The sequence below is a fragment of the Phaeoacremonium minimum genome, assembly GCF_000392275.1.
Source record: "Phaeoacremonium minimum UCRPA7 unplaced genomic scaffold PA7_03_scaffold_62, whole genome shotgun sequence".
Classification (NCBI taxonomy): Eukaryota; Fungi; Ascomycota; class Sordariomycetes; order Togniniales; family Togniniaceae; genus Phaeoacremonium; species Phaeoacremonium minimum.
Window position 1 is genome coordinate 470989 of NW_006920969.1, and position 123155 is coordinate 594143.

Consider the following 123155-nt stretch of genomic DNA (forward strand, 5'->3'; position numbering starts at 1 on the left):
TTTCTCTTCGCTTCAACCTGATACTAATTAGCTAGCTACAACTCAACCGATATGGCGACATTGGTCGTAAGACACTTTGCCTCTTTTCATCACAGGATTTGCTAGCTATATGCTTGACTTTGCATTATATTGACAGAGCTATAATGATAGCTATATCAACGGGGATCTTACACTGGCTATTTTGCTATCGACAGTACTACTGTGCTGTTCGTCATGGACAATTGTGTGGTGGACCTAGCCAACGTGGAATGTGAATGCTAGTGGACCTATAAGTCGAGAGAAACATACCTCGTGCTAGGATCGCCGAGTCTTCATCCTGAGAACGCTAATTTGCGTAGATTAAGCTTATCGAAACTATCTACTCAGAGCTCTGTTATTGTCTTCTTCAAGCATGAGTCAAGACATCAAGCTTCTTAGTATCCTAGCCAAAGCCTATTATGTGCTGTTATTGTCTTATTCAGACATCGGATGAGTTAGTAAGTTCATTCCAAAATACTGTAGATTGATGGCCGCGTTGCATTCGTACTCGTATAAGTTGGACCGTCTCTCTTTATCTTGCGTCTTGATTGACAAGAGAAGGTAGAGATTAACAGTGAGATTCATCAACCACAATGAAGAACACCATTCTCAGCTTCGTCCTTCTTTGGACGTTATTTCTGTCCCAATGTGCAGCCTACTCCGTTACGACAACCGACTCGGCCACAACCTTAGCAAACGCTATCTTCAATGGTCCTGGTATCACCGTCGTCAGTGCTTCATATACCGGTGCATCTGCAGCCTCAGGCACGTTTGTTGACGGGCCTTTTGGAATTGGAAGCGGTGTAATCCTCACCACCGGAACGGCAGTTGGCAGTCTTGCGAATGGAAATCATTATGTCGACAATGGACAACCAGGATCTAGCACCTATTGCGGCTCGAGTACCTATAATGCAGCCCTGCTGTCAGTGGATATCCTTGTCGATATCGGCTATTCCGGCGTCTTAGTCGAGTTCATTTTTGCTTCTGAAGAAGAAGGGTAAGAACGACCTCGAATTACTCTTGCCTCTCTGAACTGAACTTAACAATCAACAGCGGCTCTCCGGACCCAATGGGAGTCTTTATTGACGGTACGAACTACGCAAACGATGAAAACGGGAACCTCTTTACGGCGACATCACACTGGCTCGCATCACCTGACTACATTGTGCCTCCTAATAGTGTCACATCGTATCCTGGCTCGTCTCCAATGCTGGATTTCATCATGCCAGCATCTTCAGGGGCACACACAGTCGTGTTCGCTATCTGCGATAAGGGTGATAGCGAATGGGACTCTGCTATTCTGATCAAAGCTTCAGGCTCGACAGAAACAACACAAATTCTTGAACTTGATTATGTTACAAGCACTGTAGTCATCAACCCGCCAGCCACGGAGAGCACTCAAACAATCCCGGCTTCCGGCACTGTGTCAGGGACGCTCATCATTTCCACCTTGGCCACGACGACCACCACAACTGGAGCGACATCTACCACTGAAACGACATATACCACCGAATCGACGTCTACAACCGAATCTACATCTACCGCCGAATCGACGTCTACAACCGAATCTTCATCTACCACTGAAACAACATCTACCACCGAATTGACGTCTACACCTAAGTCGACATCTACCACAGAATCGACGTCTACCACCCAATCGACATCTACAACTGAAACCTCCACGACTGCATTGGAGACAACCACAGCTACCTCAGAAACCACTCCTGCTTTGCCCGAGACAACTACCACTGCGTTGGAGACAACTATGACCATGACCGAACCGACTTCTACTGCAGTTGCCATAACAACAGAGGTAACCACTAGCTCCGCGACATCTGAAGTGTCGTCAATGGAGACGCAAGAGACCAGTGAGCCAACAGGTAAGTGTGCACATGGTGAAGAGCCTGGAGAGAGGCGGGTTGATGTCAGCAACCATTCTATGAACTCAATAGTGGCACCAATCACGATCCTGACTCGACAATTCGCGATAAACGGCACTGACCTTGCGCCTAGAAAGTATCCTACCGACAGACGAGAGTTCAACCGGCACACCAACTACTACCCCAGCAAGCTCAACATCAGAACCTAGCACCACCACCAGCGCTACGGAAACAGCAGCGCCCTCCAACATTCCATCATTCAGCGTGCTCGGGCAGGTGTACAAGTACACTGGCTGCGTGGGCTCTCCAGACGGGTACCCAAGTTTTACGGAATTGGCAACCGAAGATAGCATGACAACGGCAAACTGCATAGAGCTCGCATCAGCCGACTCAAGGAAATATGTCGGATTGCATGACAGGTGTGTGAAAACCCAGAAACAATATTTGAAGCATTCAACCCAACGTATGTTGTAGATCATGCTATGTTTCAGACGGACTTGATGCAGTTTCCTTCCTCCAGAACGCAAACTGCGATATCCCATGCCCTGGAGATCCTGGGCTGTTTTGTGGCGGTGACGTCTCTTCACCTGCAGATCTTGCATCCTTGGAGCGTCGTAGTTTCGTGCTCGATCGCCGTATTTCTGCGAACATCCTGTTGACAATCTATGCGCTGGTCGAAAACACAACAACTACAGCTGCCACCACCGAGTCCGCAAGCACTGGAGAACCTGCCAGCACAATTCCAGGTGAAACAACCGTGGTCGATCCTTTCTCAACTGTCACTAGCAATGGCGTTCCCATCGAGACTCTTTACAGCACCCAGACGGTCGAGGAACCAGCTGGGAATACCATTACTACGACTTTGACAGTCGCAACGACAGTCACTGCTGTAACTTACACGACCGTTGACCTGAAAGATCCTGGATCCTTGGCGGTGACCGAAGTCTTTATCACAATAGAGTATCATCCATGCCCTATCTGTGCGAACAACGGAGTGCCGCCAATCGAGTGGACCACAACTGAGGCTCACTGTGAAGCATGCGGATCGCATGGAGAAGACGTTGTCACTTTGACAGTTCCCAAGACTGGCTTTTGTACCCCAGAAACCGCCGGAGAACAACCTGTAGCTCTAGGACAGTGGCTCCAATATGCTCCGGATAGTTACGCGAACGGAACTCGCCCAACACTTCCAGTCGAGACCACGGTCTGTGAGGTTGGGTTTTACCAGCCAACGCTTCTGTCGCCATCTGGAACCGCGGGACCAGCCACAGGAGTGTTCCCCGCGCCTTCATTTGCAGCGGAGAGCAGAACTTCTAGTGAAGCACCTCAGGCTAGTCCAACATCGCCGGTCACAGTGGCAGGAGGAAACAAGGAGTTCATGCAAGGCTTGAGGCTTTTGTTGACGGTGGCGATGGCAATAGTGTTCACGATAATGCTTTTATAGTTCATGTTGCATATACGCATAGAAGGCTGTTAATCAATACCCGGAATTGGAATCTTCAGGCGGGGGAAACTGCTTGATTAACTCATGCTGATATTGGTGTTCATTCTCGTATGCATTCGCGGAATGCGATATCGCCTTGCAAGTGGTAACAATGAATTATTATCCGCGTCAGTCATGACTCACGTCGAACATAGTACTGTCAGACGGAAGCAGGATGACCCGGTCTGGTAAAGAAAGCTGGTACTTTGATAGTACCCCTTATTTTTTTTTTCTTTTTCGGAGCATTGTCACTAGTTAGTACTAGTTACGGAGAAGGTGGAAAGTGAACGGATTAGAAAAATGGTCTTGACACTCCTTTGTGTTCCAGCCGCCATAAATCAAGTCTCTGCTAGGCTTATATTGTATGAATGCCATTCTTTATCGAGGTGAGATGCATGTTGTCGCCCTATTCAAATCTGCTAAGAAATTGGTCTGCTTTCTCCCATTCATTTTTGATGATATCTCTCTTATTCTCCTCCCGTAGAACAAACTTGACCGGAAACAACTTTGGCCCCGTCAAAATAGAGTCTTTGTAAGCTGTGCTGACATCAACATCCAGCTTCCCAGTACCGCTTGGAAGGATGTCAAAACACCACATCAACTTCGCCATGGTGATCATCATACTCTGTTCCGCCATTCTTTGTCCCGCGCATACCCGCCGTCCGGCACCGAAGGCGTACGTCTGCCTACGAGAAATTTCGGGCGAAATAGTTTCCGAAGTTTCTAGACCCAGTATAGCCCTAGTGGCGGCCAGTTCTTCTGAGGCGTCTTTCACATGCTCGGGTTCATCCTTAGTATTCTTGATTCCAAACCGATTGGATATGTAGCGGGAGGGATTGAACGCATCCGGGTCGTCGAAAACTTCTGTGTCGTGAGAAATAGCCCAGGTATTGAGAATAATGGTTGTTCCCTTTGGTATATAAAACCCCTGAAACGAATCGTCTGTCGTAGTTGCATGGGGGATACTGGTGGGAAAGCCAGGTCGCCACCGCAATGTCTACAGTGTGTAGTAGCGGCATTAGTACAATACTCATCTTCGAATTTGCTCGTTGAATAGTAAAACATGGATTGCTTACTTCTAGGAAACAAGCTTTGAGAAATGGTAACCTCTTTGCATCTGCTGCGCAGGGTAACTGGTTGGCTCCGAAAACCCGATCGACCTCCTCCTGAGCTTGTTTTTGTATTTCAGGAAACGAGGCCATGGCAAGGATAAAAGTCTCGAAAGCCATTGCGGTTGTATCCGCACCACCTTCCATGAGAAAGCCACCAATGTAATCCAGCTCAAGCTGTGTGTACACGCCTTTGTCTTTACCAGATTGAACTGCTCTCGCCTGATCTTGTATCAGCCTCGACATGAAACAATCTTCTGATTTCCTGGCCCTCAGCCTGGCCTCGGTCTTCATGAATAGCTCATGATAAAAACTACTCTGTTTCTTCTTCAGGAACTCAGCCCTCGCTTTCCAGCCTCGCCATGGAGTGAGGAAATCAGGTATGTATCGGAGCCACGGGAAGACTTCTATTGGCGGAAGAGCCCCTTGATCCAGTATCCCGGCCCATTCATCTTGGATGGCAAAGAAGCGCATCACCGTGCTCTCGGGTGTTGAATCCTTTCCCCGGATACCAAAGACGCTCGCAAGAATCACGGCACCAAAGTACCGCATCACGAACCGGTGATATGCCGCATCTCCGTCCGAGGTGCCCGTTAAAAGTTCCCACATCATCTGGCTGCTCTCTGCCTCCTGAACCTCTACCAAACTGACAACCTCTTTGTCGTTGAGGAAGTCGACAATTGTCTTTCTGGCTCGTCGCCACTTGGGTCCATAACGAGCAAAGACGAGGTGGAGATCAGTACCCGGTGGGTTTGGGATGACATAGTCTGCGGCAGCAACATACGGACGATCAGAATAAATTGCGCCTTTACCGGGAGAATCGAGAAGATCACGAACGTGGTTCCACTTATTGAGGACCACGGCCCGGGAGTTGGGACCAAGATGAAGACCGACTAGACCATCTGGAGTACTAGTTTCTAAAGAGCGAGACCAAGACGTGAAAGCCAGGAAAGCTTTCGTGAGCGGAAGCTGATGTAGGTTTCCTAGGTAAGGGAGCGCCTTTGGGCCTTTGGGGAAGGGAGCTTGGCCGGAGGTGATCTGCCGCGGTTTGAGGCCCTGTGCGAGAAGAAATCCTACCGCAAGAATTCCTAGAGCATAATATATCAGTGCCATAGCTGTGTTCCAAACTGACTTTTCCGCCAGTACTACTACGTAAAATGAGTCTTTGGGGTGTGGTAGAAGTGTAAGGGGCTAAGTCGAGGGGGGGAGAGTTTTCAGGTTATCTTTAGGTGAGGGTTAATATGCACATCTATGTGCGTATGCGCACAGCATCCGCAGACCGCGGAAGCTGCTTTCCGGGGTCAACAAACCCTGACGCATGTGCCTACCAACAGCCTTGACTCCCAACTGAACTGGAGACCATCCTGGCAAATAATCTCTAAGAGAGTTTCCTCCTCAAATGGTAGATCAGTGCTTGTCTCTTGAAGATGAGGGGCCCTGTGACTATCTGCGGTGTAACTCCACGGGCATAAAGAAGAATGCAGTCAGATGCAAAGCAACCAATGAAAGTCACTCGAAAATAGCCGGTTCCGATGAAATGAGTAAGCAATACCGCCGTCTCTTCTATACATTCGTTGGTTTGGTACTCCGTCATCGACTTACTTCAAGACAGTAAGGAACTTCACCGCAAGAATATTCAGGAGAATGCTCTTCGGTATGAACTTCAGAATCTGAAATGCGCAGGCTGGCCACAGCTCAAGTTCAAGTAGCAACAGCTTAATACTGGGGCAACGAGGAAAGTCCTCAGAGCCTAGACTGAGGTGTCATATCCAGCTAATGCCTGACGCTAGTCACGACGCAAGCTGGATTCGTTCGAACAATGAAGTGCCAGTAGTTTTCAATTTGCTATTATCTTGACTCCATAGTGACAAGAAGTTCTTCAGTTAAAACCGCTGCCACCCATTCTCTTCTTTGAGGGAGTTTGACACGCTGCCATCCATTTGAAAATGTAGCAATGCCTTCCGTGCAATTTGAATAAGGGCCGTACTGGTGACGCCGGATGCGGAAGTTTCGAATCACTTCAGAGACAGAGAGATAAAGCTCATAATACGAAAAACTTTAAATTTGTTAACACATTTCCATTTTAGATACTATGAAACATATTAACTTACTGAGATCCCATGCATACATTGGCGCCTTTGGAGAATGGGATGTAAAAACGATCTCTCAGGTCATCTTCGCGGAAATCTGACCCATCTGAGGTCAACCATCGATACGGGTCGTATTCCTCCGGACTTGGGAATGCCGTCTTATCTCGCAAATACCAGATTGGCGACGATGTGAGAACAGTCTGATCAGAAAATATCCTTAGTATGGTGGCCACCAGCTAGCGCTTTTACAGAGAAGTTTAGAGGTTAGACGTACGCCTCCTGGAATGAGATGTCCACACAGTTTGATCCCCCCTTCCGGAACGATGCGTGGCAACATCGCTGCGGCTGCACCTGCCCAGCGGATGCCTTCTTTGACGCATGCTCTGAGTTTTGCTACGCTCTCAAGGTTAGTCATGTCGGTCGAGAATCCGACTCTGGCGAGATCCTGGTAAAGTTCCTCCTGAAATTGGCCATTATGTGCCAGCGCCCAGAGAATGTGGGCAAGACTAGCTGACGTTGTGTCTGTCCCCGGTCCGAGATTTTCTTTAGCTTCTGACAAGGCTGTCTCTGGATGGAGTCCCGATCGAACCAATGTCTTGACAAGATTAGGCGTTGTAGAAGACGCCTTTTCTTGTGCAAGAGCTTCCTCCCAGCTTGAACGTGCCCACTATCACAGAGTCAGGATAAAGCGTCGTAGGCGTATAGCAAAGAGAAAGATATGCATGACTACTTAACTACTCACCGCATCGAAGTTGTGAAGATGTCGCCCGTATGGCGATCTGTAGCCACAAACTAGATCGAAGATGTCCTCAAGAGATTCCCACAAACCGCAAAGAGTGGGAAAGTTCACCAACTTATTGTTCTTAGCATAAAGTCAAGAAATCTGTGGAAATCGCAGACTCATATTCACCATCGGCATCCATGTTGCTTTTCTATCATTTGCCTCCACCATGCCCAAGGAGCTACCCTGTTGCCAGGATGCGACAGCCCCGATAGGTTTTCCAAAAGAGAACATTGCTGGAAAGGTCAGGTACATATACATGCGCAATTGAGACAATTCTTACAGATAATGTCCGCCTCCAAGGCTCTGCATGCAGGCATTAGATCAAAGGCTCGATTTCTCTGCTTTATAGCCGCAACGAGCTCTGCGACCTGCTGAGCCATCAATCCTTCTAAGTGTTCCATCTTACTACGGTTGAAAAGTTGTCCCATGAGTCTTCTCCTTTTTGAATGCTCTGCTGGATCTCTATGACAGGTCAGTAACACAGAGAATCAACCGAATTCCAACGATAAGGGTCCACATACGTGATCGAGAAGAGGGCCGGGTGGCCATCCTGAACAAATTCTCCATATACTCTCGGATCCTTTTTGAATTTGCTGCCGACTTTAAATATTATGTCATATACATCCAAAGAGTAGAATGAGACTTCATTTGGACTTATACGAATCAAGGGGCCTGCATATGTTCAGCCGGAGTGAGAACTTGTGTGATATGCATTGCGCAGTGTCGTTCAAGAGTCACTCACCTAGGTGTTCATGGAGCAGGGGAAGGTCCAATGTCACCTTCCCAGAATGCTCTTTCAAGAACGCCCACGCCAGTCGCGAGTACGGCGCCAGAGGGTAGGCGTTAGGAATACTTGATAGGGGTGACCTCTTCAAACGCAGGCTCTGTACATGGCGTCAACGCTGGAGATGCATGCATGTTACGCTAATGCTAGATAGGTACCTTGACGAGAATGAGAAGGATAGCCAGAAAGGCAAGTGACAATGTTGCGGCAAAAAACATGGTATGGCTTTTCTGTCGGTTCAGCCTCCTTCTTGGCTTTGCTGAATAGTTCCCGTCTCGGCAGTTGGGTACCGTACCATGAACACACCTTGTTGAGAAGTCGAACAGGGGCAGGAAGTCTTCTTCATATGAAATAAGAATACTTGGCAGGGCTGAACAAAGTAAGCCACTACACGTGGAAGACCATAAGACAGAATGCAGGAACAATTGCATCAAAGCCCCTGGTGATGACGCTATAACCTAAGCCGTCTAAGATATTGCGTGCTTGGCGCATGTGGAGATGGCAGCACTTTGACACACATCGTTTCACCAACGAACCGAGGCAGATTTTAGTCATTCTCTCACTCGGCCCCTTTGCTCACGGGCAAAATATCGGTATGAGGTTGCATGAGCAAAATTAGACTGTCTTGCGATTTAGTGAAAATAGAGCAGTTGAGAGGAATTTCCAATCCGAATGGCTACGCACGGCTTCCCATTGGTCTTGTTTGAGATCTCGCGAACTAGACTAGTAGCAGCATTCTGACCTACCGAAGACTTTCACGCTAGTAGACTCTACCGAGTGTACTCGGTCTAGCCGCCTCGGCGTCTTTTTCAGAATTCATGCTAGGGCCCGATTGCACCATCACTGACCATGCTTGATTGAGGCTGCACCTTGATGTGAAGCGCGTCCAAAGCTTCTAGACTTAAAGTCAGGACTCGGCTACATCGTTTTCGGCGCATACTGATTTCGGTCATCCAAGCTCAAGCTCTTCAGCTATCCAGCAAAGTTTGCGAATCAGCCGCCATGGTCGACCAAGAATCGCTCAAAGCTCCCCCAGGGGAGGTAATCAACGGCATTGAGGGCGAGGTAGATCAGAACACGTCCGACTCCCAAGTACTGGTAAGAAATTTGCAATGCAGAATATTTGATATCATGGAATTCCACTGACAACAAAATAGGAAAGCCTCGGTTATAAACCAGTATGTGACATTTTGGGGGAAGCGTTATCCCGACATTTTATTAAATTTCCAATAGGTCCTCAAGCGAAGCTACAATCTTTTTCATAACTTTGCCACAACATTCGGTGTGTGATCAAGACTGCTTTAATGGGATCGTTTGCCGCAAGCTGACACCATACATAGCTGCTCTCTACTTCGTCGGCGGAGTTCGCGTGACTTTCTCAACCGGTATAGCAGCAGGCGGCAACTTGGCGTATTGGTGAGCTTTGCCAGCTTCCTATTAGAGCTGATAGTCCAATGTCGTTGCTAACTCGAGACATAGGACGAGCTTCCTGGTCACCTGCGTGTTTACATTTATCTCCGCCGCAGTTATCGCCGAGATTTGTTCATCACTCCCATTGGCTGGATCCATTTACCTCTGGGCTGCCGAGTCTGCTGGGCCAAAATGGGGCAGGCTGTTTGGATTCATTGTTGCGTGGTGGAGTACTACGGCATGGACGACTTTCTGTGCCAGTAAGTAGCGTTTAATAGCGCAGACTACAACAACGAACTCCTCGAGAACCAGAGGCTTCCCGAGACGAGACACTTGGCTAACATAACCACTATCAGGCAACACCCAGGGAGCCGTTAACTACATACTGTCTGTAAGTGGTGACTCAAGTAATCATAAGCTTATAGTCATGATGCGGTCTAGCTAATGAAGCCGACTATAGGAAATCGTTGTCTTTGACCTCGACTTCCCCTCCGATACGAGTAGTGTCAAGTTCAGAGCAGTTCAGTGGATTTGCACTGAAGTTCTGCTTGCTGCAGCTGCTCTTTGGAATCTGATGCCGCGTAAGTCAATCTCTCACTTCGATATAGTTCAGACCTGGCATCTTATAGCTAACGTATTGTTCAGCCCGTTACTTCAAGTGGATTTTCACCCTGTCCACGGCCTGTGTCATCCTAGACTTCTTATTGAACATGATTTGGCTACCGATAGCTACCAGCAAGACTATTGGATTTCGATCAGCTCATGACGCCTTCATGACAACCTATAATGGAACCGGAGCTCCTGCCGGGTGGAATTGGTGCCTATCCTACCTTGCCACTGCCGGCATTCTTATCGGATTTGACGCATCAGGCCATGTAGCCGAGGAGACCAAGAATGCGTCGATTTCTGCAGCAAGAGGTATCTTCTGGAGTACATTCGTCAGCGGTATCGGTGGCTTTTCTGTTGTTATCCTTTTCTTATTCTGTGTTGTGAGTACTATCACGCACCCCTTCGCCAGCCGTTCCCTTCTTTGAAACTAATCGTTGATCAAATATCAGCCTGATGCCGATACGCTTTTTTCATTCGGGGGTGCGCAGCCCTTCGTTCCGCTTTATGCCGTCATCCTCGGAGATGGTGGGCATATCTTCATGAATGTTATCTGCGTTGTGGCATTGTGGTTTGTACGTATCTCCAAGTCCAGCTTAAGCCCCCTGAAGTAATGAACAATTTATTAACAACAGTGGCCTAAATTAGAACACCGCCATTGCTATTCTTGCCGCGTCTCGACTCGTATTCGCAGTTGCTCGTGATGGCGTCCTCCCCTATTCCGCCTGGACCTCGCGTGTTATTGATGGCCAACCCCGCAATGCCGTTATTGTGGTCTGGGTTGTAGCCTCCATCGTCACATGTACTATTCTACCGTCTTCTGCCGCTTTTACGTCGTTAGTCTCGGCTGCCGGAGTACCTTCCGCTGCGGCGTACGGTCTTATTTGTGCAGGAAGGCTGTTCCTGACCCCCAAGCAGTTTCCAAGACCTGCTTGGAGCCTGGGCCGTCTCAGCAAGCCGTTTCAAGTCATCAGTCTGTTCTGGAACGGCTGGATCGTCGCGGTGCTTTTCTCCCCGTATATCTTCCCTGTTGAGGCGTCTACATTGAATTATGCGCCGATCATCATGGCGATAATAACGATTTTTGCCGTCGTGACTTGGTGGTTTACCCCTGAAGAAAGTTGGCTACCCAGCAAAAGGATTAGGCAAGCTCTTGAAGCTGAGATCTGAAGTTGAACGGATAAGATCCTGCTGCAACTCAACAACGAAGATCAGTGGAGTTCAAGTCCGTTTGTGAATCTCGAGCGTGTCGGTTAGAGAAACGGGTCGCGCGCCGGGCATCGTGAATAATTGTGGAGTTGAACATGGAGGCTAGTTATTATAGAAGATAACAACAGGATAGCTTTATTCCAAGGAATAAAGAGAATCATATGTATAGCACATGATGCCATCACCTTTACCGCTTGAAATGTCCATAACATCTCCAACCGTCACATTAGGTGCACTTACACCCAGAGTCATAACAAAATCCAACGTCACATTTCCCCCTTGAACATTCTCATAATCCATGAGGAAGATGGGACCGGATATATCATCGAGTCGATTCTGTAGATCATATGTCTGCCAAGACCACCAAACACGATCAAGGTTGGCATGGTGTAAAAAGAATATCGGATCGGACGGCGAAGCGTACAAGTCGCCCATCTGGCCTTTTCTTTTCTGTCACTATTGGTAAAAGCGAAAACGGCTTGTCAACTCACCAAATGTTCCCCCTACGCCGTAATGGCCACCACCGTGAATTCCTGATGCATCGAAACTAGGACCGCCTTCGACCACACGGGTGAACCAACCATAATCGGTTTGAGACAATGTCAACTGAGTCTGGTTCATTGCCAAGTATCGATTAGCAAATGTGGGGCTAAGGTCTCGTCGAAGACATTGTGGATTGTAAGCTACTGCGCTCTGAGGGCCAAGATGCACCATAGATGAGTCGTTTGCAAATGGGCCGTCTAAGACGCAGCCCCCACCAGTACGACCAGGAACGGCGAACGGATCAGATGCATTGCCTTCAACATAGGGGCCATTTCCACCAAAGCCCAAATCTGCATCAAAAACCGGTGATTGGGGGAAGTCCTAGGGATCATGTGTGTCGAGAGTCCAGTCCCAATACGGCTGCGCCCCGGAATAGCCGCATTCGTTTCGAAGCATATGCTCATATGTAGCAGTGAAGTACCGATGCCACGGTAGAAAGTGGCCTACATAATGAATGCTGAATGTCTGCTGAATGTGCGTATAAACTAAATCATCATAGCGAGAGATGACTCCAGAATCATTGAAAGGCGGTGTGAGCGCCGGCTTCTCTACAGTGCACTTCACAGCATTTAGGTATTCTGCTCTTTGAGCTGCAGAAAGCGTCCGCCTGAAAATTCAATCCGTCAGGATATCAATTGATGAATAGGCGAAGTAAATATGAGAACAGGACATGGACACCTACCATTCCTTCCTCACAACCTGTTTGGTGCAAGTACACAAAGCTTGAGGAGAAGTAAACAGGGTACCAAGCACAAGCAAGATTGTTTGAAGCCGTGCCATTCCCAGACGACCAATATAGAAGATGTCAGAAATTTAATCGCGAATTCGACACAATAGTCAAGTATGTAGGAGGAATATCGACTCCCATTTCTTGATAATACTTTCGAAAACAGAGACTTTTCACTTCAATCGAGCAAATGATTCCATATCCGCGTCTCGGCAGGCAAGATTAAAGGATCACTAGTGCACATCGGTTATTCTCTTCTGCATAATACTGTCGTGTTGCCCCGATCGTGCCTCGTGGTAACCGAACGCCACCCGGGTGGTCGACAGCTCCGGGTACCGTTGCCAAACTGGAATACCAACTTTATTCAGCTAGCGGGCTAGTCAGGTTACACCGCAGATATTAAAGTCAGTGGTCATGGTTGCTCGGCCTTTTTGTTTCCCTTCGCAGGGTTATTATCGCCTTGAATCTGAGCTCAACGAGACGAAAAATCCTTATCGTGGCGTACCATCTTTGGGGGAGAATATAAATGCTTCGCTAGGGTATTCTAAAGTATCTTATAGATGTCTATCTGTTTATTTACTCAGAAACGGTATGAATGACCTAAGCTACGCCAGGAGCCCTTCGAAGTCAATCCCATTCTTGGTTTGGGCCTCGCCATTAGACTGGGGGCTTTTAAATTCTTTCTCCTGATTCTTAGTGGTCTCACGCTTTTCGTACTCTTCTACGACCTCCAGAAACCTTGCTTCAACATCATGCTCTGCCAGCCATGAAGGGTCCGGACGGCCGTCTATCCTCTTCCGAAGCTCCTCGTCTGTCTCGGATGCTGTCTCTGCGCCTTCCCAAGGCTTTCGATAGCCCGAGTGTATGATTGACAGGAGTTTGTCAATATGTGGTTTGCGTGTCTTCTCGTATAAATCTAATGCTTTCCTGATTTGTCCAGGAGTAGGCTTCTCCAGACTCCCGGGCGACCAAGCATATGACAAGCCAAGAACAAGCGCGTATGCGTCGTTAATAGCGAGTGATCCACCGGCAGCGAACGCACCACCATGTGTGTGGGCTGCATCGCCGAGGAGGACGACTCTGTTCTCAAATGTGAAATGGTCGAGTCCAATGCCAGCATAGTTGGGATAAAGACGTGTGTACGGCACTCTATTGACGATGGCTTCCACCATTGGGTTCCAGCCCTGAAGTTTATCTCGTCAATCTCATAAATTGCGGTGAGGAAGGGACTTGCGCCTTACCTTGTAGTAGTTCCTCAGAACTTCCAAGTCTCCAGGCTCGCTCCATTTTGTGTCGCGAAAGTCTGCGTTGGGATCCCCTGGGTTGCAATGATACCCTCCAACCACCGTATACTGATTCTTTCCTGTGCCCAATCGTCAGTTTGGATCGTATGAAATACTCAAAGTGGCAGTGTTTTGCATACCTAACCTCGATGCAAAGAGAGTCCTCTCATGACCGACCCAGAAGATAGCATCTTCAGGAAGGCCTTCCACATCATCCAATACCGAGGCGTCAAAGGCCGACCGGAATGCTACCCACCCCGTCCACTTGAGCTCGTGCTCAGGGACGAACGTCTTCCGGACCTTGGAATGGATACCGTCGGCTCCAATCAGCAAGTCAGCATCGACGGTAGTGCCGTCCTCAAAGGCTACGGAAACTCCCGAATCTGATCCATCGGGACCCTTCTTCACAGTCAAGCCCACCAGCCGCTTCTTCAGCTTCAATTCGACCTTCTCCGGCAGACTATCCAGCAGCGCCCTCTGCAAATGCGCCCGGTGATACCGCGCCATAGCATGCCTCGGGTTTGGGACATCATGGTGCACGTCGTAGGCAATGACCTCGTCCGTCCGCCAGTGCCGGTAGACGGTAGGCCAGCCGCTCGGCTGCCGGAAGGCGATCTCATCGGACAGAGCGGCGTCCACGCCGAGCTTCTCGAGCACCCGCAGCCCGTTTGGCCCGAGGCCGATTGAAGCGCCGATCTCCCGGAGCTCGGTGGCCTGGTCGAAGACTGTCACCTTGATAGACCCGGGGTACTTGTGGATCAGCGCGATGGCGGCCGTCAGCCCGGCGATGCCCGCGCCGGCGATGGCGACGTGGAAGGGCTCATTCCGAGGAGGCATTGTCGGTCTGTCTACTGCCTCAATGTGCTAGGCAATCTGCAGCCGTATTTACATACCATCAATTGTTGAGTTCAAATGGCAAAAAGGACGGGCATGGCTTTATAAGAGTGCCGGTCGCGGCCGAGCTCCACGCTCGGGAGGAGCCGTATCTCAAGAGAGGTTCATGATAAAAGTGGTAGCCCACGGCGCAGGTTGCTTCAATCCAGGCCCGTTATCCGGAAGACGGCGTCGGCTTAGCGCAATTTCGGCGCCATGCCGAATCCCCATTTCTCAATTGCAGATAACACTCGCTTGTTACAATGCATCTATCACTACTCGAGGCCTTTCCCTTGACCTAACGTCTAAATTAGACTGCGACAGTATTCCTCAATCATCATAGATCTAATGGGCAAGAATTTAAGTCTTGAGCCATGTACTCACAACACGCTCGCCTGGTAATATTCAACACGGTGGGGTCCAAGATGAAAGCGATTAACAGGCAAACTGGCACAGTCAATGATATTCTCAGCGTGTTCTCGTTACGTCTACTTGTTACAATGATTACTTGACTCTCGAGAATGTGCTTGGCTCTAGATTGATTGTGGCTGGACCAGCTCGCTTACTGGTGATGTTGGAAATGTTGACCCATCCATGACATGGGTGACGGATTGCGCAACCCTTAGGCCACATCACAACTTCTCAACTGTCAAGGCATCAAATTAAACTGCCATTTAGATTCAAACCATCTCGACACGCTGTTGGCAATGTGTCCTTCTCCGAGTTCTGGCCAGATTGGCAGCATCGTGGAGGCCACGCAACACGACTCAAGGCACCCAAGACTGCCGCCTAGACTAAGAGGATAACCGTGTCAATGCGAGACTTCAGTGATACGTGTTGTATTTAGGACATGAGGCTTCATATTTCAAAGAGTCCCTGCCACATAATCGAATGAGTTGGTCTACGAGTCATCTTGTTATCGTTTTCACTGCTTTTCAATCAACTATACTGTCTATTACCTCACGACTCGGCGCACTCTATCGATGCTGGAGAGTAAGAGGAAGGAAGTTTGTGGAGAGTGTCCGGACTGAGCTAGCGCATGACGTAGGGCTTATCGCTGGGTCGGCTTCAGGCGGCAATTGGAGATAAGCACCAAAAAGTGTGGTGGGGTTTTCCGGGGGTAGACCCTGCAGCGCCTACTGCGCCTCTAGCACGAGCGAGTGTCTTAGCACCTCACTGCACCTCAGCAGCTGGGAAGGCCCCTCAAGTGCAGCGTCCGCGTGCCACTATCTGAGCCTCTAAGCCTGTTCCCCCGCCTGTCAGCTGCTGAATCTACGACCCTAGCGCTCCTTGCTTTACGTCTGCTCTTCACCTACCTTCGCCGGGCTTGTCTTGCATCCTCCTGCTCACCTTCTCTCTACCTTCAAGTTTCAACACACCTCACTTATTCCTCTCAGTTTGCGACTTCGACGTCTATTCCCGCTTGAAACATCGCCCAGTTCCCGTCGAGAAATGCTTCTGGAGTAGAAGTGGTCGCCAACATGTTTGACCCCTTCTCCCACGTCTTATCGTGTGTACTCCCCCCCTCGATTGCGATAACCTCACTCAGCCCCGCATTCGTCCGTCTCTACAATGCAATGGAAGAGACAGCAACGCGCACATTGCTAATACCAGCGTCCACAGCTCCATCGCCTCGTTCCTCTTCCCCTTGTTCGCCTCCTACAAAGCCCTCAAGACTTCCGATCCGGCTCAGCTTACACCATGGCTGATGTACTGGGTTGTTCTGGCCTGCGGTCTGCTCGTTGAGAGCTGGGTCGAGTGGTTCCTCGTCTGGTGAGTATACCATACACCTTAGTCCTGCGTCGTCGCATATGTGCGAGGGACTGACACATACTGTTTCCAATCCACAGGATTCCTTTCTACGGCTACATCCGCCTGCTCTTCCTCCTCTACCTCGTCCTGCCCCAGACCCAAGGCGCCCGCGTCATCTACACCACCTACCTGCACCCGTGGCTCGAGGACAATGAGAGCCAGATCGAGGACTTCATCGCCACTACCCACGACAAGATGAAGACCGCCGGCATCACCTACATCAAGCGCGCCATCGAGGCCGTCCGCGTCAACGTCCTCGGCCTGCCCCCGAACCCGCAGGCCGCCGCCACCGAGCCTCCGGCCGCTCCCGCAGCACAAAGCTACACCCAGGCCCTCCTCGCCCGCTTCACCCTCCCCCAGGCGCGGTGGAGCGGCGGCGCGGGCAGCACGGGCCAGGACTTCTACAACCTGCTCGCCGGGGCCGTCAGCGCCGCCTCGGCGACGGTGTCGAGCGCTGCTGCTGCTGGGAGCGGCGGCGGCGCGGCGGCAGCGTCCTCGTCCGGCGCCGCGGACCCGGCCACCGGCGCAAGCATGAGCATGAGCGCATCCGGCACGCTGATCCCGCCGAACATCCGCGGCACCTCGGAGAAGATCTCGTTCATCGCGGCGCAGCGCGAGCGGCTCAACATAGTCCTGTCGGCGCTGGACCGCGAGGCGAAGCAGCTCGAGAGCGGCAGTGGCGGACGCCCCGAGGCGGAGCGCAGGCCGTCGTCGATCGCGCGGGACCTGAACCTGGACCTGGCAGGGGACGACGAGGAGCCGACGCAGAGGCCGGCCAGCGGGCTGAGCAAGAGTCGTAGCGAGGCGGACTTTGAGAAGATCGATGCCGAGAGCGGCGCCGAGGAGGACGAGGGCCGGACGCCGGCGGTCACGAGCGGCGGGAGCTGGCTGCCATGGGGATGGGGCGGTGGGAGTGGCAGTGGAAGTGGAAGTGGAAGTGGTGGGACGCCGGCCGAGGAGCATAAGAAGTCCGAGTAGGCTTCTCTGTTGTATCTGATATTTCGGGATCGGTTTGGAGTTTTATACGGGTATACTACCACTGCGGTATGGAATTGCTAGATAGCACTCTGCAGAGGATCGTCACTTGATCCATGAATGCAATGGCGACATATCACTACTTCAATCAATGGTATTTGTAAGGCGTATCAGGGGAGGTGTGCCATGCCCGACAGCCAGATACATCGCTGCCAGAGTAGTGCATTTATTCTTCTTTCGTCTTTGCCAACTATCGTACATGTGAGCTGCTGGTATCATTGCCACAACGCCGTCTATACCTTGCTTTGCATACAAGTAACCACATTACCGAGATATATATACCCGGATCGCCTACCAGCCGATACTGCGTGCTGGTCGAGAGGTCTGCCATCTCCATCGCGCATTCGTTCGTCCTCATAGTAGATCAATCCATTCTCTCGCTGCTCTATTCGCAAACAACAGAGCGATCCAGACCTCTCTAGCTCTTCTTGTACGGATACGCGGGCTCCTCGTCCTTGCGCACCCAGATCTGGCGCTTCTTCTTGTTGACGACGTGCTCGACCCAGATCTCGCGGGCGTGCTTCTTCTTGAACTCGCGGATGTAGCGCGGGTCCCACAGCTCCGACGCGATGCCCAGGTCCTTGGAGCAGCGCATCAGCGCGTTCGACTTGCAGCCCTCGCCGGCCGTCGCGATCGTGTCCTCGCTGAAGTACTGCATCTCGCCGCGCGCCTGGGCGACGAACCTGTGGAGAAGAAGGGTCAGTGGGAGGAAAAATGAAAAGAACGGGCCGGGGCCGCGGCCTCGTGAAGGTACAGAGGCAGACGAAAAAACTTACCTCCCGTGCACGACGAGCGCATACTCCCTCGTCACCACCCTGTCGCCCACAAACAGCTCGCCCCGCGGGGCCATGCCCCAGCCGCCGGGCCCAAAGGCATTGTTCAGGATGCGCCGGTACTTGATCTCGGGCAGGTAGATGATGCCGTCGGGCTTGATCTCGACGTCGTCGAACTCGATCGGCTTCATGAGCACGGCGGCCACGTCGGGGGGGAACGACTCCGTCGACAGGCCGTGGAACGAGCGCGACCAGTCAATGGCCTCGCCGGTGCCGTTGCCGTTGCCGTTCCCACTGCTGCCGCCTAGGGCAGAGTCCGGGCCCGAGATCGGGTCGAGGAAAGGCGAGGAGGCAACGTGCTCAGAGACTTTGGCGGTCGGGGTCGCTGCAGGCTGGGGTTTTCTCTGGCTTGTGCGGGCGGGCGTCGAGGAGGCGGCCGCGCGGGCAGCTGGAGTCTGGGTTGGAGGAGGAGGTCGTCTTGTCGTCTGGGAGGTGGAGATGGTGGCTATTGAGGTCGCGGCGAGACCATATGAGCTCTGTGGGGAGGCAATGCTGACGCAGCGCAGACTCTGAGAGCCCAGGCGCACTGGCCTCAGGGCCTGGAATAAGCTGGATCTCATTGTGAATGCTGGTTGCGGTGGTGAAACTGAAGATGCGCAGGTTGAGCTGCAGCTCCGCGAGTAGATATCGAGGTTTAAAAAATGGAGGAGCTTGGACGTCGGTGCCGCTAACTACTACTAACGTTAGGCCCGGCCACCGCCCCGTTGGTCAGTCAGTACGGCAGAGGCGAGCAGGGGGTTAGTTAGTCCATGAGATCATTCACAATGTTGAGAGAGATCAAAAAGAAGAGCAGAGTGGTACCTATGTCAATTGAGCAGAGCGTCCTTCCTGGTATCTTCGATACATGTATATAATGATACAATTTTTTATAATAACTACATACAGCTCTCATGAGGTTCTCTCCCTCTGTCTCTTTATGGTTTTGACTGAGGATCGGCATCCGTCATCGAGGTCCGCTTGTCGTTGCCGTGAGCTTTCCAGCAGTTCCTAAAATTCTCCATCTGCAAGTAGACGGGCACATTAGTACATGTACAACAAGTCCTCCAAATGTCGGCTGGGTAGTGTATCAACTCATCTCATTTCCCCTGAATATACAGAATTGCAGTGACCTACTTCTTCCTTGCATTGCCGCCAGTCTTTCTTCTCGTAGTAACAGTCTGTCATCTTCATGTTCTCGTCTGTAGAGCACGAACAGCTGCAATTAGCGCTGTGCCACTACTGATATCTGGAGGAACCCAGCGAGCCGGGTCGATCGATTGTGTTGGGGCTGCTGGGGATCTAAGATCCAATTGTTTGAGCTCACCTGCACAGCCTGTGCTGTAGATCCGCTTGTCCCTGCAGTAGCAGTCAGCTCAGCTCAGCTCAAGCCCCGAAAATTTTGGGGGTTTGCCAGCGGTTGAGGTTGGGGAAAAGCCGCCGGAGGCCGAAGGCTGCGAGAAGCTCCGGGGGAAGAGGGCATTCAAGGGCAATAAAGGGCGCATGCATTCGGGCGCCAGTTGCTGTGTGTCTGCTTACCATTCATCAGGCTCATCGTCGTCCTCTTGAGCGTTCTGCACGGCGTCGCTCTCGTTCTTGGACATTGTGTGTTTGTCTTTAGGTTGGAAGTGGGCTGATGAGGCGAGAGTTCAGCAGTGGCACGACACTTGGAGCCACCCGCGCGCGCGCGCCCCAATTGACCCGAGAGATCTTCTCGGTAGGTACTGTAGATCCGATCTCAGCCGGGGCCATAATAATCAACACATCAAATCTCAACCATCGCACAGTCGGGGATGGCTCCTCGGAAACTCAATGTGCTGGTATACACAGGTACAGTCATTTTCTTCCCGAATCAACGATCAGCGCTGCTGCTACGCTTTCGAGGAGAATCTCGTCGTTAACACCATCTCCCAGGCACCGGCACAACCCTGACCTCGGTCCGGCAGTGCATCTACTCGCTGCGGCGACTGCTCTCCCCCAACTATGCGGTGATCCCCATCGCAGAGACTGCCCTGCTCAAGGAGCCATGGGCGTCTACCTGCGCTCTGCTCGTCATCCCGGGCGGCGCAGACCTCGGCTACTGCCGCGTGCTCAACGGCGACGGCAACAGGGCCATCACAGCCTTCGTGCGCCGTGGGGGCGCCTACCTGGGCTTCTGCGCCGGTGGCTACTATGGCAGCCGGCGGTGTGAGTTCGAGGTCGGCAATCGCGCCATGGAGGTCGTCGGCTCGAGGGAGCTCGCCTTCTTCCCTGGCACGTGTCGCGGCGGAGCCTTTAGGGGCTTTGCGTATCACAGCGAGCAGGGCGCCAGGGCCGCCAGGTTGAAGGTCCGGAGGGAGGCATTCTCTAGCGCGGGAGCGGTGCCTGATGAGTTGAGGTGTTATTATAATGGCGGCGGCGTCTTCATTGACGCTGCAGCTGATGGCGTTGAGATCCTAGCTAGCTATGCCGATGACATTGATGTCGATGGTGGCGAGGAGAAGGCTGCCGTGGTGTACTGCAAAGTTGGAGAAGGGGCCGCATTGCTCACAGGGCCACATCCAGAGTGAGTGAGATCATGTCTTTTGATTATAGTGTGGTTGTGCTGACTCTGATAAGATTTGCAGCTGTCAACCTCGATTCACATCCTGAAGTAGATGGGTATGAGGACTTGAGGAAAGCACTAGAGACGGATGATGTTGAAAGGACAAACTTCCTCAAGGCATGTCTCACGAAGCTAGGTCTCGAGGTCAACCAAGACAGCTCGTCAGTGCCCGCATTGTCTAAGATGCATCTCTCCGCCTTGGATCATCAAGAAGTTGGCGGTCTATTGCATTCTATGAGTGACATTATCACTAAAGATGAAACCGGCGAGGAGCTGATCAAGGCTGAGAGCGATACCTTCCATCTTGAGCATCCCGACACACGATGGTCAGTTACCCATTTGAAGGACGCAATCTCATCAGCAATGCCTACGTCAACAAAAAGCGAGACAATTGATGATGTCAAATCGCCTCAGAAAGCAGCAAGTGATCCTGGTCTCATCGACTATGGCAAGATCGTCAAGAGCATCATTTCGCATGATGAGGTGTGGCCGCAAGCGAAGGAGACCCCCTACTTCAACCACAATCTGTATTACTCCAGCTTACAAGAGTACCGCCAACAAGACACGGAGGCGGAAGCGTGGGGTGACATACTCATGTATGGAGAAGTCGTCACTAGCACAAACACACTCCTTGAGAAGTAAGCAGCCTGCTGACTGTATGGCATCCTTACACTGACCAACAAACCCAGAAATCCAAAGTTGCTGGCCAATCTTCCAACGGGCTTTACTTTGTCAGCTACTACGCAGGTAGCCGCCCGTGGTCGAGGCAACAATGTCTGGATAGCGCCCCCAGGAGCCCTGATTCTCAGTACTGTGATCAATCATCCCGCACACCAGGCGGCGACCCGCCCCATCGTATTCATACAGTACCTAGCGGCAGTAGCGATCGTCGAGGCGATACAGCGTTACGGCCGCGGCTACGAGGGGCTGCCCGTGAAGCTCAAGTGGCCCAATGACATCTATGCGCGCGACCCGTCCAAGCCCAAGGACGAGCCACCGTCATATGTCAAGATCGGCGGCATCCTGGCAAATTGCGCGTACAGCGCCGGCAGCTACCAGATCGTCCTAGGCATCGGCATCAACACGAATAACGGCCGCCCGACGACGAGTCTAGACGCCCTGCTGCCGGCGTACAACCCCAATCTGCCGCCGTTCCGCATCGAGCGGCTGCTTGCGCGCATCCTCACGCGGCTAGAGACGCTGTACGGCCAGTTCATACGTCGTGGGTTCACACGTGAATTGGAGGAGAAGTACTATGAGCACTGGCTCCATAGTGGGCAGATGGTGACGCTGGAAGGAGAAGGAGGCGTCAGGGCGAAGGTTTTGGGCATCACGAGGGACTGGGGCCTGTTGAAAGCCGAAGAGGTCGGGTTTGATGGACGGCCGACGGGACGAGTGTGGGCTTTGCAAAGCGACGAGAACAGTTTCGATTTCTGGCGCGGCTTAGTAAAAAGGAAGGTCTAGAAAGGGGTTTGCACTACTAGAGAAATACGGCTCGGCGCCATCCATCAGGGCCAAGATTGGCGCTCGCAGCGCTGTGAACGGACCTGATGAGCAGTTCATCTTGTATAGGTCTAGACTCAAGTCCTAGACGAATTAGGCGTCGATGGGAATCAAAATACCACCAGAATCTACGGGACGCTGTGCGCTTAGACCTACACCCCAGCCTAGAGATGTCGTAATGGTCCACATCCCGCTCCGTTCACCATCACGAGTCGTCACCCGTTCCCCGCATTGACGGCTGCTGGGTGGATAGGGGGTGTGCGAGGTTGGGGTTTGACGGTCATTGTTCGCAGAAGCGGCGTGACGGAGGCGCTGGCCTTGTCCATGTCCGGTGCCGCATCTGCCGATCGGTTCGCGTGCTCCGAAGCAGATCAAGTCGGCCTCGCCACGTGGTGATTTGCGCAAGATCGGCTACGGAGACGACCTCTTTTCGCAATGCACACGTTCTCTCGTTGAGCATGAACATACACAGAATCAAGATTTGCCAGGCTTTAGTGGGACCAACAAGCCACACACACCATGAGAGATAACTCACATTTACATCGAGAGCGTATCTTCACCGCTCTGCAGCGGACAGTTTCTCCCCCGCCAAATGCCGCTTCTGCATGCAGCAACGCGGCCTACAGCAAGCCGCCATCGCATCCGCAGGGGAACACTTACATGCCAAGGCTCTCAGACTCACCACCCGATTCAACACACAGACGCACACAAGTGACTGGAGTCGGTAGACCCTGAAGAGACGTGCAGAAAGCTTCGTCGTCTTGCGCAAAAGCTTGAGTGTCTGCCGGTTTGTCAGGTCTTAGCAATTTGCCTTCCTCTCTGCCATGATCTACAGCCATATCGACCTTTCGTATTCGCCGTCAACACCGGACCAGGAATCAAGGCAAGTCGGGCCGGTGGGCGTGGGGAAACCAGGCGTCTTCGCTCCGGACAATATGTGACTATCTCAATCCCACGCTTACGGAGCAGGACTGGGCATATAGCGAGAGTCTATATAGCCAGATCATGTCCTCGTTATGTCTCCTTCGAGGCGTGGGACTGTCAGCAAACAAGTCAAGTGATGGAGTCCGGCATTGTGCGATAGAGTGAGTATTGGAAAGATAGATTGCCCCGCAAACCATCTCGCGGGGTCTGCCATTTTGCCTCAATTAGCACACCACCCACTGCCGGGCAAGGGCCCAATGGGGAGCATGCGCTTCCTGCACGGCACAGGTGCAAGCTGTGAGGGAGCATGCGGGATGGAGCTTGCTTGATGGTTCCCACACCATCAACCGTGCTACAGACGCATGGACAGGGTGCTAAGGTGCTACAAGCGGTGTCTCGTCTAAGTCGAAGCTTTTCATGGAGGCCCCAGAAGTATTCGACCATCTTGATTATCGAGCCCAGCAGGACTACACATAGTGTTCGGACCTGCAAGCAAGGCACGGTGACGCTCTTCCCGTGAGCTAGAAAACCGGGTGTGGAGGGGTGGTAAAGAGTTGTGTGGACAATGGATGGGAAATGGGAGCTATAGAAAGCAGCCGCGGATGCACTTTCGCGTACGAGATACCCTACCCAGCTCCCAGCCTTGAATTCAAATTTCTCCTCTATTGTAGGAAGAATCAGCTACCTGGAAGCCGGCCGAAAAGGAAACAAGAGCTACGAAGTGGCAGCTGGCTGGATCGTCACGAGAAGAAGTCAGGCTGCTTCGTAACAACAACATCGATGGACCGATGAAGCGAAGAGTCTCAAGGCCAAGGAGCAGAGACACTGATAGTTTCCCTCAGCGACATGGCTCTCTCATCAGCGCTGTCAGACACACCACTCAACCTCACCTACCCACTGGATACTTCCAACTCGAGCATCGGCATACATGGCAACCAGTCTAATCCGGTTTCTTCCCAGGTCGAGGTATATTGACTCTTGAAAGTCGAGATAAAGGATTTCCACTAACAGACCCCTTTCCCAGAAGGACAACACCAACTCTGCAATTCTTGCAGGCTTGCTCGTGCCGCATATCGTCTGCACAGTCTTCATACTCTCGCGAGTGTGGTCACGGCTGTACCTGTTGCGGAAATGGTTCCTCGACGATAGCCTGATAATTGCCGCATGGACTTTTTCAACAGCGGTTTGTGTCGTGTACTCTATTGCGGCCTCATCGCCACATATACGCGAAGCTGTCATCGTCAACTCCACATCCAATAGACATGATGATGACTTCAACAGTGACACTATCAAGCCCTACATGCTCCGGACCTACCTAGGTCTCATCTTCTACCAATTATGCCTATGTCTGACCAAACTATCCATATTGGCATTCTACCTGCGCATGTTCAACTCTCGTCCAGCAGAGCGGCGATTAGCATGGGCAACAGTGGTTTGGGTGCTGCTCTTCGGGATACCAATGCTGGCCATGAGCTTGTTCCAATGTCATCCTGCACCTGGCGAGTTCTTCGGACACCATATGAAGTGCTTCGGTTTCAATCCTTTACTAATCACCAGCGCAAGTTTGCATACTGCGACAGACGCGTGGCTCATCCTTCTCATCATACCATGCATCACCAGGCTCGAAATTTCACCGAGACAGAAAGCCGCGCTTGCGATCGTGCTCTCGCTCAGCATATTCGTAATTGCAGCGAGCATGACCCGGCTCCAGCTCAGCCTACATGGGAACTACCGGCCGAGCGGCGCGGGTGTTCAAATTACGAACACGCTGGCATTCTTCGTCATGACGATACTCGAGTGTGACATTGCGTTGATCTGCGCAAGTGCGCCGACACTGCGCCCATTACTTGCTCGCGTGTGGCCGCGACTAGGAATGGGAGAACCGGCCCAGCCATACCGGCAGCACTATGTCGACGGCGACGGCAACAGCGTCGATTTGACGTCGGTTGTCAGCTACCACGGCTATCCGTGGACACAGCCCACCACACCAATCATACGCAGCAAGAATGGTAGCATTGCGAATATGCATGTTCCCATACCAGTACCGCCCGTCCCCGTTGCGATGTCACTTGCACATCGCACGCCGACGACACTTAGTCTTCGAAGCTTCATGAGTAGCATCACACCTCGAAGCAGAGGCGCAACACTGACTGCCGGGGAGCGAAGAGCTGAAGACAGAACAGTGTTGTTGACTGACGACAAAGATGTCGAGCGACGGAGAAGCTCTGTGGGCTTTGAAGGGTACTACGAGCAGTACTGTGGATACGGAGAGGATGTCGGGAGAAGGAAAAGTAAAAGGCTCAGTGGTGTTGAGATCGGGCAAGGTAGATGGCGAAACAGCCAGGAAAGCTTCGTCGACCCGCTCAGCCCATATCGGCTCTCCCCGGTATCTGACATCAGTGGGACAACATATGCAGCGATTTCGGACCCGGAAAGCACGCAGAGAATGACGGCAGGAAGCCCGGACAGCAGGAAAGGCCCCGAGGGCGAGGAGCAGCCGACCCGGTGAAATCTGATCCAGCGTTGCTCAAACATTGGTGAAGCGAGCAGCAGGGGTCTCGACCAGATGAAAAGACCTTCGGATCAGCAACTCAAATCTACTGTGATATGACTTTCCAACTATATAATACAGACTCGAACCGCCTTCCATTCCTTCTAGAAAGAACCATACACTCGCACTTGTTGGTTTCCTTGAACCTCGACAGACCAGGGCGGATGACTGCTTTCCAGCCATATTCACGGCGTTCAGCGAGATATACCGCCAGCACCGGGCACTGATAAATTGATACCAGGCTTGATTCTTGATTTAGACCTATACATTGAATAAGAAGTCTTAAAAACAACCGTATCACTTGACCAATTCACTTGAAGAAAATCAGAACGGTAGTGCTAAGCTTTATGGGGACACATCATGGGGACTCTTTTCTGTAAGCCAGATAACAGCATGTAAACTAAAAAAATGTTGAGGTCTACTCATCGGAGGGAATGAGCTGCCAGGACCTTACCCAGGTCTTGTCGTGGTCTGTGGCTCGGCAAGGTCAGGGCTCTGACAAGGGCTGCAGCAGTCTCGGTAACCGGGAATCCGGATTGTAGAAGTTAGTCAGTGCAGGCAACCTGTACTCCAGATTTCTAGGAATGGTGCGGCTAAATATCCTCAATGCAGGGTTCCCCATATGCGAGGATCGAGAGTTCTAGTACGAGATGACAAGAATGCGTCCACCTTCACATGTCCTGAGCTTCTGGCAATCAAAGACTTTTCTAGGAACGGTTTAGGACTATGCTGGGGAACGGCAAGCGAAAAGTTTCAAAATACTTTCCAGAAATGAATAAGGCAGAGCAATGGGCTTCTGAAGGGCTGTCATCAGAGTCAACCAGCTTCTCTTCACATGGTCAAGGAAGTCAAATCTCAATGCGGAGTTCGAATGCTCGAAGACATCGAGGTCTCGCCACAAATTGATCCCAAAAATCGGACGGTTTCCAATTGGATGCAGCTCTTTCACAGGGTCCTTCAGCGACCGACAACCCCTGGCCTTTTCTAACACCCCGCATAACAACAGCATCCGAGCACCACGCCTGACCTTGGTACTTAGATGAAAGGGCCTGTCTCACACGTTCCCGCGTCTACTCGCCACTCATGCCTGCTGCTTCCCGCTCTCAATTGCTGACGAACGATATGGCGGGCTCGGTTGCGAGTGGCCGGTTGCGTCAGTAGGTATCAGCGAAATTGCTTGCCTTGGCCCTGACACCGGGATGTCTCAACGCCACGTGCTGCCGGGGTAGTTCTTCTTCACCGATCGTATCTGTGCCTGGTGTCACCTACCGCACTTGGGAGGAGGCAGACCGGGTCGATTGATTGATTAATGGGGAGCCATCATGATTTCCCGAGGTGGTTTGGCCACTGCACAGTTTGGCGGTTGACGTTGATTGAAATGAGTGGCTCAATGGGAAATTTCTCACCCTCGTCTGACACAGTCTGGAGGGCTATCACTGACGATTGCTGATATATGAGGCTCGAATCGGTGGTTTCCGAAATGGCCGCGAGCCAGTAATAAGGTCCTGGTAATTGAACCACTTTACAACAAACATCCCGTCCCTACATCAGATCCGCCTATAGGAATGCGAAAGTGCCTTGTAGCTCTTTCAACCTTAGCTGATCTAGATATTCATTACCTCTTTCGTCCCCTGCTTCCATGCGGCGACAGGCATTGATTGTGCCTTTCGACCGTACCGTTCTTCAGCGTCTTCTAGAAGGCTCAGATTCGGCTCCCGATCACGGTTAGAGATTCTCGTACCGAGTGATAGCTCTAAGAGGTTACCATATATCCTTGTCTATCTCTGACTGGTTGAGGGTGTCTGGGTTGTCATGGGTTGATCATCTCGGACAAGAAAGCTCCACAATCTTGACAAGACATCATGCCTCCCCTTGACTTGACTGCCGGGTAACTCGAGCTACTCTCCAGATGTCATCCGAAATTTTGGGATGAATATCCTGGACGGCAAGCAGATCTTGCAAAAGCTCTCACGACGAGAAAGGACTAGTGGCAGCTCGCGGCACTCCCGGTCGGTTCATGATGCCATGTGTCTCTCTTCCTTGCTCCATCCTCACCCACCCTCCCCCGTCCTTTTGAACCAACCTTCGCCTCCCACACAGTATGTCAGGTTCTCTACCTTCTCGCTCTTTTCACATGATCTCTTGGAAACAAGGTGATCTCTCCTGGCTGAAGCCACCTTTCACTCTCTTTCAATCTGTCCCACATTCCTTTTTCATTCATCCAAGCCGTTGGTGTGCCTGATCCTCCGGCTTTCCGGTCTTTTATCATTTCATCTTCCATTGCTGCTCCTGTGTCTTAGGAGCCACAAGTTTCCCTCGCTGTTAGGAAACAGTTTTCAGGATGAGAAGGGTGGAAGTATGTTCATTGTGAGGGGCTTGACCGTCCTTCTAGCCGGGCTATCGGGTCAATGTTGGGCTGCACCAGTCTTGAGGCGATCGCAAGCTGTAGACCCAAAGCCTACTTTGCCCAACAACAAAATTGAAGTGACGGGAGGCTGGGAACTTGACCTTGAAGATGTCTCTCCGTCCATGCCTGGTCGGGTGTGGACCAGGCCTGACACTTCAAGATCCCTTTCGGAGGGATATCAGCTCAACCAGGAGCGGTATGGCGGAATATTGGCCATAAGAGATCAACAGTGCGACGACTCAGTACCACTGGCATGCTCTCGAGACGGTGATGATACAGAAATTCTTTGTTCTGGCTGTTCGACGTGTTGTTCAGGAGAGGGACGTTGTTGTGGTCAGGGCATGCGGTGCTGCACAACTTCCGACGGCTTTCCATCTTGTTGTCCAATCGAGGAGGACAACTCTTCAGATTCGTAAGTTTTGCTCAACTCAATATCTTTTTCATTTACTCATATTGGGATAGACTTCCGGTAGGAGTGGTTGCAACTGTATTTACAACTACCACCATTACTCACACAGTGACTTTTTTCACTGAGACAAAGACTTCAGCTTTTATATCAACTCGGACGGTAACTCTAACATTCATCAACCCAGTGGAGCAGACTCAGACAAGTACCGTCACTTTGACTTCCTTCACAGGAGGTGCTGTGGCTCGACAGTTCACACAAATACCTCTTCCCCCGCCAACTCTTGGGATTGTTCAGCCCCTTGCGGCCTCCTCGGCAAAGCTTCGTCGACAAGATGGGGCGGTAGACCAGACCATAACATCAACTCTAACTATAGACACCACGACTACAATCTTGACAGCAAGCACTGTCTTTACAACAATTTTTAATACTATTTTCGTAAGCGTCACAATCGCCCCGAATGCCGTGACCACGATATTTACCACCACCACGATATTTACGACCCCTGGTGCTCCTGGCTCCTCAACAACGTCACAAAGCGGAGGCGGAGAATCAACTGGGAATTCAACTCCAAGTCCGAGCCCGACTAACACTCTTCCACCTCCCCCTCCTCCGCCTCCTCCAAGCAGTATTCCGCCCGTGCAGTCAACATCACAGACTCAGATACTGCCTCCCCCTTCAAGTAGTGCGCCTCCACCGCCGCCAGAGCCAAGCACCATAACTCTACCTCCTACAACAACTATACAGATCCCACCTACTCTGCCCACTTCAACGCCCCTGCCTACGGAAACTTCGAGCGCTTTATCATCAAACCCAGTAGGATCTTCCTCATCGTCGGTCCCGCCTTCGAGTATATCGACAGGGCCTACTTCAGGGGTGACCTCAAGCCTACCCTCTGGTACCAGCTCTGGGACAGGAACTATGGAGACTATGGTAACAAGTTCTCGAACTGGCAGTCTTCTTACTCCTGGCCCAACTTCAACGTCCACGCCTCCTGTTTCTCCTAACCCTGGAAGTCCATTGACCTCAGATCAGATTGCTGGTATAGCACTCGGCGTAATCTTCTTCATTTTTCTTCTGCTACTAGCCGCTTACCTACTACGACGTCTTGTCCAGCGCAGGAGACGAAAACTTGCCTCACTTAGACAGCAAATCACACCTCCTGAAGGCCACGCGATGGCCGGAGCTGTCGTCAACGGAGGCCAGCAGTCATCAGGCTCATCAGGGGGGCTTACAGGCGAGGGCGAGGTCCGGATCGTAATCCGTCCAGCACCGTCTCGCGACCAGCGGTCCCAGGCATGGCCTATGCCACCGGGTCAAGAAGGCCAAACCTACAGCTTCTTTGTTGAGGAGAACTCGGGACAACCAACAGCTGAGACAACGCCGGCAGATCCTAGAGCTTGGAGCATTGCCAGCGAGTGGGGAGGCAGTGCGAGCCCGGAAGCTGGGGCGAGTCGTCGAAACAGTGCCGTACCGAGCAGCAATGTCCTGGGCAGTCGAAGAGAAAGTCGGGACATGAGCGCTAGGAATAGCGGGATGGCAACGAGTAGCTTCTTCGAGGGAGCAAGTACAGCAACTTGGATGACTCAGGGGCAGCGGCCGAGTGGAAGTAGTCAAGGAGGGTTTGGTACCAGGTTGGCACCCCCGCCTCCTACACACGCTGGGGTTGGAAGAGGTGGCGGCTACGGAGAAGGACCAGCCCCTGGTCTTGGACGAGGAAACGGCAATGGCAATGGAGGTGAGAATGGGAATGAGAATGGCGGCGGCCCAAGGTACAACTATGGCAGTCTTGGGATCGGGCGAGCCGTCTGACCTGACCCAACCCGCACCCATCTACGTCGATGAATGACTACTTCAAGAAGGCGCTGGAACCTCACAACATTCGGGACTTCGCCACGATCAATGATTACAGAACGAGCTGGACACTCGGTGGTGCTGGAGCACACCATACAAGTTGCAGGACAATATCGCATCTGAATACACATACACGCACGGCATACGGTATAAAATGGGAGAGACCTTGGCGTTGGCGGCTTCTTGCTTGATTATACAGAAGCACATTCATGGATGACCCGAGTCACCCATGTAGTTGTAGTCTTAGTGCGAATAGATACCCTGACCTCACCTTTCCTCAGCCACAGGCATCGTACGAGTGACCTAGCAAGCACTTCTAAGACAATCCACCATCACAAGAGGCTGCACCTGTGGTCCCGGCATACTTCGCCGTACACACCAACCCCTGGCTCACCGGTGCACACTTAAGATCAGTTCTGACAATCATCATTATGCTTTTGATAGCACACCATCAATCCCACCTCATTACGGAAGCCACATTTTCCACAATGGAGCTGATCCGATCACCCAAAAGCGCGGAGGGGCTGGGTCGTTAATGCGAACGACACCCCTGACTGTGCATGATCGTCCTTGCAGATCAGACAGCCATTCCGGGTTCCGGGGTGACACCAGATCATTTCCTTCAGACGAACAGCTTTGAGCGATTGATTAACCTGGCATTTAATTGCGACTGGCTCGTTATGTATTGGGTGCGCTGATGCTAATCAGCTGTGTGATGTACAAGAAGAAGATGCCTGCCGTCAGATAATTGAGCTTTCATCCGCATTTTTATTTCATGTGATATGGCCACAAGATCTTCCCATCTATAAGATCTCTCGTGATGCTATATTTTTTTCGGCAGCTTCTCTCACAGCCCGCCCTATGTTACAAATTAAAGTACAGTCGGGGCCATTATATCGTCTAAGCCGTTATGTTTTCCAGCCTGTTCGCGAGGCCCTCTCCCAGTAAACGCCATGCCATGCGTAATCGAGTGAAGATGTGATGTAAGGTAGAAGTTGAGACATCACGTCGCATCGAACGTGTCTCCCCTTTCCATGATGGTTTTGTAATAAAGAGGAAGTCGATAGTATTGAACTGTAGTCCTGGTGGCGGCTGCATTCCTCGGTTTCTGGGAAATTGCCACTACCGGTCCTTGTAAACTTTCGGCTTCCATCCTTCTTTGATTTCTGCTTCTTGTGCTTCCTTCTCGAGGATCGGCCCCACCTCGGCTTCAATGCGCTCTCGTGCGCGCAATACTTTGCTCTGTAGGTAGAAACTCCCGCCCTTCTGGGGGTCGTTCGCGTCGAAGAGACGCTTGAAGCGCTCCATGACCTCCTCCATATCGGCCTTGCCGCCCTGGGGCGGCTTGACATTGAGAATCTTGACGGCCTCTTCGAGAGTCATACCAGTAGCACCGCCGCCGCGTCCGGTTGAAGAGACGCCGGCCTTGGCTTGTGCGCGCGCATACTGACTTGAAGCATTCGCCTGCTTGTATGCTTCCGCGAAGGACCGACCGAGGACACGCGCGCCGATGGAGATGACTTGTAGAATACGGTGGGCCTGCATGCCATAATCATCAGTACTCTATCACAGGAATATTCCACCCCGAGGATGAGGCAAGCACGATCGCGCCCCGGAGCTCGACACACAAAAAGATGTGGCTGTGAGACAGGCTTACCATTGTCAACGCTTAGGAGGTCGTCAGACTTCTAAGCTCCTCCAAAAATCACGACAGCTCTCGCTGTGTAGAGCTGCTGTAGCAAAAGCGGCGATGCGATGGTCGCTATGCCCGTTTCGTGGCTGTCTGTCGCACTCGTGGGAAAGATGAATGGCACCATCAAATGAATGGACCGATGATGGCTCTATTCTAGAAAATTGATGGATCGCCTGCCGGAAAATTGCCGATAACCGGGGCCGGAGTTTCTACAGTGCCGGCAGCTGGCGCCTAGTGGAACTGGCTGCCAGCTGGCTGTGACGCTCACAGCTTAATTCAGCTGGCAAGTCCGAGCGCGGTTATTGTGACCACCACCACCTCAAAAAATGACTACCAACTAGCCATATAGGGTGTAGGCCTCGTAAAATTGGACTGGGCACTTATACTGATGTGAGGGCAGAGCATCGATGTGTTTATTGTAGCCATCTCAATATAATTGTTATCTTAGTTACAGTTATAACTTAACTTCTACTGAAAAGTCTGGTTAATAGCATGATAATTAGCTGTTAATGCACACCAAACTGAAGCTATAAACACCATAGCTATATATCCTTACTTCCTTTCTCTCTTCCTTTCTTTTCTAAGATAGAAGGTAGCTACTGTTAGGTTCAAGACTAAGTACGTTTACTACTCTATAGCCTTTTCGGCAGGCAAGTCGACATAATTGCATGCTGCCGGGTTCTTCGGCCAGCTAAGATAGCGATGGATGGATAAAATCATCAGGCACCTTGCTTAAGGTAGGTATCTAAGTCCTAGCATCTTTATCTCTAGCAAATATCACGAAGCTCACGCAATAGACGTGTTAATACGGGCCTTTTTCTGTCAATATTGCCCCTGCTTGAGGTAATACCACCTTGCTGAGCTTGCTCCGCCATGTCCTATTCTACATGACATCGTCAAGCTAGTCGCTCGCGGATCATCATCTTGACACTCAAATCCGGCTGCACCGACCCATTGGGAAGTGAGAGCCTCTCGGGCTTAGAAGCACCGGCTAGCAGCTGAATGTCGTAGTCGAGTAGCAAGTGGGCAAGCAGGATCTTGATAGTGTTTCCGGCAAACACACGGCCGGGACACACCTGCGGGCCGTCTCCCCATGTGAGCAGCTCGGGCCCGTTGTTGGTGTACTGATGCCGTGTCTCCTGCCCGGGCTGGCGGCGCAGGTGGTAAAAACGCAGCGCGTCGAAAGTGTCCGGATCCGGGTACAGCGCTGCCGAGCTGTGAATGTGGTCTTGATCCACGCATACAATAGTACCCTTCGGCAGCTGGGGTCCGATGGAGAATTGCACCGGCTCTTGGAGGATGCGGCTGAGACCCACTAATCAATGCAGATGGGATATCAGTCAGCTTCTTGATATACATGGACATAGGGTATCACATTGATATACTGCGTGTGGTACGGGGATGAAGCAACCTACGGTAATGGAAAGTGTTGATGCGTGCCGACTCGCGCATGAAGCTGTCCAGCTTGGGCAACTCGGTCAGCTGGGTTTGCGGCAGCTTTCCGTTCTGATCGAGCACGCCGAGGACCTCTTCGCGCAGCTCTTCCACCAACTCGGGTCGGATGAGTAGCTCGGTCAGCATCCAATACAAGCTGGCAGCCGTAGTCGGCGTCGACTCAAATGAGGCCGTGATGATGTCTCTAACGACTTGGTCAACGCGCAGCTCGCCGGGTTTGTAACGCTGTACGAGCAGCTTCACAAAAGTGGTCTTGTTTTCGCCCTTGGTGTTAATCTTCGCTTTATCCTGAACCTCTCGCACAGCCTGTTCGACGGTGGGGCGAACGAGGTAGCTCATCCACCGGTGGAGCAGGTAGGCAGGAAAGTAGGAGACGTAAGCCACCCATGGACGCAAGAGGCGTGGGAAGTAGCTGCTTGAAATGACTCCGATGCCTGCAGTTATGGGGAGAAGCTTGACGGCAGTCAGCCAGCGTGTGTCGTGGCTAAGAGGCTCGCCGACCAGGCCGGTGGCCCCCGTTTTGACCACAACATCCAGGACAGTCCATATCAACGACACCGTGACCCACTGGCTATGGGTTGCCTTTGAAGACTCTACCGTAGTCTTCCATGCCGACCGAGCCGTCTCCTGGCGGGCGAGGCCTAAGGGTGCGACACTGCGGGCAAGATCAGTGCTGGCTGCCTTATGCAAGGTGCTACTGGAATCGTCGGTGCCAATCAGCCTCCAGCCCCCAAATTGCACCGTGGTCAGGAAGTCAACCAGTGATGCCTTATGGGCCGGCAGTCTACGGATCTCGTCGACGTAGGCCGACGGGAGCACGACGAACTCGAACCCCGAGTACGAGAAGAACCACGGGCTTCGCGGGTATTTGGCTGCCGCCTCATCCAACATCGGCTTATAATCCCATGCGTGCTTCCCCCGCGACGGTTTAAGACGGGGGATACCGAGACGTCTCACCGACAAGAAGTACGGTTGAATGAGGAAGTTGTCGACCGCTACGACGAATAGTATAGCAACGAGAAGTGCCAACCCAAACCTGACCGGACGAGACGTGTCCCGCCAGATTTGGGCGACCAGTAGTCGCGCTATCTGCCATCGTGTCAAGTTTAACGGGGCTAGAGACTGTCGCAGGATGACGTATTGCTCCTGCAAAGTCGCGTATTGTGTGCCTAAGCCGGAAACAATGCTCGGCGCCATGACTACCTGTGTCAATGGCATGAGGATTACCACAACACGTATCTAACAGATTCTCTTAATGCCATTGACAAGTTATAGATACTGAGAGTATGCTACATTCACGAGACAAAGTCGAAAATATGAGATCCCCGGTGGAGGGGGGAGGAGCTGTCCCCTTGCGGCAGTCTTCGTCAGCGCCGCATGATGCCATCCCGATCCTACCACACATCAGCCCACGGCTCCGGTCACATTTATCCTCAGCGGAATTCCGAGCCCGATTCTCGGATTGATTCAGTCGACTCGCCGGATTTGTAAAACGCGACCTGGATTTGTAACCTCTTTGTTTTGCCATCGGCAGAATCCGTCGGAATAGGAAGATGCAGTCATGGATTACATCAAGAGGACCGGAAGGAGAACTTCGGACTCTACGTGCTCAGCAACCTGGGACTGCAGCCTGTATGCATTGGAAGTTGCGTTTCTGGCACGCTAAGTTCACAAGCGCAAGGCAGAATGGCGGCTCCTCTGTCCACCAATATTCTTGACATGTCGGGAGTTTGGGTCTTGGTAAGACACCTTACTTCCTCTCTACCACGCACTAATCTGACGGGACATGACCTGAAGAGCAAGAAATTGTCGGATGACTTCGATGCCACGTTTGCAGCGGTCCGTCCTGAACTGTCCAGAATTTGACGCGGAGAATCTGGCGAGTGATACTGACATGTGCAATGTGGCATAGCAAGGCATTGCTTGGCCAATTCGAAAGATACTGGCCTTGGCCGGGGTGTCGCTGCATATGACGCAGTCCAAGCTTCCACCCGAGGGTAATGCCGCGGGAGAGCCCGTCGTATCGATCCAGGTCAAGCAGGTGGTCAGTCCGGGCGGCTTTAACAGCCAAGACTCGTTCATTCTCGACTCCCAGCCCAGGGAGACCACTGTACCTATCTTTGGGCTCGTCACCGTGCGAGCAGGCTATGTTCCCCTTGCCGAGCTCAAGGATACAGAGCTGCGTCAGCGTCTGCAAGGTGGCGGAGCGGATGTGGTAATTCAAGAGACCGTGGAGAGCAAGAAGAATGGGTGGGAAACGGTAGGGACATGGGGATTTGAAGAGGTTGGCGGCGAAAGACGCTTTACCCGGACCAGTGTCACTACGATCAAGAGTGATGGTACTCAGACAGTAGCTAGGCTAGTGTATGATTTCAGGGCAGAGTGATTGCTTATTATCGTTGATGTACCTAGCTCACTGGATGATAAGATTATGAGAATATAGTAATTATCTGACCCAGTCAGGCCAAAGGCACAATTAGCTTCTTCCCCGACACTTTATTCGCTTTGAGCAGTTCCAATCCGCGCAGTACGTTGTCGAAGCCTGGTGGCTGCAGTACCTGCATCGGCAGCGGCTTCAGCTTCTCCTCGTCCACCAGCTTCTGCAGGCTGCGGTAGAAGCGCTTGGACCACTCGTGTAGCTCGGGGTCGGGAGGCACACCATATGGTTCCGGGAGAAGCACGCCCCTGCCTATGATGGCCGGGCCCATGACTAAGTGGTGGCGGACGGTGCGCCGCTTGCAGAGCGACTTGCGGTACTGCTCGAGGGAGCAATACGTGCCACCACCGCGGCCAATAGTTTCATGACACAAGGCCAAGGTGGCCGACTCACCAAAAGGATCGAGGACTCGCTTCAACCGGTTCTTGGTGTACTCGCGGATGTCGGCCGCGCACGTGGGCGAGTGGTAATCAAAGACGGCATCGGCGCCGTACCGGCGCACCAGCTCGAAGTTGTGGGCCGAGCACGTCGTCACCACCCGATGGCCGCACAGTTTCAACATTTGAATGGCCACCAGGCCGACCGAGGAGCTGCCACCATAGACCAGTATTGTGTCGGCCGGCCGCTTCTCTCCCTGGCCCACTACCTCGTCAGGCGTTGCCGGCAGCCCGAAGTATTGGTGCAGGGCTAGGGCCACAGTGCTGATGCAAGCCGGACTCAGGGCCATGGCCGTCTCGAATGCCATTGTAGGCGGTATTCGGAGAGCGTATACCGCCTCAACCTTGATGTACTGGCCGAAAGAGCCCGACTCGGGGTCGTCCTGCTTGTTGCTCGGCACGCACCCGAAGACGCGATCTCCGACCGCAAATTCGAGTCCTGCGTCACCGGCCGGACCCACGGCCGCTATGATGCCGGAAAAGTCGACGCCATCCTGCAGTCCCGGTGTCGGGAAGCGGGCCGCCATCTTGAAGTCGCAGGGGTTCAGGGCCACGCAAAGGTTGTGCACTAGCAGCCACCCTGGCTGTAGCTGGGGAACGGGCACGTCATGGGTAACCCGAAGAACACCACCGGTATGCTGTAGGATGGCCGTGTGGGTTCTGGGAATATCGACCGTGGTAACGGTCATGATGAGCTATGGGTGCTGTAAGATAGTCGGGAGTCAGAATCAGGACAGGCTGAACAGGTGCACCAGCCCCGGAGCAGAATCCGGCCCTGCATAGTCAAGTAAATAACTTAGCTGCACCACATAGGACGACATGGTGAAAGTACAGTAACATAAGAGATGTATGTGTGCGGAGTCGGAACCGGAGCCGAAATGCAGGATTCGGAAGTCCGGTATCATGTCCACAGCTGTCCTGTTACGGCTCACTCCTTGGTCCGAGACAGCTTGGGGGAGGCCCAGTGTTCAGCTATGCATAAAATAACGCCATTGAGGATCAATGACTTGATAGCGACGGCGTCGGCTTCAGCTCAGAACACGATCTCATCTCACTAAATCATGCGCCATTACTCTCGGCTTCCCATATGCGTCAGTCTGCTGGGGGCCCTGGTCAGGCTCGGTACTGGCCAAGTTTCTCAAGATGGGGGGGAAGAGACCATAGACTGGGCCGAAGACTGGCTAGGAGAATGGGGGCGAGCTCAGGCGGTCCTCGGGTCAGATACTACCCAAGCCTGTGAAGTCAGTCACGTCACTGCCTTTGAGATGTCCAAGGGGCGATCGCCGGTGTTCTTCTCGACCAGTTCAACCGACGACTTTGAGCTACCCAAGATTGTGCCCATGAACGAGACGGCGGGGGAGCAGTGGGAGTTCGATGCAGTTTCCGACGATGGCCTTTCTGGCGTCATTCTAGGCTTCTACCGCGATCCCAACTACTCGGTTTTGGGTTCGGGAAACCTGCGTATGTACATCGAAATCGCTTTCCCCGAGCCAGGCCGCCCGCGCTTTGTGCAAATTGATTACCCAACCGAGTCGACAATTGAGCGGTGCCCTGGTATTGGCACCCGGGGAGAGTGGAAGGGTGATGGCTACCGCTACGCATGGCACGTGTCCGAGGCTATGAACCGGGCCCATGTGGTGTGGGACACACCGAAGACAAAAGGCAGTCTGAGCCTGACGCGGTCTCTGGTGCCACCACGCTACGCTGACGGCAGCACCTGGCCGCCGTCAAATCAGTCTAGCACCGCTTCACCTCTGACGGTACCCCATTTCTACTGGGTTGAGCCGGTGCCCGTGGCAGAGGCCCAGTTTGATGCCCTGGTGGAGGCCGAAACAGTGACGTGGTCCGGCATCGGGGGCCACGAGCGACTCTGGGGCGCCTTCAACTGGCTCACCTGCCTCGACGCCCTCACGCTTGTGAGACTCCGAGCTGGGCCCTACGCGCTCACCTTCCTCGAGCTCGAGTCTTGGCTGTACAAAGGCCTGCAAGTTCCTTCGGTGCTGCTGGCTGAGAATGGCGCCAAGGTCTTTGCGAGCCGGTCCACCAAGGCCTCGGACACGGAGGACTTCTTCACCTGGCAGAAGGTGTATGGCGGCGAGGGCATCTCAGGGAGCCTGAGCGACAAGGCAACCGGCTTCGTGCTCGATCTGGTCTCGCCCTCGCAGGGAAAGCAATGGACCTTTCTCATTACCCACAGGAACTTAGTTTTCGAGTACTTCTTGGGAGGAGGCGTCGGTGGTAGTGGGTTTACCGCCACCGTGGCAGGGGGTCAAGTCGGAACGCAGAGACAGTGGACGGGTGTAGCCTTGACCGAGGTGCTGAAGCTCCCGGAGAAGAGCCTGCTACTGAAGAGGAACTATGTCGAGTGAGCCGCGAGGAGTCCAAGGGAGTAGAGGGATGCAAGTCGAGTCCTCGCACCTGCCTGCCTAGATGGGACTACGGCTCTGCTGCATTGAGAAATGGTGTCACCCTGGGATGGAGCTTCGAGGTTGTAATAATCAACTATCTTTGCGTGCGGTGTGGCAAAGCAAGCGCGCTCCTTCCTTCAAAGGGCCGAGTCCACCGCAATGAACCCCTAGATTGGACTTCCAAGTATACCTTTGGGTCAGGTAGAGGGATGCGTGCGATAAGCGGATACTATAATGCGTGTGAGACCAACCATATTATAAAATTTATTGATTGATTCGAGACATTACCTGTGAAAATTTGTCACCTGCCGCCAACTTACCAACGCAATACTGCATAGTAAATACGGTTAAAGTTTAATCCTGTGATTATGGGGGCGACGAGGAGGGGCCTGCTCAAGAGGACGGGGTGGATGTAATTCTTATTCTTGGTCAAAGTCGGCGGCCATTGGCAATTGGATCGCTGCTGACATGAAACGGGTAGCTGACAAAGATCCACAGGCATCTCCTGAATAGATATCTTACACTATTAGCCAGTTCAACGAGGTCAGGGATGTAGTCTTAGTTCAACTGGGGAGGGTACGACTCATGTAACATCATAGCTGGCCCCAGATGCACCATCAATCAGCTCATGTGTTGTCCTTTTTACGTTTCCCGCTAGCCACGGGCCATCACGGGCGCTAGTGCCACTAGGTTGTTCCATCATCGCCCCACGCCGGTGGGATTCATCGCGAGTATATGTACTTGCGCAGATGATACTAGTATTGGAAGGCACGCATTCATGGCAGTTGCGGCCGGGGACGAGACAAACAAAGCCCGGCATCTACTAGTATGTATTATGCAGTACCTATGCATCTGTGCTTACCATCGGGTACAAATCCTATTGGCGTTACCTACTACTTGGGGTAGGTAGGTGGCGGTCGGGTACTTGAGTTTCCTACCGGGTACCTACCTTAGACGCTTGATTAAGGTAGAGGCTGGGAGGTATCTTCCTCTCCTTTGCAGTTGAGAGAGGTAAGCTATCCTGCCTTTTTGACTCCTGACTGCATAGTATCACCTAGGTAGGTAGCATACCTATTGCTGACACCGACGTCGTGAAATCTGACCACGATATGCCTCCATCCTGTCGGACTACGAATCTTGCATGAAAGGATTGGCTGGAAGGCCGGTGGCACAGTTTGCGCGTGTCTATCAAGCCAATAGGACTGTGTTGACACCTCGATCACACAAACGCAGCGGTTGTATTGCGAGATCAGGCTTCCGCGAATAACACCTGATAAAGATTGAGGCCCCACGCCCTTGGCAAATCCTACCGCACAAACCCTGTCTACTGAGATTCAATCCGTGGGGAAGCAGAAACCCGGCCAGCGAGATAGGTATCGGTTAAGCTCTCGACTGTTACCTTGGCTAGGTACCCCGGGCAGGGCCGCGTCGCGCAACATTCCTAGCATAGCACGCTACGGATGCCTTCCTTTTCGTTATCGTTATATTTGGAGCCCTTCAATGGCACGACAAGGACGAATTACAACTAAATCTAGGTATGCATGTTGGTTTGTAGTTCGCAGTGATGATGCCGAGTGCCACGAGCGGGAACTTCCGACCGTCCCGCCGCTTCGCCTGTGATCGCTGTCGCAGCTTCAAGCTTCGTTGCCAGCGAGACGAGGCCCTCGGAGAGGCGTGTGAACGGTGCGCAAAGACCAACCTCCCCTGCACCACCACCTTTGAGCACACCTCCCAGAGACAGTCACTAGCCAACCGGCTCAACCACAATCACAACCACCAACAGAACGTGAACGTCATCGAGAAGGAAGGACGTGGTGAGAACCGGCCGGCTGCCGTGACCGAGGCGCATCCCTCGCCGCCGCGAGACGACGGACACGGCCGCTTCGACTCCAACCAGGGGCAGCCCCCACGCCGCTCTTCCTCCCCACCAGACCGACACGACGAGCCGAACGGGGCGGCCTGGAACCCTCTCCCTTCCCCAGCGGTAGAGAACAGGCCTCGGCCAGCCTCGGGTGCGTCCAAGGAGCAACTTACCACGTCCGAGACGAACGGGTTGGCGAGACATTGGGCGGATGCCGGAGAGCGTATGCTTCTCGATCACAATTCTCTAGTATGGCTGTGAATGGATTCTGTTTTTTAAGAGACTTACTCGAGAACCTCTGCGAGAACTGACGCTCCGAACTCGACAGGGCCTAGACGGGATGGACTTCGCCATGCCCGACTTTCCCTTCGACCCGGGCGACTACGACTTTTCGCGGCTGATCGACGGGCACCATCCGGCATCGAGTACCGACGTGGAGGTTCGAGTTGCGGCCGGGGGTAGGCATCGACGAAATGGTAGCGAAGGGATGTCGGGCATCTTTGGTCACCACGACGAAGACCTAGGCCTGAACGGCGCCGCGACCGACCTCTTAGGTCGTCCTTCGCTATCCCGCCAGGGGGGTTTGGGCGACGATGGCCCATTGTCGTCGACGGCAGAGAACGGAAGGAATCACGATCCTCTCTGCTTACCGAGCACAAGTGGCGAGGCGCCTCACCAGGTGTCACAGCCGCTGAACAGCTACATCGGCCTCCTCAAGCTCAGTTTAGAACTGGCTGAGGACCGAAATATCATTGAAACTCAGGCACCCTTGGATGTGAAGCACCCGTCTCCTCTGCCTGAGTGCCCGCCGGTCGAGCAGTCGCGCTTCATCAACCGCGTGCTCAACCAATCAGCCCGCTTTTGGGACATTCTCAAGAAGATGTCGACGGAGGTCGAGTCACAGCAGCCGCGGGCGGGGAATGGGAGCAACAGCATTGGTATCCGTAGCAACGGGGTGAATAACGTCAATAGCCGAGGACACGCCCCTACTCGCGGCTTTGACAGCGGCGTGTGGCTCGGGTCCACACGAAGCGTGACCAGCGATGGCGGCAGTAACCGGGTGGATATGGACCTCTTCGGTATGCCCGTCTCGTCGTCGTCGGCCGCGACTGGAGCGTCGGTGATGCCGCAGCGGGCGGATCACGTGCTGGTGGTGAATCTGATCATGACATACGTGTATCTGTTGCGCAACTGCCGGGCCGTGTTTGCGCGGCTATATCAGGCACTCGACATGACGGCCACGGCCGAGTCGCAGTCGGCGCTGAGGCTTCCGAGCATGCAGTTCGGTGACTTCCAGCTCGACAATAATCTGGCCGTCCAGGTCAAGGTGCTGGTGGAGATGATGTCGGGCATGTTGCTGCGCATTGGCAGCACCCTCGGCATCAGCCCGATCGGTGTCATCTTTCCGGCCAATGGCAACGCCTCCCCGCCGGCCGAGGATCTTGATTACCGCCTGCCCTTTATGAGCGACCCATTAGCCGTATCGGTGCGCGAGATTATCTTGTCGCAGGAGAGGGCCCAAAATGGCGTGGCCCAGCCGGGCGAGGCGCCGCCACTCCGTGAGATCCTGTCCAACCTAAGACGCCTGCTCGAACGTCGATATTGTGTTTAGCTCCTAAACGTAAGGTGCCTACCTGACCTAAAGTACCCACCTTGCCTAAGCCTTGAATTTTGTCTGGACCGGATGACTGCACTGACCGTACATTTATACCCTCTTTTGTGCACTCTTTCTCTTTCTGCTCCGAAAGTCAACCGAGGTCGGGAGGGAGAGAGCAGTGAACGTGGTGCCAAGTGGAGAGATGCATGAGTGTGGAGTGTCGGTACACGCGGAACCCACAGTACCGGTACTTGCCATACAATAACAACAGCAACCCAGTAGTACCTGCGTCATGTAGGAGGGAAGTGCTTGCTACCGACGATCGACGTTGTGTTGGCTGCGACCGAGGCTGTGGTTCACCCTACCTACCCCTGACGGGGAGCTGCATTCAATATCACACAGAAAGGTTATCGGTTAAGGTACCTGGTAGACGTACCCTTTAGCTTATGTATATCTTAGGTAATCAATCCCCTATCTGAGATAAGGTACCTTCCCTGGATAACCTTCAATGGAGAACCTTGGAAGGTAGCAAGCACACAGGTCACTCTTGCCGTTTGACACAGAATGAATGAAATCTGTCCGATATCTTTGCTTCCACCCTACCTTGGCAGCCGTGACTGAAACTTCTTAAATCTTGCCTGCTACCTCATCTATTAAAGCTTCTCTCGGACTATGCCGAATTGCTGGTCGAGGAAGCGGAATACGCGTTGATTGCATTGCGCCAATGCGCCCACCTTTGCTTGAAGGCCGCCCTCACCGGGCGTCTCGGCCACCCACAACTGCTTCTCTTGACCTCCCCTTAATCCCGACAATCCCTCATACACGGCCGTGGTGTGGTCTGTCACGTCCAGGTACAGCGATTTGCTTGCACCTGTGACCAAGACTGGACAGTGAATCTGATGCAGCAAGTTGCCGCCTTCAGGAAGTCGCAGCGTGTAAGCCTTCATCGCGCGCAGGATGTGAGAAGGTCGTTGCTCGCCAAACATGGTGCCCGTGATGGCGATGTTCCACTTCATTTGAAAAGCCAGGCGCATCACCAAGCCGATGACGGCGTCTACGGTGCCGTCGCCGATCCAGCCTCGCTCCCACGCCTTTAAGAAAGACTTTGGCACCTGAGTAGTGGCAAAGTCCCATAAATCGTGCACCGGGTCGATGGCGATGCAGGCCTTGAGTCGCTGGTCGTTCGCCGCCGCCCGCAAGGCGAAGTAACCACCCAACGATGCTCCCCACACGGCCACCCGGTCCAGGTCCAGGCCCAGCTCCGGTTGCTTCGCCGCCACCGCTTCGAGATGATCAATCACCGCGCTAGCCACCACCTCCCAGTCTGGGCGAAATCGCAGCCCGTCGCGATGCAGGGTGAGTCCTTGGCCAGGTCCTTCGTACGTCACGGCCGCGTAGCCCAGCTCCAGAGCTGCGGCAGGTGCTAAGAAGTATATCTCTTCCGCGAGTCCGTCGGCCCCGCCATTTGCGATCACGATGGGCAGCTTTCCACCCGGCAGTCGTCGCCATGGAGGCGGCAAATACAGATAACCCGGTAGTGACTTCTTTCCGAAGGGAATCTCAAGCGGGATGACTCCCTCATGGTCAAAGAACTGCGTGGCTTCGCGGAATAGGCCGACTGATTTCTCAATGATGGGCAGCATGCGAGGATCGGGGACCAGCGGGCCACCGCCAGTCATCATGTAATAACTGGCCCGCGTGTAGTTAGAGCTGCGCAGCAGTGCATTTCTCGCAGCCGCCCGGTCCCCGGACTTGCGGGCTTGCTCTGCCAGTGCTTCCACTTTAAGAGCTTGTTCGGCCCAGGCAGCGTGCCAGCTCTCGGCGTCATTGTCCTTGATCTTGCCTACTGCCTCAAGGCACTCGGCCAACTCGGCGCCGCCACTCGGCGCCATCCCCAAGATTCGCACCGTCTCAAAGTTGAAAAAGATACCCGGGAAGAACTGATGCATGTTGATAGTGTTCAGTCGTACGCTTCAAAGAAGACAAAGTGAGCCTTGGGCAGTAAAGATCTTTAGCTTGGACCTATGCTCAAGGTAGATGAATGAATGGGCAAAACAATTGAGTCTCCAGACTCATCTCACCACTGCACCGACTCCGGCGGCCAGTCCGAACCTCACCTTCCTACTCCGGGTGCAGCCACACCGATGTCCGATACCTGCCGGAGCGGACTCGGGGAACGCATCTGCTCTTGCAGGCCGATGCCGCCTTTGGTACAGGATCTCCGTAAGGGGGAATCCAGATATCGCCACTAAGCCATGCTCATTCCGTGATTAGCTGACTACCAGTGAAGGAAGCAAGCAACGATACATGTACCTCATGTGTCGGACCGTCAGTCATGGTGGTCAGCTGCATCGGCCTCTATCAACTTTGGCTCTCGAAGAATTAGGTAGGTATTCATTCAACTTGAATAGAGTCTCCGATCGTCCATCGTTCGTCTAGACTTCAGTCTCCACCTTCCCAGAGCCAGCGTTCCAAAATCATCTCCCAGACCATCCGGAACGGACAACAGAAAAAATGGCTACTAGAGCGGCATACCATTATCCGAACGAGCCAATTGCCATCATTGGGAGTGCTTGTCGATTCCCGGGACATTCTTCATCGCCATCCAAATTGTGGGAGCTGCTGCGCGAGCCCCGTGATGTCCTGAGCGAGATCCCTAGCAACCGCTTCAACCCGACAGGCTTCTACCACGAGGATGCTCTGCATCACGGCACGTGAGTACTTCGATCTGAACCTGTGGCTCAAGCCAAGGACTGACACCCGATACTTGTAAAGATCCAACGTCAAGCATTCATACCTGCTTGAAGATGACATCGGCGTGTTTGACGCCCACTTCTTCGGCATCAAGCCGGTCGAGGCCAACTCGGTAGATCCACAGCAGCGCATTCTTCTCGAGACTGTGTATGAAAGCCTTGAGACAGCTGGCCTTCCACTGGAGTCGCTACAGGGATCTCGGACGGGTGTCTATGTGGGTGTCATGAGTGCCGACTATGCGGAACTGTTAGGCCGTGATATTGACACCTTCCCAACCTATTTTGCCTCCGGCACCGCCAGAAGTATTCTCTCCAACCGCATCTCCTACTTCTTTGACTGGCACGGCCCGTCTATGACCATCGACACGGCATGCTCGTCCAGTCTTTTTGCCCTTCATCTGGCTGTGCAAAGCCTGCGCGCCAGCGAGTCCTCTGTCGCCGTCGTGGCCGGCGCGAACCTTGTCCTTACCCCTGATCAATTCGTCGCCGAGAGCAAGCTGAAGATGCTTTCCCCTGATGGCCGATCACGTATGTGGGACAAGGACGCCAACGGGTACGCCCGCGGGGATGGCGTGGCTTCTCTGGTCCTGAAGACCTTGAGCGCTGCCATTGCAGACGGTGATACTATTGAATGTCTCATCCGTGAGACTGGAATTAACCAGGACGGCCGTACTAAGGGCATCACCATGCCGAGTCCTACTGCCCAGGCTGATTTGATCCGGTCTACCTACAAGAAAGCTGGACTGGACTTGTCCAAGTCTTCAGATAGGCCCCAGTACTTTGAGGCCCACGGAACTGGTATGTGAACTATTCCCCCCGGCTCTGTGCAATGACTGTCTATTAACTCGAACTCCAATAATAAGGCACCCCGGCTGGCGATCCGGTTGAAGCTGAAGCGATCAGTACCGCCTTTTTCGGTCAGTCTTCAGGCTTCAAACGGTCTCCGCAAGACGCCCCGCTCTACGTGGGCTCGATTAAAACAGTCATTGGGCACACTGAAGGAACTGCTGGTGTGGCTGGAGTCATTAAGGCATCTCTGGCATTGCAGAATGGTCTGGTTCCGCCTAATTTGTTACTCAACGAGCTCAACCCGGCCGTTAAGCCTTTCTATGGCGACCTGGAGATTCTTAAAGAAGCCAAGAAGTGGCCAGAACTTCCGGATGGGACGCCACGACGTGCGAGCGTCAACAGTTTTGGATTCGGTGGCGCCAATGGGCATGTCGTTCTCGAGAAATACGACATTCCAGATGTCGGACCGGTTCAGCCACAAGTGTTGCAACTGAGCCCGTTTCTCTTCTCGGCTGCCTCTGAGAAAGCCCTCACCGGAACTCTCGCTGCGTTCTCGTCGTACCTCCGTACCCACCCCACAGTCGATCTACGAGATCTATCGTGGAATCTGAGTGACCGACGGTCGACATTGCCGGTGCGACTCTCGGTGGCAGCGACGAATATTGAAAGCCTCACCTTGAAGCTCGACGAGCTGTCCAAGACACCTTCGGGAGTTGTTACAGTGAACAGCAACAGTTCGGGAAACCGGTTGCTTGGCGTGTTCACTGGACAAGGCGCCCAATGGCCAGCGATGGGAGCTAAGTTGATAGCGTTGTCTAAGGCGGCCTCCGATCGTATCCAGGATCTGCAGGATGCACTCGACAGCCTTCCCTCCGAGCATGCCCCAACGTGGTCTTTGAGAGAGGAACTCTCCAAGGACAAGACTTCGTCCCGTGTGGGCGAAGCCGCCTTCTCGCAGCCCCTGTGCACTGCGGTTCAGATCGTGCTCGTGGATCTTTTGAGAGCGGCCAATGTACGGTTTGCAGCTGTGGTCGGCCACTCGTCGGGCGAGATTGCTGCAGCCTATGCTGCCGGTTACATTTCGGCTCAAGACGCCATTCGAATTGCATACTATAGAGGATACTACTTGCATCTGGCAAGAGGACCTGAAGAGTCCGGTGGTGGCGCCATGATGGCAGTCGGCACTACATACGAGGACGCCCAGGCTCTCTGCGAGCTAGAAATCGCCGCCGGGCGGGTGTGCATTGCTGCGAGCAATTCTCCTGACAGCCAGACCCTCTCTGGCGACCGCGACGCCATGGAGGGAGTCAAAGAAGTTCTCGAGGAGGAGAATAAGTTTGCTAGGTTCTTGAAGGTCGACAAGGCCTATCATTCACACCACATGGTGCCATGCACTGGCCCATATATCGAGGCGCTCAAGAACTGTGGTATCGCGGTTCAGCCACGACAAGCTGACCGTGAATACCCATCTTGGATTTCTAGTGTTTACGGGGAAGATATCGAGACGATTGACACCAAGTCTCTGGCAGCAGAGTATTGGAGCCGAAACATGGCCAACCAGGTCTTGTTCACACAGGCTATCGAGTACGCTGTTGGGGCCAGAGGACCTTTCGACCTGGCCCTTGAGGTTGGACCACATCCGGCGCTCAAAGGCCCTGCTCTGCAGACCATCCAGGCCGCAGTCGGTCAGGCTATACCCTACTCTGGAACCTTGCGACGTGGTGCGGACGACGTCGAGGCGTTCTCTGAAGGACTGGGTTCTTTATGGGCCTTCCTTGGGCCGAAAGTCGTCGACTTCACGGCTTTGGATAGAAAGGCTCATGGTGATGGCGTGCATATTCCATCGCCAAGACTCCTAAAAGATCTCCCCACGTACGTTTGGGAGCATGACCGCATCTACTGGCACGAGTCTCGCTACTCTAAAGCCTTTCGTGCTGCTAGCCAACCACCACACCAGCTGCTCGGCACCAGAGTGCCTGACGGCACAGTGAATAACAACGAAGTCCGCTGGAAGAATCATCTCCAGGTACGAGAGCTTCCATGGTTGGTTCACCACCAGGTAGAACGGCAGATTGTTTTTCCAGCGGCGGGATACCTCTCCACCGTCCTGGAAGCTGTTATTCAACTTTATGGTCTAGACTCGGTCCGGCTTGTCGACATTCACGATGTGACCATCGGACAAGCCTTAGTCATCGAGGAAAACTCCCAAGTTGAGACGCTTTTTAGTCTCCGGGCAACCGAGACTACGGCAGACTGGGTCGAAGCCGTCTTCGCATTCTACTCGGCCCCGGCCTCGGCCAAAGGCTCGACGGATTTGGTCAAGAATGCATCCGGCCGGTTTCGTGTTACTTTGGGCGACCCCGCAGACAGCACTTTGCCAGAGCCCTACACTCCTGAGAGATACCAGTTTCTTGAAGTCGAGCCAGAGCGATTCTATGATACCATTGGGGAAGTCGGTCTCGGTTATACTGGGCCATTTCGCAAGCTTCAAGAAACGAGCAGGAGGCAACATGAGGCGACGGGCCTCATTCAGACCCCAGATGTTGAAGACGAGGCTGATGCTGGAAACCCCCTGCTTGTGCACCCTGGCACACTAGACTGCGCAATTCAGGCCATTATCCTCGCTCACAGCTACCCAGGTGACGGTAGGGTACGATCTATTTATCTCCCGACCAATATTGACCGCGTGCGCATCGACGCCTACTCTTGCGCCAAGTTAAAGGGGCCTGCCGGCTCCAAGTTGCCCTTCTACGCTTCGGTCACGTCAGACAAGCAGACCGACTTGTCTGGTGACGTGGAGGTGCACTCGCAAGACGGCAGTGCCGTTCTTGTTCAACTGGAGGGTCTACGCACCACTCCGTTAACACCGCCGGCCGCGTCAAACGACGTGCAGCTCTTTTTTGAGACATCATGGGTGTCCGAAACTCCGACGAGCAATACTGACTTGTGGAATGGCAAGGAAGAAGAGTCGGAAGACTACACTTTGTCCTTCTCGCTGGAGCGGGTGGCTTACTACTACGTTCATCAGCTCGGAACAGCCATACCCCAAGGGGAGAGAGCAAAGCTGGACTGGCATTTTAAAATATTTTACGAATATATTGACCATGTCATCTCACAGGTTGCCGAGGGTACGCATCCATATGCTAAGTCGGAGTGGGCAAACGACTCGAGAGAGGATATCCTCTCCGTGATCAACCGGTAAGGCAAAGAGCCAGTCACAAATATCTCTATACTTCCACTAATGCGCCAAACACAGATTTCCCGACAGTATAGATTTGCGTATTATGCAGGCTGTGGGAGAAAATCTAGTGGCAGCCATGCGTAATGAAATTAACATTCTAGAGGCAATGATGAAGGACAATATGCTCACCAACTTCTATGCTTACGCCCTGGGTATGGAGAGGTACCTCCTTGACCTGACTCGCATGGTAGGACAGATCAGCCGTCGCTTTCCACACATGAATGTTCTAGAGATTGGTGAGCTTGAGAAACCGGAGAAGCCCGATTGGAATTTCGCTGACCATCTGATAGGAGCTGGTACTGGCGGAGCTACGGAGGAAATTCTCAAGCAGCTTGCAGGATCCTTTTCTTCTTATACTTACACCGACATCTCTAGCGGCTTTTTTGAAAAGGCTCAAGATCGATTTGAACAGCATCGATCACGCATGGTGTTCAAGGTCCTTGACATCGAGAAGGATATCGAGGATCAGGGTTACCAGCCGCAGTCCTTCGACCTGGTGATTGCTTCCTTGGTCCTGCACGCCACTCGCAAGCTCGAGGACACTCTGAAGAATGTGCGCAAGCTGCTGAAGCCCGGTGGTCGGCTACTTCTGCTCGAGCTGACGGACAATGCCCCGATTCGCTTTGGCTTCATCTTTGGCGGCCTCCCTGGCTGGTGGCTGGGCTACGACGATGGTAGAAAGCTTTCACCGTGCATCTCGACTGAAGAATGGGAGGCGGTGTTGAAGAAGACGGGATTCTCCAGCCTAGAAGCCGTCACTCCTCACAACCAGAAGTTCCCTCTACCTCTCTCGGTTCTTTGCACCCAGGCGCTGGATGATCGCATGGCCTTCATTCGTGATCCTCTTGATACGACATTCCCGTCTCTCGATGTCGAATTTCTCACTATCATTGGGGGGCATTCACACGAAACGCAGCTGCTAGTCCAGCATATCCAAGGTATCCTCCAACGTCATTACAAGAGCCCCATAGATATTATTGAGTCTCTGGAAGCTGTATCAAAGCGTGAGCTACCTTTCCTTGGCAGTGTAATCAGCTTAGTGGATCTCGAGGACTCCCCTACTTTCCAGGATCTGACGGCACAGAAGCTGGCTAGCTTAAAGGATGTGTTCAGACAAAGCAAGAATATCGTTTGGGTAACGCGAGGTGCGCTCACGGAAAACCCCTACCGGAACATGTACAGAGGACTTCAACGCACCATTGTGAAGGAGATGCAGCACCTGCATGTCCAATTCTTGGATTTCGCCACGGTTGCCGACGTGGACAGTGTCACTATCGCCGCCAGGCTGCTTCAGCTCGAGGCAGGCAGTAACTGGGAGCAGGATGCTGGGCCAGGGCTGCTCTGGTATCAAGAGCCAGAAATCTTGATCCAGAACGGAACGGCTGTGGTGCCTCGTGTGCGGCCAAGCGCACACCGAAACGACCGGTACAACTCGGGCAGACGGCTCGTCACCCAGAAAGTCAATCTCGATGAAACTATCGTATCCATTCGAAACCAGGGCCAGGGCCCCGGAGCAGATTTCGCTGTCCATCAGGCAGGAGTTCGTGCCTCTGTCGCAGCATCAATTGGCCGAGTCGAGATAAACCTCTCCCACTCACTACTCCACGCCATCGCGTTCCCTGGAGGCAGCTTCCTTTACTTGTCTACAGGCTACGATGGCAAGACAGGAGACAGGATCATCCTAGTGTCTGAAAATTTAGACTCCCGAGTCTATGTGCCACAAGACTGGACTTTCCCTTTTACTCCCGAGACTGAAGACGATGAAAAGCGAACCTTGGTCGGCCTTCACGCCCAACTTCTTGCTGACTCTATCCTCTCCAACGCTGAGATTGGCGAGGTAGTGGCAGTACTGAACCCCGACTATGCCCTAGGCGCAGTACTAGCGCAACGGGCGACCGAGAAAGGGGTGAAATTAGTGCTACTTTCGACTGACAAAACTGCTTCCGTGGGAGGCCCCTGGATCTCGATACACGCGCGCTCCACGGGTCGCGATCTGCGCAGGGCAGTCCCCCGAAACTTAACGCAGCTCTTCAACATTGGTGGTTCACGCGATCTTGTAGATACTCTCACCAGCTATCTGCCCGCGAGCTGTGTGGTCCGGGACGGCAAATCTTTGACCAGCCCCTCCTCTCGCCTTCCCGTCGACTTCTTTGCTGCCGTGCCGGACATTGCCGGCAATCACCTTCGACTAGCGCTTGCGCGATCCGCAAGAGATTCGATACTTGTCGGAGAGGGAGATAGGCTTGCTTCAATAACACTTTCTGAGCTGGCCAACGGATCAGCGCCGGGGCTTGGTGAGCAGGCCATCATTGCATGGCGCTCCTCTAGCCATGTGCCCGTGCATGTGCAGCCCGCTAGCAAAGTGGTGCGGTTCCGACGGGATAGGACATACTGGATGGTGGGTTTGACAGGCAGTCTGGGATTATCACTCTGCGAATTCATGGCTAGGCGCGGTGCTGGATATATAGTGCTCTCGAGCCGGAATCCCAAGGTGGACAAAGCATGGTTACGGACGTTGGCAGACCAGGGTTGCACTGTCAAGGTGTTTGCTAAGTGAGTTGATACGTGGCTGTGATCTTCCCCTATGATTATCTACTAAAACTCCACAGCGACATAACCAACCGCGAAGACGTGAGGAACCTGTACAAGCAGATCTCAGCCAGTCTTCCGCCGATTGCCGGTCTTTCGCAAGGTGCCATGGTCCTACATGATTCCCTCTTCCCGGACGTGGAATTAGACCGGGTCCAGAAAGTGGTGAGATCCAAGGTTGCAGGTAGTATCTACCTCGACGAGATTTTCTCAGACAAGACCAAGCCGCTCGACTTCTTCGTCTTCTTCTCCTCGGTTGCCTATGTGACAGGCAACGCGGGTCAGAGCATTTATGGAGCGGCCAACGCGTTCATGGCGAGTCTAGCATCCCAACGACGCCGCCGAGGCCTAGCCGCATCGGTGATCAACATTGGTGCCATCCTAGGCGCTGGGTATGTGTCCAGAGAATTGACGCAGCAGCAGCAGGAATACCTGCGAAAGGTCGGCCACGTGTGGATGTCGGAGCAGGATGCTCACGAGATCTTTGCGGAGGGTGTCCTCGGCAGTAGTGTCGACTCGGCTGACACGGCTGAGTTTGAAACCGGCTTCAGAACCGACAACAACCGAGCTCGGGACCTGGAGGTTGAACCGCCTATGTTCCAGCATCTCCGGACCAAGACAAGCGACCAAGTCGATATCAGTAATGCCAAGACGAAGTACACCATCAAGACGAAAGCTCAGTTGCTCGAAGCCACAACCCACGAGCAAGTGTTCGAAATTCTCAAAGGTTAGTTAGAAGGCGTTTTGTTTGCTAATTATCAACCTGCTGACGGTTCTCTCGCTATTCACAGAGGGTTTCTTGATCAAATTGCAGGTAGCTCTGCAGGCAGATCCGAACAAGCCCATGTTGGAAATAAGCCTAGATGAACTGGGTGCTGACTCGCTCGTCGCTGTCGACATTCGGTCGTGGTTCCTTAAAGAGCTCGGCGTAGATTTGCCCGTGTTGAAGATACTCAACTCGCCGTCGGTTCGGGACTTGCTGCTCTTCGCACAGGATGCTCTACCAGAGAACGCCATCCCTAATGTTTCGGGCGGCGGTGGTAGCGATCCTCGGCCGGCCGATGGTGCAATGGAGCCGGAACCTGCCAAATCTGAACCACTACCACTCCCCGCTAGATCGGAAACAACATCACTAACTTCTTCTACCCAACTGAGGTCGGGCCCCGGCTCCGAGAGCTCAACTGAATCTGCAGTCACTGCTAGGACGTCAGCTACAGCCTCGGAGGCAGGCGAGGCCGACTCCAACTCAGAATCCGTGGAGGGGAAAATACGAGCCCTACACGAGCTGCAGAAGCCTGGAAGCCTGGGGCAGAGATCGCTGCCCATGTCCTTTGGTCAGTCAAGGTTCTGGTTCTTGAAACACTACGTGCAAGATCAGACATCCTTCAACATTACGACCGTAATCAAACTACATGGAAGGATCCGGCTTGATGCTCTCGAGAAAGCAGTGGTGGCCGTGGGCCAGCGCCACGAAGCATTGCGCACCCTTTTTTACACCGACGAAAAAACCAAGAAACCCATGCAATCAGTGCTACCAGAGCCCGTGTTCCGTCTAGAGCGAGCCACTATCGCCGACGACGAGGAACTACAGGACGCCGTGCAGCGTCTTAAGAACCACGTTTATGATCTTGAGCGCGGAGAAGCGCTGCGAATTCAGCTCTTGTCAATTTCCCCGGAGCGCCACTACCTTCTGCTAGGCTATCACCACATCTATATGGATGGCATTGGCTATGTAATATTGATTTCGGATCTTGAAAAGGCATACGGCGGACTGCTCAACATCAAGCCTCCTGCAACTGAGGTACTTCAATACCCTGACTTTACGACCAAGCAAATTCGCGAATACGAGACAGGGGGCTGGTCTGACGAGTTATCCTTCTGGCGCACTCAATACTCTAATTTACCAGAGCCGCTACCACTACTGCCCTTGGCTGGTGCGTTGGCACGACCAACTTCGGGGAACCAGGAAGCTGGTGTCCACACGGCCAGCTTCCGGATTCCTAAGGACCTAGCAGACAGTATTGGTCAAGTGAGTCGTCAGTTCAAAGTAACGCCGTTTCATCTATACGTGGCCGTTTTCCACCTTCTCTTGTACCGTTTCACAAATCTAGTTTCGGAAGATATGTGTATCGGGGTAGCTGACGGCAACCGCAAAGAAGCCGACGTGTTGCAGAGCCTGGGTATCTTCCTCAACGTGTTGCCGCTGCGTCTGAAGCGCAGCCCCCGCCACACCTTCGCCGACACGCTGCGAGACGTGCGAACGGTAGCTCAAGAGGCCTTTGCAAACTCACGAGTGCCATTTGACGTACTACTTAACGAGCTCAGTGTCCCACGAGAGCCATCACACGCGCCACTATTCCAGGCCTTCGTCAACTACCGCCAGAATGCGACCGAAGCACGCCGCTTCCTGGACTGCGACGGCGAGCTCGACATCGTCTCGACCGGCGAGACAGACTACGATATTAGTCTGGATATTCTAGATCTTGGTGCGAGCGGTGGCGAGAATCTTGTTGTTTTGGCCGTACAGAAACATCTGTACGAAGCCGAGGGAGCTAAGATCCTGCTCAAGAGCTACGTAAAACTACTACGACAGTTTCTAAGCAACCCTGCAGCGCGAGTCTCTTGGCCTTCTCTATATGATGAGAAGGATGTAAATCGTAGTATTTCAGTTGGTCGAGGTAATAACTCCCGCTTCTATCAGTTATTCTTACTCCAATTCCGAGATGCTAATGTTCCCTAGGCCCTCAACGTACCTGTCTTTATCCCACGATTGTACATCGCATTGATGCCATGGTAGACAAGTATCCCGGGCGAACGGCTCTTCGAGAGCCAAATGGACACCAGTTGACGTACGAGAACTTGGCCAAGCGGGTTGCGGCCATTGCAGAACAACTTGTGGGCCAAGGCATTGGTCGTGGAGAGATTGTGGGCGTGCATCAAGCGGCCCGGGCAGATTGGACGGCTACGCTGCTGGCCATCCTGCGAATCGGCGCTATCTACGTACCCCTGGATCAGAAGCAGGGCATAGATCGGCTCTCACTGATTGTTCAAGACTGTCTACCCACAGCCATCGTGATCGACTCTCTGACCGAGGCCGAGGATTTCATTATTGCTCAAAGCAAACCGGGTGCCCCTCTCATCATCAACGTGTCCCATATTTCTCAGGTACCAAAGACGAACCCGATTCCGATCCAAGCCAAAGCGGACGATCTAGCTGTGGTGTTGTACTCGAGCGGGTCCACCGGGGTGCCCAAGGGCGTAGAGCTCAGCCACGCCAACTTCAGTTACTACAGCGATGCAGCACCGATCGAGTGGGACATGCGTGAGGGTCAAGAGGTTTTCCTGCACCAGGCTTCGTACATGTTCGATGCATCCCTGCTACAGACCATATTCCCACTCGGGTTCGGAAGCACGGTTCTGGTGGTCGGAAACGAAGCGCGGGGGGACCCGACAGCAATCCCGGAGCTGGTGGCGCGCGAGAACATCACGATCTTGGGAGCCACGCCCACCGAGTACCTGACCTGGGCCCGCCACTGGGACGCTGAACTGCTGAGGAAATCACCATGGCGGGTAGCACTAACCTGGGGAGAGCCAATGTCCAAGCGGCAGCTGCGCGAGTTCCAACGGCTCGCTAAGCCTAACCTGAAGCTTATAGATGCATATGGGCCTGTAGAGACCACTATATCTATCGGTCAAGGACAGGTGCCGTGGAACAAGATCGTCATTGATGATGACAGACCTGGAAACCCCAGGTTTCCGTTGACAGTGATGCCCAATGTCTCTATCCGTATTGTCGACGAGGCACTTAACACGGTCCCGACTGGGGTGGTGGGTGAAATCATCATTGGCGGCGCTGGTGTTGGGAAGGGCTACCTGAAGAATGACGAGGGTACGGTAGCCAAATTCATACCCGATGAGTACAATAGACCTTGGCCCACGGCATATCGGACCGGAGATCGAGGCTGGCTCGAGCAAGACGGCCGACTGGTGTTGCAGGGGAGAATCGAAGGAAGCACACAGGTCAAGTTGGCTGGCATTCGCATCGACCTGCGCGATGTAGAGGCCGTCATTACTCAAGTGCATCATCAGCAAGTACGCCAGGTAATCGTGTCGGCCCGGACCAGCCCTGGGTCAAACACCCCTTTCCTCGTTGCGTTTGTGGTGCTTTCAGACAACGGGACGGATGTTCTACCGCCAGCGCAACGGTCGCGATTCCTGTTTGAATTACCGCGCACGCTGCCACTTCCGCAGTACATGCGACCCGCCATCGTTGTGGAAGTTAATCAACTTCCAACCAATAGCGCTGGCAAACTTGACCGCCGTACCGTGGATGGCTGGCCTTTGCCAGACTCTGCTGGTGCAGACACACTAAAATTGGACACAAAAGGCGAGCTCACTCAACTCGAGACGACGCTCAGCCTGCTCTGGGTCGAAGCACTTCCCCAAGCGCTTACCCCTTCGCATCAAGATTTGGACCGCTCCATTACAGTTGAATCCGACTTTTTCCACCTGGGAGGAAGCTCATTGGCGTTGATCAATCTGCAGGGACTAATCAAAGAGCGACTCGGACAATCGGTCCCCATTTTCCGGCTCTTCCAAGCCAGCACTCTAGGCGCAATGGCTACCCTGCTCGAGCAAGGAAGCTCAGATAACCTGCATGATGGAGACTATACCCAGCTAACTCCTGCTCCGATCAACTGGACAGACGAAGTGGCTCTCCCTTCTGACCTCTTGAACTCGGTAGTCGTCAACGGCAAGTCTCGTCTCTCGCCACGCGGCACGCCAAGCGTGGTAGCACTCACTGGGTCCACAGGGTTCATTGGTCGGGAGATCTTGCGTCAGCTACTCGATGACAACCATGTCTCCAAGGTTTACTCTTTAGCAGTGCGCAAGAAGCCGGCCGAAGTCGTGGCAGAATTCCCCGACCTATTCAGCCATCCCAAGGTGATTATCAAGGAGGGGGATCTTGGTCTACCACGCCTGGGCCTATCCGAGGCCGAGGCTTCTTCCATATTCGGACTCAGCGATAGCAGCAGCAGTGAATCGCCAGCCCCAATTGAGGCCATCATCCATATCGGCGCCGACGTATCTTTCCTCAAGACCTACAAATCGCTACGCCTCACCAACGTAGCCTCAACCCGTGAACTTGTGCGTCTGGCCGCACCGCGCCAACTGCCATTTCATTTTGTGTCGTCGGCCGCAGTAGCACGCCTCGCCGCCACCGCCGCGGGTCGCGACAGCTTCGGTCCCCAGTCTGCGGCACCGTACTATCCGCCGCCGCCGGGCGCCGAAACGGCCGATGGTTACGCGGTTGCCAAGCTGGTCTCAGAGCTGTTTCTTGAGAACGCCGCTCAGACGCTCGGCTTGCCTGTCTACATCCACCGACCCTCAAGCGTAACGGGCGAAGGTGCCAGCGAGCTGGACCTCATGGCCAATATGGCGCGGTACACTGCCGCAATCAGAGCCGTACCCGACACGCGCGGCTGGAACGGGGGCTTCGATTTTATCGGAGTCGGTAGCGTGGCGCGGGACATTGTCCACGTCGTGTTACAGAGCCACGGTGGCAACGGCCAAGGGAACAAAGTGCATTACCATTATCAGTCAGGCGAGACGGTCATCGACAGTGACCAAATCCTCCAGTCAGCCACTTCTGGCGGCGGGCCACCCCCTGAGGTACTGTCCTTCGATGTATGGGTACAACGGGCTGAAGACGCTGGGTTGAACCCTCTACTTGGACTGTACCTCCGTCGCGCCGCGAAGGGAGGGCTTTTATTACCAAGATTATTGAAGGAATAGGAGCGATGGGCTTGAACATGTGTTGTTTGTGAAATTGTCTATGCTGTACCCGATCTCATATTTTTATGGAGCGAAATTGCTCAATGTCTTCTTTCTTAGTCATTATGTAGTATGGTTTTGGAAGGTAAATACATGTAACTTTCACTGGATAGGAAACAGGGAGGGGAAATGGTGTTTAGGGGTATGGTATAAGGTCTAGACCTATCAATGGTCAACTGGCGCAAAATCAGCAATCATACCATGCTGAAGCGCGAGCTCTGTGCTTTCAAGCTTTCACTTTGGTACGGACAAACACAAGCGTATAGCAAGACTACCAGAATGATACAAGTCAATTTCGAGTGCTTCTAGACCTTGCTTATAGCAAAGAGTAATTACTTGTAATGAAATTATCTTTAAAGACCAATGACCCAAGAGACTAACGCCGCATCCGTTTTTCATTCTACACACAGCTGATAATAACGAAAAGTAATCACGGAAAGAAGAAAAGAAGGAGTGGGACAGAGAAGAGAAAGAGCGAGGAGGCGATAGAGATCCCTTGGAGCACTAGATCAAGTGCCGGCGGGACGGATACGGCAATGAATGCTATATTCGCGAGGTCATGGAGAGAAAGGGGAATCCAGAAAGAAGCCATTCTCTGTTCCCTAAGCAGTCACTTCCGGGGTGGTCTGCTTCTTCTTCTCGTCGTCAAGGCCAAAGTCGGTCTGCAGATGCTTTCGCAGCGAGATCTCCTTCTCAACCAGGGCCAAGAGCATGCTGACGCCGCCAAAGGCCACCGATATCTGCCAGACGCGCTGGATGCTCTGGGTGTAGACATCGATGACCTGGTCGCGGGTGGCGCCGGAAAAGGAGTTGACGACGGCGGCGGTAGCGTGCGAGTAGGCCTGGCCGTTGCCGAGCAGCTTGCGGGCGGCCGGGTCTTGGATTAGGTCCAGCAGGTCGTCAAAGCGGTTGTTAAAGATTGCGATGGGGATGGTGACGCCCCAGATGACGCCGACGCTGCGGACGAAGGCCCAGGTGCCGGTGCTGAGGGCCGTATCGGTCTCGCTGAGCATCACCTGCACAGCAGGCAGCAGGCAGGCCATGACAAGGCCCGTGCCGACGGCGAGGAAGAGCTGGAAGAAAACCCACTCGGCGGGCGACGAGCCGTGACCCAAGATGGAGCAGAGACCACTGCCGAGGGTGAAGAGGGCGAAGCCGATGAAGTGGATTGGCTTGTAGCGGCCCCATTTGGACAGGATGGTGCCGCCGACGGCGGCGGCGATGGGAAAGCCGATGACGGTGGGCATCAAGTAGACACCAGCGAGGGTCTGTGAGACGACGAGGACGGCCTGGAAGTAAATGGCGAAGACGTACATGATCCACATACCCATGACGGAGTGCAGGAAGGAGAGGGCGTAGGCGACGGCTGAGGTGCGGTTGGCGAAGAGGTGGTAGGGCGTGACGGGCTGGCGCACGAAGGGGGAGCCCTCGAAAAGAACAAAGATGACGAGGCACAGCAGGCCAGCAACCAAGGGGGCCACGACGCTCGAGTCGGTCCAGCTGCGCAGAGAGCCGCCGTAGGTCACGGCATACATGACGCCGACGGTTGAGATGGTGAGCATGGAGACGCCGCCCCAGTCGATCTTGCCCATCTTGGAGGCAAAGGAGCTGTCCCCGTGGCGGCTCTTGACGCGCAGGAACAAGAAGATGGCGACCATACAGGGCCCGCCAACGGGCAGGTTGATGTAGAAAACCCAGCGCCAGTGGCCGGATTGGGCAAAGGCACCACCCACGAGAGGGCCCACCGCCGTGAAGAGGCCGATGACCATGAAGAGCATGCCCAGGAACTTGCCACGGTCCCGCATGGGCACCAGGTCACACACGATGAGATCGACCATCATGTTGATGCCCCCGGCACCGACACCCTGCACGGCCCGGCCTGCGATGAGCATGGACGAGGAGCTAGCTCCGCCGCAGAGACCGCTACCGAGGGTGAAAATGGCGAGAATGGTGAGAAAGACCCAGCGACGACCCCAGAGGTCCGAGAGCTGGCCAAAGAGAGGCTGGAAGACAGCTCTGTCCCAGAAGAGAACCGGGAGTTAGTATTTTTTACTGACTGTAAAGGACGACCTGAGCCGCCGGGGGGAAGCTGAACTCACCCAGTCAAAAAGTAAATATTGGCAGCCCATACCGAGTTGGCACCCATGTCGAGGGTTTCGGCGATGGTGGGCAGGGCGGTTGAGACGATGGAGCCGTCGAGAGCACTCAGGAGAGACGAGGCGATGAGGCTGCTGTAAATAGCGTAGAAGCGCCAACCATACTTGTGAGGCGGCTGAGAGGCATCTTCATCTTCGCCATCTTGTCCATGAGGCGCGGTGTCTTTGACCGGGCTGCCATCGGGGTCAGTGTCGATGATATCGGTGTTGATGTTGATGTTGGTATTGCTCTGAGGCTCGGGTTCAAGCGCAGGATCCGTCTTGCCGTTTGGGTTTGGGTTTGAATTTGGATTAGCCTTGACGCCCAGATACGGGTCTAGTTCGATACCAGCACCACCGCCCTCAATCACCGAGGTGGACGGAGACTCCGAACTTGAAGCTGTTCCTGACGCTGTTTTCGCCATGGCCGCCGTGTCCTGAAAGGGGTTGGAGTTATCGGCTATGAAAAGGTGTTGCGATGAATGTCTCTGCATTCTTCCCCCGATTCCCAAGTCAGTCTGTCAGTCAGCTAGGTCAGCCAGTGTATGTACGAAAATGGCCTTGAGCAGCGCACTAAGCCCTTCTCTACCTTAGCGTTGTAAGACCGATGCAGGAACAAAAATGGAGGGAAGCACCCAAAACAGTCGAAAAAGCCAGAGAATTGGGGGAACTGAACTGGTCTTTGAGAAAGGGGGCTGAAAGTAGTCTATCTACCGTACATGCAAGGTAAAACGGTACCTAGGCCCTGTACCAAACAAGCATGAGGTAACTAGCCATGGTGCCTCAGGCAAAGAAAGTGTATGCTGCAAGGCAGTTGCCCAACGTGACCTACTATGCAGTACGAGATACAGTACAGATAGTTTGGCTAATTGCCAGTGCGAATCATCGTGCCGCCCGCAACTGTAATTGTAACAATGCTCGGACACTGTATTCGTAATGCGCAACCTACCGACCTACCTACCTACCTACCTCCCTACGTGTACTATCCAAGGAGACGAGACTCCATTCATTGCACAAGATTAGGTCAGTCCGATTGGTGAGGCCCTAAGTGGGGACAGATTGACAGATTCGGGTTCCGGTCTGCACCTCCTCCCCAGTCAGATCTGGGGTACCTTGCCTAGATAGAATACAAACTACTCCGTATGAAGGTTGCCAATTTGAGCTTCTCCGATTGGAAGAAGCAGCCACTACGCCGTGATTAGCTAAGCTAAGACGGATAGATCCATGCAGGTGGATCCCATCGTAGAATGAGGCTCCGCTCCACCCGCACAGCTTGCCTGACTCCGATTGGCGGGAGGTGTTTTAAGGTAAGTGGAGCACGGCAAGGTGAATGATATCCACTTCCATTTTTCGGCCCTTCATATCTCAGTCCGATTGGGCATAAAGTGGCAGTACAGTACCTAAAGTAAGCAAGAGTGCAAGAGTGCTCCGAATTCTCGGATCATAGATTTATCAGCAGCCAGCTAGCTGCGCCGTATCGGTCGAGGATTTATCAGACTGCCAGGCAGCAGGCGTGAATCAGGCATCCCTGCATAACATTACAAACTCAAAGCCCCGAGGTACACAGGTGGGACAGTATTCTACGTACGGTGATAAAGCAGATAGGGACCTTACTCCGGGCGAAGGCTGGCTGGCTGAACATACCAAAGGTGAGGCCGGGCCGGGTGGGCCCCCCGAAACTTGAAGGCGCGCCGGCGAATCGGCATAGCCCAAACAACTTGTTCAAAAGAGGAAATCCAGGTATAGGAATTAATGCTAGGAGAATAGGAAGACATGAGCCGTCATGAACTTGGGAAGGCAGTCACGGCCGCCACCTCTTGGTATAACAAACAAAAATTGCCCACGAGCTTCGGCCTCTCCAAGGGATCCATCCATTCAGAAAAGGGTGGACTCGCTTGCCTCATTTGAGAACTGGGCGTGGCTTGACAGCAGTTGACTAGACCCCAAGTCATCCTCAACCCAACAGCATGGCCGTACTTCAAAAGATTGTGGCTACTCTGCCCTCTAACACGGCCAGCCCAAGCGCTGCTCTGCTGGTGTTGGTGCTGGGCGTCATTGCTACCCTAGCGCTAACTCTCTATCGGCGGCATCGAGCCTCCTCAGAGCTCAAGCTGCCCTTTCTAAGGTTTGAGGATGGCGACGATTCCAGGCAGAGATATGCTACTGATAGTGGAACCCTGTTCAAGATTGGCTACGAAAAGGTAAGTACCTACCCTCGCCAGTCACCGCTTTTTCCCTCCCCCTTTTTTCCTTTCCGGGAGGAGGGATGTGTTCAGCAAAACGAGGTCATAGTGTGTGTTTTGCTGGCTAACCTTTGGGCGAATTTTCCGTCCTTGGCTTATTTAGTATCTCAAACATGGTCAAGCGTTTGCCATGCGCAATTATGTAGACGAGCTCAAACCCCAAGTATTTTTGCCGCTCAAGTATCTCGACGAGCTCAAGAATGTACCCGAGTCCAAGCTCAGTCTCAGGTTGAACTCAGAAGTAGTTAGTCATGATCCAGTCTCTCTCCACTCTTCTCCCACGACAGATGATAGCTTCAAAGACGGGAAGCCTTGCTAACCAAAGGTTTGGGATCTACCTAGCTCTTTTGCCAGGATTATACAGGGACTGCCAAACAGACGGATGAATCCACCCATGTGATCAAATATGACTTGGTTCGAAATTTGCGTGAGGATTCACTTGCCTATTTTTTAACGAGAAATTGGTTGGCTGACCATATGCACTCCATAGCTCTTCTGTTCCCCGTGATCGCCGATGAGGCTGCCCCGGCTGTCGAGAAAGTGTTCCCGCCGAGCTCAGATTGGGTTACAGTAACCACATTCCCTCTGATCTCATATGCCGTCGCCCGTCTGGCTGCCCGCATAGTTGTGGGACCGGAACTCTGCGCCAATGATGAGTGGCTAAATCTCTGCATCACCATGGTCAACACGTCCATGCAAGCCGCGAATGCTCTTCGTGGGTCATGGCCATCGTGGGCTCGCTGGGCCTCTCCCTACCTCTTCGAACCCATTAAGAAGGTGCGAGCTGAGCAACGAAGAGCCGCTGAGATCTTACGACCGGTGCTGGAAGCGCGCAGATTGGCTGCTACCCAAGGGATAGCGAATGGGGACGGGAAGGGCAACAAAGAACCGCGAGTCCCGCAATTCAACGATGCCGTGCAGTGGCTAGAGAACTACTACCGCGGACGACGTCGCAAGTTGACACTTGAGGAGCTCGCCCAGCACGAGCTGTTCTACGCCATTGCCACCATTCACAGCAGCACGATGGTCGCCCTGTCGGTACTGTACGATCTAATCGACGAGCGGAATAAGGATGCGCGTGAGGTCATCATAGACGAGATCGAACAGACGCAGAGCAAATATGGGACCTGGACACGTGCCGCCCTCGGGAGCCTAGGGAAGCTGGATAGCTTCATGAAGGAGAGCCAGCGGCTCAACTTTGTCGGCCATGCTCGACTCACGCGAGTAGCCAAAGTGGGGTATACATTCAAGGACGGGCTGTACGTGCCCAAGGGTACCATGTTGCAGATCTTGCACAGTGGTCATCAGCTAGACCCGGAGTTCTACGACGAGCCGCTATCGTTTGATCCGTGGCGTTTCCTACGCAAGAGGCAGGTGGCTGGTGACGAGAATAAGTTCCAGTTTGACAGCCTGTCCGATATCGAGACCCAGTTCGGTGCAGGCATTCATGCCTGTCCGGCTCGTAATTCCGCGACGGCCTCTATCAAGCTGATCTTGATCCTCCTGATCACCCAGTACGACCTCAGGTTTGAAGGAGAGTCGCAGAGACGACCCCCCAATATTGGCCATGACCACACTACCTTTCCCAACCCCGGGATTCAGATTCAGTATCGGCTAAAGGCCAAGTCGGCGGTCTCCAAGTCCTGATAGATACGTCGAGGGGATGAAGTAACTTTGTGGCTCTACTGTCTCTAATAGCTCTATAACAACGGCTGCTCCTAGATAATAGTGTTTTCTCCCCACCGGCCGTTTCCGAGCTAGGGTGCTATCGCGAGTCACGCATGTAACCAACAGGAACGTGTAGCGACGTGCCAGGCTCGATCATCGTATGTAAGGAATAATACATTATTACTTACAGAGAGGAATTCCTACAAGTCTCGATGCATAAAGTCCCTGCAGACTGACCGAGGGTTGCATTTCACATGCAGGCCCTCCTCCCTTCCCGGCTCCGCACAGTAACGTAGTCAGTTATACCACATTGTAGTCAATTCAATGCCCATATGTGTGAACTTGTGAAGGCGTACTGCGAGCGAGATCGTGAATACAACTTGGGAAAATCCGCACCCTTGGCTATGGGACGCCAACAAGAAGCAATATTTCGGAGTCGGACCTGTTGGCTCAGGTCATGTGGGGGAGGGGTTTTCAATTCGTACCAACAACCCCAGCCCGAGCCCACACTGACACTACCTGGGTACCACCATATCGGAGTCGAGAATTGGTGGCACTTCTGTTTCTTTGCTGCGACTGGGGCTTGATGTCGTGATGGTCTAGCCACGCACATATCAAGCCAAACACCATGGGTTATGCTCTCTCTGTCACTAATTTAAATACGCCGAGGCTTCTATTTCCCTTCCTCTTCACCTCCTCTATAAACCTCACTTCATCTATCTTCTCCTATTTCCCAAACTTCAAACATCCTCCTATTACGCTTGTTTCTCCAAGAAGGGGAGAAGGGTTAGACAAAACATTATGGATCCGGCCACTACGGCTACCACTGGTGAGGTTGCCTCCAGGGTGGATGAGGCCGCCCCGAAGGTCAAGCTCTCACTCCTCTCATACATCTGGGATAAAGACACGCATCTCAAGAGCCCAGCCGAGCGGAAGCTCCTCCGCAAACTCGACATGTCCATTCTCATCGTCGCCTGTCTGGGGTTCTTCATGAAATTTCTGGATCAGACCAACATTGCCAACGCTTATATATCAGGAATGAAAACTGACCTTGCCATGAACGGCAACGAGTATACCTACGCCGGCACTGCCTACACAGTTGGGTACGCCATCATGCAGGTGCCCAGCACCCTGATCGTGCAGTACATCCCGCCGCGCATCTGGCTGGCCATCGTCGAGATCGGCTGGGGCATCTTCACGTTCGCGCAGGCAGGGCTGCGCAACTCGCCACAGCTGTACGCCTTCCGGTTCGTAGTGGGACTCTTCGAGAGCTCCTTCTCGCCCGTCGTGATATACGTCATGGGCAGCTGGTACAAGCGGACAGAGTTGGCCAAGCGCATCACCATCTTCGAGGCGTCGGCCGTCTTCGGCACCACCTTCTCGGGCTACCTGCAGGCGGCAGTCTACACCAACCTGGACGGCGTGCACGGCATCGCGGGCTGGCGCTGGCTCTACATCGTTTGCGGCTGCATGACAGTGCCCATCGGCCTCGCTATCCTGTTTGTCTTCCCCGACAATCCCTACCACAACACCGCCTGGTTCCTCACCGATGAGGAGCGCGCCCTAGCTATTGAGCGCGTACGTGCCGAGGGCATCGCCCCGCCCACCAAAGTCACTTGGCGCACTTTTACCCGCATCCTGACACGCTGGCGGTGGTACATATTCACCCTCAGCTACGTGCTCTATGGTTGTTCTTCCCAGGCCGGCGCCTTCTTCGGCATCTGGCTGATCTCGGCTGGCTTCACCGTGCAGCAAGCCAACGTGATTCCCACCGGCACCTGGCTAATCTCGGGCTTCTTCACAGTGGTCTGGGGGTTCCTCTCAGATATTACTGAGAATCGCTTCGCTTTTGTGATAGGTCCCTTGGCACGTAATGTTCGCCCCTGAGGCAGCGAGATCCCCTATCTAACTCTCGATTTTTAGATACTGGGCATTGTCCCTTCCACCATCTTGGCCGTCTGGCCGCCTGGCGTTGGCGTCAAGGAATTTGCCTTTTTGGTTGCAGGCATCCAACTCATGCCGGGCGTATTGTGAGACAATCTCCTCCCTCCCATGCCTGGTCTGCAAACCAGAACTGACAATGCCGTTCCGCGAAATAGTTTTGCCTGGGCGGCCGAGACTTGCCGCGACGACAACGAGGAGCGAGCCGTGGTGGCCGCGAGCATGAACGGCTTCTCGTACGCCGTGTTGGCCTGGCTTAATATCTTAATCTTCCCCCAGACCATGGCCCCCAGTTTCCGTAAGTTCACTCCCCTCACGCCGCTTTGCTTCACAGACGCCGATGCTGACGCGGCTTCAATTGCACAGGCCGCGGCTTCCCGGCCACTCTAGGCTTCCTCCTGGGTGCCATTCTCCTGGTCCTTGCTACTCAAGCGCTGGTCGCGAGAGAACAGAAGAGACTCGAGGCGGGCCGGAGTGAGGTGGAGGATGGTGTTAATGCAGGAGAAGACATCGGGTCAGAGGAGCGCCGGATGGATGAAAAATCTTGAACTCGTTCAAGCAGATATAGCACGGCTGAGCATATTAGTATTGGCTAGATATTCTAGTCTTGTAATGAGACTTTATGGACTAGCTACTATTATAGAAGACTCGGCTTAGCATTAATGTCTTAGAATTGATATTTACATACTGACTGCTACTTTATAATAGCTCTAGTCTATATAGTTACAGTAATAGTATTATTTCTTTATAATTCACTTATTTTGAGGAGATAATATATTAATGAAACATTATTGGATGTTACTCATGCTGGAGAGGTTTTTATAAGCCGCTAGTTAGTACCAGATAGCTAGGAACTGCTAAGGCAGTCTGTGGCCCTAGAGCGTGAAATGTGGAAGATCGTTTTGGCATGCTGTACTATTCGACGCTTTGGCTGCAAAGTGTGGGTGGACCCGGCTGGGTTATCGTTTAGGAAGCTCAAGACTTGTAATGTTAATGCACTATTTGATTTCTTCTCTTATGAGTCGCCGTATCACATTCTAGCAAAGGCTCAATCAAGATTTAGAGAAAAGAAGAGAAAAAGCCAGAAATTTACCCGAAGTAACTAGTTGATAGTTCTCTCCCCGACAATTTACATCCTTCTTCCACATCTTACACTGCTCACCGTCTCTCCATCCCCTTCATGCTCCCCTCCTCCCTCCACTCCTTCATGAGCTTCTCCCACGCCACCGGCCCCTTGGGGTAGTACCCCCACCGTTTTGGGATCTTCTCGGGCTCGCCCTCGTGGTTGAAGTAGCCCGGTGAGCATGACTGCGCAAACAGCAAGCGCATGGCACTGCCCTCCTCAACCTGCTTCCCCCAGTCCTCCTCCGCCTCCGCCGTCGGCTCGAGGACGCGGTACGCGCTCGGCTCGGTGAGCATGGCTGCCACGACCTCGGCGATGTGCTCGCCGGCCACATAAGCGGTATGGGTCCAATTGGCGCCCACGCCTGCCTGGGCAGGGCCGATAATGAAGAGGTTGGGGAAGCCGCGTGCGTGGATGCCGAAGAGGGTGGAGGGCCCCCCGGCTGTTGCCCAGGCCTGATCGAGGGTCTGGCCTCGCGCCCCGATGAGGTGGATGCCCGTTCGGCGGAAGAAGTCCGCCCCGATCTCGAAATCGAAGCCGGTCGCGTACACGAGCACATCAACGTCGTACTCGCGCCCGCCGGCTACCACGCCCGTCCGCGTCAAGTGCGACACGCCCCGCCCATCCGTGTCGACCAGCTCCACATTGGGCCGGTTGAAGACGGCCAAATACTCGTTGTTGAAGGCCGGCCGCTTGCAGAAGAAGGGATACCACGGCTGGAGTTGCGCCGCCGTGGTCGGGTCGACCACGGTGTCGGCGACCAGCTTCCGCAGGCGCTCCATCAGCCGGAGATCGGCGAGCTGGAGCAACTCGGGGACCTGCTCTGCGGGTATCTCGGTGATGCCGGCCTGGCGGCCCTCGATCAGGATGGCCTGCATGGTGAGGCTGTCAAAGCCCTCGGCGGCCGTAAAGCGCTGGTCGGACGTGTCATCGCCCTGCATGATGTCGGCGAACTGACGCATCTGGGCCCTTTGCCAGCCCGGCTCCCGCGATGCGACGGCGGCTGGGTCGACCTGGAACTTCGCTCGCGGGGTGACGGACGACGGCGTTCGCTGGAAGACGTATAGCTTCTTGGCGCTGTGGGCGAGGTACGGGATGAATTGCACCGCCGACGAACCCGTGCCGATGACGCCCACCGTTTTGTCTGCTAGTTTGTTCAGGTTGCCGCTGCTGTCTCCACCGGTGATGTCGTAATTCCACCGTCCACTGTGGAAGTGAGGACGTTCAAAACCCTCGATCCCAGCGAGTCCCGGCAGCTTGGGCTCGTGGAATGTCCCTGTGGCCATGACCACGAACTGGGAAAGAAAGTGGTCCGAACGATCGGTGTGAATGTCCCAGAGCTGCTTGGACTCATCCCAGACCATTGACGTGACTCCAGTATGGAAATGGGCGTGAGATGCGAGGTCCCATTTCGTCACGATGCGTCCCACGTGGGCGAGTATCTCACGAGGCGGACGGAAAGCGCTCCTTAGGAATGTATCCCGTCTCCTCGAGCAAGGGCAGGTAGATCAAGGATTCCAGATCGCAAGCGGCGCCTGTTCAGGAGAAAAAGTCATAAGTCAATACCTGTTGTAAGTGTCACTCAGGGCTGGGGTGAGGGCTGCCAGGAACCTGCCGGGATATTGGTTCCAGTACCATGTGCCACCGAATCCCCCTGCTCTATCTAAGATGACGAACTGTGTCACTCCTCGACGCTTCAACTCGATAGCGGTGACGAGACCGGCAAAGCCACCACCAACAATCAAAACGGTGGTCTCGGAATTGATGGGATCGCGGGGGGTTACGGGCGCTATGGAATCGTCTTTAAAGTGGGAATTTACACCGCTCGCGGGTTTGAACTGGGCCAAGCCGTCGTCACGGATTCTCTTCGCCCGTTCTTGACCGTATCTCTTCAGAATACCTTCCTTGTCGATCTTTAGAGTTTTGAGAGGGTGTACAGCAGGAGGGTTAGTAGCAGGGGCCGCGGTGACGGCTAACTTGCCAGGGGAAGACAACAGTCTAGATAGGTTGCTACCCATCGTATTGAATGAATGAATACTAGACCAAGCCAGGACAGGGATTGAGTGGAGTTTGACCACTTTGCCGGATTCAGTGTCCAGCTTGAATGGTCCCATCTATAACCTACCTACATCTTGGTGTGTGGGTGTAAGCCACCTAAGATGCTAGTACTCGCATATACCAAGCATACCAATCGGCGTCGACTATTTCACCATACCCTGGACAGGTCCTGCAGGTCGGAACGGCGTACGATATGTCACCCAAGACCGAAGTCCCGACACCGAAATATCGTCATCTGCCCCTGGAAATTGCAAATAGCTATATAATCGAGTCAGGCATATTTGCTGGCTTGCTCTTTGTAAGTAATGATGTTATTGTGTCGGCTCACCGAAGTTCATAACATATGCTAAGCAAATTAGATCTCGTTAGCTCAATCATGTCTCGCTTCAGCTATACGAACTTCTCCAACGATGAGATCGTCAGGGCGTGTGTGGCTACTGTCTCCTTGGCCATCTTCATCTTGGTATCAACTTTCGTTTCTCCGTATGTCCTGGTGGCCGGCTCGCTGAAAAGGCTTCCCCGAATCCACAGTCAATATGGCAGCTACCGCAAGAGAGTGACGGCATTCCTGCATCATGCTGAGTCATTGTACCGCGAGGGCTATAGCCATTTCAAAGAGGGAATCTGGCGCATAACCACTACAGATGGTTTGTGCTGAAGGAACTACCAACTTGGCGGACGGAGAGGCCGCTCAACTAGGACTGACTTTCGCGTAGGCGACCGGGTAATGGTCCCGAATATTTACCTGGACGAGCTTAAGGCCCAGCCCGAGGAGAAAATCAGTAATAGAAAGGCTCTCCTGTTGGTGAGTGCGGTGACCAGATATCGACACTCTCTATGATCCGAGATCTCACGAGAGAAAATATACCTAGGCAGCCGAGTGCAAATATACCGGCATCGCGATGGACACCACGTTTCTCACTCATCTAGTACGCAACGACCTCACTAAAAATCTCGGTATGTTGCAATATATGAAATCAAGTAGAATAGCAATCCGGCTGAAGACGGTCATTGACACTTGAAATTCACCACCATAGCAATGATCAACGCTCGGCTCTGCGAGGAAGTTCAGAGATCGGTCCAAGCGGAACTGCCGCAGTCACGCGACTGGAATGCCGTGGTGATCAACGAGAAGCTCCTCCGTATAGTGGCCATGGTCTCGGGCAACGCTTTTCTGGGGCCGGATCTCTGCCGCCGCGACGAGTACCTGCACGCAAGTATTTGGTACGCCGTCGATGTGAACATGGCCGTGCGTGGCCTGAAGAGATGGCCAAGGCTACTCCGGCCACTAGGCCAGTACTTTGTCCCGCAGCTGAGTCGCATTGCGGAACATAAGCGGAGGGCGAAGGCATTCTTTGAGCCCGTGATCCGGGAGCGCAGGGCCATGATGAAACGGGGGGATCCAGTACCCGAGGACATGCTGCAGTGGATGCTCCTCAAGTCAGACGACTTCCACATCCATGACGATGCCGAGCTGGCATTTCAGCAATTGTCTCTGACCCTGGCCTCGATTCATTCAACCACTATGACCCTCACCCAGATGTGCGTATCCCCTATTTCTCCAGTAGCCCCAGAAGAATACTGAGTACCCATAAACAAACAGGATATTCGACCTTGTGTCCCAGCCAGAAGTCGTCCCCGTTCTGCGCGAAGAGATCGGATCTGTCCTAAAGGAAAACGGCGGTGTCCTGACTACCCAGGCTCTCTTTTCTATGAAGGTCCTCGACAGCTTTATGAGGGAATCCCAACGCATGAACCCGCTGAGCATGAGTTCGTGGTCCTTTAGTATGCTTATTCACGGTCATATACCAACTGACTCCTTCCAGCTCGATTCACACGCTACGTCGAGAAGCCCGTCACCCTACGCGACGGTACCCGCATCCCCGCCAGTGTCATCATCGAAGCCCCTTTCATTGCCATTACCCGAGACCCTGAGCTCTACCCGAACCCCGAGGTACTCTCCTCTCTCTTCACCTTTCTTGCCCTTTTGCTACATAGGCCAAGTGTCTATCCCTTACTGATCCTCGAGGAGCAGACCTTTGACCCCTATCGATTCTCCCGCCTTCGTAGTGGCCAGGCTAAGGATTCTATCGGGTACAAGAGCCCGGAACAGTACCAGTTTGTATCGGTTAGCAAGGAGAACCTCAACTTCGGCTTTGGGCGGAACGCTTGTCCGGGTCGCTTCTTTGCAGCCAATGAGATCAAGCTCATCTTGGCCCGTATTCTGCTGGACTTTGATCTCAAGATGCCCGAGGGCCGGACCAAACGCTACGAGAACCTTGTCATCGCCGGTGGTATCATTCCCGACACCAAGAATAAAATATTGCTCCGCAAGATTTCGCGATCGGAAAAGAATATCCACCATAGATAGTCACAGAAAAAAGATCTTATAGATATTGAGGGATCGAGCGAGCAGAAGTGACTTTATGATCTATTCTATATGCTAAATATCTAGCTAGCAGGCTACAGTTCGTGGCACCTGGCCCAGTGGATAACTAACAATACCTAGGTAGACTGTATGCTGAGTAGAGACGGTAGATGTTCGTTTTGTGGGTATCCGAAATAACGCGCCGAACCACTCCGTCCACCCCGTATGGACAGTGTCGTCTCATCTACACCTGCTCAACGTCCGGTCGAATGCTCGCTACTGACTCCCTCAACCTCTTGAAACCCTCAAACCACCGATCATCATAGCCTGTCATCGGCGGCAACCCTGCACTCTGCAGATCGCCATTGATCCAGTCCAGTATGTCATTCGCATACTCGACATCCCCCAAGCCCAGACCGTGGAGCTTCTTCCCTGGTTTCAGAGCCAACTTCCGCTCCCGATGCAACTTTGCCATGTCTTCTCGGGACGGTAATTGGGCCTGCCCGGTGAATACTTTTGCCAAAGCCTTCGCTTGAAAGTCAAAGAGTGAGAATGTCGACGCCTCCGAAGGCACACCAATAAACGCCAAAGTCGGGTCCGGGATATAGAATATGTCCTTGTGCAGGTTGTGCACCGTATAGGCATCGGCGGTGATGATGACCTTCTCATCCGCCTCGTCCAATGGCAGAGTGGGTTGTTCAAGGTCGCCCAGGAAGTGGTAGGTGGTAATGTACCCCGTAGCCACTACGACATAGTGAATACCCGTGAGCTCTCGACCCCCTGAGAGCACCACTCGTCCCGGAACTGGATCTGCACTGTCCGCCTTCCAGGCGGGTCCTGTGTCCTCGGCCAGAAATGTCTCGATACCGGGCACACGCTCGCAGCTGTCTGGCAATCCCTCGAGCTTTGCCTTGTCGGCCCGTTTCGGATCGCGCGATGACTGATAGGTCCGGCCCCCAACCGAGTGAATAGCATGGATGATGTCGTACGCCGACACACCGGCGCCGATGACCAGGACTGTGGCATCCTTGAACATGTCCGGCGTCCTGTAGGCCTTGGAGTGCGCCACACGGCCCGGGAATCTAGCTTGCCAAGTAGCAAGCCCTGGAATGTCGGGCACTCGTGGCACATCGTAGTGCCCCGTAGCGACAACCACAGCGTCGAAGCGGTTCTCTCGAATGTCGAAGACAAAAGAGTCTCCATCTCTAATGAATGTCTTGGTGCGCACATGCCACTGGGCAGACCCCTGAGGCTTGACCGCGCTCTCCACGCGGGTCCAGAACTGTATATGCGGTACCACATGCTGTGTCTTTGCCAATTCCCCAATATAATCACTGACCATGGCCGCGGTGATGCTGCTGGGCGTTCCTGAGGGCCATTCCTGCAGGCTAGTGCGCATCACTGATGTGTCGATGTTGTTGCAGAGTCCAGCATAGCACGGCGTGGGCGATGCATGGTAGATCGATGTTTCTTCGGTCGTCAGCCCGTCAGGGGTGAGACTATACTGAGATGCAGCAGCCGGTGGTGTCTGGTTGGGAAACGGAGGCGTCAACGGGGCACGAGGGTCAAACTTCCAGACACCACCTATGCTGCCGCTTCGCTCGAAAAGCACGACCTCGAGTCCGGCTTGAAGCAGATGTGCAGCTGCTGAGATGCCGCTGACACCTGCCCCAATGACTGCCACGGACTTGACATGTTCGAGACGCTGCCGTGCAGGTGTTGCACGGGGAATCTCTGGAGTTCCATCAGTGGCCATGGTTTCTCGGGGCGTCTAAGGAGCCGAATGGGTAATCAGTTCCCAGATCTGTTCCTGAGGGAAGCGAATGCAGGGTACCTTAAGTTTGGCACAACATCACCTTCGTATCGGACTTGATCCCAGCGGTTTGGATAGGGGGGTGGCTGGCCTTGTCCGATTGGCCTACCTACCTTGCCCATGTCACGCCATCGGACTCAACCCCCCATAGAAGTGCTCCGAGACGTGATACTCTCATCCATTCCAAGATTGTCCTAGACAAGTCCAGATTTATATTCATTCGCTAAAAGTAACTCTAGCCATATGCTGCGCCCCAAGGGGGTATCCCCAAATGATGTATAAGTCCCAAGGACCCGCCACGGGCGCGGGGTGCTCAGCGAGAACGGATGGTAAGTTAGACCTGTTGCTGAGGGTTTAAGGTTGTAAGGTCAGATAATGTTTATGGTGAGTAGAAGAGTTATAGTAATATATCACTTCGTTATATAAGAAAACAGAAGGTTAGACATAAAGCCGTTGAACAATCCAAGCAATGGCGGGTAGACTGCGGCGAGGAGACATTGACTATGCCACATACGGCTAGCTGGAGGTCACGTTTCGATTTAATGGTGGTCACAATAACCAGACTTAGCGACGTCCTGAGGCACACATCTAGCGTACTGGAGCTTCTAGCATCTGAAGAAGCAACATCGCAACTTGGTAGCCTTGAAGCTGTCCTCTTTCGGCCATTCCCACACATTGCGCGTCACTCATTTGAGCCTCCTCATTTTCTCACGACCTCACCGTTACTCTCCTCGCTATAGACTACGCAACAGACAAACCAAATCTCGCTCTTCCTAGTAAACAAATCTACTCTAACCTTGTTGACCGCTGCCCACCATGTCCCAGTACTACGGGGCACCGCCCAACAATCCCGCATACGGACCCTCCTCCGCCCAGAACCTTCAATTCTACCCGTCATCATACGACTCGGGCGTCTCAGGCCGAGCCACTCCCTCACAAGCATCCTATGGCTACGGTGGTCAGCCGTCTGGTGCCTACGGCGCACCGAGCGGCTTCAACTCGGGCTTCGGTGCAGCAGCGGGTGTCTCTGGACGCATGGGCGAGCAAGGAGGGCTCCGAACAGGATGGCTCGCAGCATTCTCGACAGAAGGATATGATGGAGAACCGCCGTTGTTAGAAGAGCTAGGCGTAAACTTCTCACATATTCAAGCGAAGGTAGGTCTTTGACTGTTCACAGGATTTCAGGGCAACTCAACTAACCCGAACTCGCAGACACTCGCCGTCCTTAACCCCTTCCAGCGCATCGACCAGCACCTCATGGACGACAGCGATATGGCCGGCCCGCTACTCTTCTTCCTCCTGTTCGGCACATTCCTGCTGTTCTCAGGCAAGGTGCACTTCGGCTACATCTACGGCCTAGCACTCCTTGGCTCCACGAGCCTTCACATAATCCTCTCTCTCATGTCGCCCGCCGACTCTCCCCAGGGCGCCCCCGGCGGCCCCCCGCCGTACTCCTCGTCCCCCGCCTATCCCGAGCACCCAGCGACTGTTCCGCCTCCGGGCCAGGGTGGCAAGTCGCACCTGTCGTCGACGTTGACGTTCGCGCGGTCCGCGAGCGTGCTAGGCTACTGCCTGCTGCCCATGGTGGCGACGAGCTTGGTGGGCATCGTGATGCCGATGGACACGCCGCTCGGCATCATCATGACCACCGCTGCCATCATGTGGAGCACATACTCGGCCAGCGGCATGTTCTGCGCGGTAGGACGCATGCGGGGGATGCGCGGCCTGGTCGCGTACCCATTAGCTCTTTTCTACGTCGGCTTTGGCATCATGGGCGTCTTCAGCAGCAGGGGGAGCGGAACAATGAAGATTGTGTCTGGTGGCTCGCTATGAGGTCGTCCAGCGACTTGTAGACATGAAACCGTTGGAGACATGGATGGACGAGCTCCCTTCTGGCCATATCCCAGACTCCTGTCGCAGACAGGGTAGAGCAAGCTTCTACAGTCCTGGGTGGCTGGAGTGGCATCGAGATATAGTTGATGCCATTGCTTGGGCATGCGGCAACTTATCGGTCAGCACAGCACCGCAGTGCTCAGCTACATGTCAATGGCAGGGCAGAAGACACTCTTCGAGACAAGAGATGGGAGGTCTTCGATGTACAGTAGTAATCTAATCACAGAAAGACAGATACCAATCATGAATGAAATGTCAAAAATGCTCAATTCTCAGAAAGACCTCTATACTGTGAACAATGCTTTTGCTCTGCAGGGGCAGTCCATGCTGTCGTCCCCTGATGCAAAATCCTGTGGCACATGAAAAGTGCCGCGTTGCCAGAAATAAAAAGTGAACCAGGCCGAACCTCCACAAGAGGTAGATAATATTACAACGGGACATCCAGGAATCCCTCAAGCTCTATAGCCGCCATCACATCCCCCGAAAAGGACGTATCATATCCTCATCTCATCATCCTATCCTGCGGCGAAGAAAATCGTTGCTTCCATCCATCCATCCAACCACCTTTTGTGACAGAAGCGAAGAAGTGCACTAAAAACAAATTTATCGAAGTGACTCGCTGAAATGAAGACGGTCGAAAAAGGTCTTATACATGTCGACTGTATGCTCAAATGTTACATAGGCGCGTCGAGAAGGGCAAAGATAAGAGAAGGCGTTGGGTTTAAACGCCGTTGACCGCGGGGCCTTCAGCAATGCTGGCCAGAATGGAGTACTGGCCGCCAGCGCCGGCGTAGACGAGCTTCTTGCCTCGCACGGCGGTGTTGTCGATGTGAGTTGGCGTCTCAATGTCATCGCCAGTACCCTGCCCAGTCTGGTAGTTGGCAGAGAAGCCCCAGGAGTATGCCTTTCCATCGGCAGTAATGGCGAAGCTGTTGTCAGTGCCAGCAGCAACGGACACGATAGACGGAAGACCTAGATGATTGTTAGCCTTTGCGTGCAATGATATTTGTAGCGACATGATCTTACCATCTACCACGGTGGGGAGCTTCAGGATACGGGGCTTTTGGTGCTCGTCGAAAATAGTGTTCTCCTCTGTAAACTTGTCTCGAGCAAGACCTGTCTGGTTGCCATCGATACGGCCCCAGGTGATGAGTTTGCCGTCCTCAGTGCAGGCAAGGGAGTGGTGCTCTCCCCCAGCGATCTCAATGATCTTATGGTTGGAGAGTGACTCGATGTGGGTAGGCTCAAGCACAACAGCGTCAGACTCGCCAGCGCCATGGTCAATGCCAAGCTCGCCAAAATTGTTTAAGCCCCAGGCGTAGACCTTGCCATCCTTGTCGATAGCGAAGCTGTGGTAGGATCCGCAAGCGATCTTCTCGATGACTGTGCCTCGCTTGAATGCTATTCCACCAGGGCGCAGCGCGGAGTCCTTGATATCACGCTGGACGCAACGACGACCGAGCTGATTCTGCTCGGGGGTGCCCCAGGTGTGGATCTTACCCTTGTTGTCCAGGGCCATAATGTGGTTAGAGCCAGCCGCAAGTCGGACAATCTTCTTTGGGTCTGATAGAAGAACCGGCTTCTTTTGGATCAGGATGGTAGGAGAGAATCCGAGAATGCCATCAGCGGCCTACAGTGGTTAGTAGACTGTTACGAAGCAAAGATTTCAAAAGGACACTTACTCTAAAGGTACCCCATCCGTAAACTCGGCCATCCTCGGTGAGCGCAAAGCTAGCGCTATCGCTCGCAACGACCTGGACAAACTTGGTATCTGGAGCAATGCCAGATGTGTCGATCTCAGCGGGAGTGCTCTCCTTAGGGTTCACGCCCGTATCATCCTCGTCATCTTCGTCGCTGTCATCGGCATCTGCGTCACGCAGACCACCATCCCAGTTAGTGTCACGCCCAAGAGCGCCCTGGTCATTGACGCCCCAGGTCAGGATTTTGTTGTCCTTTGTCAAGGCAACCACGTGCATGCCACCACAAGCAATCTGCACCACACCAATATCCTTCGCAGACAGGTTCGGGTTGAGACGAGGGCGCTTCACGTCAATAGGTTTTTTGCCGTCGGCACCTCGTTTGCTTCCCAAGCCGAGCTCACCAGAGCTTCCCTCGCCGAATACGTAGACATCGAGGGGGGCAGGAGGGGCTTCGTTGATCTTGACGCCAATCTTGGGCCACACCTTCTTGGGGACCGCAATCTTTCTTGGGGCAGCCTCCTTCTTCACGGCAGCAGGCTTCGCCTTCTTCGGGGCGGGAGCTTCGACCTGATCCTCGACGTCTTCGGCCTCTTCGGTTCGCTTGCGCTTCGCCTTCGCCTTCGCGCCAGAGGGGTTCAGGTTCTCTTTGTCGTCATCGACGGGGGCAGGGGTAGAGGTCTTCGAGGCGATGGCCTTCTTGGCAGGGGCAGTGGCTCTCTTCGTAGCTATGGCAGAGGTCTTAGACTTCTTCTTTGCAGGGGGCGCGACCTCAGACTGGGCTTTGCGCTTTCTGGAGGAGTTGGCAATGGGTTTGGTGGAAGTACCAGTAGAAGTAGCAGCGGCCTTCTTGGGGGCAGCTTTCTTAGCTTGAGCTGGAGCCTTCTTGATGGCAGCAGCAGATGTCTTGGCTGGCTTAGCAGCAGTAGCCGTGGAGGCAGCGGAAGCCTTCTTGGGAGGCATCGTGTATGAAAGGTTAGGCAGGTAGGTAGGAGGAAATTGGGGTTGGCGAGAGGTGCGAAAAGGTGAGTTGGGCGCGCGGGGTGCGGGAGAGCTCAAATTGAGGATCTCGAGAGCAGGGGAATTCGGTGAAAGGTAAATAATCGCAAATACTGATGAGGCCAGTGATGGATTGATCGTAAATCGATGATCAAGCCGTCGTCTTCGCGATGCTGAAGGTTGAGGTCAACAGGAAAGACGGAAGGGTCTGGAGGGATTTTTGTGGTGTGAGAAGCAGACGCGCAGGAGCGGAAGAAGGCATGGAAGTGGGCCGGTGTTATTGTTGCGTCAGGTAACCAGAGCTGTACTGGCAGCTCACTAATGTTTGTTAGGGAAGCCAAGCGTTAGCGCCTTTACTCAGGGCCGGATCCGAGAAAAAGTTCCTCACCGCCCGGGAACAATCACCCAAGCCCCTGCAACTCGACCCATATGGCCGGCAGAATCTGAGGGCGGTGGTCATAGCTTCATAATAGCTCCGATGCCCTCAAAGAAAAAGCTTCGGCGAGCGGCAGTAAACAAAGAAAGCATTTCCGAGAACGGTCGAGGGTTTGTGCAGCTGCCCAATTAACAACTGCATTGGAGTCACATGGATGATCACTTCGATTCCGTTTGCAGGCTTCCATTGTTCATCCAGATACCTAAGGTAGTCGAGGCTCTACAGTCTGATACAGTCTTTGTCCACGTCGTCCAGACCCTGGCGGTTCCAGGGCGGTGGCCATGACCCTTGCGAGAGATGCAGATGAAATCTCGATGCATCTCGTCCGTGCAATGCATGCATGCATGATACCACCCTCCAACACGATCACCGTTGAGAAATCTGCTACCAGTACTGTACAGATCAAAACCACTCCAGCTGATAGTTCAGCAGATGAATGCCATCGAGATCGGATAGAAGCCGTGATGTGAAACAGCTGTAGACAGGAACATAGCGGCTTCGAGACTATTTGTGACGAGGCTTGTTTCTCTTCCTCCTCGAACCCTCACTAGATCCATGATTGTTCCTGTTCCGGTGCCTTGCCGCGTTTGGTGAACCTGCATTTTCCGCTTCAGCAGTCTGCTCCGGAGTTACATCCTCGAGACAGGCGTCATTTGCTGCAATTGGGTTATTTTGAATGTGAAGCTCTCTTGCCGTAGCTTTAGAGTCGTGTGTAAGGCTCCAGATTATGCGAGAAGGGAGAGAGAGAATCCAAGCCATCATAGCACAAACCCGCTTCTAGAGACAACGCGTGATAGCCTGGACCTGTCTGAGAAACCACTCTGGATCATGATAACGGATGCGATAGCGGTGATCCTCTCTAATGCTGGCTGCTATTGCCGCAGCAAATACACACAAGGCACTTCCAACATAGCCCAGTGCGTACAAGATTTTCCCTGGAATAGACCTCGGTCTGGTGATGATAAATCGGAAGATTCTGTAGACATAATGCAAGTGCTTCCAAGTCTTGTAACATAATGCAATTGAGGTGATCTGAACAGCGAAGTTGCCACATTCTCGGAGTGGTACAAACAAGATGCTCTCAAGAGACCATATAATGAGATTCCAGCTACCTAGTGCGATCTCAAGCGGGTATTGAAGCACCAAAAGAATTGTATTGACGATGCCGAGGAAAGTCAGAAGGCAGTATCCGTAGAGTCGAGCTTCCTCGCATCGTGCCAAACCACAGATATACTCGGAGTCAACTGTCGAGTTGACGTATCGAGTCGACAAGAAGTAGTGCTCTTCTGTTCCGACGAGAAAAGTTCCGAGTGTGACCCAGATCACAACGCGGGCGACCACCCAAGCCAAGTTCCTGTCAAACGCCATCTTGCCAAAACGCCTCGCCTCACAGGGCCTTCCTGGCCGTTCTTAACAATCGATCCAGAGTATAATAACGAAGGGATGGACGAGAAAGAAGACATCTACTTCTTGGTGGTGAAATCTACCTCGTGCTCGGAGGGGTTGAAGCTGCCATCAGCAGCCTTCTCGCAAGTACAGGCACCTGCGATAAGAAAGTCAGTAAGCACTTCTGAGCCGAGTCAATCTCGTGACAGTGTACTCACCAGCAGCTCGGGAGCCGCATGCGCAGGTAGATCCCGCGGGCTTGGTGTTCTCGGAAGTGGCACGATCGCAGGTGCACTCGCCAGCCGGACGAGCACGGCACGAGCAGCGGGGTCCGGTGACGGTGTTCTCGGCTGGGGCCTTGTCGCAGGTGCAGTGGAGAGCAGACTGCTTGCCGCAAGAGCACTTAGCTTGCTGAGCTGTGAGGTAGAAATGATACGTTAGCCTTATTGCGACCAAAGAAACTGTGGACAAGATGTGTTTTGGGTAATGGACGGTTTGCGCAAGAGAGAAGTGGAGGTAGAGGCGACAGGGACATCGAATTTGGACCTTTGCTTACCACAGACACATTCGGAACCCTTGCCGCAGCAGGTGGAAGCCTTGTCAGTAGCCATTGTTGCTGTTTTTTGTCGATGTGGTGATTGGGTGGGAAAGGGCTTTCCGGAGATCGACAGGTCGTGACTGGCGGTTTGTGCAATAGGTGGAAGTAGCTAGAACGCGGGCAAAGTCAGCAGCAAGCTCAAGAAAGGGAAAATACATGCTGTATCTCATTCACTTACTGTACTAGAAGAGAAGTGAACTTCAGATATTTTAGAGATGATGTTCGTGAAGATCTGTCTTCTTGGACAGTCAAGGGAGGTGCAGGCTCACTTATTTATCTACTCGAAAGCCATGGGCTCACATAACGTCACACAGGCATGCAGACTTGACGGCGAACTACTAAAGGGTGGTAATCACAATCGTTGTTATTGGCTGAAGATGGCCCCACCTTGAAAGTCTGGCCAATGGGCAAGCTCCCATTTGAGGCCTTCCCGATCCCCTTGCCCCTTCCCACGCGGCAATCCCTGCGCCTGCCCCAGCTTTTTTTGGTCTCTACAACGGTCTAGGCTGAACTCAAGCTCAAAGATCAGATCCTAGTCGCACGATCATGAATAAGGGTTTTGTTGATTGGGCACTGCCGGAATTCATTACGTTCGCATCAGACATTGAGGGCTGTTTTCATGTCCACCAGCCCATCAGAAAAGTGGTTTGAGAAACCCGGAACCTCAATATGTCTCCATTAACCGTCTCGGAATGTTTTTTTCGAACCAACTTGGCCAGTCACCCTGGACACGTAGACCTGCGATAAGTTTAGGGAGTGGCCACGTCCGACTAGCTTAGTTCAATATCGAAACAAACTTCTAGATTATCATTACTACATGCTCTAACCAGTCTTGCCCGTCTCCGAAGAGTTTCATGCACCATTGCGTCTGTCCGTTGTTGGGCTCGCAGGTGGACTTTGAAACGATCCACCCAGGCCAGATCTAGAGACAGATCGCTGTTGGGAGCTCCTCAGTGACACCGGACCCGAGCCTATTGACGGTCGCGAAGTGTGGCTGATGCTATCGGTTCTGGCTCGGCTTAATCTCGCATGACCATTCGTGTTAGCTGTTGGTGGAGGCCTGTTACTTGCGGTCTTTTTTGGAGTAAAGACTGCCTTTTGTGTAGATACAAGGACATAGCCATCCATGAGGACTTTCTGGTCCCAGAGAATCCGCGGAAACAGCTGTAAAAGTGGCTCTGGTTCTGTCCCACGCCTCTCATGCTCAACAGCCTCTGCAAACGTGATCTTATCATCGTCGTAGTCTGCTTCCATCCACGAGTCGATGTTCGGCGAACAGTCAGCCACAACTCTAGAAATGCTCCACTTCAAGGGGGACCAGATGCGAATGCCTTCTTTGCAGAGAGCACGCAGACGAGCTTTGAAATCGGGGAGCAGATCCGAGTCCGCCAGCATTGGATGAAGCGGGTTCACGCATTCTCTCACAGCATTCTCAATCGCCATGTTGTGTGTTTTCTCATCATTCTGCTCCTCTGCATACTCTGCAAGCAACTGGCATCTAACGATGTTCTGCCTCTCTCCCCTATCAGAAGAATGAGGTTCAAACAAGTCCAAAATTGCTCGTATTGACCATTGGACATTGGGCTGTTTAGGAAAAGGAATTTCCGCGAAGATGTGATATGTTATTGCACTTGCAATGACAGACTCAGCGAGAGCGCACCTCGTTAAACGAGCTGCCAAAGATGTAGAAGAAGAGAGGTGAAGTCCTTTGGGTTCTGATATTTGACTCTTGACATCATCAAGAACAGCCTGTCATTATGATAAGTGATCTGTGAGCTTGTCCCCATTAATCAGACATACCTCTGTGATATTGTGTAGGAAAAAGTCCAGTGCAAGTTGGTGGCACTTTTCTGCGAAGTCTTCGAATTCTTGCTTGCTATAATCGAGACCGATTAGAAGACCCTCTTGAGACCAGATCAAAGCAAAACTTACTAGTCGGCAAGAGAAATATCCTCAAGTTTGTTCAAGCCAAGGTCATCATGGAGTTCTTGTTCCCGCATTACACTTGTTCGAAGTTCCAGATCTAGTCGCTCGCGTTCCTTTTCCAGAGACTTGAGGCGGCTCTTAGTGTTGTCTAATTCGGCTTTGCAGACGTCCAGATCCTTCTTGACATCTTCATTGACCTGCTTAGCCTTTTCGTATCGGTCATTAGACTGTTCCAGCTCGGCCATGACTTGCTGGAGCCGTTCTTGAAGAGTCTCGTGATTCCCCATTTTCTTGATGAAGTCGGTGTACTTTGCGTCAAACTCGTCCCACATCCGCTGCTTGTGGGTGTTAAGATCACTTATTTCCTTTTCAAGCGACTCGATTTTCTTGTCCTTGTCATCAATAGCGATCTTTGATTTCTCGTCCTTCTCGTCAATTTGTTTCTTCAACGAGTCAAGGTTAGCTACAATTGATTCGTGCTCTTCAAAGCCGGCAGGGTCATCTTTGATCTCAGATACCAGAGTAAATATCTTTGACAATATCTCACAAACACCCTTGGCTCCTTTTGACGGCCGCTTGGGAGTCGCAGTCGAATTAGCGCCGTCCTTCTTCTTTGTGTCAGACATTATTGTGGATAGCGATATTACAGGTCCCCATAAGGAGAAAAACTCTCAGACATTCCGACGAAAAAGCAGCACATTTATGACTGCCATTGTGTGAATGCTTTGTGTGTTCATACGCAATCGCCCAATGACATGGCGGGCTGCCGAAATAAGGCGATCTCGATGGCCTCCCGCATACTCGATAAGCGATTGCGGCGAATCAGCATTGCCGGTCAACAAACGGAGGGGATCGCATGCGGCGGCATGACGGCCAACGACCCAATGCCGATGGACAGTCACATCGCAAACGCGTCGATAGCTGTTGCTTGCAGGAGATGATGTGGCTTCCGACTGCATGATTGTCCTAAACAATTCTTGACGCAGATGACTTGTCAAGGCGAGGCTGTCAATTAGCGGACGCTATTCGTCCATTTGGAGGCCCTTGAATCTCATCATGATGGTTCAGATATGACATGCGAACTCGCCAAGCTGAATCGTGGCTCCATTCAGCGAGCCGCTCGTTCCAGAGTATCGCCGGCTTGTTGTTCACCGGTTGATGTGTCATCTCGCTTCTGATCTTTCCCAAAGAGATATATTTCAACAGTTTGCGGCTCTGCGGCGGAATGTGGGAGGGGTAGTGTAACGCTCTCTAGCACGCGCCAACCAGCTGCTGCGATCAATCTCCATGCCAGCTCCTCAGACGAGTGGCGCTGCTTCGTTGCCAGCAACACGTACGGGTTGGAAGTAGTATTAAGGTCGCCTGACCCATTCCCGTTCACAGATCGTTGGTGAATGGTCGAAAGCGTCTTGACAAGAGATGGAATGGAGTCAACATTGTAGGTGCAATCGCTCACGATGACTAAGTCCCATGGTGTCCTTGCTACATCCCCGTCTTCACGTAATCCTGCCTCCCAGTCAAGGCTCTCGAATCCCAGCCGGACTTGGCCAAAAGAGGGTCGTGAGGCCATGAATTTCTGAAGGCGTCGAACATTGGACATTGCTCGCTCTTCTGCGTCCTCCAAGTCCGTGAGAAGGATGTAATCCTGACCTTCTGACAGCCATGGATGCATATGCAATATGGTTGCAGTCCCCAGGCCAAAAGTACCCACACCACATCCCAATTCCACAATGTTCATCGGCTTCCGTTTGTACACGAACATTTCCTTAAGTAATGGCATGTTGACCTCGCTCTGCCGCGGGAATCTGTGTAGTGGAGCACAGAGTCCAGCGAGCATAGACACTGCGACAACTCCTCCATCCCACACATGGCGGGCCATGCTTTCACCAAGATCTTCCTCGATCTCGAGAAAGGTGTCTCCATAGGTGTAGTCAAACACCTCCAGCCGACGAATTGAGATGTGAGACGGCCCGCTAGCAGGGAGCGGCATCTGGGCAATGATGGGCATGATGTGGCCATGCTCGTCGTAGGGGATGGCCTCCACATCGGACGAAGATCGAAGATGGTCGGTGGCCGCGATGCAGAGACTAGCAGACCCCCCGAGTCTCGATACCTCCTGCAGAATTTGCCGAGGGACGCCCAAGTTCAGCTTTAGTACTCTCATGCCCGCGCGCCAGACGCAGGTCGACTTTGCGCCGACAATCCGGTCGCTGAGGTCCACCAGCGTCTGCTTGCCATTTCCATTGTTCAAGTCAATGAAGACGGACACCTTGACCGGCTTGTCAGGGCAAAATTCAGCATCGCTCAAATCCGTGTTGATGGTCAAAACAAGATTCAGTGTCGTCCCACCTCTAGAGTCGGTGAGGTTTGGTGGCCTCAGCAGCCGAATGTAGTGCATCTTCAGGTGAATGGAAATTCTCGTCCAGTACAGCGACCAAGAGTAGATCTCGTAGTCAGCCAAACTTAGACTCCGATTCAGCCGCTCGTACCTCGGAAAGATTCCCCCTTCGCCCCTGGTTCCGACTGTCGGCGCTGTTTGATTTCTCGGTTTGTTGTGTTGTTGCAACTATCTTTTTCTACTGATTTCGCAGCATTCGATGCGCAAATTTGGCAAATTCATAATTTGTGAACACAGATCGTTAAGCAAGTACATGCACTGTAAAGGCGGTTGGCAGCAGAGACCCATATTGAATCCACTATATCAACCGTCTAATCCGCTAAGCGACAGGCTTGACTGTACCTTAGTAACAGCTTTGAAAATTCGACCCTGCCATAGCAATCGAAACAAGAAGTTTTGTCAAAACCAAGAAGCAAATATCTCGAATCGATAAAAATATGTTGAAACCGCAACGATCGTACACAGTCATCCGATCATCGACAGGTCGTCGACCAACCGGAGAACCGCCGGTGGTAAACACGGAGCACGGCAGCTCTCCGGTTTGTGGGTCTCGGGATGAAGCTCTAGCGATTCGGGCACCCTTTTCTTCCCCCGAATTTAAGTCTTTCGGCCGTTAGCACAGCATCTGCAGGGAGTCTCTGTAGTGAATGCGGTCGTGAATGAGTTCTACCCGCTGTTATTCTCAGCTTCGGAGGTCGCCGCATGTCGTGGCCGCCGGTTCTCCATTAGCGGCACGGTTGGCGCCGACGGCATTGACGATTGCACTCGAATGATGGAGGGATAAAATGCTCGTGGCATCCACGATGTTAACCAAGTGCAGCCCTCTTGATCTTCCAGCAGATAAGAATATTTAAACAGCTGAGACCTGCCACTCCTACAGCATCAATTGTCCCCCTCAATCAGAACAGATTTTTGACTCGATCATTTGCCCTGACATTTTCGGTCTCTTCCATACCAGGTTGGATCAAGTCTGTCGTCTTATAAATTTCAACCAAGCGTGTCTCAAGCTTAACTAGCGGCTTCGTCTCTAAAGATTGAACGGTATCCCGTTATCACGTCTTCATTGTGTGGGAAACAGGCTGATATTGTATCTTAGTACTGTATTGTCGGTTGTTTGTCCAAAAATATTTGCTTCAAGAGCAACAGTGCAGTTTGACGATATCAGGGGGTGACGATCAGCCATCTCATTTTAACCTGGATTGGCAATACTCGAACTTCCAATCGGATTTCGAACCTAATCATTTGTCTTCCTGTTCATTGAATAGTTTTCGCAACAAAATGGCTACTACAAAGCACTCACCCGCTACTCTTCTGTCCGCTATTCTGCGCATCACAGAGGAGAAGATTGTTCCCCTGACTGCGAAGGGTGTTTCCTCGGGCAGCAAGTTATTTGGTGCTGCTGTGCTCTCCCGGGAAGGACTTTCACCACACACAGTCTCAACCAATAATGAGAAAGTGTCCCCCCTGCTTCATGGCGAGATCAACTGTATCCAGCAGTTCTTTGCTTCACCGTCAGAGGGCCGTCCTGCCACGAAAGACTGTGTCTTCTTCGCGACTCATGAGCCTTGCTCCCTATGTCTGAGTGGAATAACGTGGGCTGGCTTCAACGAGTTCTATTATCTCTTCACATATGAGGACTCGCGAGACCTATTCGCCATTCCGTACGATATCGACATCCTCGAGGAGGTCTTCCGTGTTCGGGCGCCGTCCGACACCGACGAGACGCTCACTGCCCGGCCACTGTACAACCGTAAGAATAAGTTCTTCACCGCAAAGAGCTTGTCAGACCTAGTCGAGGAGATCGAAGACGCCGACGAGAAAGCGAAGTGGTCCGCTGAGATCAAGAGGGTAAAGGAGCTGTACAATTCTCTGTCCGCCACATATCAAGAGGGAAAGAAAGCGGGCACTGAGAGCGCCAGCGTATGGAAATAAGCATTGAGAGGGATTGAAGGGCTTTGTTGTCTTCCCCAATGTTCATTTGAAGACATTGCTCATAGCCCCAGGCGCCCTCCTCCGGCCGTGTGTCTTGTTTCGCATGCTATCACCACAGCAGACATCTTGCACGACTAAGCAAGGCCCACGCCTCGTGGGCTTCTTGACCACTAAAGCACATTTTTGTCTAAAATATTTTCTTACTTGTGGCTGCCTTGAAGCTTTTATTTTCTCCTTCTTTTCTTTCCTATCCCACAGCCAAACCAGCTCTGGAGACCTTTGTGCGTCGAGGCCGCCTCGATTCCATCAAGTCGCTCTCTTGGCTTCATCTTCTGTGGCTTGCCAGCTGCTAATCCTATCGTGCAAGCTATTTCTTTTACTTGATTTATCAATTCAGTCCTTTCGTCGAAGCGTCAGATACCCGTTGCTTCACGTTCGACCGCAGGGATCGGTCGTTCTTATTAACTCAGCTACCACAACAGCTGGAAGCTTCCTCTTGCACGGCTCAGATTCAGCTTTGCTTCTACTTCGAGATCTTCAGGCTTATAAAAATCCAAGATGTCCTCTAAAGCAATCCGCAAGAAGAGTGTGAGTGGTCCTGGGATGATCCTGGACTTTTGCCATGCACAGGCACTAATGAAGTGGTTATTCAGGCGGCCATGAAGGGGCATCAGGATGGCTTGGGCGAAACTGCCGCAGGTCGCCAGGTGAACCTCAACATCTCCCAGGATTTGGCTACCAGCGGCAAACCTACCAGTGCTCCTGCCAAAGAGAAGGCTCCTGAGACAGCTACCGAGAAGACCCCTGCAGCTGCTGAGAAAGCTTCTACTTCACTTTCTAGCCAACCGGATCAGCGCCGTCCGCCAGAGTTGTACAATTACTCCAACTACGGCGATCTCCCTGAGGACGTCGTGTTCGTCCCTGATCTTCCCCGACCCGTCAAGATGTCTCTCAGCACCGAGAGTGGCAGCAAGTCCGCTGCCGACGATGAGCGCGACGCTGACGCGCGTTCCACTGACGATACAGCCGTGTTCGTGGATGCCCTGGAGTACCACGAGCACCCGATCAACACCATCATCAACTACTTGGCTTCTAGTGCCGAGACGATAACTAGTTATCAGCTGTGTGCCAAGGCTCCGCGTCCCTACAACTCAGCTGAAGAGGACGCCTTGTTCCGCCCGACTACAGCCCTTAAGTACGCCATCGCACGCTACGTTCCACAGTGGGATGAGGAGCTCCTGGGCGCCGCTGTCCCTGAGGACGTCAACTACGATGATCCGCCCGAGGAGCTTGACTACAAGTTGCTTATGGCATCCGTCTGCACGGGTGATAAAGCTTGTGGCGGTATCGTCTGGCTCTACAACAAGAAGATGTTGAACGCTGTGAACATCCATCCTCAGCACTCTTCCTACCTCAAGCTACACCACCTCGCCTGCTGCACCATGCTAGTCAAGGTTGCGTCTTCCTTTGTCCCAGAGCAGGAGTGGCGCGCCGCGCAGCTCGGAATCAGCGTCACGTTCTCCGATCAGTCCAAGTTCAACATTGCCCGCAACGTCAAACTCAATGAGATCTTCTACCCCCTTGTCAACGGCAAGCCGGCCGACGGTCCGCCCCCTGGCCATCGCCCCCACGAGCTGGAGATGAGCTACGAGGTCGGCAAGCTGTGCGCCGCAATCTCCGCCCTCCGCATCGTCGAGCGCCGCATCGTCCCCCTGCGTCTTAAGATGCTCCTCGACAGCTTCCACGGCGACCGCGCCCGTCCCGACAAGACGCTCGGAATTCAGGAGTGTGGCCAGCTCCGCGTCATCCTCATGACAGACTCCAAGTATCTGGTGAAGACGATGTGCGATCACATCTCGCGCTACCACAAGCGGTTCATCCCTGAGGATGATGACAAGGCGCTGAAGAGGCTTGCCGCCATCGACAAGAAAGCCAAGAAGGATGGCAAGGCCGTACTGGTCACCGGCAAGTGGAAGGCCGCCGCCGGCCGCGAGCCCAGCGGCGACAATTGGGAGTATCTCCGCGTCGACGGCAAGAGAATTCACAACAACCTTGCCATCACGGCTCTCGAGGCGCAGATCGAGCTGCTGGCCAAGATGGGCGTGCAGGTGAAGTTTCTACTGGCTCCCAAGCAGTTTGTCCGCGTGGCTCAGGGGTTTGCCGACAGAATGGTCGAGATCAGCCCTGAGAAAGAGGCAAAGTTGAAGCGAAAGGCGGAGAAGCTGAAGGCAAAGGCTCTCAAGGCCGAAGGTAAGTCTGGAGGCACCGACATGGAGGCTACCAGCAGTGATGACAACGAGGATGACGACCAGATTAAGGAGAGTGCTAAGGAAGGCTGGGTTTCTATCAATTTCAGCCCGGTCAAGGGTAGCGGATACAAGTAAATGTCACTTTGGCTCTTGCCATTGGAGGATTGTCTTCACCTAGTTAGCATACGAGCCAAATTGCACGCGCTGTAGGCGCCCGAGGATCCCTCCTCGTCAATGAACCGCAGTCACAGTCACTGTAGATACCCTGAATGCTTCTGTGAATGCCACATGTGACCTCGCTTATCCTTCGCCATATCGTAGGAACCTGTTTAAGCAGACAGCACTCTAGAAGGTCCCGTCCATCGGCATGGCCGAGGCATGGGAAAGTATTCGTATATTCAAGGGCAGTGATTGGGGAATGTGCGAGCAAGTTTTAACATATTTCGAACACGCATGTAAGCTCGGAGAGAAGTTCACCAGGAGAAATGTGAGTCACGACAGTTCATTCAAGTGTAATCTATTAGACGAGAGAGGCTACAGCTACCGGACATCGTGGAGCAAGTATCACGGTGGATGCTACGTGAATGCCAGGATCACGTTGACCGCGATCGAGGTCATCGACGAGGTTGAAAAGAGGTGATCGCACGACTCAGGCAACAGGAATGCTCGCCTCAGGGTAATCAGGACGTCGAGGGATATCTCAAGGCATCAACGCAACGACGAGTACAGCTCTGAGCCATGTCCCAGAACGGCAAAGCAGCCGAGCTTCAAGACTCACCGCGTTCACATGATGCAGTGCTGCTGCATCATCTCGGACGTCAACCCTGGTGTTCATCCCAGTGCCGCAAGCACGGTATAGAAGACGCAACATCAGACATCATCAGCCGGGGGAGGCTCGTCCTCATCGACCGACGATTCGCATAGAATGTACCATCAGGAGGCGTGTCCGTATCGTCGTTGGCATGCGGTACAAGTCCATGAACCCGGAAACATGTACCATGATCGCCGATGAGTCCAACTCAAGAGGTAGGCTGTGCATTTCTGCAGAGAAGCATATCGAACATCGAGAGTCAGGGAAAGCGGGAGGCGGCTGATAATATCCCCGTCTAGCGTGTCTTCGCTTGCAAGGGCCATGTCGTAGATGTCTCAGTGGCTGCAGCCATGGGAGAAACGCGTGGGCATGTGATTCAGCCTCCAAACGTCGACTTGTCGGACACCAACGAGCGACCCGGCCTTCCAACCAACCATCGTGCGATGGCATCAGGGCAGCCCCGTCTTTCCCTCCCAATGTCCGGTAAAAACGGCCCTCACCATGGCTGCCTACATTCATACGCCACTTTGCTATGTGAGAGGTCAAAACATCGAGCAATGTCACAAAGGGAAAGTGGGAGGGAGAAGAGCATTCGTCACGACTTATTTGCCTATTCACATCGACTTTGATACTGGTGTGGCGAAGCCGTGGTCGCGCAAAGGTGCGATGTGTAACTGGTGCAAGCCATCGAGCCGCTAGGATCATTCGTAGACCAAAGGACCAAAGGAGGGCGCCGTGACATCGGAAGCGAAGGAGGATGTTGGAGGTGTGAGTCACGGCCGAAAATGAAACGCGACGGGAATCAAATGAGCGTTTTATTGGGCTGCCAATACTGTCATAGCAGGCATTGCTTCGCAAGAGATCCTTGCAGAACAGAATACATGTGCACAAATTCACGCTCGTGTCCAGTGATTCCTGATGCCCAAGGCGGCGGGGTGGACGTGTGGACGGACGTGTTGACTCAACGCCTGAGGTTGACGCATTTTGCCTCAGGACACGCAGGTACCCCCACAGCTCCGCCACCTCAACATTCGGAAGGTACCTTGACGCAGAAGGGGTGCGCGTATCATTGAATCTCAATTTGATGCATCGAAGAGCAGATGACGTAGTTGCCGACGGCGTTAGTGAGTCTATCGAAGGTCTCCCCAGACTTTGGACATAAGAAAAGCTTGCGTGGTTGCTATTTGCCAGTGTTGTCGAAGGTGGTGGAAGAGTGCTGATCTACTGTAAGAGTCGTGAAACATCGGAATCTTTCTTAGAAATCCGGGGTGGCGGTGCCGCCCGAAAGTCAAAAGCCACAAATCCCAGAGATTCGGAACCACGTGACATACGTGCAGGGGTCCCCTGGCTATCCCCTGACACTCAGAACGGTATCATGCAAATTATTTGCAAAACAACAAGATGATGGAATAATTCGGTGGTCAATTCAAGCAATACTATTCTATGCCTAGGAACAGATATAAGGGCTGGCTGTGATCGTCCATCGAAGATTCGTGATTATCAAGTAAAGCCTTAAAACATAGTTGATTCCATCGCCGATTACGTTGAAATTTGTTATTTGAAAGAAATGTGAAAGTCTTCAAGCTGGCCTATCAGTACCTTGGTGCAATCACACTCGTATGGCTTGCAATACAAACACGACTTTCCGCCGACCTTCACTTGAGCAGATTTGACATTTGTAACCGCCCATCTTCTAATCTTGCCCACAGTTCTCTCATTCAGATCAGGACCTACTAGGTAGAGGAAGAGGTATCAGGCTCAGCAGGGTTCACCGTGCTGGAGAACATGATGAGCTTGTGCCACCCTCAATACCCCGATTTCTCCAAGCAACTGGGCTAACCAAATACCTAGATCTTGAGGTAACCGGATTTAAAACATCTCAATACTCAAACAACTAACAGAGCCAGTTGGAATGCCAGCTTTGCGGTGTGGTATTCAATACCGCAAGGATCCGCACTCGTGATGAACCGCCAGAAGCTGCCTGGGGTCGAGACTACAAGGACCACGGGCTGACTTGGGTTGGTCCTCCTGATTACGGAGATACATGTTCCAATACATGTGTCCTTATTCACAGAGGACCACTGGCACACAGAGCTGAGTATGAGCCTATGTATGGGTTTTACATGGATGATTCAAGAGATGGGGATTACGAGCCTGAGATCGAGACGAACGATGAGGCACTGGAGTACGACTCTCATGTGAGCGATGAGAGTGACAACTCAGAAGTAGATGCTGTCAAATGTTCTGGAAACATGGATTCTCCGGGGTCAACTTCAGCATGGACATTTTCGGTCTCATGCCCCGAGCCATCAACTGCGATTTTGCCTTTATCTGTGGCCGACTACTGGAACGAAAACGAGTATGAGCACATAGTAGGCCCTGACTGTGAGCATACTGGAGGCTATCATGGGGACGAGACTTCTGTTGAACAGATCAGAGGCTGTACAACGGTCCAGTGTCTCGTTGCCAAACGAGAACATTGGCGACCGTCCAACGATGATCTGGATTTCGAGAGACACTCCGCATATCACCTCACCGGCCTTGCCGATTGTAAATGGCTGAAAAAGACCAAATTAGCTCCCGTTCGTCATGGAGTAGACCAGATTGCCGCTGCATATGGAGCGCAACCATCAGGAATAATCAAATTTGCATTTAACCCCATCCTTCGCTCCGATCACTGATGTCGCTAATCTGTTCGTTCAGATGAACAACCCGGACAACCCGTCAGAATTCGGGGCAGTGTTTCACCCTACGTGCTTCGAGTTATTCAAAATCATCAGCTGTCGTCGGATAGGTCGTGTTGACGCTGATGGGCTTGTGGACCTCTGCAAGAAGCACAGGATTTGGTCCGATTGAAGGCTTCTGAACGACATCAGGACGTCAAGAAGGCCACGGCGCAATCCCAAATACCCACCGGTACACTCAACTGACGACTATAAATCCAAGGCGCAACAACGACGACTTGAAAACACCAAATTGGAACCCATCAGCCTACCGCTCGAAAAGACGAACTGGTATCAGCTGTATCGAGATGTGACCCTCAAGTGGAAGGACCTCAAGGGGCTGAGAAATTGGGCAAGAATTTGGGATGATATAAGCCAGATTGTGGGCAAGATCAAGGACGGTCGAAGGAAGGATAATGAGGATAATTGGCAGCTGGATGCTTCTCAGAACTGAGAGCTTAGTACCAAAGCTTCTAGTAAACCTCATGTCATCATAGAATGATCACGTGTACCCGACACAGCCACATGTCCCAAGGATCCGGAACGAGGTGACTAAGTGACGTACCGGGGCCGGGTGTGCGGCCACTAAGCATAACTATGGTTAGGCTCGCACATGTAAGTCGCGGCTTGGAGCGATTGGAGCCCAACGCCTCCCTGCTGCTGCTGCTGCCCGCTGCAAGTGCACTGCGGATGCGTCTTGGCTCTGCCCATGCTTAATTTCGTAGGGCACCCGTCGTCCTGTCACGGCATGGGACACCGAGAAGCCCTGCATTGCGAGGCCGGGAAGGCGATGCAAGTCGACGGGACTGAAACGACCCCTCATTGTCTTCTCTCCTTTTGCTGCGACTGCCTGGTGTTAGTCGGCGCATGTGTAGCCCACTTGGAGGAATCCATTTGCGTGGGTTTCACGCTTCCTTCTTACAGGACTCGGAGGCTGAGATGTCGGCGCTGCTGCCTTCAGAAAAGGGGGCTGTCACGGCGAATACGGTCAGTGACTAACAAGACATTTTCTGCAATTGGTTGGCGCTGCTCGGCGAGGATTGTAGGCCTGGGGCGATGGCATCTGACAGTCTCTCATCCGAGACTTGCCATTCGCGAAGTGTCAAATGGGTGTAATTGCCCGGGTATCTAGCTATCTCATTCTCGCAGCCCCCAAATCAAGAATCGACCAAGGAGAAGTGGCCAGGTGAGCAACAGGCTGTGACCTTATCTCAGGGGTGGTTTCGCAAAGCTAGAAGCCGAAGAAAAGAACAAATCGCAAGAAAATACAGAGACGTGCTGTTTCGTCATTTACACGTGCGAATAGACGAGATGCCTTTGAGTGGACTGTTCTTGGGTGCTTTATCTTGACGCTGAACTGGTGAAGATACATAGCAACATCTTGACGATGTACCAAGGGGTGTGTATGCAAGATTTGGACTTCTGTCAACAAGACATGTAGGGCGAACAGTTCCACAACTCACCTCTACACCATGGCAACCGCCTACCCATGCATCGTCAGAGGTGTGGGAAAGGGGGATTTACAAAGCAGCAGCAGCCGGAAGCCAGGCCCGCTGCGGCAAGTGTCTGTTTGGTTATGCAAAGGATGGATCCCTGGAGCGAATAACGGGCCTGCACACCGCCGGTTTGCATCTCTGGGATTCCTTCAGCTTCGCCCGCATCTGTCTGTCTCTGTTTGTCATTCCTTGGATGTACAATTGCTTCCAAATATTGCACCACAAGCAAACGGGAGGTGCAGAGGAGGAAAATAATTCACACAAAGCAGCGAAATGTTTTTGTGGGGTCACGGGCTACGTCACAACACCCGGACAAGGGCAGGGCGGACAACCGACGTATAGGAGAGTGCCGCGCAAGCACCTAGGGCATGAGGATTGCAGACCGTCGCTGCATGTCGCGGGTGCCGCTGTAAGACTAGAGGTTAGCTTCTGGTATCGGAATGGGCAAGTGTCGGTGTGCGTCGAAAGACAAGTCGAGGATAGAGAGAGAAAGACTTGCGCATGGCACGGCATGGCATATGTCGGCGGGGACATGGGCTTACGGCATGGAAGACCATGATCTGCCTTGGTCTCGTTGTAGCAAGCGTGTTTGAACAAGCCGGCCTATTTTTGTGGTGGGTTAGCAGCGGGCGAAGCTGAAGAAGACAGCAAATAGGGACAATATCGGAGGCGTTTTCATGGTGAGACGGCCAATGGGCGGCATGCGCCGGTGGGTAGGGGAAGGAAGCACCACTCCCGTCAAGCCTGCATCGCATCGAAGGTGGACCGCGACTAAGGGCGCGGATCGAATGGGCACTGCGTGTCTGCGTCTCTGCAGCTCTGTATAAGACGGGTCTTGGGCATTGGCGGCATCGTGGTGCGACAGACTGTGGCCGCGGCCCAATCGGGAGGAAAACGCTCCTGCACGGCCGGCCTTGCTTTGGGTCATTGGCCATTCTGGCCCAGAGTGCCCAAATACGGTTGTCATAGCCTACCGACAGTTGGACATCAACGCAGGAAACCAGTTGGGACGAGAGGCATACATCATACATGATGCTGAAGAGCTGTGAGTCATTCGCATGATACGCTAATGGAACAGAGTGACGATGAGGGGAGACAGAGGCAGCCGGTCTTGTTGCTGCCTCCCCTCCAGTTTGTCTGGACAGTTTTGGGTTCGAAGTGTGTGGTAGAGAGGGGTAGCATGCTTTGATATTGGACATGGAAAAATAAAAGAAAAAGAAATTTTAGCTAGTCTTGCCGAGAAGAAAAGGGGAGAGGCGTCAAAGCGCAAAAGTTAACATACGCCTTCCGGGCACCTACCAGATGCTTTTCATCAGCCACAGGGAACAGGGAGGACAAGCGTGTTATTCTAGAACTTCATAACCTGATTGCCCGAGAGTAGACAGACAGGACAGACCGGCGGCGGACAGGAGGGGCCGTCTACCAACTCTGTATGTTCTAAAGCAGCGCTAGATTCGCACTGCGTCCGGCGCATGCAACCAACAAGGTGTGCGGAAGGAGGTGAAGACACAGGCATAGGTCCCACCAACTTGCATGTATTTTCTCTTGATGCTATAGCGCCAACGCTTGCTGCATGGACCATAGGTGTTTTTCGAGTCTGCACGATCTGTTGCTGATGGATCGACCCATAGCAGTGGGCGTACTAATCTCTATTCAGAGACCGCAACATGGCTGTTCACCTGCAGCCGGATTGAGCTCTCACCTCTGTTTGGATATGCCATCGCTTTACCGTGTGTGGATGTACTGTATGGGCCAGAGTTACCAGCGACGACTCGACGATAAGTCTTTGATAGCAGCACAAGATGCCGTCCGTTCTTGGAGTAAAAGACCGGACTCAGGATGTTCCCGACAACGAGGCCAACGAGAACACTGGACCCCGGGAGCGGATGCTTGAGTAGTGCTTCCGGGACCCACGAACCGAGTTCTAGACTCCACGGGCCGACGATATTAGCGTTTGATACTCCCCTTCCAATGGTAGTTGAAAATGGTCTAGAGGCATCTGTCTAGGATCATGCTTGCGCTGGAGTCTGGTGCTCTATGCTCGAAGATCTGAGGCAACCCAACCCATGGTTTCGAGGAGCTGTGCGTGACCACGCTGATTAGACAATGGAAAACATTGTACTGATTACGCTCACCACTTGAGTATCGGGGGGAATATCTAGCTTGATTCGGGTTTGGAAGAAGTTATGACAGAAAAGCTGAAGTCTAAATACGAGATCATCAACGTTGGAAGAGAACTCTTGGTGTCACAGAAAATGATACACTGCAATATTGGTCGCACGGCTAGGTGAATGTACAGACCATCGTGAATCGCTCTAATCATCCAACAAATGGCCTGGAAATAGGACGTCATAACACCAATAGATGATTTAGAGAGGGGCCGCAAGTGAAGAGGCCATCAATATCAACACTCTGTTTTGTTCCACATTTTCAATGGTCAGCCACCGTGAAGCCTTTGACGAAGTGCTGGAACGAACCCCATTCGCCATCAACGTGCATGAACTAGGGGGCCACCGTGAGAGGTGCAGAGAACGCGACAGTGCGCTGAAAGGCCTTCGCTCAAGCCCCTGGACGAGCTGGACTCGATTCAGCAACGTACTATCCGTACCCTCAGCAGCACTGGGTTCTGGGCTCGCAGTGCGCTCTGACCCGCCCTAGGGGTCGATCGGTGAGGCTGGGGTTTCTTGCCACCACTGAGAACCCCAACGAGCTGGAAAAGGAGGAGGTTGGGCGGTGGTCCCAAATGGTTAAGCATAACCCCAGCTAGTTAATTGATCTCAATGCATTGAGTGACCAGGATGTCTGTCAATTAAACTCATTCCACTGTATAAATGCGTGATATGCCATGACGAAATGGTGTTGATGATAAGCCGTAGTCAGGAGATCTGCCAATCACACAATCTGAGAGAACAAGGAGGCTTGGAGTGCTGAACGGCGTCTGGCACGACCATGGAAGTTCACGGTGATCTGGCCTGGTGGTGTCTTAATGTAGGAAAATCTGGTGCGCGCCTTCCCCGTGCTTGGATAAATCGGAGGCTGATTGTGATGCATCACGCCTTGACAGGACTGGAAGTGTGCTGAACTGTAAGTATCCTTGCTTGTCTTGCTCACGGCAGGATTCTATTCGGGGAGTTTGATCGATGATCAACACCCGCGGGCTGCTGGCTGCAGCAGACTCCTCGTGGTAGACGGTGCATGATGCAATGGGATGGCTATTTAATTAGAGAGAAGCCCCCCCGGACCCAAAAGGAAGACGCCTAGAAACGACTTGGGTGAACTCCTGCACGCAAACTAGGGAACCAGCATGCTGGGGGGCTGCATATCGCTTTTAGTGCACGAGGGTCAAAGACCGTATAGTGAGTGTCACTGAGTGGCCAGCCAGTATCGCTCGCTTTATCAGCAGACATGTGATGCATCTCTGGCGACATCTCGCAGCGAACAGACAACGCCCTAGATCGCTTCGGGAGAGAGGGAGGGGCCCATCCCACGCCCACATTGGACGAGACCTTGTGAAGATGGTCCCGAATGGCCGTGATGGAGGGGTCACTATGCTGAAGAGGGGGATGAGAGGCGACGAAGCGGGTTGGCTGTAAATCTCTTCGAGGTTTCTTCTCCCGCACGCGGACACCCACCAGCATGCTTCGTCAGTATGTGCGTGCACACACACTCACACAGAGTCTGTATGCGCCGTCAGTAAGGGAGTGACCAATTTCTTCTTCCGTGTCCTGATGGTGGTGGTGGTGGCGGCGTAAGCACATCTTCTTCTTCTTGGGGGCGGCCTTTGCCATAACTGCGTTAGAAAGACAGACCAGCCCTTGGTTTGCATTCTCTTAAAAGTCCAGAGTCTGGTGTGTCTCAGGCCATGATCGTTCTTTCCTTCACAACGTCTTGCCTGCTCCACCATCTCCTTCCTGCCTCTAGAAGAGTCAATTTTCTATCAACGCATCGCACACGTCATATCGCCGCCTGGACGGCAAAGAAACTGTGCGCCTTCTTTTCTCTGTATTATACATATGAGCGAGCACATATATAATTGTCTCATCTGCCGTCTCCGGTCAATCGTACATAGTCTGGGCTTTTCCGCTGTACAATACTGTACAATATCGCTGCTGCCCCGCTCCTGGTTCCTGAGCGGCCAGCTGCCATCGCATCGCATCACAATCAGAACCATCAGTTGGAAGAGCACCGGCATATTCCACCATCCGTCGGCTGTCTCGGTTGCACATGTAGGAGCCCGCCTGTAATACTTACTGTGTTGCGAATTGGACAAACAGGGTGCTCGACCTGTCGCATTCGGAGCATCCTAAAGAGGCGCATCGCAAAGCGGCAGTTGGTGGCAGTGGTCGTCGCAACGACAATAACTCCTATAAATCGACCTCTTGATCCGGGCTGACCGGACGAGCCCTTCTATCAATCCAACCCTTGAATGACTCGACCCTGTGCCGGGCCGAATTGTTGTTTGCAGGCCGTCTGGATCGACCGACCTTACCGGCTGCCTCATTCCTGGGCTGTCCTGTCTTGCGCGTGTTCGTATTCACCGGACGTGCCAATGTCTTTGGCTGTGAGGAGGAATATCAATCATTATTAACGTTAGCGGCGCCGCGCTTGAGACCTCCCGCTCTTCCGGCCAGGCACCGTTCCAGGATCAACGACACGACGGCTCCCCAACCATCTGGGACCCTTGCACAGCACTTTCCAGAAGGACTACGCCTGCGATTGAGAAAACCGAAAAATTTTCCCTCGGCGAGCCGTTATTCACGTTAGTGGGCTTCCAGGATATGAGATCCGCTGCCGCGACGTTGGAAGCCTGAACAAGTGCTACCAGCTTCCCTGCTTCTCCCAGCCCGTGGGTATCAGAGTCATCTCGCTTACTTGTGCTGGTAAATTGGCCTGGGGTGAACAGGCTCGGGAGGCGTCCACCAAAACGTCCAGGATAGCCCCTCCCCGGGCGCAGACTTTTCACCAGGGACAGTACGGACAGGGAACTAATTGATACCATTCATCGAGGTTTGGTGCCCATTGCGACCCGTCGGAGTGGAAGGTTAGAGCGTGTGAATCACAACTTCGACCAGTGACTCTCAGCAACAGAGCCCAGGGGTCGCTGATTGCTGATTTTCACTGAGGGGCGGCTATCAGTCACAATTGCAATATCGAGCGACATTCGATCGGCCTATCTTCCCAACCAACTGGATCGCAAGATAATTAGCCAGAGGAGCCACTGAGCAAGCGAAGCAATTGCAGTTACGCTCAGTCACTCAGTTACTTGGTCGCACGTTCACCCATTCGTGTGCTCCCGCTGGACTGTTGCGCAAAGGCCCCTATTTTCTTTCCCCTTTTAATTCAACAAGTAACAACCGTCTTGCTATTTTCAGCGAGGCGTGGGAGTCAGCAGTGCATAAAGCAGCACTGCAGCTGAGCAGCGCCGGTTCTACAGAGGCTAAAACCGTCTTCTACAGCCTACAGGAGCATAGCACATTGCGACAGGCGCCTGATTGGCCTGCAGGCGACGACCTCTCAGCTTGTCCCATCTTCACAGGTTCTCACAGCGAGGTCCTGCAGTGCGAGAGAGAAGGTGGCCGAACAGTGTGGGCCATTGTGGCTGGTTCTCCTTCACTCTGTGTGTTCGTCTTGGTCAGGGGTGAGCGAGAGTGACTAATCCCCAAGGGGGACAAGTACCCTCCTATTGCCACCCCTCCACCAACGCCCACGAGGGACGGCAGGAAGAGACTCCATCAGAAGTCACTCTCTCGGAGCGGCCAGGGGCCCCTGTCACTCCTGTTTAGCGTGCGCTGGCATCTTGCAAGGGCTTGCCTGCTTGTACCGTCGTACCTGGCACACACCTACGGAGTGACCTAGAGTGCGGTACCACACGCGCTCCACCGACCTCCTCATCCCCTTGGACTCTTCCCGAAAAATATACATAAGCCAGAACACACCAACCATCTCCCTATTTCCAACCTCCTTCTTCTACTTGAACATTTTGGCTTCTGCCAACTCAATCGTCTTTACATCACGCTTTCGGCCACGCTTACAAAAACGACTCCGTTCGTTGCCCCAAACCAAGACGTCATCAGCTGATCTGGACTCCTCGAACAGTCCAGTCACTTCCAGAACCAGCACCGTGCCTCCTTTGTGTGTCACGGCCTTGGAACTACTATATCGCCAGCACTTGTTCGCTCGGACGATATTAACACCACACCTTTGACATGTTCTCAGAAAGAAGACGGTTTTCCTCTCCTCTTCCTACCGACCACATACCAAGGTGACTGGCGTCACTACTCCCCGCGTCACGACACCGGCGCGACGAACTGGACTAGAAAAGAAAAAGTAAAAAAAAAAAGTATAAAAACAAACGAGCTGTCGGGGGTAGTAGAGTAGCAGAGTTTTTTTTTTTTGCTGTTCTGGATGTCAGTTGGATATCGCAAGCAGCCGAAAACATGAACAGCTACTCGCCCTACGGCTCCACTCCCAGCCATACCCAGGACTATCGCGACTACGACAAGTTCGCGAGCCCTTCACCCACTCCGTCACCGCGAGGGCCTCACCAGTTCTACAACATGGCCTCCCATCAGCAGCGGCCAGCGACCCGCGCGCATTTCCGCAACATGAGCAGCGGCCTGAATGACTTCTCCAGCCCGCGACCCGCGGCCTTCTCGCCGCGGTACACGAGCGATGGCCTCTACGCCACTGCCAATGTGAGTGCATCGCGATCATCGCGGAAACAGTCATTCTCGTCGGGCTCGCGCCCCAAAACGCGCGAGCGTCGCAACTCATTTTCCTACTGGCGGGCCTCAGACTCTTATGGGGAATCCGACGAGGACGAGTACATCGAGATCAACGGCATCATGTATATGTTGCCCGCGCGATCGAGGTCCAAGCGATACAAGGACTATTATTCTACTACTAATGCTGGTGGTGTACGTGGAACTGATCACCCCCGCTATGCACAGGGTTCACCGTATCGACCAGAGCACGTCGACAGAGACCCATACGAGTCCCCTCGCTACCAGGAAGAGCAGCGACGGCCTACGGCGCACCACTCTCGCCGAGGCTCGACCTCTATCCCCCAGCGCCCTCAGACCGCGCGACCCGCCAGCTCTCACACCAAGAAGCCGCCCGCCGCCCCGAAGGCCACCGAGGCCGACGCCAAGAAGCATCGTATCCCGCCAGGCTACTCACTAAAGAACTGGGACCCGACGGAGGAGCCGATCATGCTGTTGGGAAGTGTCTTTGACGCCAACTCTTTGGGGAAGTGGATCTATGATTGGACTGTCTACCATCATGGACCCTCGACCCCTATCTCGGATATGGCAGGAGAGATGTGGTTGTTGTTGATCCAGCTGGCAGGCAAGGTCAAGCGAGCCGAGGACAGCATCCCCAAGATCCGTGCCCTGGAGAACAAGGAGATGGTGGAGGATTTCATTGAGTCTGGCGAGCGCCTCACCGACAAGCTTCGCAAGCTGCTCAAGGCCTGCGAGACTCCCATGCTGAAGTCCAGCAAGAAAAAGGACAGCCAGCTAGGCAAGAACGCCGGTATCGAGTTCGTCGAGACCATGTTCGGCCGCGAGCGCGAGTTGGAGAAGACGGAGCGTTTCATGCAGTCCGTCCGCCTCTGGAACCTACGCTTCGACGCCAACTGCGAGGACATCCTGAAGAGACCTACCCAGTAATTTCTTCTTGGACATCTGGCCCTTTTCCTGTTTCCATGGACTATCTACCTATACCTTGTTGGACTAATGTATTATGTCTAACTTACAAATCACTAGAGCTTCTCCTGAAGAGCAAGAGCGACTTCCAAAAGCGGAGGTCAACCGACTGGACCGCTTCGATGATAAGAAGACGATGAAGAAGCAAGATTGAGGAGCGCAAGTTGTACGATTAGGAATCTCAAAGGAGTCGCTTGGCCGTCCGGGACATCATACCAACGGATCCTGTTTTCCATTTTCCCAAGGGGGAGGTTTCTTTATTATCTCTACATCCCCTACCCGTAATAAAGTGTCTGAGGGCGATTCGCGTCGCAAATGGTGGTCGGCTTTCCGGTCTTTCAGAGATACCCCACAAATATTTCTCTCTTATACCCCCGTGGGCTCGAGTACAGCTCACTGCCGATGTTGATCACGAAGATGGTTCACGAAACGAACGAAAGAAGGAAGGAATAAACAAACAAACAAACACAGCAAAGTGGAAGACGACCTCAGTGGTCTTGCTCTAGTCCATCATATCATGTAACGGAGGATACCTAAAAGTTGAATTGCGCTACCGGCATGGAATGTAGTGCCATGTCTTTTGGGTTGGGATATAAACTGTCGGTTTTGGAATCTCGCGTTGTCTTGGGAATGCGCCTTGAGAGTACACCATTTTAATGGCTGTTTTGAATTGGGAAGCTATCGTCGATTGGAATTACTTTTTCTCGTTCTGCTCGTTATTGTTGGAAGGGACATCGCTGGGCGTCTTGTGTCACTTTCTCTATTGTCTCCCGCGGATCTCCATTCAATTAGCAGGAGCCCGCAATATTTTCTTATTTATTTCACGGTTATCTCAGGCTGGGCGATGGATATACCCTTTCGTTCATTCAGTGCGGGAGGAGAGCAAAGCAGATAGAAGGAGAAGAGACCACGATGGAAGGTCAGCTTGAAGATTGGTGATCAAGCTAAAGCTCAGCACCAATATCAATATCAATATCAATAAACAAATCATAACTTTCGAACACTACATTTCTACCCGGTCCATTTCACGTGAAACTGAACTGTTCTTGAATTTCTACTGTGACAATATGTGAACCTCCAGCCGAGTGGTTGGTTGGCTGCAAGTTGTTTGCAATGATCCGCATGTGTGTAAGTAGGGTTTGTTGATGTCATGCTTTTGCAGGCCTGTCCTCTAGAGGGGCATTGTCTTCTCACTCATGCATGCCAAGATGGCATGACTACCAACGATATCTCAACTGAGGAATTCAGACCTTCGTATGGCTCACACACCGAAATTGAAAGTTTTACCACCAACACTTATTTGCCATTTCTCCCTCTCTCTCTCTCTCTCTGCACTTTTTCTTTTTCTTTCTCAATGACCAAAGGCGCAGTGCGGCCGGGCGCGACCACACCCGGGCCATTGCGGCCCAACCTTGATATTATGCCAATTTAAGAGAAAATTACAAGCAGCAGGGATGCTCAGCAATGCGCATTGCACCGCGTCAAACACTCACTTGTCTTTTCTTTGACTCACCGAACCAGAGAGGAAGCCCTTGCCCTGAAGCCCTAATTGTTTTTCTGTGTGTGTATTTTTTCTTTTCTCATGCCAGTTGTCGCAAAATCTTCGTACCTCTGTGTAAGCTGCTAGTTGTACATACCAACGTCGCTTTTGTCAATGTTTGTCTGATGTGTCACATCTCACGCCCCTAATAAACGCTCAGGGGGAAATGGGGACACAAATCGCAGCACAACAGAAGCAAAGAGGTGTTTGCCTTTTTCTTGTTCTCTTGTCCTCCGTCTCCCTCGCCGTCCCCTCCTGTGTGCGATATACTGTGCTGTGCGCCACGGGGCAGAAAATTTTTATAATTTCGGTCCGGGGCAAAACTGGAACTGGAAGCTGGCACATCAGACGAAACGCAGGGGCTGCACGGACGGTGGGAGCAAACAAGGGACAGGGAAGACATGCAAGGGGGGCTCTGGCTAAGTTGTCTTGCTTCTTTTCTTCTGTCCAGAGTCGTTGTTATTGCTTTTTCTTGTGTGTTTCGCTGTTTTGGAGGTTTGATTGAGGTTGAAAAGAAAAGTAACCACCTGGTGACTTATATCGATATCTTCCTCGTAGGTAGACTGCCTACCCTCCTACCCTAGCAGCGCATGCAATGCCTGTACTCCAGTTTTGATATGTCTGGCTCGAGTCAAGCCGCGGGAGGATTCCCCTGGCAGACATGGCGCACCGCCGCCGTAGTACGGTGCAGCACACTTATAAGTCATGATGCGGTACAGCGGAGCCTCCCGTGGCACTTTCTGATGATCGTCCTCCATCATCATCTTACTTTATGCTACCCGTACTACGCACCTCTTGGTATAGGGAACCAACATAAGCCGTCTGACAGCGAAGGAACGGCCAAAGCCAGAGGCTGAGTTGCGCGAAAGAGCAGGTCGTTGGCATGATGATGATGATGATGGCTTTGGCGATGCGAGGATCTGGCCGCCAGGATCTATCTCGCTTCAACCGGACCCCGGCCTACTGTGTGCTCGCTGCGACCTGCGCTGCGACCGACCCCTCGACCGGCAGATCTGGTTCCGTGCACTGGGTTTGCGGGCGCTGCAGCATTGAAACATTCTCAAAATTCTCCTTGTGGACAGCGGAACACCCGGCATGTTCTACGACTTCGAAAAGATGGGACGAACGCTGCCGTTGTCAATTACATTGCTGCATCAGCTTACTTCGGCCTTTACACAATTGACGACTGCTCCACCAACTGACGGGACCTAAGGCACTGTGCCTTTGCGCTGGCGGCGGGGAGGCGCTGGGGAAAGATGCAATGCGACGCGGGCCGCCTCCCATCAAGTTAAGTTGACTACTCTTAGATAGTTCTCTCGGCGCCATCTTGTTCGTCCTTCCTGCACGGCTCGGCACGGCAAGGAGAGGAGAAGAACCCACCGCGTTCGCGATTACGGGGCCTACTGCGTGCTGCACTGCATTCATTCAATTACCGGTAGCATCGAAGTGTTCGGTAAAGTTAAGTCAGGTTACATGTAAGTGGTTCTTCCTTAGTCGCGTCTCCGTCCGTTCCACTTTCCACTTTCCCCCCATGCGTCAACTATGCTGCCGATGGGAGAAATGCCATTTTTCTTTCATTGTCATTCAGTCGCAAATTGGATTGCGTTCCCAACAAGCATGCCGACCGGAAGACAACCCACAACGGCGGACGGATGGCCCCCAATCTTGTTCCCCTCCACAAGCCAGGCCGACGACACGGGAGAATCGCAGACTGTGTGCGATCGTCGCGTGTGGCTGGTGAGCCCTTGGACTGTACTGTACTGTACTGCATCCTCCGTGTCAAAGGAGCCAGGTTCCCTCAAGGGCGTGGATGGAGTGACTGTGTGAAACTGCTCCCAAGTACCTCAAAAGTGCACACTCTCCCACACACCCTTCCTCACCACCACCCCCCTATAACGAGAAGAGTAGGTAGGTAACTTCCACCAACCTTCACACTCGGTGCCAGAAACTGGCGCACACCCTCTCGTTGGCTTCCTTAACGCCGGTGCTGCACGGCACAACCAACCACAGAGAGAAGGGAGTGCGACTGTGTACTGTATGCACGCCGCCCGGGTAGAGCACCCAGCCATTGATCCATCCCCTCAGCAGTGTCCAGCAAATAACACGAGAAATATTTACCAAGTTGGCATGTCTCGCGAATACTTTGGAGGCTCTGGGCCTCAGCAAACACCTGACTCGCCGAGACATGTCAAGGAAGGGAGAGAGGCTAGAGAGGCATCGCCAGATCGATCTGTCTGAGACTCGCCATTCCAAGCCCTTCCCGGCGAGCCGGGTTCGCGCGCGCGCGGCGCATTCAAAGACTTAAGAGTCTGAGATCTCAAAGATCAGGGCAAATTCCGCCGATTCCCCCATTCCAGGCTCCTGACATCATTTTCATGCCTGGAGCGATGACATCGGCTAGGATGGGATGGGGAAAAACAGGGTCCCCTTTTCTGGGAGGGGGAGGGTTTTCGCGCCGCACACGCGACGTGACTGTGTGAACTTTGATGTGATGTGATGGGAGCACGCCCAGCAGCGATATCACCCACCCATCCATTGGCTTCGGCGTCTACAGTGCGTACCCCAGAGTTGGAGCCTCCTCAGGTATTCCCAGGCCACAAGCCAGGCAGGCACGCATGGAACAGGGAAGCAGGCAGAGAACAAATGCAAATGCAAATGCAAATGGAGGGCTTAAGCGCTGCTGCTTTGATCCGAGTGGATAGACGCAAGCCCGCAAGCAACCCAAATCTGCACTTTTGGCTGTAAGTACAGTAGGGCATGTATCATGTCTTTTTTTCCTTGCTGCTCGGCAGTTGGAAAGAGGATGCGGCCAGTTCTTGCGGCCTGACTGACAGACAGAGGGGACGGATCGCTCAGCCTTTTGGGGGCCGGATTTAGAAACAAGACATGCATCTGGGGCACTGCACTGCACTGCACTGCACGCACTGCACTCTAACTTGGGACGACGATCATGCTGCTGCAGGGTAGAAACCGCTATGCTACAGCCTGGTGCAGTATGAAAACCCAAAGATAGCAGAGACCTAATCTAATGTAGGGAGCGTAGCCGTGCTACAGTACGACCTACCTCCTGGGTAGACAAGATGCAAGGCAAAGTGGCCGGGGCTTTGAGATTCCCTCTCAAGCTGCAATCAATCCTGCCTTCTTTGCATGCATCGCTTGGGTATTCTCAACTCACTGCCGGTGCCGTCTTCCCACTCGCTTCAGAGAGGTAACTTGAAGGTGCGGGAGAGCGATGCAAGTGAGTATATGCGATGCGCCTCGTCGCGATGCGGTGCGTTGCTCAGCCTTACTGTACTGTACTCTACTTACTACTTCCCCCTTACGCCCACTCCCCCTCTCCTGGTACATTCGGGACGTCGCGAGCGCCCCAGTGTCGCGGGACTTCGAAAAAAACTCATTCAAACTCCCTGGTTTGCGACCGCCGTGGCGCACGCCATGTAATCTATCTGCTCTTATTACCATGTAGAGCAGGGCACTGTGTGCACCCACCCTTAACCACCAGGTGGATGGTTATTTGCGCCGGCTAAAAGGCGTGCCGTACTTTGGGAGACGCCCGAATAAGAAACACGGCGCTGCAAATATACCATGTAAGGAAATGTGCGGTGCTGCGTCGTTGCTATTGTCGTTGCCTTGCTTCCGCCCCGTGAGGCAGCGACAGGCAGCACAAGGCTTAGGGGTAGGATAGGACAGGACAGGTAGGATTCACGGATCGGTGTGAGTCCGACGGTCGTGTTAGTGACGGGAGTCTAGTTGCCCGACACGATACGTGCGGCTGGGTTGTTGTTCATCGATTCATTGCCTGGAAGGACGACTTTGACTCACTCATTCATCCTTTGGATGTGATTGTGAGCCCCTTCGGAGTTGGGGGCCATCGCAGCCGTTGGTAATCCACTGCGAGGCTCCGGAGGGTCCTGGAACAAGGCGGGCAGGTTGAGCCAGGCTGCGAGTGGGATAGAAGCTCTTCTTGCCGCTGGGATGTCAGCCTCTCGGCGCCATCGTCACCCCTCACGAGGCTCGAGGAGGCGCCGGGTGTCACACCCCCCATTCACACTGATTCACTTCTTCACTTCTTCATGTGTTTGCCTCGCTGCCCAGGCTATCGATAAGGACCAAGAATATGCAAGGCGTCGCTCACGAGCTTGGGACATACATTAAACTTAGGTGGTGTAACGGAGTCGAAGGCTGGATTTGGACTCCCTGTTGGGCGCTTAGCTGCACGAAATCGCAGTCCAGGGTCAGGTCAGCGGCCAATTAGGGGGCCGGGAGCGTGCAGCCACCTGAGATCCGTGCTGTCCGTGCGACTCCCAGGCGTTGTTCCCGTCACGGGCCTATGCTATGTTGTGAGTGGTCATTTTCTATCTCGCCGGTTGAACCGCTTGGGCCGGCTAGAGTTGACTATCACTCCCACTATCACCGGTGATATCTGGAGTTTAGCTGTGATAGTGAACAATGACTGTGCAGCCTCCACCATCGCTGGATTCCTTCTTCCTGCTTGTCTCACTCACTACATACAGTACGCACTCCAGAAACAATAGAGAAAACAAGAGCATCGTAAACGCACAGCTCTGCACTGCGCTGCACTGTACTGTGCTACCGAAAACGAGGGGAGACGGCCCGAAGAGGGATCACAGCCCAGATGCTTCGTTCACCCCCGCCTGTGGGTTGCGTCTAATTCGCTCACGCATCTCTCTTCGATCCTCCCTTCTAGAAAGCACGGCTGACCAAAGACGATCAAGAGTGGGAGAGAAGGGAGAGGCGGATGCTCAGGTAAGCACAAGGTGGTAGCCCAGACCCTGCCCACTTACATACCTTACATACACGGGCGTGCTTATTTTAAGGCATGTGGTGTGCAGCGGTTTGCAGTGTTAGTTGGTGCTGATGCTTGGGTGCGTGTCTGCAGACACACCCCTCCCAGATCTGGCAAAGGCAACCTGGACGGATTCGGCCGCCGCTATTTGTGCAGCAGGAGATACTACTCCAGCGGTTGGGTTTGGTTGAAGAAGAAGTAAGGTGATGTCTCGCTGCTTCCAGCCCCGGATCGCTCACCACCACATCCTCCCCGAGACCAGACCAGGTCGTCTTTTGCGGGTGCGAGACGCGCACCTGAGACATGCGTCGTCAGTAGAACAGCTTTCTCGGGTTGGGGTTTCACGACGCCTCCGTAGCGGATGAACACCAGCACCGCACGGGAAAGAGGAGTAGCGGGCCTATCGAGACGGATGCTTGCAGATGCTGGGTAGATAGATTCCTGCTACATACGTGCGGGCGCCCGCAGACGGCGGATGGGGGCCGGCATGCGGTGCTCCGTCGTTTTCTCCCCAGTGGGTGCTGACTTATCACCCTTGGCTGACTAGATTTGGCTGGCTGTATTGTCCTGTACAACGATGGCGTCTCGGGAGGAGAGATGAGCCCGATGCAGAAGCTCCGCTCGATGGGCTGTCCTAGACGAGGTGGCTAGGTAGGTGTAAGTAGGGGACACGATACACGATGGGCGGGTGCTGCCGTTTGTCATTGCGGATCGGGCCCCGACCGTTGGGAGGCAGGCCGCGTATTTGACTGCACTGCACAATATTGTACGAAAGAAGTATGCATCAAAGCTTGGACTCGACAGCAAACAAATGAGAGGTGTCATAGTCATGATAACAGTCGTGCCACATTCAATCGATAAACGACAAATCACAAAGTCCACCGCTCACATATTCAACGAACCAGCCGAGGATGCCGGCCTGGGTATCTCATTGACCATCTGCCAGCTCTTTCATATTCGTAAGTCTGGTATGCCTGCTTGTCAGTCTGTCAGTCTGTCTGGTGAGCTTCGGCGGGGCGGGGTGTGTGCCCAAACAGAGACCAAAGCAAGTCGACGACGAGCCATGTAGGAGACGTGGCCCTGCGAACTTGGCGGGTATTTTCCTGGATACTGCACACTGCACACCAGAGTGCACTACTGTAGAAGCCCAGAAACAGAAACCCTAGCTGCATGGTGATGACGCTGGGTCTCATACAGTCCAGGCAGGGATTCACAGTATGTATGTCTAAGTGTCAGGCAAGATCCAGCGAGGACCACGGCACGGCCCCGCGGCGGGGCTCGTTCGATTTGTGCCCCTCCATCCATCCTGCCTGCCCCTCTTACGCTGGTCGATCGATCTGCCCGTCTGTCTGTCACTCTGTCAGCAATTGGATTGGCATCTCTGTAATAAGACGGCGAAGCAGCGTTTGTTCGTATTTTCAAAGCGGAAAACCCATTGCGACGGATGAGTCGTATGGATCTGACTGGTCGAATGGCGGACTGCTGAGTCCTGGTGCGTATACGTATGTCAGCATCATCATCAACATAATCATCACGGAAAGCAAGAGACAGCAACGTAAACGCTGCGTGGACATGCCATCGAAAGCGGCAGGAGACTGGCAATTGACTGACTGACTGACTGACTGCACAATTGACTTATTGTTACTTCGTCTGCATGTCCGCGTTATCCGCCAGCGCGTTTGCGAGCTTTGCAATACCCACACACCCACGCCATCTTGAAGAAGCATAGCATCTGATAGCGGGGTAATTCAATCCTAGCAGCATTTGAGATAGAACCCGATAGATGACCCGCAGCTTTCCGCATCTGAGACAAGCCCTACCTGGCAGCCCCCCTGGCTGGACAGGGTAGAAGCATGAAATCCAGGCATGATAACAATGATCACCTGTGCTGTCTCCAGTCTCAGGCTAGGCCCCAGTGGGCGGGCGATGATGTCAGCGTGGCTCTCATGATCCCCAAGCCATGGTATGCCCTGCCATAGTCCAATGAGAGGAACCTGCCTACCGTGCTGTCGAACTGTGTTGGGCGCTGAGGTTGTGGTTGTGGCTGGTGAACTTGGCTCATTTGATCGAGGAAACCATAAGTGAAAAGTCGATGCTTGAACTGAAAAGCAGGGAAGTTGGATGTGCACAACTTTGTCGGTTGTGGACTGAGTTGTGCGACATTTTGCCGGTCTTGCTGCTGCGAGTGGATTGTGACATTCAGATCTGACTAACAACAATATCCCCTGTGCACAATGTTAGATGTTGTTGGATTGGTGATATATGATATACGGGTCGATTTGGAGCCCCTTAAAGGGTTTGAGGAAATGTGATTCGGGAGTGATCTCAAAAAGACTGATTATGATCAAGTGGCCATGGTTATGCGTTTTGGCTCATGACAAAGCTCATCATTGTTGACCATTGACCAGCTGTATTAAAGTATGGTAAGAAAGAAAGAACAGCCGACACACCTTTGCCATCTTCACACGTGTGTGATGATGATAGAGTTGTAGTTAGCCACTTGTCATTGTCAATGAAACAAGACTGATGGTTTTCAAGTTCAGCTTTTGAGACAAATCAGAAGGGTGCGATGGCCAAACTTAAGTGTGTGACTGTCATAGGGAAAGGGAAGCTGGTTTCAGACTAGCTATCCATAGATCATGTAATGCTGTCATATTATAGCTTTGTCATCATCAACAAGGGGTCCATTGGGGATGTTGAAGGGCAGCTTTTGAAAACGTTTTGAGGAGCATGCGGTCGAGGAGTACCAGCAGCGAGAACGTCTCTTCCAGTAGCTTTTGCTCCCTTGACTGTGCAATGGGTTGGAGATGATCGGAGGAAGAACGAAGGAAAAGCGGATAAGACCGCCATCAAGACTCACAGAGAGAAGGAGGAGATCAATGATGCAAAGATGTCTGTTGTGAGATGCTGGATTTGTGTTTTCTGCCAAGCAGGCGCTTCGATGATTGAAACCTTAAGAGACGGGTATTAGCTGACGTGTAAGCTTGAGTATCAATTGAAGACGGAGAATGTCAGGTTTCCACTTCAGAGGAGAGGAGCTCATCAAGACCAGGTACAAGCTCCGTTGCACGGATCAAGCACCCGCGCGAAAGGGTGTTCAGATTGAAGTCTTTTGTCATCATTTGGGGAAATTGAGGACGATATTGCCGTATTGTGTGTTGCACTGACCTCAATATATGTTTTCGCTAAGAGAATGGTGTGGACGAATAATCATACCGACACTGGAGTCACTGAAAGTGTTAGCCTATAGCGCATGATTGAGAGTATGTGAGAAAGGCTATGAGCGTCTGTTTCAGGTTGCAAGTTTTAATTATTATCAGGTACATTGTGGATAGTTGACAGACCATGCACCCGCGAGAGAGAGTATTCAGATGCCAAAACCTCGAAATCATCATCTATAGAGTTATGTCCCGAGGCTGGTATACTAACCTTAGAGATATCTTCACTAGGAGAGACTGATAGAATGAAACTCCTATTGCTAATATGCTCACGCAACTCGTGAGCTCTGGAGGATGGAGCAAAGAAAGGGATAAATGAAGGAGAAACTTGTATCAGGATATGGTGGCGGCTTCTGTCTTCACAGACAAGGAGAGAAGGTGATGGTATGTCATCCTGGTTAACAGTTGTTAGCTTCAGACATAAGAAGTGAGTCTAAACAAGAGAAGATGAGTAAGGATCTATGTCAGATAATCGAATCACCAGCAATCATGGCTGTTTGCTCATCGCGTTGAACGCGTATTGTGCTCATCAAGGCAGGGCAGGACAAGGGAAGGATGACATGATGGAGACTGACCTTTTGCAAAGACTCGACCCAAGGCTAGATCAATGCGAAATAACTGTTAATACATTGACGAGCAGATATTGCTAGAGAAGTGCTCAAGTAGTGGGTTATTTGTCAAATCATGGCCCAGGAGGGAGGAGGGTGGAAGGACAGGTCGAAGAGGAGGATGGCGGAGAAGGCTGCGACGAAGGTGATAACACTGACCAAGCAGCTTTCGACAATCAACCATCGCATCTGGAGAAAGAGTTTTGTGTATAGTCAGGGACTTGTTTAACATGATTACACACTCTGGTATGTGTTGAGTGGATTGATAGAGAAGTAATGATGAGTCCTTTGGAGATCGTAGTGCTGTGGGAAAAGGTCGAAGAAGGTATTTTGGGGAGGAAAAAGTGGTCACGTACTTAGCAAGAAGTGTGAGGGAGACAAAATCTTTTGTTTTCGCTCGTGGACGCGTTGAGGTCGCGTCAGCCTTCAGGAGATTTGCTCAAAAGCAGGCGAGGAATTAGGCACATGAGAATGGAAGGCAGCAAAAGACTTCTTTGGTATGGCAGAGGAAAATAAAACAACTGATCTCATTGGGACTCACAGATGACGTCAGTCGTTCGTAGAGAAAGCAGGTACGAGACCCAATACCAGCAATATATGCCGAGCCTGGATGTGAGTAATTTTGTTGCCTTGCATATTAGGGGCACAATACAACGCCAGTGATTAAAGAACTTTCATGTGTTGTCAATAGCTAGCACCCACCCCTGATATTAGATGTTGAGTGATTTTATAAAGAACTTTCTTAGAAAAGGAGCATGCTTGTAATCATATTACGTCTGTTCAATTTCAGACACACGCCCATATCCAACCAATGGCAGACTGCCTTGCAGGGTTAGATGTATCGACGAGCAGTAGAAACTGGAGTATCATGCCGGTTATACATTAATGTCTTCACTCAAAAGCATTGCTATCACAGATGAAACTTGGCGACTTCGAGCGTTTGGAGCCTCATAGGAAGCTAAACAGAGAGTTTGATCTGTTTTGCAACTATCTAAGCTCACTCAAATCAAAGTCTCCTTATATGGAGTCAAAACCACTCTTTTCAAACCATAGTCTTGAGCAGGAGGAATGTTTTTGATCGGAGTCGTTGTAGAAAACCTCAAGTCAGGCCAAATAGGTCTAAGTGCGTTGATTAGCGTTGTTGCTATCACAACTTCCAACTTATTTTCGCCGTCCTTCAAATATGGTCCAATATCTGCTTCCGCCCTAGAAGTATCTAAGGGAGAGAGGCGATGCCCGTTGATGGAAGCTGAAAGAGTATGGAAAACTCGGCCAAAGTTGATGAATGCACCGTCTGCACCCTCCTTCGGCGGCCAGTGGAAAGTTGTTGTGTAGTATCCCCTGCCACTGGTGTTCTTTAGGCTGTCAATATCCTGCCAACTAATCAAATATGGCAGCTCATGTGTTGTGTTTGTCTTCACTGCTGTCGTCTTGGCGTCTGAGAGATCAGCTGGTGGGCTCCAATGTTCAACAGTCAGATTCCATGTTTGAAGGTCAAAGGGTTCGGCCTCAGTGGTTGCGATGTTGTGTACACTGCCATCTGAGACCTTCACCTGCAAGGCTCCTCCTTGATTGTTCGCTTTCACACTGATAGACTTGCCTGAGGCCGTGAGGGACAGTATACCACTGGATGCAGAGATAGCGTGGTGTGCCGGCACAGGCTCGAGTGCTTTCGGCAGGAATGCTACTATTGCAGTTTGATTTCCGTACAGTGTTACGGGAATCTTGGTTCTTGACTCGGTCTGTTCAAAAAGAACAACTGGTGTCCGCTCTCCGGTCCATGCGTCGAACCAGTAAGGGACTTTGGTAGATGCAAATTCGATTGTCCCAGCCGTTGTGCTATTCAATTCATTGTACAAGAAGACATAGTCGATGTCGTTTTGTGTATCCTCACGCCACACAGTGTACCAAGAGCCATTGCTTGAGACTTTGGTCAGCGGCTCAATGCCAAGAGACATGAACTCGTCGGCCAAGTTTCTGGGGCCTTCAATCACATGGACGTTGTCGAGTTTCGCGAGCTCATTCATTATTGTGGTGACTTTTGCAGCTGCGCATTTGTGATATGCCCATAGGCGCGTCGGAACACCGCCATCAAAGATAATGGGAAGCCCGGCGTGAGCGTATTCGGAGATCCTCTTGACTCCGGGGACGGTCAGATAGTCTAGCGTTCGAATTACAAGCGCTTTGAAAGCTTGTCGACTCGGAGCGAACACGCCGTTCTGCACCTCTGCGGTTGGCAGATCAAAGTTGCTGGGACTGAGGTACTCATATGTATAACCTGAAGGAGTGCACAAGGATTAGGCTCACATATAGACTATCATAACATAACGACTGACCTTGCTCATGGAGATCCGTTTCGCCATAGCTAGTGTTTCCCGGGAACCAGTATCTCTTCTCATAGAAGACGATATCTCTGCGAGGAATACCAGTTTGCAAGATGAATTGATTCCGAGCCATATAATCCATGAACTCTGGGTAGTCATCCCAAGCCGGCTGATGACGACTATGGCAGTCCGCGAACTGGTAACCGAATGTCATCATGCCTGGCCAAGTAGTGTTGGGGTAGTTTCCTGTAAATGGGGTTCCGTGAATGACAACTTGATTGACGCCTCCAGACATGGCATGTTTAAATATGTCAAGTAGATATGGAAGTTTCTGCTGAAAGGCGCTGTAGATCTCTGCACCCAGCTCATTAGAGATGACACGCTTGCCTGCAAGGTTTGCTGGCCCTGCATATTGACGATACCTGTCGATTTCGTTCGCGAACTCAAGGCTTTCGTCCTCAGGGGCGTTAACCTTAGGGATGTTTTGCAGTTCATCTAGAGACATGCCATATGATACTTGGCAGGAGTACTGTACATTCAACTTCTCATTCGCCCATTTGGTATATTCTTCTAGAAATTCTCCGTATCCGTTTGCGAGCTTCAAGATGATTAGCTAGATCAGAGTGTCCGCCTAAGGGTTGTTGTCACGTACCGTCGATCTGTAATCCATTGTATATCTCTCGCCCGCATCCCACTGATCCGTTTTATATCCAAAGATAACCGGTAGATATTTTCTCAAGTCGTAGTTGTGCTCCTTCTGAAAACGATCCAGGTATCCTTTGGTCCAGCGATAATTCTGTCGAAGCTCGACACTGTCTTCCCAGGCATAGTTGCCGACTTCTTGAACCAATTCGCGAACGCCATCAATCAGAACATGCTCTTCCCAGAACTTGATGGCTGTCTGAGCACCACGTGCTGAAAAGTGGTCTACTGACCATGAGCCGTTCTGGACCCAAGACTCTGGGGCTGTCTGGGGACCATCCATGAGCAAGGGGCTGTCTTGGGCTTGCCAATTTGAGTGTATCAGATAGACAGAGAAAAGAGTCCAAGTATAGTTGCCTGACGGCACATCGAGGGTCAGATGACCGCCTGGAGTGACATCACTAGTAACATCTCTCAAGGTCGAGAGAGACACCAGCTTCGCGTCTCCTCCCTTAGGAGTGCCTGCAAGCACGACCGCCTCCAAAGGACCTGTTCCCCAACCACTGAGGGTCCCTTCGAAGGTGGTATTCGACGAAAGAGTAGTCTTGATGACAGTCAGGTCCCAAGATTTGCCATCATCATCATACGGTGCGGGAACACCTTGTCCTTGGCTGGGACCCATTGCAAAATCCATGATCAGCCCATTATCTTTCGTTGCTTGAGCAAAGGTCTTGAAAAGCTTGTCTGTTGAGACATGTCGTCAGCGAGCAATACAATCAGGTATAAAGCAATACCCGGACCCAATTGCGTACTTACGCCAAGCTGCCGTACCCCAGCCATAGACAGACCAGTCCACTGGCGCGTAGGTCCCGAATCCGGCTGGCGGGCCTCCATATAGGTAGAATCCTAGAAGTTCGAAGCCTGAAGCACCAATGCGGGCTACCTCTTTGACATCATCAACCAGAGTATCAAGGTCTACTGAAGCATCCGGAATCCAGTATCGGAAGCGCGGCCGCACATTGACTGATGGGTCCTTAAATGTTCCGGCGTCAATTGCAGCTTGGACCTGATCGTCGGTGTGGTCAAGCGGCAGGGAAAACCCTGGGGTAAACGCTTGACACAATAGAGCCCAGGAGACGGCCTGGAATGATGGTGAGAAAGTAATAATGAGCTAGACGAATGAGTTTCTTCACCTTATAAGACTTCATATTGGGCGATGCACCTCAATCATGGACTACACGCGGCTACCAAGGGTTAATCATGTGGACTTGATGCATGTCTGTAGACATCTTTGATGCTATTATCTATACAACTATATAGAAGCTCCGATGTGGTCAATTGTCGGGTCAATTGCTGGCGAGCAGGATTCAGGCCGTGAGAACCATCCGAAGGTTAATCGACAACTGCACCTGTACGTGCCGAGAACCGTATTGGCTACAGGTCCCGCCCCGTTCATCTTGAACTTAACAGGAGCTTATTTACAATAGTTCTCTTTTCTCCCCGCATTCCGCTTTGTTCTCCAGGCCATTTTAGCGTAGAATGGGGTTGGAGCTTTTCCAGAACGAGTTGACACATCGTAGTGTCATTTCTCGAGAAGTCAGAGTTGTAACGAACTCCAGGGGTAATGCGGGGAAACATCCCAAAGCTTGCACATAACACTGCTGAAAGCCTTCCGCTGCAATTGAATTAGTTTGATCCGCTACGAGACACTCGCTATCCTAGCACAGCTCGGGTAAAAGATAGGCGAGTTTAAGCCTATAGCAGGAAAGTCACCTGCATTTAATTTGAGCGAATTTCACCAGTGAAGCCGCTGGCAACTTGCAACTTTACACCTTGTAACGCGAGACAACTATTTACGTGAATGAAAAACTCTTTCAGTTGGAGCTTCTGCCAGTAGGTAAAAGTATTTATTCCGATATCTCAGCACCTACTCCACATATCCAGCCATATGCCATGGTATTATCTACCTTTTGGAACCCTTCGAAGCATTCTCAGGTTAATGCGCAATTGAGATCTCGATTCGAAGTTTGTCCAGGTGACCCACCCCCCTTTGTTGATTGAATGGGGCCAAGTTGAAAATTTGAGTTTCGTGATATCATGTTCAGCGATTTGAACAGCGTCCGGATCAAAATTGTGGAAATATTGCACACAGAAGCCACGAGTTTGTGTCAATTTGAAGTGATTCGAGGCTGGAACACAGACTACATAAAACTTGAGCTCTTTCAGCTTGCCCCAGATCACTCCATTGAGACTATGGCCTATCGAAGTAGTGGAATTGCTACTTTTGTTTAGTTCTACCATGGCTAATTGATTCAAAAGAATTTATGAAACCCGTTTGCAGATATCAAATTGCAACTCAAGTCATAACATGCAAGCTTAGTATGCCATGAATGACGACCTGTTACTTGCTGTGATGCACTTTGAGTACGAGAACAGGGATCATGATGACATGCCTCAGGCACCATTGCTTCTGTCAATCGGAGCAAATCCCGCTCACCTGATATCGCTCTTTAATCTCCGCATCTTCCCTCCAACGATCAGATCAGTGTGACGTCGCACAAGTCAGTCACATTGGTTATTGATTCAAGTCAAGATCTAGACTCAAGTCGTTTGGTTCAGTAAGTCATATCTATCCTCTGGTTTGAAGATATCCAACAACCAAGCTTGTCTTTATTGAGGCTTCGGAACTGCGACTTATCAAGTGCGGCCACTTACGGAAGAGCAGGATTTGTAGAATTGCAAGAACAAAGCTTTGAAAATGAGTTCTCTAGAAGACCGTAAACTAAAAGTAGCTGTGATCGGGGCAGGCCTGACAGGGTTGCTGGTTGCACACGGCCTGCAGAAGGTGCGGATTTTGAGCAATTACGCTGACATTTTGCTTCCAATACTGACATGACAAAGCACGGATTTAATGTCGAGGTGTTTGAGCGCGAATCGAGCCTTGACGCTCGTTTACGAGACTGGACGATTGTGCTTCACTGGGCAATGCCTAACATGGTGAAGCTTCTTCCAGAAGCTGTAGTCGAGAAGCTATCACAAGCGATTTGCAACCCCCATCTTGAGTTTGACAAGGAAGTCGAAAGCCTTCCGTGTTACAATGGCGTCACTGGGGATCTACTCTTCAAAAGCCCACTTCCTGGGTCTAGGCGAGTGTCGCGACAGAAGTTGAGGAGAGTACTTTCTGAAGGCCTCGACATCAAATGGAGCAAATCATTGAAATCCTTATCGTACCCGTCTGACGCGTTCGTGCAGCTATCTTTTGATGATGGAAGCGTCGTTGATGCGGACTACGTTTTCGGCGCAGACGGTGCTTCTTCGAAAGTTCGCGAGTTACTGCTTGGGCCAGGCCCCAGCCAGGTTCAAGGATCTGGTTTCATGTTCGCTACCTGCATTGTCAATTACAATGACGCCACGAAGGTTGACGCGGTTGTCAAAGCCCACCCTGTAGCAGCCATAACACTAGGATCCAATGCTGGAGCTGGGTGTGGAGGTATTCCTTCCGCTTTCATTGTCGTGTCTTCGAGACTGACCATTCGCGGCAGTGATGTATGTTGACAACCCGAACGATATGTCTACCTGGACGACATTTTGGGTCAAGTTCTGGCCTGGAAGTCCCGTAAACCTCCAGGGACAAGATGCCTTGCGTTATTTGAAGGAAAACACGAAGGGATTATGCGAGCCATTTCAGTCACTGATTGACTGGACGCCTGATGGGAGTATCTGTTATATCGACGAGATGAAGTATTGGATTCCAGTGCCATTTGATAACCATGGGGGGAGAGTCACAATTGCTGGGGACGCTGCTCACCCTATGCTTATCTGTGAGTACACAGAGCCTCTGACTCCAGAGCCCGTTGGCTAATTATGCTGTATAAATAGATCGTGGACAAGGCTTCCAACATGCCATCACTGATGCCAGCAACTATTTAGATGCCATGCTCAAAGTCAAAGAATCTGGTAGCAACTCGTCCATAAGAGATGAAGCCATCAAGACTTATGATGAGGAGATGATTGGAAGGGGAGCTAAGGCAGTGACTCAGTCTCTGAAGGAAGCTGAAAATTCAATAGACCTTGAGACTGTGGGGAGGATGCTGATGTTAAAGCAAGGCCACGGTAGGTCGGCCTGAAATCCGAGTCCTATATGTCCTTCTTTTCTCTAGACATGCAGAAGTATCTCATCCGTACGCTCACTTTAGGGCAAATTACTTGCTCAAGTCTGTTATTTCCCGGTCGATGTTGAGTGGGCTGATATCTATGCCCTTAAATCCCCAACTTGATGCAGCGCGATGGGCGGCGCCGAGACGCGTTGTCCCTTTGCCCACTTATAAGAAAAAGAGAAATTGGTCCCTAGAGGTTTGAGAATCATGTTTCGCCTGACTGGCCACGGCTTTCTCAGTGTGTGAAAGCATTTCAAAATGCGAAGAGAACATGATTGCACGATATTGATGTACAAAATTGCGGTGGAATTGAGGCAGTCGGGGAAGTGTGGGTCTCTCCTGCCTCTAGTGGGGGATGCCTAGACCTAGCTATAGGATTTAGCCTCCTTTTTGGGATAAATTAGACGAGAATGCAGACTGTTCATGACATCTGGTTTGGCAGAGAATTATAGACATGTGTCGAAACTTTTGAACGCTGGTTGTTTCAATTAAATGTCTTTCAAATCCTCGTTACACATTTGTTCGCAAACGAATTTATACTAGCCGAGCATGTCCGTCCCAACTGGAGATCTCCTGGTCGGACTTGAGTCCATTGACTGGTCTCACCTTTCTCACGCATACGGCCCCGCCGACGACGTTCCGGAAATCTTGAGAGACTTACAATCCACAGACCCAGAGGTTTACATGACTGCCGGCGACGAACTACTGAGCAATATCTATCACCAGGGCACGCGCTACAGTGCTTCAGTCGAAGCCGTGCCCTTCCTGTATGCATTGCTTAAGAATAAGGAAACCAGGTCTAGAGGATTTCTGATAGATCTGCTCTTGCTTCTCGCTGTCGGCAATCCATCCTCGCAGATCACTAGCGGGATTGACTTGGTGAAGTGGCAGACGCGAATTTCCGAGATACAAGAGCCAGGATACTGTACCCGTAAGAAGCAAGAGTCTGATGAATGGATTGCGGAGGCTGCAGACGACAATGAACGGAAGAGACGCGAACTCGACGCTTTCCAATCCCTACACACTGAGCCCAGAGTTCGAAACGCATTGAATGAATTCAAAACATATGAAGCCGTCGAGCGAGGAATACAGTCGATCATTGATTGTTTAGATGACAGGTCACCCGACATTAGGGCAACCGCGGCATATTGTTTGGCTTTCTTTCCACGGGAACTGGAGAACATCACGAGGCGTCTCTTTGATCTGTTCAATCGAGAGGCTAATTGTGCAATTCGTGGCACCGCTGTGCTGGCTCTTGCGGTCCTTCATGCGGCGCTGGATCACAAGCCGGAGCACGCGAGCATTCATGGCCAACTCCAGAATATCTACGAGGACAATTGTAAAACGAATGGGGCTGATGAGGTCACTCGATGGTCTACTGCTATGGCACTCCTTATTCTAGGCTCAAAGGATCAACGGTTCCTTGACGACACAAGTCGTGCAGTAACGGACGAGCTGTATTTGGCCAGCCTGGAAGCAAGCATAGGTGCCGACATGGATTTCCCTTTCGCCCCATTCCACCTACAAGATTTGGCCCAGACAGTTCTGGATGCGGCCCGAGGCATTCAGCCCTAAGGCGGGGGACGTTTCTGTCTAGCAATGACGGCACCTGGTAGAGCATGTACAGAGCCATAGCGGCCAGAACCACAAGAATAGTAAGTCGGGTTTCAACAAGGACAAGGAGCATAGAGAGGGGTCGGCTGAGTTAGCAGGTAGGATAGTTGGGCTGCCACGTTATCGGAGAGGATCGTGGACGGATAGCACGGCTTGAGCTGGGCCTGCCTGTGATTTCTGGCTGGAGTACTCATGGTTGACTTAGAGTGGAGATGTACACGCTTCTCATGCTACAGCCTAACAGCCCCAGTAAACAAAGCTGGAACGAAAACTTGTCCTGGGCTCGCATGAGAGGCTACCCCAGGCTCATGACTGTCGTGTGTTGTGTGACAGCGCCCCTGTCATTGTCGGGAGTAGGCTAGCTAGGTAGGGGAGGAAAAGCCACGTGGAATCGAGGTTGTGATGAGCGCCTGTTTGTGTTTTGTTCCTGCGCTAGTCTAAAGTTCGAGCTACTTGCTAGACCTTTATCAGCAAGGTTGAACGTCTTAGATCATTGTGTGGTTGGTAGTGAATGGCAATCAAGGCCGCGTTGGACACTAATCAAAGATACGGACTGCTTAGGTGCGCACTTTTCATCTCGTTCGCAAGGAAATTAGTACTTCACCGCTCCCCTTAACAACTCGGCAGTGCTCTACCTCCTTCTTGATCTTCAAGTTGGAAAAGGCAAGCATAGATGGTGTAGTGTTGATTAGGAAGACAGCAAGTGGCTTGGCTTAGTCATTATGGACGATTCTTTCAGCTGCCAGATATGTGGCATGGACATGGCCACTGCGCGCATTCGCACTCCCGACGAGCCACCGAGTGCGGCTTGGAACTGGCGTGGTGTCAACTATGTAGGCTTCTCCAGATTTCTGGACTACAACGGAGTTGAATTTCCAGATCGGGAGTGCCGGGACTGCATCACCGCAGATCGCACTCCGGCTGAAATCGGCACAGCAGAATATTCAAACCTGTGGCTAGACCACGAGGATGAGGACGATGGCGAGTGGCTGCTGGATGACTCTTCTCAGAGCGACAGCGAGCCACTTGAATACAGCTCGGAAGCCCAAGGGTCTGACGACAGTTCGGCGAAAGGTTTTGATAAGGGGCTTGACCCGAGCCACAGCAATCAAGATAGCTGGCTCGATGACACAAACACAAAATATCCTCTATCTGAGATCTACAAGCCTGAGCGGCCTGAGCGACAACCTCACGGTACTTGGCGCGACGGACTGATATTTTATAGAGGCCCAGAAAGCTGTCAAGATGTAGAAGATTTCGAATGGGCTTTTCGAGGACCAAGGGCGCCACCGGAGCACATCGCTTCGCCCTCGTGCCAGAGCCTGCAAGGTATCAATGGGCATGTGCTGGGCGTGGCAGAAATGAAGAACTGCCGTAACCACCGCTTCTTGTTTCCAAAGCCCTTGAACTGGAGGTTAACAGAGGTTACCGACAATATTTTGAAGAGGGTAATCTGTTCTATCTCTCAGGAGAATCGAATGGCTCGGCTGCTTATATGTACCGATACTTCTACCCGGGACGGCACGGAGTGCGCCAAACAACAGTAAGTTGTGATTCCCTGAATTTGGACTATGTAAGTCACCTGCCGTGCTGTGCTATGGGAATTATCTCTGACCATTGCAAGGGATATGAAACAGTGTACCCGATCCCAGTACATTCCTACTGCCTTGACATATATGCAAAGGCATCACACCGTCGGCTAGGCCGTATCGACCTGGACGGGCTTTTCCACTGGCGCAGCATACAGTGTGAACCTGCCTCTTATGGTCTTGGGGAGGCAGGCACGCTGCGGCGGCAGGAGGTCGAACGAGGCCGTGAGTATATGGATCACCCCTGGCACCACCTTCCGGGGGACGAGTGGCTTGTTGCAAACCCTGTTGAGATTTTGGGCCTTAGTAAGGCTCTAAGTTCTTGTAGGAGCTGCAATATCGGTGAAGATCAAGTCCGTATTCCTCAATCTCAGCTCCTCGCGCTCCCTGCCGAAATCATTGATTGTATCCTTTATCATCTCGATTTATCCGACGTGAGCGCCGTGGCAAATACCTGCCGGGGACTACACAAGCGTGCGCAGTCATTTTGCAAGTTATACATCACCAGAAACATGGGCTGGTTATGGGAGCTTTTCGAAGATGACCAATATCCGCCGTCGCCAGACTGGCCAGCGACTTGGGATCCGCTCTGCCCACCTTGCCTGACGCCTCCCTTACTTCCGGTCGGTCTTGAGAGCAAAGAAGCTGAAGACTCCCTTTGGGCGCAGATCATCGCTGATGATCCCGAGATGGAAGGAGCAGGCAATGCAGTGAAGGCACTCAACGACTTGCGCCGCGAGGAGATATTTGGCCCGTACCGCGCGAGACAGGAGGCGTCCCTTCGCGAATGGCAAGACTTCCGCGCCGGGGTAGAGACGTAGGGACGTCACTTACCAGATATACCAAGCGCCAGTCATGATGTGGGAAACTCAGATTGGGTACGCATATGGCAAATATTTAGCCCTCCTACAACCCGATTTCAAAGGGGTGCGAAACCGCGCGCGGATTTGGGGCGACTGCGAGCAAATCATCGATTTGCTGAAGAAGGCACAGGAGCTAGGTGAGCTCGACGCCAAACATGATGCCTTATCGCTCAAATTATCGAGTCCAGAGTACTGGAGTGAGCGTCACGGCGGATGACTGGCCATAGATGACGTTCATGGGTACAGGTGAGGCGACGGCAGGAATGTCGATTCTCGATTGGGCAGCTTCAATCATAGTATGCCACTGGACTCACGCCGATATGATACAGTGAAGGTGTTTTACGAGGAGTTTTGTGCCTCTGAGCCCAGATGATCGAGTGATTGTACACGCTGAGCAGCAGGCTGCCGAGGAGCA

General features: G+C 52.6%; 24 protein-coding genes across 24 annotated transcripts; 13 read left to right on the forward strand and 11 right to left on the reverse strand.

Moving 5' to 3' along the window:
* Positions 1-9150: 9150 nt before the first annotated feature.
* Positions 9151-10778, forward strand: UCRPA7_1178 (putative amino acid protein; the record flags this gene model as incomplete). Its single annotated transcript, XM_007913765.1, has 9 exons — positions 9151-9246; positions 9306-9326; positions 9382-9430; positions 9489-9564; positions 9628-9818; positions 9915-9949; positions 10019-10139; positions 10204-10547; positions 10617-10778. 9 exons carry the CDS (start codon positions 9151-9153, stop codon positions 10776-10778), a joined length of 1095 nt encoding a protein of 364 aa, XP_007911956.1.
* A 2470-nt stretch (positions 10779-13248) lies between these two features.
* UCRPA7_1179 (putative salicylate hydroxylase protein) lies at positions 13249-14763 on the reverse strand (the record flags this gene model as incomplete). The annotated part of the gene is made up of 3 exons (XM_007913766.1): positions 13249-13827; positions 13885-14006; positions 14067-14763. 3 exons carry the CDS (start codon positions 14761-14763, stop codon positions 13249-13251), a joined length of 1398 nt encoding a protein of 465 aa, XP_007911957.1.
* Positions 14764-16280: 1517 nt separating this feature from the next.
* UCRPA7_1180 (putative receptor expression-enhancing protein) lies at positions 16281-17589 on the forward strand (the record flags this gene model as incomplete). The annotated part of the gene is made up of 3 exons (XM_007913767.1): positions 16281-16309; positions 16423-16572; positions 16650-17589. 3 exons carry the CDS (start codon positions 16281-16283, stop codon positions 17587-17589), a joined length of 1119 nt encoding a protein of 372 aa, XP_007911958.1.
* Positions 17590-18064: 475 nt separating this feature from the next.
* Positions 18065-19039, reverse strand: UCRPA7_1181 (putative mitochondrial genome maintenance protein mgm101 protein; the record flags this gene model as incomplete). The annotated part of the gene is made up of 2 exons (XM_007913768.1): positions 18065-18329; positions 18423-19039. 2 exons carry the CDS (start codon positions 19037-19039, stop codon positions 18065-18067), a joined length of 882 nt encoding a protein of 293 aa, XP_007911959.1.
* Positions 19040-20248: 1209 nt separating this feature from the next.
* UCRPA7_1182 (putative biotin-protein ligase ligase protein) lies at positions 20249-22503 on the forward strand (the record flags this gene model as incomplete). The annotated part of the gene is made up of 5 exons (XM_007913769.1): positions 20249-20285; positions 20370-21000; positions 21054-21365; positions 21423-21677; positions 21729-22503. The coding sequence occupies 5 exons, from the start codon at positions 20249-20251 to the stop codon at positions 22501-22503; spliced, it is 2010 nt and encodes a 669-aa protein (XP_007911960.1).
* Positions 22504-31806: 9303 nt separating this feature from the next.
* UCRPA7_1183 (putative mitochondrial import inner membrane translocase subunit tim16 protein) lies at positions 31807-32344 on the reverse strand (the record flags this gene model as incomplete). Its single annotated transcript, XM_007913770.1, has 2 exons — positions 31807-32223; positions 32342-32344. The coding sequence occupies 2 exons, from the start codon at positions 32342-32344 to the stop codon at positions 31807-31809; spliced, it is 420 nt and encodes a 139-aa protein (XP_007911961.1).
* Positions 32345-33273: 929 nt separating this feature from the next.
* Positions 33274-34171, reverse strand: UCRPA7_1184 (putative cytochrome p450 oxidoreductase protein; the record flags this gene model as incomplete). Its single annotated transcript, XM_007913771.1, has 2 exons — positions 33274-33692; positions 33793-34171. The coding sequence occupies 2 exons, from the start codon at positions 34169-34171 to the stop codon at positions 33274-33276; spliced, it is 798 nt and encodes a 265-aa protein (XP_007911962.1).
* A 2120-nt stretch (positions 34172-36291) lies between these two features.
* On the reverse strand, positions 36292-37395 carry UCRPA7_1185 (putative zinc-binding dehydrogenase family protein; the record flags this gene model as incomplete). Its single annotated transcript, XM_007913772.1, has 1 exon — positions 36292-37395. The coding sequence occupies one exon, from the start codon at positions 37393-37395 to the stop codon at positions 36292-36294; it is 1104 nt and encodes a 367-aa protein (XP_007911963.1).
* Positions 37396-37971: 576 nt separating this feature from the next.
* Positions 37972-39075, forward strand: UCRPA7_1186 (hypothetical protein; the record flags this gene model as incomplete). The annotated part of the gene is made up of 1 exon (XM_007913773.1): positions 37972-39075. The coding sequence occupies one exon, from the start codon at positions 37972-37974 to the stop codon at positions 39073-39075; it is 1104 nt and encodes a 367-aa protein (XP_007911964.1).
* A 2387-nt stretch (positions 39076-41462) lies between these two features.
* UCRPA7_1187 (hypothetical protein) lies at positions 41463-42587 on the forward strand (the record flags this gene model as incomplete). Its single annotated transcript, XM_007913774.1, has 1 exon — positions 41463-42587. One exon carries the CDS (start codon positions 41463-41465, stop codon positions 42585-42587), a length of 1125 nt encoding a protein of 374 aa, XP_007911965.1.
* Positions 42588-43225: 638 nt separating this feature from the next.
* UCRPA7_1188 (putative alpha beta hydrolase protein) lies at positions 43226-44521 on the reverse strand (the record flags this gene model as incomplete). Its single annotated transcript, XM_007913775.1, has 1 exon — positions 43226-44521. One exon carries the CDS (start codon positions 44519-44521, stop codon positions 43226-43228), a length of 1296 nt encoding a protein of 431 aa, XP_007911966.1.
* Positions 44522-45086: 565 nt separating this feature from the next.
* UCRPA7_1189 (putative polyketide synthase peptide synthetase protein) lies at positions 45087-57740 on the forward strand (the record flags this gene model as incomplete). Its single annotated transcript, XM_007913776.1, has 9 exons — positions 45087-45286; positions 45348-46123; positions 46309-46835; positions 46935-49312; positions 49371-51908; positions 51965-52671; positions 52736-54604; positions 54685-56036; positions 56196-57740. 9 exons carry the CDS (start codon positions 45087-45089, stop codon positions 57738-57740), a joined length of 11892 nt encoding a protein of 3963 aa, XP_007911967.1.
* A 641-nt stretch (positions 57741-58381) lies between these two features.
* On the reverse strand, positions 58382-60408 carry UCRPA7_1190 (putative major facilitator superfamily protein; the record flags this gene model as incomplete). Its single annotated transcript, XM_007913777.1, has 2 exons — positions 58382-59782; positions 59911-60408. 2 exons carry the CDS (start codon positions 60406-60408, stop codon positions 58382-58384), a joined length of 1899 nt encoding a protein of 632 aa, XP_007911968.1.
* Positions 60409-62634: 2226 nt separating this feature from the next.
* On the forward strand, positions 62635-63804 carry UCRPA7_1191 (putative cytochrome p450 protein; the record flags this gene model as incomplete). Its single annotated transcript, XM_007913778.1, has 1 exon — positions 62635-63804. One exon carries the CDS (start codon positions 62635-62637, stop codon positions 63802-63804), a length of 1170 nt encoding a protein of 389 aa, XP_007911969.1.
* An 822-nt stretch (positions 63805-64626) lies between these two features.
* Positions 64627-66314, forward strand: UCRPA7_1192 (putative pantothenate transporter liz1 protein; the record flags this gene model as incomplete). The annotated part of the gene is made up of 4 exons (XM_007913779.1): positions 64627-65700; positions 65749-65855; positions 65925-66064; positions 66133-66314. 4 exons carry the CDS (start codon positions 64627-64629, stop codon positions 66312-66314), a joined length of 1503 nt encoding a protein of 500 aa, XP_007911970.1.
* Positions 66315-66924: 610 nt separating this feature from the next.
* UCRPA7_1193 (putative monooxygenase protein) lies at positions 66925-68175 on the reverse strand (the record flags this gene model as incomplete). The annotated part of the gene is made up of 1 exon (XM_007913780.1): positions 66925-68175. One exon carries the CDS (start codon positions 68173-68175, stop codon positions 66925-66927), a length of 1251 nt encoding a protein of 416 aa, XP_007911971.1.
* A 1811-nt stretch (positions 68176-69986) lies between these two features.
* UCRPA7_1194 (putative ent-kaurene oxidase protein) lies at positions 69987-71318 on the forward strand (the record flags this gene model as incomplete). Its single annotated transcript, XM_007913781.1, has 3 exons — positions 69987-70489; positions 70551-70717; positions 70774-71318. 3 exons carry the CDS (start codon positions 69987-69989, stop codon positions 71316-71318), a joined length of 1215 nt encoding a protein of 404 aa, XP_007911972.1.
* A 241-nt stretch (positions 71319-71559) lies between these two features.
* On the reverse strand, positions 71560-72657 carry UCRPA7_1195 (putative dimethylaniline monooxygenase protein; the record flags this gene model as incomplete). The annotated part of the gene is made up of 1 exon (XM_007913782.1): positions 71560-72657. One exon carries the CDS (start codon positions 72655-72657, stop codon positions 71560-71562), a length of 1098 nt encoding a protein of 365 aa, XP_007911973.1.
* A 1287-nt stretch (positions 72658-73944) lies between these two features.
* UCRPA7_1196 (putative golgi membrane protein) lies at positions 73945-74961 on the forward strand (the record flags this gene model as incomplete). Its single annotated transcript, XM_007913783.1, has 2 exons — positions 73945-74283; positions 74341-74961. 2 exons carry the CDS (start codon positions 73945-73947, stop codon positions 74959-74961), a joined length of 960 nt encoding a protein of 319 aa, XP_007911974.1.
* Positions 74962-75742: 781 nt separating this feature from the next.
* On the reverse strand, positions 75743-77681 carry UCRPA7_1197 (putative rcc1 domain-containing protein; the record flags this gene model as incomplete). The annotated part of the gene is made up of 3 exons (XM_007913784.1): positions 75743-75993; positions 76048-76651; positions 76704-77681. The coding sequence occupies 3 exons, from the start codon at positions 77679-77681 to the stop codon at positions 75743-75745; spliced, it is 1833 nt and encodes a 610-aa protein (XP_007911975.1).
* Positions 77682-82068: 4387 nt separating this feature from the next.
* UCRPA7_1198 (hypothetical protein) lies at positions 82069-82689 on the reverse strand (the record flags this gene model as incomplete). Its single annotated transcript, XM_007913785.1, has 1 exon — positions 82069-82689. The coding sequence occupies one exon, from the start codon at positions 82687-82689 to the stop codon at positions 82069-82071; it is 621 nt and encodes a 206-aa protein (XP_007911976.1).
* Positions 82690-85739: 3050 nt separating this feature from the next.
* On the forward strand, positions 85740-86393 carry UCRPA7_1199 (putative cytidine deoxycytidylate deaminase family protein; the record flags this gene model as incomplete). Its single annotated transcript, XM_007913786.1, has 1 exon — positions 85740-86393. The coding sequence occupies one exon, from the start codon at positions 85740-85742 to the stop codon at positions 86391-86393; it is 654 nt and encodes a 217-aa protein (XP_007911977.1).
* Positions 86394-86951: 558 nt separating this feature from the next.
* UCRPA7_1200 (hypothetical protein) lies at positions 86952-88777 on the forward strand (the record flags this gene model as incomplete). The annotated part of the gene is made up of 2 exons (XM_007913787.1): positions 86952-86981; positions 87047-88777. The coding sequence occupies 2 exons, from the start codon at positions 86952-86954 to the stop codon at positions 88775-88777; spliced, it is 1761 nt and encodes a 586-aa protein (XP_007911978.1).
* An 11332-nt stretch (positions 88778-100109) lies between these two features.
* On the forward strand, positions 100110-101342 carry UCRPA7_1201 (putative vegetative cell wall protein gp1 protein; the record flags this gene model as incomplete). Its single annotated transcript, XM_007913788.1, has 1 exon — positions 100110-101342. One exon carries the CDS (start codon positions 100110-100112, stop codon positions 101340-101342), a length of 1233 nt encoding a protein of 410 aa, XP_007911979.1.
* Between the last annotated feature and the right edge of the window lie 21813 nt (positions 101343-123155).